Source organism: Vipera berus (genome assembly GCF_964194415.1).
Source record: "Vipera berus genome assembly, chromosome: Z".
Classification (NCBI taxonomy): domain Eukaryota; kingdom Metazoa; phylum Chordata; class Lepidosauria; order Squamata; family Viperidae; genus Vipera; species Vipera berus.
Window position 1 is genome coordinate 61,825,218 of NC_138205.1, and position 121,078 is coordinate 61,946,295.

The following is a 121,078-nucleotide window of genomic DNA, read 5'->3' on the forward strand; positions in this document are numbered from 1 at the left end:
CCTGCTTAACATTGCAGAAAAACTATGTAGAAAAATGAAAAGTGGAAAAAGATGGAACGGGACCAAACACATGATGTGAAGAGGATAAAAAGCAGTAAAATTGAAAAAAGAGTTATATAAATATTGAATAAAATCAAGGAAAGAAAATTATATATATACATTACAATCCAGAGATATTAACAGAATAATGAAGAAAGCAAACCAACAATCCTGAGAGTGCTTCAGAAAATCATTAGCAGACAATGAGAGAACAGCCTGCAGAACATTTTACTAAGTAATCAAAAGTATACAGAAAAGAGAAAATTATAACCCCACAGAAATAATTAATGATAAGAATGTAATGTATTGGGCTTGTCTTGTTAAGGGAACACCACGTGGGTTAATTGCTGGAAGGTTGCTTGAGCAGGGAAGCTGGCTAATGGCTCCCAGCTCCCCAGACAACCCATCTCCAGTGCCGCTATTGGTTGCCTCTAGAGCGGCAATAGCTTGCTTCAAACCTATTGGCTGCATCCCAGGTGTGAGGTTAGCTCATTTTGTCTGGTGAAGTATGGCTGGAATTCTGTGCCTGGGCAGGTGGATTGCCATCCGGTGTGTACCCATGCTAACACCCTGCTAAGCATTTTGTCTCGTGCGGTTGCGGCAGTGATATCATTCGCTGTCAGCGGGCATTCCAGGAGCTCCTGGATGGCTAAGATGTTACTAGCTGGGGCTGGGGCTGGGTCTACGTGGGGTAGGGGCAGCCTGCTGAGGCCGTCGGCGTGACACATTTGGTGCCCCAGTTTGTATATTAACTGATAGGAATATGCTGCGAGGAACGTTGTCCATCGCAGCATCCTGGGAGACAGAATTTGGGGGGGTTGGCGGTCCCAGGTGAATAAGCCTAGCAAAGGCTTGTGGTCCGTGTAAATTATGAAGGGGCGGCCATAGAGGTAGTCATGAAATTTTTTTATGCCCGCCACGATTGCCAAGGCCTCCTTATCGATCTGGGCATAGTTCCTTTCCGTTTTGGAAAGGGTCCTTGAATAATAGGCCACCAGGGCTTGGGTCCCATCGCTATGTAAATGGCTCAAAACTGCTCCGATCCCGTATGGGGATGCGTCGCAGGCTATGCAGAGGGGTTTATTTTCTTGGTAGTGGGAAATGGTTGCGTTGCTGGACAGCATCTGTTTTAGTGATTTAAAACTGTTGTCGTGGGCTGCCGTCCACTGCCAGGCTGCCCCTTTATTGAGTAGCCTGTGGAGGGGTTCTGTGATGGTTGCTTTCCTGGGCAGGAAGGCATGGTAAAAATTCAAGAGCCCCAGGAAAGCCTGGAGCTCCATTTTGTTTTTTGGCGTTGGAGCGGCTCTGATGGCAAGGATTTTGGAGTTAGTGGGGTGAATTCCTTGCAAGTCAATTTTGTAGCCTAAGAATTCTGCGGATGGGACACCTATGGAACATTTTTCCCATTTGAGTTTTAACCCTGCTCTGCGGAATCTGGACAGTACTTCTTGCAGCCTGGCTGCCAAGGTGCTTTCGGATTCCCCTGCGATGAGCACGTCATCGAAATAGGGGCAGACCCCAGGGATCCCTTTCAGGGTTTTCTCCATGACTTCCTGGAAAATACCAGGAGCCACTGAAATTCCGAATTGAAGGCGGTTTACCTTAAAGGCGCCGCGGTGTGTGATGATAGTTTGGGCATCAGCTGTTTCTTGGGTGACAGGTAGTTGGAGGAACGCATGCGCCAGATCGAGTTTGGCAAATAGTGAGCCAGAGCCTATTTCTGACAGCACGTCCCTAACTGCGGGGACTGGATATGCATGGGGGTTCAATGCGCGGTTCAGGGTGGCTTTATAATCCGTGCAAATCCTCACGTCCCCATTTGGCTTGACTGGGGTTACGATGGGTGTTTCCCAGGTTCCCCCGTCTGTTGGTTCTGGGACCCCTAGGGTTACTAGGCGATCTAATTCGGCTTCTATTTTCTGTTTCAGGGCAAAGGGGACCCTCCTTGCTTTAATGCGGATGGGGCCGACCTCTGGTTTAAGTTTGAGGTCTATGGGGGGGCCAGTATATTTGCCAAGTGTCCCATCGAAAACATCTGCGAACATTTGGCATACATTTTCTAATGTTTGTGACTGGATGCGGTGGGTGCCCTCAAGGCAGATGCCCAGAGCCTCGAACCAATCTAGGCCGATGAGGCTGGCCCTGGGTCTGTCTGTAATCTGGACCGTAAGGTCCCCTTGGAACTTTTTAAATTCCACCCTCAGTTTGGCCTGTCCCTTTAATTGTATGGCAGCTCCCTGGAAATCAGCGAGTAATATTTTGGAGGGCTGAAGGGAAATGCGGCGTTTACTTTTAGAGCTGATTTTCCTGAGAGTGTCCCAGGACATTATTGAGACGGAGGACCCGGAGTCCACCTCCATCTCACAAGGGACCCCCTGGATCTTAACCCAGATTTTGTAAATGGTGGATGGCCAAGGTTTTTTGTTTGGCGAGGATGGATAACACTGAGGGCTGGGAGGTTTTATTGGCAGGGAGGGGAATTTCTGTCCTACCTGCCGGAATTTCCTCGAGCTCATGGAGGGTCTCCCGGTTCTGGCTGCGGCACGTGGAGCGAATATGCCCGGTCTTCCCGCATCTGTGGCATTTTGCATTTCTAAAACGGCAAGTAGCTCTGGCGTGGGCTCCGCCACAGCTGGCACATTTTGGCTTGGGCCCCAAAGTGATGGTTCTTTGGCTGGAAACACCTGGCTTGGTTGGTCTGCGGTTTCTTCCTTGGTCGGCGCTCATTTTGTTAAAACGAGAAATGATGTCGACGACACCGGTGCTGGCTTCCGGGGACTCGCTGTCAGGCTCCCAGGCCTGGTGGACTGACCTGGTGGGGCTGCCTCTGAGCACAGGGGAGCCCTCACGATGGCTGTCCTCGTAGGCCATGATTTCAAGTGTGAGTTCAGCGAGGTCCATTGTGGGCTTGGCCACCAATTTCCGCTGGAGCCATTCGTTGGAGAGACCGGCGATGATTTGGTCTCTAATGCGGTCCTCCAGGTCTGGGAATTGGCATCTGCAGGCGGCGTGACGCACCCCCGCAATGAAGGCTGTGGATGCTTCGCCCGGTTGCTGGCGACAGTGAGCGAAGTGGAGGCGGCAATATAATTTGGACCGTCAGGGCATAAAGTGCTTGCTGAGGCGGTCGGTCAGCTCAGCGTATGGAATGGTAGCGATGGGGTCCGGGCTGCAGAGCCCTACAGCGATGTCATAGACAGCAGGGCCACTGAGGCACAGTAGGGCTGTGGCTTTGTGGCGGTCCTCCATTATCTTATTGATGATGAGGTAGCCCTCGACTTGCCCCCAGTGTGACTCCCATCCCTCGGGATGCCGGACGTCGAACTCCCTGATGTGTCCTAAGTTTGCCATGGTGTGGGTCCACGGTGCTGTCCAAGCTGCAGAAGGGTTCCTTTGCCCTCAAAGCGACTTCAGCAGTGACTTATCAGCAGGAGGGATCGGAACTCCTTCAAGACGTGACTTAGCTCAAGAGGCAGCTCTGTAGTACCGGGATCCCACCTTCGTCGCCAGGTGAATTGTCTCACAAGGACGAGAGGGAGACCATAGGCAAAGTTCAGGCGTTTATTAAGTTCAGCTCCGGACAGCTGACAGGCAACACAAACCAGCTTTTATAGGGAACTGTCAAATGTAACAACCAATCAGTGAACCGTGCTTTCCCGCCGCTAGGGCAGCAGCCAATCGTCTTGCGACAGTCTGACAGCTCTGGGGCTGTTGTCGGCTGCTAGGGGAATCCTCTCAGCTGAGCGGCTGGCTCAGCTGGAGGACCTGATTGGGGACTACCGTGCTGACAGCTCTGGCAGCTGTCAGCTGGATCGGACTTAGCGCGTGCGTGCTTGCTCTCGGCAGTTCTTTTGACAGCTGTCACTGTCAATGGCTGCCTGCGGGTTTGCGCGCATGCGTTGTTTCTCCCGGCAGCCTTTTGACACCTGTCAACTGTCAACGGCTGCCGGGTTGGGGTTTCCCCAAGATGTTTGAAGGCTCCTGGGGGTTTGGTATGTATCATGAAGTATATGATATAGTTGCTATTACTAAAACATGGTGGGATGAAATTCATGACTGGAATGTATTGATGGAAGGATACAAACTATTCAAAAGCAAGAGACCTAACAAAAAAGGAGGTTGAGGAGCATTATATATAAAAGATTACTATATCTCTACAGAAATCCACAAAACCAAGGATGAAAACCTCCTAGAATCAATATGAGGCAATATAAAAGAAAAAAATGACATTGCTGTAGGTGTATACACTACAGGCAATCCAACCAAGCATAAGAAACAGATGAACGTTTTGCTAACAGTTAACAAATGTATGTAGGAACCATACCACAGTAGTAAAGGCAGACTTTAACTACCCTGATATCAACTGAAAGACAAGCTCTGCAGCAAGTGAAAGATCAAACATATTCCTAATCAACCTAGCTGACAACTTTGTTATCCAAAAGTTAGACAAACGAACCAGAGGAAAAGCTATATTGGACCTAATTCTTACTAATAGAGGACAAGTGATAGAGGGAGTTGTTGACAAAACCTTGGGTGAGAGTGACTACATCATATTGGAATTCAAACACAAGCCATAGAACATAATCCGCCCAGTGTCTTAAAGTTTAAAAGATCTGATTTTAACAAATTCAGAAAAAGCTTGAGAAAGATTCCTTGGATGAAAATCCTAAAGGGGAAAACAACTCAAGAAGCTTGGGAAACTCTGAAAAATATGATCATATAAGAACCCAGGCCAGCACACTACCACTGAAAAAGAAAACCAAGAAATCCAAGAAGAAACCTGCATGGTTGCACAAAGATATATCTGATAAACTGAAAGCCAAAAAGGAATGCATTATTATATGGAATAAAGCTTTTCTATGTCGTCATAAAGACAAATACTGAAAGGGTGTTGATTTTTAAAAAGAAATCCATGTTACAATTTATTGTTGCACATTTATCTTTTGAAACTTAAACTTGTGCCACTGAGACAAATGTTCTTTCAAATTGTAAGTCGTTCCTTTTCCCTCTTATTGAAAGAATTCTTTGGTTCGGTAGTTGTAACGATCTGTGACAAGGGTCCCCAATGGGGAAATTCTTTTGGCTGTCCATGTTCAGCTAAGTATCTGCAATTACAAAAAAAATATTTTACATGTGAATGTGAATTTCAAACTCAGTCATTCTCATTCATGTCAGTAGACAGTACACAGAATTTTTTGGATTACATAACACTACAGATCAAAACTAATATGATTTTAGAATATATTTTTTTTGGATTTAAAATTATTATTATTTAAAAGCATTATGTCAACTCTACAATGAACCAGGCTGCAATCATCCTGCTTGTTCTAGGTCAGAGGTGTCAAACTCAATTTAATTGAGGGCCGCATCAGCATTGTGGTTGCTCTCAGGGGGCCAGATGGATGTGGCTGGGATGGGCGTGGCCTACTGGGTGGGCGTGGCCAGCTCGACATCACTCGCTTCAGCGGTGCCTGGGCAGGATGGTGGCAGATCTGAGGGTCTCCGGCAGAGGATGAGACCGGGATGAGTGCCAGGACATGGTCCCTCCCACCTTCCCTTCTTCTGTTTCTTCCTTCCTTCCTTCCTGTTCCTTCCTTCCTCCCTCCCTTTTTCCCTCCCTCCCTCCCACTCTCCCTTCCTTCCTCCCTCTGTTCCTTCCTTCCTCACATCCTCCATTCCTTCCTTTCTCTGTTCCTTCCTTCCTTCCTTTTTTCCTCCCTCCCTTCCTCTGTTCCTTCCTTCCTCCCTTTTTCCCTCCCTCCCTTACTCCATTCCTTCCTCCCTCCCATCCTCCATTCCTTCCTCCCTGTTCCTTCCTTCTCTCCCTTTTTCCCTCCCTCCCACCCTCCATTCCTTCCTCCTCTCCTCCCTTCTTTCCTCCTACCCTCTGTTGCTCCATTCTGTTCTTTCTCCCTCCATTCCTCCCTCCCTCCCTCTGTTCCTTCCTTCAACTTCTCATCTTTTCCTTCCCCTGCACTCAGGAAGCAGTGATGGGAGGGGGAGAGATTGCCAGCACTAACATGCTGCTGCCAGACATTACTATACCATATGGGTGGGCAGGGGCAGTCCCATTGAAAGGGATGCCTCATGGCTGTGAGGCTAGAGCTGTTGGTGGGGGTGGGGTGTTGATCTACAACCTGGTTGTGTCCATCAAAGCCAGAATGCACTTAGCCTAAGATCCACTGGAACCAGCAAGGAGCTGCCCTGCCACCTCTGCCTCACCTCCCGGGTGTGTGCACAGGAGACAGCCAGTGCCAGCGTCCTGGTTGAAGTCAACCTGCAGGGCAAGGCAGCCAGCAGGGATGCCAGACTCCACTTGCACATGGACCCAGGGGCTGTGGTAGGGCTGCCCCATGGATTTAAGGCTGAGTGCGTTTTGGCTTGGATGGATGCAACCCAGTTGTAAATCCAGGCCAGTCCTTCGCTCTTTCCAAAGCAGGTCCCAGGCTGGACGGAACAACATATGGGGCTGGTTGCGGCCCGTGGGCCTTGTGTTTGACATGTCTGTTCTAGGTTACCACAAGAATAAGAGGGTGTGTGGAGGATTTTTGCTAGTCTAAATATTTCACTGTCTCATGGGAACCAAAGTCATTTCTGTTGGTTAGGTGGGGGGGCATGAACATTTGGTTAGAAAGCCCACCATAGCTGCATAGCAATGGGGAGGGAAGTTTAGCTTTGTTTTAGTGTTTCTCTTTGAAGGGGATTTCAGACTTGGTTTCACTTTTGACTGGGGAGAATAGCAACAGTGAAGATGAATATTCTACCAAAAATACTTTTTTGTTCCAAATCATACCTATAAAAATGGGGAAAAATTAAACAAATCAATATTGAAATGTATTTGGCAAGGAAAAAAAGCTAGAATAAAACTGAAAATGCTTCAAGAAGCAAAATAAAATGGAGGATTTGGATTGCCAGACTGCAGTTTATATTACCAAGCAACCATTCTAACATGGCTAAAAGAGTGGATAGCCCTTAGAGATAAAAGATTATTATACCTAAAGGGACACGACCTATAACTTGGATGGCATACCTTTTTGTGGTACGGGAAAAATAAAATTCACACATACTTTCAACAACACTACATAAGAAATGCACTTCTGCTAGAATGGGAAAAAATAAAAGCAAAAATTTATATGAAAATACCTGGATGGCTTTCAACAATGGAAACATTTGTTCACCCAAACTTAATAAACTGTGACAAAATTGTGACTTATAAAGACATTTTGAATAAAGAAGGAAAATTAAAACACAGACAAGAACTAGAACAGGGGTGTCAAACTGCCGGTCCACAGGCCAGATGCATCACATGGTAGCCACGCCCACCCCATTGCCAGCAATGGCAAAACAGTCCTGATACGTCGCATGATGTCACATGACATCACGAGTTTGACATGTCTGAACTAGAAGAACAGGGTATTAACTTATCATGGTGGCCATATTTGCAAATTCAAACGAGATATTAAAAAGATGTTAAAATATCTGGGTTTAATAAAGAACAGACAGAATTTGATAAGATATTAGTGACATCAGATGAAAAATTGATTAAGAAACTTTATAAATATATGCTAAGCTTAAAGATGGAAGAGGAAAAAGTTAAAGAAACAATGATAACATGGGTAAAGAACTTCGGACATAACAGAACTAGAAAAATGGCAAAATCTTTGGGAAAGAAATTTGAAAATAACAAAAGCGGTAGCATACAAAGAAAATTTATATAAAAATTATATAAAATGGCATTTAACACTTGTGAGATTAGCAAAAATGTCTAAAGATGTATCAAACAATTGTTGTAAATGTAAACAAAAAAGGTACTTATTTACCATCTTTAGTGGACATAGTCTAAAGCTAAAAAAATTTGGTTAAAGAAAACATACATGGTTAGAGAAAATGACAAAAAAACATATAGAGTTTAAGCCAGAATTATTTTTATTAGGTATAATTGTAGGTGATTATGAGAAAGAGTGTATTTAATTTTACATATATTAACTGCAGCAAGAATTGTATTTGTTCAATATTGGAAAAATGAAGAATTAACAAAAGAGGAAGTGTTAGTTTAAAAAATCTTAGAGTGTGCAGAAATGGATAGATTGACATTGATGATGAAAGCGAAAGAAGATTCAGTTTATTTCAGAACATGGAATAATTGGCTAAATAAACAAGGTAGAGAGAAAGGAACTTAATATGTATTAGTAAATTAGACATTGAAAGCCAAACAATATGTTGCTGATAAATATTTTAAGTACTGTGATTATTTTAAAAAACTAATAAAATGTATGTAAAAAAAGTGGTCGTCTGGTGAAGGATTATGTCTGGGAATTCTGAAGCAAATTCTGAGCGATTGCTGATCCATTACTTCAAGCAAGGGCTGAACTGTGACCTACTCCAAGCGTGCACCTACCAGGAAATTCCAAACTAATTCTGAGAGTGGTACAGCATGGCAGTGACCCTAGACATCGAGTTGGATTGACCCAAGAAGCCGGCAGTCACAGAGTCGAAGCTGAGACAAGAACCAAAGAAGCGCTTATTTGGTCAATGTCCCCAATCTGCCTCTGCAGTCAGCACTCCCAAACCACCTGCTAGAGCTCCCATAAAGTGCTTCAGATGTGATCAGCAACGTCACTGAGCCACTGAGCTTGGCTCCTGATCCCCAAATCAAGAATGCACCCATACCAGCTGCCAAGTCGAAGAAACCACCATGAGCTGGACAAGAGAAATCTAACTGGGCCCAACAAGAACAAGCTGTCAAAATCTTCTCTTCATCCTGGGGAGAAGAAAAAGCTCCAACTGACTATCTGCCCCTTCCGTCACCTTATGAGAGCAATGAGGATGGTGAAGATGATCCAGTAGTAAGTCGATCCATCCCATCTTTCACTATTCCCTCCAAAATTATAGTGCCAAATACAGGGGTCCAGACTGACTTAGATGTTCTAATCGACTCAGGCTGCACTAGGTGCCTAACAAACCTCCCTACAGTACTTAAACTGGGAATTCATGCCAAACTGTTGCCCCTAGCAATGAAGTTTGAACACGCAGATGAGTTCCTTATCAGAGATTCCCCTGTGATGCACCTAATCAAGCTGTTACATTTGGAGATGCAATAATATCGGGAGAGCATTCGCTTTGTGGTGTTCCTTAACGTGAAAGAGATTGTGATTCTGTAGTCTTGGCATAACTAGATAAGTGGCAACCAAGCATCTGGTGAGAGAATGGTGGGAGAACTCTGAGATTGGTGACAGGACCTTTCCCACCCACCGACCTTAGTGAAATAAAGGGGGCTGCTGCAGTTGAAAGCCAGGGGGAACCCTTTGAGACACTAAAGGCCACTGTAGAATGAATACCAGAGATCCAACTTATTCCCAGTGAATATCGTGATTTGGCAGAGGGTTTTAGCAAGAAGGAATGTGACACACTTCTTCCTCACCAAACCACCAATTGTGTATTTAAAATTCTACCAAGTGCCAAACTCTCAAAGCTCAAGGTGTATTCTATGTTGCCTAGAGAGTGTGGACTGAGGCACTAAAAACTCATAGAAAATTGTCCCCTAAACAAATACTGTAAGGTGGGTGCAGTATTTCAACTGTTTTAATTTCACCCTCAAATGCTTCACTGATGGGAAAAACCTCCTAGCAGATGCTCTGTCTAGAATGCCCCAATATAAAAGCCTCCAGGAGGAAATTATTAATTCCATAATTTCTCTACCACAATCAGCCTTTCAGGCAACCAAGAGAGGGAAAATGCAGAGAAAATCTGACAAGCCCAATAGTTAACTAACTCAAAAACTCAAAGAGGAACTAAAAACAGACCCCTGGTTCAGATACAATAGATTGCTATTGACTTTTCAAGATGGACTAGCCAGGAAGGGTTCAAAACTATACCTTATGGCATCCCTCAGAATTCAAGCCCTTCAACAGAGTCATAATGCAAAACCAGATGGTTATTTTGGTTTTCTAAAAACTTTGCATTTGGTGTGGTAGCAATTTTGGTGGCCAGGCATGACAAAAGACATTGAAAGTTATGTGCAAAGCTGTGCTACCTGTGCAGCTATGAAAAAGTGCCCTGGAAAACCTCCTGGTCTATTGCAACAAGTGGCTGATCTTTCCTAACCCTGGGAGGAGATAGCCATGGATTTTATTGTGGAATTACCCTAGAGCAGAGGAAGTACAGTGATCTGGACTGTCATTGATCTTTTTTTCAAAGTAAGCTCATTTCATCACTTGTTCATTACTCCCATCTGCCCAAAAGCAAGCCAGGTTATTTTAAAAACAGATATATTGGCTCTAGGGAGCACCGAAAAGGATTATATCAGATAGCAGGGTTCAGTTTACTGCAAAATTCTGGAGGGAGTTTATAAAACCCAGGGGCTTTCATCTGCTTTTCATCAAAGTATGAATGGATCAGCTGAACATACAAATGCAATGGTGGAACACTACCTCAGATGCTATGTTAATTATCAACAGACTAATTGGACAGACCTTCTGCCTTTCACCAAAGTGATATACAAGACTTTCTTAGGGACCGGTTACAAACAGTGAGGGTCGGGTCTGCTTTGTCCACCTCCCTAAAGCTTTGCACTGGCACACTACAAGGCTGTGTGCTTAGCCCCTACCTGTACTCTTTTATACACATATGATTGTGTATCATCTGACCCATCTACTGCGATAATTAAGTTCGCAGCTGATACTACCATGGTGGGTCTTATTACAGGTGGGGATGAGACAGCATACAGGGCGGAGGTACAAAAACTATCCATATGGTGTAGTAACAACAACTTGCACCTAAACATCGGCAAGACGAAAGAGATGGTGTTAGACTTCTGGAGAAAAAAGGAGGAACCTGCCCCACTTTACATCAGGGAGGACTGTGTGAAGAGAGTTTCCTCCTTTAAATTTCTGGGAGTCTACCTTTGTGAAGATCTGACCTGGAAAGTTAACACAACCCAGGTGGCTAGAAAGGCCCAACAGAGGCTTCACTTTCTTAGGGTCTTGTGGAAGAACAGGGTAGAACAACGGCTAATGACCCTCTTTTACCGGTCTACTATAGAGAGCGTCCTCTCATATGGTATTGTGGTTTGGTATGCTGGTCTGACAGCCGCGGACAGGAAAGTATTACAGAGGGTAGTGAGCACAGCACAAGACATTGTGGGCTGTCCCCTGACACCACTGGATGACATCGCCAGGGCTCGTTGCCTTGGAAGAGTGAGGAAAATTCTCAGGGATGACTCACACCCTGGACAGTATCTCTTTACTCTCTTACCATCGGGTAGGAGATATAGAAGTATACAGTAGCCAGCTGTACCAACAGGCCGAAAAACAGCTTTTATCCGTGGGCTGTTAGGCTTTTGAATGGGATATAATCTCTGTGAACCTATGCAGAATTGACTTGGGAGGCCGGTGTGTGGTGTAGTTGGTTCACATGGTGTGGTAGGATGGAGGGTTTGTTGTCACTGTGTGTTGGGGGGTGGGAGCACGGAGGGAGGCTCAGCTAATCTCAATGTACACATGTTGTACTTTGACAATAAAGGATTATTATTATTATTATTATTATTATTATTATTATTATTATTATTATTATTATTATTATTATATACAAGAACACTGTACACAATAGCACTGGACTTACTCCATTCAAAATAGCTACTGGTCAGGAGTTTGTCCTATGCCCAAATACCCCCAAGAACCTCCTGGTTCACCGACCTTAGAGTAGTGGGTGACATTTTTTCAAACTGTTTGGGCAAATGTAAAAAAAGCTTTAGCCCAAGTTACTAAGACATATAAAGAACAGGCTGATAAGAACCGATCTCCCCAGAAGCCATTTCATGTGGGGGAGAAGGTTTATCTTTCCACCAAGTATCAAGGACTAAAATTACCAAGTAGGAAATTGGGACCTAGGTTTCTTGGTCCTTTCCCCATAGTCAGAATTATAAATCCTGTCACAGTTCAGTTAAAACTCCCACAGCTATTAGGGAAGCTTCACCCTGTGTTCCTTTGCAGCTGGTTAAAACTAGTCACAGAGTCATCCTTAAGGCCAATCCCTAAGAAATTGCCTGGTCCTGTTTTAGTAGAGGAAGAAACTCATTATGAGATAAAACTCATTCTTGACTCTAAATTACATAAGGGAAAATTACAATATTTGGTACAATGGAAAGATTACTCCTTGTCAGAAGGTACCTGGGTGAAACATATTGATGTGAAGGCAGACAGGTTAGTAAAAAAAAAACATCCTAAGAAGCCCAGGGGGAATTCCTAACCTGCACTTTTGTTTCCTTTACAGGACTAGCTTTCTTCTTAAGAGGGTCTGACTGTCAACTCTACAATGAACCAGGGTGCAGCCAACTTGCTTATTCTAGGTTGCCACAAGAATGGGATGGAGTGTGGAAGATTTCTGCTAGTTTAAATATTTCACTGTCCCATGGGAACCAAGGTCATTTCTGTTGGAGGGGCATGAACATTTGGATAAAAAGCCTGCCAAACTATTCTACTGGGAAAACATAGCTGATTGCATAGCAATAGGGTGGGAAGTTTAACTTTGTAATAGTGTTTCTCTTTGAAGGGGATTTCAGACCATGCTGATACTATGTAACCAATAAACATGTTCTTTGAGGATGTTTCTAGTCTCAGAGTTCCGATTTGTTTGGTCTTGCCTATTGGAACCATGACACATTATACACACTCTACAGGATATAATTGCATTAGTATGTTATTACTATGGTATAAATATAAATGGTAATGGTAAAGGTAAAGGTTCCCCCGCACATGTGTGCTAGTCGTTTCCGACTCTAGGGGCCGGTGCTCATCTCCGTTTCAAAGCCGAAGAGCCAGCGCTTGTCCGAGGACATCTCCGTGGTCATGTGGCCGGCATGACTAGACGCCAAAGGCGCACGGAACGCTGTTACCTTCCCACCGTAGTGGTCCCTATTTTTCTACTTGCATTTTTACGTGCTTTCGAACTGCTAGGTTGGCAGAAGCTGGGACGAGTAACAGGCGCTCACTCTGTTACGCGGCACTCGGGATTCGACCCGCCAAACTGCCGACCTTCTGATCGACAAGCTCAGCGTCCTAACCCACTGAGCCACCGCGTCCCTATAAATGGTAATACAATATACTAATTATATTTGGTGTATGTGGTGGGTTGGGAGACATAAGAAATAAATAAATATACACTATCCACATAGTTTGTATATCATATATATACAAATATGGATATTATATGCTAATATTCATTAGCTTGATCTAAAAACATACCTTTCCTCCAATCTTGTGGTTTCTATACCATAGCACTCTTACTAGAAAACAGTGCTTATATAAAGACTATTGCTTTTTGACAAAGGAATTTATGTCTAATCTGAGATTGATTATCTCCAGTAAAACCATTGTTAAAACCAATGTTACCCTCAAATGTAATTATTCTTTTTTTCTTTTAAACAATTTGATAAATCTATGAAAAAAATGAAGTGTTTCCTGGGAAATCTTCAATTTGTAAGGCTTGTTTACCATAGCAAATAAAGACATTATAAGATATGATGTCATTTCATTTAAAATTATATGTGACTTTTGTGGGAACCAGAAAAACTAGTTAATAGAGTTAAGAAAAATAAGCTAACTGAAAAAGATGTGAATGCAATCTTTGGGGAAAGGGATAACTGAAAATGTTATTGGAGTTGAAGTATAAAATAAAGACCTTAAAGGTATTTTTTCAAAGAGCAACTGGATTTTGTTTTTCCTTGAGGAAGATGTTTTGCTCCTCATCCAAGAAGCTTCTTCAGTTCTGAAGTTCAGTCAAAACAAAGTCTAGTTGACTTTTGAAAAAGCACTTTTGACACAATCATGACCTGGATGACTAAGAATCTACATAGATGTATAAAATAAAGGTTTGAGGTCAAAAAATACTTTCTGAATAACAGTTGCACCTTCCAAATAATAACTTCTTTTTTGTAATTATGGAGACTTTAAAACATAAAGTTTGGCATCCATATGCCTACTTTTGAAGGGAGAAAGAACAATGTTTCCCTAGAATAATATTACTTAGCATACCTATTCTTAATATATTGTAGTTTATTCTGTTCAAACTTCAAAATATGTAAATACTGATCAAAAGGAAATTCTGCATTGAAATCTATGGGCAGATTAGGATTTCTAGTGAAGGGTAAAAGTTATATGGATGTTTTTGTGTAAAAAAAGCTAAAAAAAATAAGTGATGCAACTTTCTCTAACCCCAGAAGTTATTTAGAAGAGAGATAAAGACACTGCATACAACATTGTAGCATGGCATAGGTACTTTTGTGCTCAGTATTCCACCCCAAATTTTAAATGGAATGCAGGAATCCTGGAGCAAACTGCTTCTGAATACTCATTTACAACTGTTATGAGATTTGACTCCCTTTTTTTTGCTAAACCACAGCAATATAATTTTAATATTTAATTTTTCTTTGATGAAATAATCATAATTAGGATTTTCTTTATAATTCATCTGAGCAAATTAAATAATGTGCCTTAGACTTACCCATACATTCGTGAAATTATTGATGGCAATGTTGGTGGAAGATTAGAATTTACTGGTTGGATGGCTGGCCAATGAACCTTGCCAGTATATCCAAGGGTGTTTGGAGAGCTAAAAGGAAAAGTTAAAGGAAGGAATTGATTAAATGGGCACAAGCTTGGAATAATTATTTCCTGATAGCTGTAATTAAGCCAAAGGTGGTGGCATATGTTTTTACTTGTGAGAAAGGGATGTGGAAGAAAGTAAAACATTAGAGTATGACAATTATATTGACAATACAGTACAAAAACTGGAACAGATGAAAAGTAGTTATAAAATGGCACTATCAAATACATTGTCTGTTGGTAGACTTATTCACATTGCTAGCTAGTGAAAAAAAACTGAAAAAAGACATTTCTACATCACCTCTCTCTCAAAGCAAATGATAGAAAATTAATTCCAGATTCATTAAAAATTAGTCGCTTTATAGATCAATCAAACCATTTATACAACATTTATAAGCTAAAAAAAGGCCAGTATACCCACATTGAACAAATTTAATCATATGCTCTCAATACAAATATATTGCAGGAAATAGGCTGTTCTTTTATATAGCTGAAAGGGTCTTAATTTGGGAGGGGATATACACACAAATACATATACATAGTTTTTCATAGTTTTCCATCAAGTCTTGTGGATAGAGCACTGTAGCTCAAAGAACAGAAGAAGATCCATGAAACATGAAATTCCATTATACCTTGCATTATCCAGTAATATTGCAAAATTAACTTACTCTTAATAAATGTTTAAGATTGGGAACTTATGAATCTCGTTACACATTGCAAAGAATTTTATTTGTAAACTGGTCTGACCTTTATAGCATGCAAAGGCAGAGTTGATGTCAGAATCCAGTTATATTTCATTTCTATCTATCTTCTCTGATTTAAAACCAATCATTACTATCTCCTGGATTCTGTCATACTACTAAAGGGGAGGGGGTATGCATGGGGGTTTTACTACTTTCACTTCCTTTATTTACTACAAAGTAACCTTTTCTTGATTCATTTCGGGTCTGCTAACCATAACAATGTGGCCATCTGCCTTTCATTCTATGCCCCTCTGAAACTCTCCTCTTTACCGACAGTGAGGGAAAAAGGGAGGAGGAAAGAAGGGAGTCTGGGTAATAAGAGGATTGAATGATCGTGCCGATGGAGCCGGATTGATGTTATTTTTCCTGAAGTTAACACCTAGAAATCTGCTGGTTTGAATCGCCCAGAAGAACTGCGGGATGGGGGGCTGTTTGGGAACACTTTAAAACATTGAGTGGTGGGGGAATCCCTCAGATCCTGTCTAGCATGCCTATAGTCAATTTCTCTTAATAAAAATTCCTGTTGGAAGAGACCATTTCCAAGAGTTCTGTTTTCTTATGATGTAGATTGAAGTAGGTCCTTACATTAGACAGGATCTGCAATAATAGTCAACCTGGAAGGGAGAACCTTGCCGGGGGACTTTGCAAAAAATACAATGTCAGACAAAGAGGCAGGGAAGGGAGAAACTCTCACAGAGAGGGAGCTGTTTCCCCAACCAAAAACCTGCCAGCTGTTGGGATCTGAAATGTCATACTCTTCAGGAGAAGAGGTGGTGGAGATGCCTATTTGCCCATGATGACCGCTTTAGGGTTTCCCCTTTGACTTGGACAACAGGGTCAGTGGATATGGCTTGGTTGGGCTTCTCGTGTTGACTCGTCCCCTGGTCAGACCCTGCGGCTGGATTGTCCTGAATGTCCTGAGGTGGTTGTTGTCTGTGCTGACCCAGTCTCTCCAGGAACAGTTCTGGGTCCCTGAAGTCTTCCGCCAGTTCAGGTTCTTCATGTTGGTCTGTTGGTTGCAAGGAATGGCTCTCCTGTTGATTTTCTTCCAGTAGCCTTTCAGGAACCCGTCTCCTAACTTGGTCTATGTGTTGTCGGATCTGACGGTCCCCCTCCACCCCTACAATGTAGGACAAGGGCCCTGTTTGAACTGGCCTCACCAAGCCAGCTCCGATATTCGCGGTTTGAAATGTGCCTTTAGCTTCTCTGCGAGGTCCTTATACGTTACAGTCTCGATCGCTTCTGGCACGAACAGGCTGACGGCCAGATCATGGATCGCTGGCCCGCTCACGCAGGTCAGAACTGCTGCTTTTTGATTGTCATCAGTGATCCGGTTGGCCCGTAGGAACACTTTGACCGGGCTCAGGTATGAAGCCCATCTCTCAGGATGGCGAATGTCAAATGCCGGAATTTGGCTGAACTGTGCCATGGCGTGCCCGGTCCTGTGTAATCTGCTTCGGTGAAGGAGTTGGGGAAAGATGCCTCTTTCTCCGACCCTAGTGACTTCAGCTCTGAGAGAAGCAGTATCCCACCTTCATTGCCACTATTGTGTAGTGGGTTCTAGACCGCATGGAAGACGCCAGGCCACAGGGTACAGCATAGCAGCTCTTCATTGTGGGTGGAACTGAACTGGGGGTTTGGGGTTACCTGAGTCCTTATATATACTTGGCCAGGTATTCACCTGGCCAATCCATCTGAACCTGGTATTCCCGCCTAAAAATAGCCCAATCCGCATCAGTCCCGGTACAGTGCCACCTGGTGGTATAAGTAACGCTGTTACTATGTTGTAACCCAAAACCATACACAACAAAATCTTTTTTGCTGTCATCCTGCAATACACTTTTGGAACTGCAACAGAGGGTATCTATCTCTGGACTAGATCAGATGGAAAACTCTTTAATCTTTCCAGATTGAGAGCAAAGTCTAAAGTCCAGCTGAAATGCCTAAGGATTTCCCCTTCGCTAATGATGCTGCCATTACTGCTCACTCTGCTGAAGACCTTCAACAATTTATGGACTGTTTTAGCAAGGCCTGCCAAGACTTTGGACTAACAATCAGCCTGAAAAAAAACACGTCATGGGTCAGGACGTGGATTCACCTCCCTGTATTACAATCTCTGCACAAGAACTGGAGGTTGTCCATGACTTTGTGTACCTCAGCTCAACTATCTCCAACACTCTCTCTTTAGATACTGAGCTGAATAAATATATTGGTAAAGTGGCCACCCCATTTTCCAGACTTACAAAGAGAGTATGGCTTAATAAGAAGCTGACAGAACATACAAAGATCCTGGTCTATAGAGCTTGTGTCTCAAGCACACTCTTGAACTGCAGTGAGTCTTGGACCCTTCACATACGGCAGGAGAGAAAGTTGAACATCTTTCATATGTGCTGTCTCCGATGTATTCTTGGTATCACCTGGCATGACAAAGTTCCAAACAGCGCAGTCCTGGAATGTGCTGGAATTTCTAGCATGTATATACTATTGAAACAGCAAGATCTATGATGGCTTGGGCATGTCGTGAGAATGGCTGATGGTCGGATTCCGAAAGATCTCCTGTATGGAGAACTAGTTCAGGGAAAGCACCCCAGAGGAAGACCAGAGCTGCGATATAAGAATATCTGCAAAAGGCATCTAAAGGCCTTGGGAATGGACATTAACAGCTGGGAAACCTTGACCTCTGATTGCTCAGCTTGGAGGCTAAGGACACAGCATGGCCTTCTCCAATCCGAAGAGACACTTGTGCGGCAGGCTGAGGCAAAGAGCCAGTCCTGGAACCATCAAAATCTGGGGGCTGGACAGGGGACAGACTGTATCTTCCCTCAGTGTGGAAGGGACTGCCACTCTCAAATTGACCTTTTTAACCACACCAGATGCTGCTTTAGGACCTCTTTCCAAAGCATGATACCATAATCTCTCGAGACTGAAGGATGCCAAGAAGAGATGTTGTTAATGTCTATATATCTATTGATGGCTGATTTGTAAAAGTGCCAGACTTCTAGAAATTCCCTGGTATTTTTGGACTTGGCTTGATCTAGGATGACCATATTTCCCCAATTAAAATTATAGTTAAGTCTGTCTATATGTTGTGAAATTAAAGAGTTTTCATCATGTCTTCTGACTGTAATGAAATGTCTGCAAGAAAACAAGCAAGCTCGGAGAGCACTAAGGATCCCTCGTTTTTGTATTTTGTATTTATTTTGTTTGTTATAATGAACCCATTATTAAATTTCTCTGACAGGATTCATTCACAAAAAATGAACATTTTCAAATGCCATTCAGAGGAAAGCATTATAATAGTATTAGTAAGTGCTCAGTTAATGGTTCACTATTTTTGCAGAGCACTAAAGATTTATGTTCAGAGGACATCTAGTGGCAACTAATATATAGGCATGTTAAAATGAAGATGCTTTACTTAGGAAAAAATACAGATTACAACCATTCATTTAGTGACCGTTTGAAATTACACAGCACTGAAAAAAGTGACTTATGACTATTTTTTACATTTACAGCCATTGCAGCATCCTTATAGTCACGTGATCAAATTTGGACAATTGGCAAATGGCTTATATTTATGACAAAGATGGCGGACGCGCTGGGGAGAGCTCCGTAGCCCCCAACAGTAAGGCGTCCCCCCAGGAGCCCCCCAGGGATGTCAATGGACCCCTGGGGTGGGGCCAGAATTTTGGGCAGATGAGCTGGGCAATTATGCCGCCCGCTGCCTCCCGAAACAGCTGCAGGGGTGCCGGGACATCCCCGCCCCGCCGCCTGGGCCGTTGGCAACCGTTATAAACGGGGCCAGCACCTCCGCCCTGCCTCTACCGCTTGTCAAACTGCCGGGCAAGGGCGGCGCCTCCGCGGATCAGCTGTGCGGCGGAGGCCCCGGCGGCAAGGATGGCAGCGGCTGCAGCGACGACTCTCAAGCCCCCAGGCTGGTCGTTGATCCAGGGAGCCTGGCAACAGCGGTGGCGGTGGCGGCGGGGCGTCTCCAGGCCCGCCCCTGGCCATCCAGGAGGGGCCGGAGGCTCTGCTCTGCCCCAGCCCCCTGACCGGCTCCCGGGTGACGGCGGCGTCTCCGGGCTATCAGCGGAGACGCCGCGGACCAGCTGGACCAGCTGGGTGGCGGAGGCGGAGGCATCTTCGGCGGCGCCGGAGATGAGAGACCCGCCCCTGGACCATGACAGCCATCGCAGCCATCAAGGAGGGGCCGGAGGCTCTGCTCTGCCCCGGCCCCCTGACCGGCTCCCGGGGACGGCGGCGTCTCCAGGCTATCGACGGAGACGCCGCGGACCAGCTGGACCAGCTGGGTGGCGGAGGCGGCGGCATCTTCGGCGGCGGCGGTGGCGAGAGGCCCTCCCCTGGACCACGATAGCCCTGGACCACGACAGCCGTCGCAGCCATCCAGGAGGGGCCGGAGGCTCTGCTCTGCCCCTGACCGGCTCCCGGGTGGCGGCGGCATCTTCGGCGGTGAGAGCCCAGCGAGCCCTGGTCTGCGGTCTCCTCCGATGCCGATCACCGGGCAAGGGCGGCGTCTCCGCAGATCAGCTGTGCGGCGGAGGCGCCGGCAACGAAACCAACAGCAGCAGCAGCGGGCAGCGGCGGCGTCTCCGAGGATCAGAGGAGGCGCCGCGGATCAGCTGGGCGGTGGAAGAGGCGGCAGCGAAGACGACGGCGGCCGGGACTGCTTCTCCAGGCCTAGTCGTTCGCCACCCAGGGGCCTTGACAGCGGCGGTAGCACTGACGGCGTGGCATCTCCGGCCCGCCCCCTGTACCGCTACGGCCGTTGCAACAATCCTGAGCGGGGCCGGAGCTGCTGTTTTCGCCTCGGCTGCCTAATCTGCTCCCGGATAGCAGCGGCGTCTCCGAGTGATCAAGGAGACGCCGCAGACCAGCTTTACAACGGTAGCGGCAGCAACGAAGACACGGGCGGTGAGGCAGCTGCTCTGGGCCCCGGTCGACCGTCCTCCGAGGGGCCTTGACAGAGGCCCTGACAGAGACGCTAGCAACAGCGGTGCGGCGTCTCGACCACCGTGGGCTGCTCCTGGACGGCGGTGCCTCCGAAAGATTCACACCAAAGGAGACGCTGGGCAATGGAGGCGACGGCGACGTGGGCCACGGCAGCAGCGAAAGCTTCTCCAGGCCCCGGCCGACCACCCTCACCAGGATCCCTCGACGCCGGCAAAAATGGACACGGCGTAGCGTCTCCGGCCTGCACTCTGAGCCGTTTCCAGCTGCCCCGAATGGGTGCCAACGACTCCTCTATGCCCTGTACGACGGAAGCGGCGGCAACGAAGGCGAAGACGGCGGTGACAGCCTCTCTGGGCCTTAGACCGTTTTTGCCCAGGGGCCTCAGACAGCGGCGGTAGCGGCGGCGGCGAGGCATCTGCGGCCACCTCCTCGAGACACCTTGATCGGAGACGGCAACAGCAGGGGCATGACACCAGGGACTCCCATACCTCTGGGAGGCCACACTCCGGACGGTCCCCAACCAATAGGGGCCATGGAGCTGCGGCCGGGAACAACGCCCAGAGGATCAGGGAGGGAACTGTTTGGGCGGCTGAACCACCAGAGCTGACGCCAATTAATGGATCCCTCCATCCTGCCTTCTGCCCACTCTCAATCATCCTTGCCCATTCTCTCCCCACAGGACATAACGGGCCTGGGTGCTAGCCACGGTGGCAGAGTGGCTGGGCCTTACACCTGCAACCCCATAGAGGTGAGAGCTCTATGGGGTATGCTTCACCCAGAGTACGTTCTGGACCACCTCCGGAAGCAGAGACACAACCCATCGTGAGAGGATGAGGAGTGGCCTGCTTCTGGGGGTTCGCCCGGCCAAGTGGCAGTGGCAGGGCGACGATCCAGAAACGCACCTACCCGACTCGACCCTCCTGCAAATTCACCATCCAGGGGACAGCCTTCCCGGAACCACCTGTGACTATGCTCGTTCAATACTCTAGCACAGTACTGCACGCCCTCAGGGGTTCCCCACTCTCCTGGGTGCGACCCGCCTGCATCACATCCAATCTTGATGACGGGCCCAACCACTGGGCCTCTGAGAGATGGCCGGGCATGGTCAGGGGCCTCCAGCATAAGCCCAACAAGAGGCCCCTGATTAAGTTCTTAGTTAAGTTTTTTGTGGGGTTAGGGAGGGGGGAGGGAGAAGACTATGGTTGCGCGGGAAAGGCACGCCTTCCAGCCACCATAACGCATGCCAGGCCCACGGCCGTTCGCGACGGCGTACAACGAGGACCAGTCGCCGATAACACCCAGTGGCGTACTGACAAACGTCCCATCCCTAGGATGGTGGGGAATGGCAGAAGGTGCACAGACAGAGGGCCGTATCGTCACCGGGAGTGTCATCTCCGCTCTGTACAAGCGGTGAGACGCTCCGACCCTCTGTTCTCCCCCGGAGGACCCGGGAGCAAAGGTGCGCACCCTCCCATGCTAAGGCTGGTCTACCTGAATGCAAGGTCCGTAGCTAACAAAGCTCACCTCATTCGTGACCTAGTGGAGAGTGAGCATGCGGACCTGGCCTGCATCACGGAAACCTGGCTGGGCCCAGAGGGGGGTGTTCCTCTGGTTGACCTCTGCCCGCCAGGTTTCCAGGTACTGCACCAGCCCCGGGCTCATGGGAGGGGCGGGGGAGTGGCAGTTATCATCAGGGAATCCCTTAGCCCGCGAGAGACCACCGTCCCTCAGATGGTCGGGTGTGAGTCTCTCCTACTGAGATACGGCCCAGGGGCGCAGTTGGGCCTGCTGCTGGCGTACCTACCACCTAATCGTGCAGCGGCGGCCCTACCCGAGCTACTCGATGTCCTCTCAGGGTTGGTGGTTGAATTCCCAAGACTCATGGTCTTGGGCGACTTTAATCTACCGTCCCTGGGAGGATCGTCCGAACTGGCTCGGGAGTTCATGGCTTCCATGGCGGCCATGGACCTGTTGCAAATAATTTTTGGGCCGACTCATGAGAGAGGCCACAACCCAGACTTGGTGTTCTTGTCTGGACGGTGGCGTGATGATATCGGTGGGGGTGCCACAACTGTTACGCCCCTGTCATGGACCGATCACCACCTCCTGCGGCTAGACTTCCCCCTTGCCACCCCCCACTGTGGGTGCACGGTGCCAGTCAGATGGTACCGCCCTAGGCGCCTAATGGACCCTGATAAGTTCCAGGCAGCGCTTAGGGACACGCATGCACCCCCTGCTCACAGCTCGGCGGATGCCTTAGTGGAAGCCTGGGAAAAGGCAGCCACGGAGGCTCTGGACCGAGTTGTACCCTTGCGGCCTCTGACCCGGCGCAGATCCCAGCGAGCCCCATGGTTCACCGAGGAGCTCCGGGAGATGAAGCGTCGGAGACGGGGCCTAGAGAGCCGTTGGAGATCCAGTCGATCCGAATCCGACCGATTGCGACTAAGAATCCTCACCAGGTCTTATCTCGCTGCGATAAGGGTGGCAAAATCCAACTACTTTTCCACCCTCATCGCGTCCGCAGATAATCGCCTGGCTGCCTTGTTCAGGGTGACTCGCTCCCTATTAAACCAAGAGGTGAGGGAGGAACCCTTGCAGGGTCGAGCCGAGGAATTTGGTCAATATCTGCTGGATAAAATTGCTCGGATTCGAACTGGCCTGGACTCCAACTGGGCTGAGATGGAAGAACAAGACATGGACAGTCTTGTCGACGTCATCTGGGAAGAATTTGATCCTGTAACTCCTAAGGAAGTGGACAGGATTATGAGAAGGTTGAGCTCCTCCACATGCTTACTGGACCCGTGCCCTTCCTGGCTGGCCTATGCAGCTCGAGAGGGGACACGAGGCTGGTTCCTAGCGGTCATCTCTGCTTCTCTGAGTGAGGGTCACTTCCCCACCGCCTTGAAGGAGGCGGTGGTGAGACCTCTCCTCAAGAAGCCCACCTTGGACCCATCCTCTTTGAATAACTTTCGTCCAGTCTCCAATCTTCGCTTCCTTGCGAAGGTTGTTGAGAGCGTGGTGGCGCACCAACTTCCTCAGATCCTGGATGAAGCGGTTTATCTAGACCCGTACCAATCGGGTTTCAGGCCGGGCTACAGCACGGAGACAGCATTGGTCGCTCTGATGAATGATCTCTGGAGAGCCCGGGACAGGGGCCATTCCTCTGTCCTAGTCTTATTAGACCTCTCGGCGGCTTTCGATACCATCGACCATGGTATCTTGCTGCGACGCCTCAGGGGACTGGGAGTGGGAGGCACGGTTCTGCGTTGGTTCTCCTCCTTTCTCCAGGGTCGCTCACAGTCGGTGCTGACAGGGGGACAGAGGTCGACCCCGAGGCCTCTCGCTTGCGGAGTCCCTCAGGGGTCGGTCCTCTCGCCTCTCCTGTTCAACATCTACATGAAACCGCTGGGTGAGATCATTCGCAGTTTTGGAGTAGGGTACCATCAGTATGCTGATGACACCCAGCTTTTTATCTCAACTCCAAACAATATCAGTGATGCCCTAGACGTGATGTCCCGCTGCCTGAAAGCGGTCCGGGAATGGATGGGGAGAAACAGGCTTCAACTGAACCCGGACAAGACTGAATGGCTGTACGTACCGGCAAGCCAGGATATTCAGAACGTCCCACTGCTTAACATTGGGGACAAGTTACTTCCCCCTGTTGATAGGGCCCGCAACCTGGGTGTCCTCCTAGACTCGCAGCTCTCCCTGGAAGACCACATAGGAGCTGTGACCAAGGGGGCCTTCTCCCAGGTTCGACTAGTTCGCCAACTACGGCCTTATCTGGACCTGGATTCCTTACGTACAGTCACCCATGCCCTTGTGACCTCTCGCCTAGACTATTGTAACGCTCTCTACATGGGGCTGCCCTTGAGATCCACTCGGAAGCTTCAACTGGTGCAAAGTGCGGCGGCACGGACACTCTTGGGAGCCTCCCGATACTCCCATATCACACCTCTCCTCCGTGCGCTGCACTGGCTTCCGGTTGCCTTCCGTGTGAAGTTCAAGGTGCTAACAATGACATACAAAGCCCTACATGGCATGGGTCTGGACTACCTACGGGAGCACCTTCTGCCAATGTCAGCACCCCACCGTCCTGTGCGCTCCCACAGAGAGGGCCTCCTCAGGGTGCCACCGCTCAAGGAATGTCGGCTGGTGGCCCCCAGGGGGAGGGCATTCTCAGTGGGTGCACCAGCCCTCTGGAACAGCTTACCAACCGAAATCCGGATGGCCCCTGACCTCCGTACCTTCCGTCGCGACTTAAAAACTTTCCTGTTCCAGCAGTCCGGCCTGGCATGATAGCGTTAATTGGGGTCCCAGTTGTTTTCATTAGTGTTTCTTACTATTTTTATTGTTCAATCTGTATACATTCCTTCCTCTGTACACCGCCCCGAGTCCCTCGGGAGAAGGGCGGTTTATAAAAACTAATAAATAAATAAATAAATAAATGTCACGCAATGTGATCACCTTTTGCAAACTTCTGATAAGCAAAGACAGTGGGGAAGCCAGACTCATACAGGTGTGTTACTAGCTTAACAACTGCAGTGATTCACTTAACAATTGTGGCAAGAAAAGTCATACAATGAGGCAAAACTCACTTACAGTATTTTCCGGCGTATAAGACAACTTTTTAACCCACGAAAATCTTCTCAAAAGTCAGGGGTCGTCTTATACACCAGGTGCTGAAACTTTAGGGACAGGGCTGGCTGGAAAACCTGGAGCGGATCTCCCATTTTGTCTGCGCAGGGAAAGCGGGACACATTGGAGAAGAAGCTGTAGTCTGTGATTTTTTACAGGCTGGGGTCTGGGCGTCTTTCCTTCTAAAGTTGAAGAGCAGCTGTAGTCTATCCCAACTTGAAAGGCAGCTGGGGAATGCAGCAGTCAGAGCAGCTGCTTAGAGGAACTGGGCGGGCTGGCTGGAAAACCTGGAGCGGATCTCCCATTTGGTCTTTTTTTTTTAATCCCATTTATATCCCGCCCTTCTCCGAAGACTCAGGGCGGCTTACAATTTAAAGCACAAATCAATGTGCTTAGCAATAGCCTTCATTCTATGTATATGCCTGCTTATTAGGGCTTTCACACACACCCCCACAAGCAGCATTATTACAAAGTCAGCTTATTGCCCCCAACAATCTGGGTCCTCATTTTACCTACCTCAGAAGGATGGAAGGCTGAGTCAACCTTGAGCCTGGTGGGTTGCGAACCTGCACTAACTGCAAGCAGCTGGTGTTACTTAAGGCTCTGCACAGGGGAAGCTTTAGAGTGAATTAGGAAAAGTTTAATCCACTTGCACTGTTTTATGTTTACATGTTTGATGACAAACAGCCTTATGTTTATAAGTGACAGTTTTCCTACTGAGTACCTGCATGTCATAAGCATTTGAATTAAAATTACCATATTAAAATCAAATCTGATGTTTTTTTAATTTTTATTTGGTGTGCATTGGAAGAGGGGTAGTCTTATACGGCGAGTATAGCCCAAACCCTATAATTTAACAGGAAATGTAGGGGGTCGTCTTATACGCCCATTCATCTTATACGCTGGAAAATACGGTAATATAAATCACCAGGACCCAACAGATTACATCCCAGAGTTCTGAAGGAGTTGGCAGATGTTATCTCAGAACCAATAAACCATATCTTTCAAAACTCCTGGAGCACCAAGGAAGTACCTGACAATTGGGAAAGGGCTGATGTGGTTCCCATCTTCAAGAATGGGGGGAAAAACAGACCCAGGAAACTACAGACCAATCCTGGAAGATCCTGGAAAAGATAATCAAAAAACAGATCTGCGAACAACTAAAACCAAACAAAAATATAACTAGCAGCCAGCACAGATTTGTCAAAAACAGATCATGCCAAACAATTCTTATTTCAGTCTTTGATAAAGTGACTAAATTAATAGACGAGTGAAATACTGTGGATGTAGTATGGATCTATAGCTTACTGGCAAAACATACTCAACAAGTAGTCCTCAGTGGCACTACATCCACATGGAGAGAAGTAAGCAGTGGGGTACCACAAGGTTCCGTCTTAGGCCCAGTACTCTTCAATATCTTCATAAATGATTTAGATGAGAAAATTGAAGGGGACCTCATCAAATTTGCAAATGACACCAAACTGGCAAAAGTAAGCAACACCCCAGAAGACAAGCTCAGGATCCAAAAAGATCTTGACAAACTTGAACAATAGACCGTCTCCAACAAAATGAATTTTAATCTTAAGAAAAGCAAAGTTTTACATTTAGGCAGGAAAAATCAAAGGTACAAGTACTGACTGGGCGAGACCTGGCTTAAAAACAATAACTGTGAGAGGCACCTTGGAATCCTAGTGGACGATCACTTAACCATGAGTCAGCAGTGTGCAGCAGCAGCCCCAAAAAGCTAATACAATCCTGGGTTGTATAAACAGAGGCAAAGAATGAAGATCACACGAAGTATTAGTACTGCTTTATAAAACCCCAGTAAGACCACACCTGGAATACTGCAGCCAATTTTGGTCACCATATCACAAAAAAAGGTGTTGAGAGTTTGGAAAAAATTCAGAGAAGAGCAACTAAGATAATCAAAGGTCTGGAGACTAAAACATATGAAGAACAGCTGCAGGATTTGGGTCTGGCTAGTCTAAAGAAAAGAAAAAAACATGGGCGACATGATAGCATAGTATTTGAGGGACTGCCACAAAGAAGAGGTGGTCATGTTATTCTTCAAAGCACCTGAGGACAGGACAAGAAACAATGTAGAAATCTTACTTTTAAAATGTTTAACAGCTAATTTCAATGGAAAGAAAATAGGTATTTATTTATCTTTCCTTTTTATACAGCAACAAGAAGCAAGAATGGGCTGATAATGGGTGATACCAGCATAAAAAGGGACGGGCTTTCTCTGCACAATCATGACCACCATCATGATTTTTTTATTCCTCTTTGCAGGCAGTCTTGTCTTGATGCAATAGATTGGATTGAGAAATTATAAAAATTCCAGCAGAAGGCAAAGAATATTTAACTTGAATAATAGCTTTCAATTCAGAAAAAATGTACCCAATATATTAAAAATCAAAATAAAAACAAGAACTTGATGTAACTGTCATTTTATCCTACATTTCTTGCATCTACAAATTTTATAAAACATTCTATGACATAAAATCATAGAAGTTTTATGACATAATACAAAATGTAATAAAATATTTTCTGTGATCATGTTTTGAATTTGCTATACAGTTGAACATGGACTACAGGAGTCTTCAACTTATGACCAACAGTTGCTTATGGACTGTTTGAAGTTAAACAGACTTCCCCAGAATTCAAAACTCCAATGACTGCTCATCCCCATGTATGTGAGCCTTGGGGAATTGCCCCACAACCCAATGTTCCCCGGAATCTGCCATGTGCTGCTTCTCTTCAGGCAGTGTCTATTTCTGTTTAGGCCCCTGTGGTCTACCTGAGGCTGCTCTGAGTCACATGAAACCTTTTTCCTTGAAGAGGCTTTGGAGAATGCTCTTCTGCAGCCTCAAAAACTGCATAAAAGTACACTGCATTCTTGCATGATTTTTGGAGTTTCATTTCTCACATGACTTCAGGAGGTTGCATGAGAGCACGCTCCATTCTCTCAAGGCCCCTGCAGCCTTGAAAAATCATGCAAGAATGTGGCATGCTTTCAAGAACAGTTGTTGCCAGATGTTGGTGATTGCTGGCATGTCACCCAAAACATTTTTGGTATATCACTTTTGACACATATCATAGCTTTGCATCATTGACTTATGCACTATAACAAGAAGTCTTATCCTGCATAATATGATATAATAGATGACATCTTGCTCTGAAATTGGAACTATACTTGTAGAGAAATTCCAACCATTTGAACATGGAACATTAAATAGAGCACAGAACATAAAACAGATAACTTCTTTTCAGGTATCATGAAAGCAAGATAAAGATTTATAGAAATCTAGCCTATTTATTACTAATATCAAAAGGACAATATTCCAGTTTCAAAATAAATCTTAAAATAGAAATGCTTAAACCAAAAATGTCCTCACTATACTTCAATCAGACAAATTTAAAGAATTGGTATAAACTATGAATATCTATGTATGTTTCAGTGCTTCTGGCTGCTGCTGCTCTCCTGAGCTGCTGCTGCAGTCCCATAATCTTCATTTTCAACTTTCTGTGACAATTTATTAGCCAATCGGTGTTGACAGGAGGGCAGAGGTCGGCCTCGAGGTCTCTCGTTTGTGGAGTCCCTCAGGGGTCAGTCCTCTCTCCCCTCCTGTTCAACATCTATATGAAGCCACTGGGCAAGATCATTCGTGGTTTCGGGGTGGGGTATCATCAGTATGCTGATGATACCCAACTTTTTCTTTCCACCCCGAACCAACCCAGTGATGCCCTTGACGTGATGTCCCATTGCCTGGAGGTGGTCCGGGTTTGGATGGGGAGAAAAAGGCTTCGTCTCAATCCTGCCAAGACTGAGTGGCTGTGCATACCGGCATCTCGGGTTAACCAGTTTGTTCCATCACTAATGATGGGGGGTGAGGTGTTGCTCCCTGTTGATAGGGCTCACAACTTGGGCATCCTCCTGTATTCACCACTCAGTTTTGAAGATCATATAGGAGCCGTGGCCAGGGGGGCTTTTGCCCAGGTTTGCCTGGTGTGCCAGTTGTGGCCCTATCTGGACCAAGATGCCCTACGCACAGTCACCCATGTGCTCGTGACCTCCCACCTAGACTACTGCAATGCTCTCTACATGGGGCTGCCCTTGAGGACCACTCGGAGGCTTCAGCTGGTACAGAATGCAGCCATGTGAGTTGTGATGGGAGTCCCCCGATACTCCCGTGTGACACCTCTTCTCCGCGAGCTGCATTGGCTTCCGGTTGCCCTCCGGGTGAGATTCAAGGTGCTGGTGATGACCTATAAAACCCTAAATGGCTTGGGGCCGGATTATCTGAGGGAACACCTGCTGCTGGCATCAACTCCCCATCGTCCTGTGCGCTCCCACAGGGAGGGCCTTCTTAGGGTACCGCCGGTGAAAGATTGCCAGCAGGTGACTCCCAGAGGGAGGACCTTCTCTGTGGGTGTGCCTGCCCTTTGGAACCAACTTCCTATGGAACTCAGGACTGCCTCCAACCTCCGCTCATTTCACCGGGACCTAAAAACTTGGCTCTTTGAGCTGTCTGGCCTAGACTGAGGGGTTTTTAACTGGGTTTTAAAGTTTTAATTTTTAACTTTTGGGCTTTAAATTTAATTAATTGTTTTAAATTTATTTTAACTTTTGTATTGTATGGTTTTAATTGCCCTGTAAACCACCCTGAGTCCTATGGGAATAGGGCGGTATATAAGTCAAATAAAATAAATAAATAAATAAATAAATAAATCTCACGATCTCTCAATTCCTCCCCAACCCAACAGCAGCTATTTACCCACATGCTGGGAAGGGAAGGGAAGGGAAGGGAAGGGGTGGGTGGAGGGAGGGAGGGAGGGAGGAAGAGAGGAGGAGGAATAGGGAGGAAAGAAGTACCTTCTTCACTCATGCCACATCATTTGTCCATATGCCTTCCTTGACCCCTGGAGCACCTCATACACATCCTTGTGCACCCTTCCCAACCTCCACACCACACCACCTCATTCCCTTTCCTATGTGTCAGCAGCCATAAAGAAGGAAATGTGGAAGGGAGGGAAATGGTCTAATACTAAATATATAACATTATTCTTTACAGTTTATAGTACTGTTTGTTATTGTAGTTGTAGGCTATTGAGCTATGACAGATGGGATACATACATCTATTAAAACAAGTTTTAGTAAAGATTACAGAGAAGCACTGGGCCAGTGTCTCCCCTTCCCTTCCCTTCCCTGCCAAGCCCCAGCTTCTCTCACAAGTGAGAGAGGCCCTGGTCTGCTACTTGCTGGAGTGCTGAACCTCCATGGATTTCACAAATTGCACTGCCGCGGACCTGGAGAGCTTGGTGTGGGACTAAAAAAAAAAGTTCAATCAGACCTTCCAACTTCATGAGATCTTAATTTTTTTGAGAGAAGTTGGAAGGCCTGATTGATTTTTTTTTTAGTCCCATGAACTTCTTTTATTTGCACAGCAGTAGAGAAACGTGACAGAGCTGGAAAGCGGGTTTGTTTAAGAGCCCCTCTTGCAATTTAGCAAAGGAATGCTTTTGGCAATTCTGTGGCAGTGGAGAAATGAGACAGAGTTGGAGAGCAGGATTGTTTAGGAGCCTCTTGCAATTTAGTGAAGGAATGCAAGCTCTCCAGCTCTGCAGCAACACAATTTGTGAAACCTGGGTGGGTTCGGCACTCCAGCAAGTGGCGGGGCAGGGCTGCACCTGCTTGTGAGAGGGGCTGAGGCTTGGCGGGGAGGGGGAGAGACCAGTCTGACACTTCTCCACATAGCTGGACAAAAGTTGTGGCACTCAAGACTACACAGGAGGAGAGCGTGGGAAGTGCAGGGCTTTCAAAGACAAATTAGTGGTTGGTGAAGGGATGGTGAGGAAAGGCTCAAGCAGCTTGGGACGCTAAGGGGTGAGACGGAGAATCATGGGGTCTGTTAATGGGTGGGGGGAGGCTTTGGTGGCTGGGCACAGTGGTCTTGTCCTGCACTAGGCCCCCCATGGCCTTCCTTAGATATCTTGTGTGCACTTAATGATCTGTGCATTTGATTAGCGAATGCATGGGCCAAAACAGGGAGTGATCACGTTCAAATTATACCACTCACACCTACAAATTCTCAGGCTATGAGTGTAATTGGCAAGCTCCATTATATTTGTAACTCAAGGGCTACCTGTAGTTTTTCTATATATGAATCACAGCCCAAGCCACTGAAGAACAATCCCGTATTTCCAAATAACTCAAAATCTACTTGATAATACAACATGAAGAACCTTCCATGATATTCAATTAAAACTCATCCCTTAATTGATACATAAAGAAGAAAATACATATATACATACTGTGAAGAGTTCACATAATGTGGCATTGTAGTATGAACTTTGTTATAGGTAATTAAGTCAACATAGGGGTTGTCTAGATCCTCAAAATTCTCTGAACCAATACAGCCTCTGTTTGGATGAGAACATAAAAAAATAAGGCATATTAATCTAACTAAATTGTCCAAAAGCAATTATTTCCAGGATGATCAGAAAACTCAGCAGTGTTTATAACAAACCCTCACAAAATATTTTTGGAACATATTTTAGGGAAGCTTAAAAAAAGGAAATGGTTGAATTAATTCCCTGCAAGGCCTTTCTATTCAGGCTTGAGAAACTGACAGATTATATCAAGCCAACATAACTGGTGACCTATCATGCCTATTAAGCTATTTTTGTCACATGGATGTAGACATTTTGGCTGACCATGGTTTTCTTTTGGATTTTATCATTAATAGAGAATTCAGAAAAAGGGCATGATCCTTTGGGAAACTCATTAAGTTCCTCAAATGTCATACTGTTTGTGACAACTTCATAGCCTTTGCAGCAATTTCATAAACTGAGTTTTAGACAATCTATTGAAAGGATTAACATTAACAGCAGACACTTTGCTGAGCCATTCTTTACCAATCATTTCTTTTCTTATTCCATAGCTCCTCTATTGGTGGTCAAGTCATGAGAATATTTACAATAAATAAGAATTTCCAACATCAATAAAAAGAATATAAGTCCTAAAAGTCCACCTTCCTATCATTTACAATAGTTATTTAATGCTTTCAGCAAGTTATGCTCTTTTGTAGTTTAATCTGAACAGCTGATTATTGTATTGTATTGTATAGTTATATTCAAATATATACAACTTATATTTTATATTTTACAGCATAGTGCCTCTTAATTTGAGTTTATCAAATAGCTATCTATTTTTCATGAAAGTGTTTTAATTTTTTAAATTTTTTACATGACATATTAAGCAAATATTTACCACTATATCTTGCTCAGATGAATTCATATATATACACACATATACATACATATACAGATTTATAGATAACTTTTATTGTCATTTATTTTACTGTGGGCACAACGGCACACATCAAAAATGAAATTTAGTTGCCCACTCTCAAAGTGAAACACATACATGACACAACACCTAAAATATACTATATACAACATATGAATAGACCCACACTCCTACATATACATAACAAATTAATATTAAATACTGTCCATCTTGACTATATAATGGAAGGAGGAATCCTGAGAGTTCACAAGGTTAATGCTGTATGGAATGAAGCTGTGGCTGAATCTGAATGTTCTGCTATGGATACTATGAAACCTTTTCCCAGAAGGCAACAAGGAAAACAGGTCGTGAAGAGGATGTGTAGTGTCCCAGATAATCTTACAGACCCTGCTCAAGCAACGCTTGTGTGCTATGTCATGGATGGAAGGGAGGGAACTGCCAATGATCCTTTCGGCCATCCTCACCACTCTCTGCACCACCTTCCTGTCTGAAGCAGTGATGCTTCCAAACCAGACTGTGATGCTGTATGATAGGATGCTCTCGATTGTCCCCCTGCAGAAAGTGGTAAGAATAGGAGAAGGAAGATGTGCTTTTCTCATGCAATGCAGAAAATGCAGGCGCTGCTGTGCCCACTTCACCAGTGTCTTGCTTTTGAGTGACCTACTCGTTAGCTGCATACCCAGGAATTTGATGCTGGTAACCATCTCCACAGGTGAATCATTAATGCACAGAGAAGTGGAGCTATGCCTGCCTTTTCTGAAATTGACAATGATCTCTTTGGTTTTTCCAGTATTTAAAACTAGGCTGTTTTCCTTACATCTAATTTTTTATTGAAGCTAGAAATTACATGTTGAAACAGAAACTATAACTTACGTGTATGAAGGGAGATGCTGAGTTCGAGAATTTGGGCTAACACTGTCAAAGATTAAATATATCTTCAATTAGTTAAATTTACTATTAATATAAAATTGTGTACTATGAAATGTAACTATTAAGGCCCAATTATATATTACATGGATTAAGCAAAGAGTAATACCCTTCATACAGACACTACTAGCAATGTCCAAACATCCCCTTCTATCACCTGCAACTCTGTTGCATCCATATATCTAGCATATTTTGGTGCCCACCAGTTTTTTTCAGAAATTACAGTATTACAACCATTTGTCCAGGATGGTATAAGGTCACTTGCTTTGAGCAGGGGATTGGAGTACAAGACTTCTAAGATCCCTTTAAGCTCTGTGGTTTTATGATTCTATCTATTGCTTTCCAACTTCTGCTGGCACAACCAGCACTCTACATTCTGATTGCTGAACTATATTTATTGGCTGTTATACACTATGAGGAAGAGGAGGTATCCACCCTTCCCTCCAGACACAGATTGCTGCTCTTTACATTTATTTCATGCATGGATATTGAGCTATCTGTTTCCCTAGTGGAGTAGAGGAGCTGTCAGAATCCATTTATATTTCATTTCTAACTATCTCTTCTGTGCAAAACCCAAATCTCACCCCCACCCACCCCCCGGATTCTGTCATTCCCAAGGAGGAGAGGGAACAAGCATGGGTTTTTATTGCTTTCACTTCCTTCCTCAAATGTAAGCCTTTGTTTATTCCACCTGCCTGCTATCCATCACAATATAATCAACTACTCTCTCGCTAGGCATTTCCCTCTCATCTTACGGGCAACTAAGAAAAGGGGTGGAAAAGGGAGGAATGAAACCCTCAGGAATCTGGTTTGATTCTGTGGATGGAATGTGAGGGGGTGGAAATGATCCTGCTATGAATGGACTGATGTCTCTCCTCTTACCATGAGGGGCTTACCACCTGGAACTTGGCTGATCCAGAAATGACTGAATGAACTGTGGGGTGGGGCTTGCTTGGGGACATTTAAAAATATCGATCTGTGAAGGGATTTCTCAGATCCTGTCTATTATGCCTGCTATCTCCTATTAATCAGTAAAAGTTCCTACTTGGAAAACCTTGTCTCCAAGAGTCCTTTCTTAAGATGTGGGATGAAGTGGGTTCTGACATTAGGCAGGATCTGCATTAAGAATCAACCTGGAAGGAAGAACTTTACGGGCAACTTTGCAAAAAATACAATGTCTAGCAATGAGGCAGGGAAGGAGGGAAGCCCCATGGAAAGGGAGTTTTTCCCCCGACCGAAATCCCACCAACTATTGGGAGATGAAGCGTCATATTCCTCTGGGGAAGAGGTGGTAGAGATGTGTGACCACAAACTGCAGTGGTTGATGGGCCAAAGCAAGTGGGAAAAGGCATCAAGGAAAGTGACCCTGAGATGGAGCAGCGACCAACCCAAATGGAAGCAAGAGATGGATAATTCCCTGCACATCAGCAGGGAGGACAGGAGTTATGCACCACACGCAGATTGGATCTAGAGAAAGCTACTGACCTGATTAAAAAAAACTCTTGGCTCTCTAAGGGACGAGAAACCTGAGTCCTGCAGCCACACCTGTGCCTGGACCTGCAGCTGGAGAGACAGTGGGGGGGATCCAGAACCTGTAGCACTGGGGGGCATTCACTGAACCCAGAGCTACCATCTCAGCAGCACCCACCCCCCACCAACCCGCAGATGGAGATCAGGATGGGAGGCAATACCGCCAGCATATTTTTTAAAATTATTTTTTTTAATTAATTTTTTTAAATTAATATGCATAAAGGTACTTCTATTGAGATGGTTTGGGATGCTAGTAAAGCTTATATGAGAGGTGTATTAATATATTTGAACAATAAATATAGACGTAACTTGGAATTTTAGGAGGAAAGAATTAGAGGATGAAATTAAGGAAAAAGAAAAGGCTTTATTTTTGAATCCATCTGATGGGAAGATTAAAGAGGTAATTACTTTATTAAGGGGTCAGTTTGATAAGTTAATGGCAGATCAAGTGGCAACTAATTTACGGTATGCTAGAGATAATATTTTTTGTAATGCTAATAAACCAGGTAGATGGTTAGCTTATTTGTTAAGGAAGAAGCAAAGGGCTTCTAATATAGATAGAATAGAACATAAGGGTAAGGTGGTGTACCAGCAGAGTCTTATCAAAAAGACTTTTGTTGATTTTTATTCTAAGTTGTATGCTAGAGATAAGATTAGAGATGCAGATATAGATAATTACTTGGCAAGAGCTAATATTCCTATTCTTACGCAAGAACAAAAGGAAGGGATGAATCAATTGATAACTGATGAAGAAAATTTTTTAGCAATCAAACAACTGAAAGTGGGCAAAGCACCGGGTACGGATGGATTGACTGCTGTGTATTATAAAAATTTACAGTTAGAGATGGTGAAGCCTTTAAGGGAATTGTTCCAGACAATTCAAATGGGAGGAGGGGTACCTCCGTCTTGCAAGACTGCTTTTATTTCCTTGATCCTGAAGGAAGATCAGGATGTCACCCAAGCAAAAAATTATAGGCCAATATCACTTTTGAATACAGACTACAAGATATTTGCCAAAGTTTTAGCTAACAGATTGATGAGGGTAATACAACAAGTAATTCATGGTGATCAAACTGGGTTTATAAGTGGTAGACAAATGAAGAACAATGTGAGACACATAGTAGATTTGTTGGAATTTTTGGAAAGAAACAATCAGATCCCTGCAGCGTTGATCTTCTTGGATGCTGAAAAAGCCTTTGATCAATTGGATTGGCAATTTCTGATGGAAGTATTAGAGAAAATGGAATTTGGGGATAAATTTTTACAACCAATCAGGGCAATATATCAAAAGCAAACAGCCTGCATAATAGTTAATAATAGTCTGACTGAAGTATGTAATATTGAAAAAGGCACAAGGCAGGGGTGCCCGTTGTCACCTCTATTATTTGTTTTAACATTGGAAATATTACTGATTAAAATACGTGATTCGGATAAAATTAAGGGAATTCAAATTAGAGACCAGGATTATAGATTGAGGGCGTTCGCAGATGATCTGGTTGTTACAGTGACTCAGCCTGATTATTCAGTTGTAGAATTGATGGAGATAATAACGCAATATGGGAAAGTTTCTGGATTTAAGGTCAACATACAAAAAACTAAAATGTTGTCTAAAAACATGACAGTATCACAAAAGGCTGTTTTAGAAGAGCTAACGGGATTTGAAATAGTTAAAAGGGTTAAATATTTGGGGATATATTTGTCACCCTCAAATGTGAAGTTATATAAAATAATTATGAAAAGTTATGGGGAAAAGTACAAAAAGAATTAGATAGTTGGAAAAAATTACAATTATCCTTATTGGGAAGAATTGCAACAGTGAAAATGAATGTTTTGCCAACATTTTTATTTTTATTTCAAATGATACCTATACTTAAAAAGGATTTCAATTTGGAGGAATGGCAAAAAGGAATTAATAAATTTGTTTGGGCAGGGAAAAAGCCACGAGTTAAATTTAAGATAATGCAAGATACGCGTGAAAGAGGTGGTCTTAAAATGCCTAATTTCAAATTATATTATGAAGCTGCTGCTTTGTCAGCGATAAGTGACTGGTTTAATTTAACGCAAGTGAGATTATTAAATCTTGAGGGTCATGGTTTGTTATTTGGATGGCATGCATATTTATTGTATGATAAGAAGGTGGATAATGTGTTTAAGATACATATTTTAAGGTATGCTTTGTTGCGAGTTTGGAAAAAGTACAGACACAAGTTAAATTATAAGATACTTATTTGGGCAATACCTAAACATGCAATAGAAAATATAAATGTTGGATTTAAACATGATGTGACTACATATAAGGAAATTTTAAGTTTTGAGAGGAATGTATGGCAATTAAAGTCATATAATATTTTAAAAGAAGAAAAGATTGTACAAACCTGGTTTCAGTATGGGCAATTACAGGCTAGGTGGAAAGAGGACCAGAAAACTGGTTTTTCAATGATTGATGAAAATTTGGTAAAGCAAATTAGAGATCAAGGTCAAGCACATATAAAAAGGATATATCTTGCATTGATAGAAATTGATTCAGAGACGGAACTTGTCAAAGACTGTATGATAAAGTGGGCTCAGAATTTTCAAGAAGTTATCACAATGGATACTTGGGAAAAGATCTGGGTGAGAAATGTGAAATTTACACAGGCCCAAAATTTAAGAGAGAACTTTTATAAAATGTTTTATAGGTGGCACTTAGATCCTAAAAAATTAGCAAGTATGTATCCGAACTGCCAGCCCAAATGTTGGAGGTGTGGTTGTGAGGATGCAATGTATTTTCATATATGGTGGACTTGTAAAAAGGTTAAAGCTTTTTGGATTAAAATTTGGTGGAATATGCAAAAAATATTCAAGAAAGGGATAAAGATTTGTCCGCAACTGTTTTTATTGGGCATTATCACAGATACTACCGTTGTGGACACTAAGTTGATGTTGAATTTAATTCCGGCAGCGAGACTTTTAGTAGCGCAATATTGGAAAAAGGAAGAACTGCCGACTATAGAAGAATGGACTTTAAAAGTTTCCAATTTGGCAGAAATGGCAAAGATTTCAGCGTATTTGAAAGACCAATCGCAACAGAGATATATTGTGGAGTGGAGAAGATGGATTGATTATATCCAGAATAAATATGGGACTAAAAAGTTTCACTTAGCATTTGAATAAGTAGTGGATTTATATGATGTATAACTAGCTTGTAGTTATTTTATTAAGAGTTAAAGTGTGATAGAATTTAATATTTTATTGTTGTTTGCATATTTTAGATTATGTTTGTTTGTATTTTTATACCCTGTATTTAGCTCTGGGAATTCGGGGAGGGGGTGAGGGGAGAGTTGGGGAGGTTTGGGGAGAGGGGAGGGGGAGGGGAGGGGTTTTGTATTCAAAAATGTACTGTAAAACTTTTCAATAAAAAAAGAAAGAAAAAGGACATAGAAAGCTATGTTGCCAGCTACCAAACATGCATGACAGCTAAGAGGCTGCAAGAGAAAGTCGCCCTTACTGTTACAACCAGTGGCGAACCCCTCAGCTCTCTGGAAAAAAATAGACATGGACTTTATAGTAGAATTACCAGAAAGCAACGGGAACACTATCATCTGGGTGGTTACGGATCTGTTTTCTAAACAGATGCACTTTATCCCTTGCCAAAAGATTCTCACCACAAAAACCTTAGCGAAACTTTCATGCAGCACATTTACAGACTGCATGGAGTACCTCAACGCATCATATCTGACAGGGGAGTACAATTTACATCAAAGTTTTGGAAGGAATTTTTATCCCTCTTAGGAACTATTCAGGGACTGTCATCTAGTCATCATCCTCAATGGAGCAGTCAATCGGAATGTGAGAACTCAGTACTTGAGCAATACTTAAGATGCTTTAATAATTTCCAGCAAACAAATTGGACGTACCTACTCCTTTTTGCAGAAGTTGCTTACAATAACGCAGGCCACTGCAGCACAGACTACACTCCTTTTCAAATAGCCACTGGTCAAAATTTAAACCCTATGCCAGAACTAATCCCAAACAAACTGGAAATCCCATTGCTGAAAGAATGGATGGCACAATTGAAAAACATCTGGCCAATCATTAGGAAAGCTTTAGATGAAGCTAGGCAAGCATACAAAGCACAAGCAGACAAAAAGAGAGTGGAACCCACACCATTCAGGGTAGGAGAGATGGTATATCTATCTAGAAAATACCTAAAATACCTACAGCAAAAAAACCTGGACCAAAATATATAGGACCTTTTCCAATTAAAAGAATCATAAACCCAGTAACAGTGGAATTAGAACTACCCAAAAACCTTACATCCAATCTTTCACTGCAGTTTGCTAAAAGGGAAACACAGTCACCTTTATGGCGAAAACCCCCACCACCACCACCTCCAATCATGGTTGATGGAGAACTACATTTTGAAGTAAAAGAAATCCTAGATTTTAGAAAGTATCATGGGGGAAATCAATACCTAGTAGCTTGGAAACACCTTCCCTCCTCAGAAAATGAGTGGGTCAATAAACACCACATCCGAACACCGAAGCTGCTAAGGAAGTTTCAGACAGAATGTCCCAACAAGCCAGGCTAACATTTATAATTTTGTTTCCTCTACAGGTGGATCTCTCCCATCTTAAAGGGGGGGCAGGTTGTCAGAATCCATTTATATTTCATTTCTAACTATCTCTTCTGTGGAAAACCCAAATCTCACTGTCCCCCCTGGATTCTGCCATTCCCAAGGAGGAGAGGGAACAAGCATGTTTTTTTGTTGCTTTCACTTTCTTCCTCAAATGTAAGCTTTTGTTTATTCCGCCTGCCTGCTATCCCTCACAATATAATCAATTACTCTCTCACTAGGCATTTTCTCTCAGGCAGCAAAGAAAGGGGGAGAAAAAGGGAGGAATGAAACCCTCAAGAATCTGGTTTGTTTCTCCAGATGGAATGTGAGAGGGTTGAAATGATCCTGCTATGAATGGACTGATGTCTCTTCTCTTACCAGGAGGGGCTTACCCCTTGGAACTTGGCTGATCCGGAACTGACCGAATAAACTGTGGGATGGGGCTTGCTTGGGGACATTTAAAAATATCAATCTGTGAAGGGATTTCTCAGATCCTATTATGCCTGCTGTCTCCTATTTCTTAGTAAAAGTTCTGGATGGAATGTGAGAGGGTAGAAAGGATCCTGCTACAAATGGACTGATGTATCTCCTCTTACCATGAGGGGCTTACCACCTGGAACTTGGCTGATCCAGAACTGACCGAATGAACTGTGGGGTGGGTCTTGCTTGGGAACATTTAAAAATATCGATCTGTGAAGGGATTTCTCAGATCCTGTCTATTATGCCTGCTATCTCCTATTTCTTAGTAAAATTTCCTACTTGGAAAACCTTATCTCCAAAAATCCTTCTTTCTTAAGATGTGGGTTGAAGTGGGTTCTGACAAGAACACTGGAATTTCTGTTTAATTGGTTCTCTGGTGGGCTTTCTTTGTTACATGTTCATCAGCAAAATACAGATATTCATTGATTTACAACCACAATTGAGCTCCAAATTTCTGTGACATATTTGTTAAGTGATTTTTGCCCCATTTTATAGAATATAGTAGAACTGGAAGGGACCTTGGAGATCTTCTACTTCAGCTCCTCATTCAAACAGGAGAACCTATACCATCTCAGACAAGTGACTGTCTAGTCTCTTCTTAAAACCCTCCAGTGATGGAGCACCCACAATTTCTAAAGGCAAGCTGTTCTGCTTGTTAACTGTCCTCACAGTTAGGAAGTTTCTCCTTAATTCCAGGTTGCTTCTCTGATCAGTTTACAACCGTTGTTTCTTGCCCTGCCCTCTATTGCCTTGGAGAATAGTTTGATGCTCTATTCTTTGTGGCAGCCCCTCAAATACTGGAATACTGCTATCATGTCACCCCTAATTCTTTTTTTCTTTAGACTAGCCAAACCCAAGTGCTGCAGCCATTCTTCATATGTTTTATTCTCCAGGCCTTTTATCATTTTAGTTGCTCTCAACATGTTTTTTTGTAGTTTGGTAACCAAAATTGGTTGCAGTATTCCAGGTGTAGTTTCATTAGGGTTTTATAAAGTGGTACTAATACTTCACGTGATCTTGATTCTATGCCTCTGTTTTTACAACCCAAGATTCTATTAACTTTTTTGGCGGCGGCTGCATACTGCTGGATCATAGTCAAGTGATCATCCACTAGAACTCCAAGGTCCCTCTCACAGTTACTGTTTTTAAGCCAGGCCTCACCCAGGCCGTACTTGTACCTTTCATTTTTCCTGGCTAAATGTAAGACTTTGCTTTTCTCCACACTGAAACTCATTTTGTTGGATAGAGCCCATTGTTCAAGTTGTCAAAATCTTTTTGGATCTTGAGCTTGTCTTCTGGGGTGTTGGCTATTCCTACCAGTTTAGTATCATTTGTAAATTTGATGAGTTCCCCTTCTATTCCCTCATCTAAGTTATTTATGAAGATATTAAAGAGTACTGGGCCTAAGATCGAGCCTTGTGGTACCCCATTGCTTACTTCATGTTTGTTGCCACAGTTGTTAAGTGAATCATTGCAGTCGTTAAATTAGTGACATGGTTGTTAAGTGAATCTGGCTCCCCCTGAAGGCCACAAAAGGTGTTCATGTGAGCTTGCAACCATCATAAATATGAGTCAATTGCCAAGCATCTGAATTTTGATCATGTGACCATGGGGGATGCTGCAACTGTTGTAAGTATGAAAAATAGTTATGTCACTTTTTTCAGTTTTGTTGTAACTTTGCATGGTCACTAAAGAAACTGTTGTAAGTCAAGGACAAAGTGCTGAAAAATTGTTGACTTTTCTCTTTTTTAACCAACTGAAATAGAAATAATATGCCAGTTTCCCCAACTCTGTAGTAGGAAGAACAGTAAAATAGTTCTTTTTTGTTATTTATTTTCATTGGTCTGTTCATAAATTATCTTCCCACATTTATTTTAGACTAATTTACAAGACAAATTTGATTTTATTTTTATTTATTTATTTATTTTTTGCATCAAACGAGAACTGGAAGCAACAAATAATTCAATAATCTTTTCGGAAAGGGAAAAAATGCTACAAGGGAGCAGCTGGTTGGGGAATCTAGAGATGAAAGACAACTGTGATGTCATGTAGTATTTTGAACTTCCTACATTAAGCACCAACCATTCCAATAACCAATAATCTGCAGAACACAGGATAATCATTGGCAGATGAACTTGTGGGCACTTCTTTATATTATATGCCAAGTTCACCAACAAAAATCCCAGCAGAAGAGGCACTGAAGCCATCAAAATAAACAGGAGACTATTGAGCTGTGATGACTTCATTACTGACTTCCTAAAGTCCTTAATACATTAGGGATTTTTTAAAAAATAAATGTCAACTCTCTAAAGTTAAAAGATACACCTTACAGTTAAAACGTTAATCTTCTCATTATAAAAAGCATCTCATTACATAAAGCAAACATATACTATAATTGTAAAGTCAAATAATAAAAAATAAAACTCACAAATTTATTGGCCTGTATGGTACCGTAAATGTTCTCTTTTGAAATCTGTCCCAGAGGCCTCCAACAACCTAGCATGATAATTAAAATGTATGTGTAGGGGAGTTGAATGTGATCTGGTATATTACAGTTATCATTACTATTTTTACTGCATCATTATATTTTTCATCACAGCAAAATATTTTATAAACAATAGCTCATTTCTTACAGGCTCAAGGTACCAGACCATCAGGTGAAAACAAAACAACTGCATGTATTGCACATAATTTGTGCATACTTTTCCAAACAGAATCAAAATATCATAAAATAGGTACAATCAGTAAAACAGAAAGGCAGAATGAATATATTTTAAGGAGTCCTTATAATTGTAGACCAGGGGTGTCAAAACTGCTGGCCCACAGGGCAGATGCGTCATCAGGAAACCGCACCCACCCCATTGCCAGCAATGGAGGAAAAGCTCCAATACATCATGTGATGTCACGTGATGTCGCAAGTTTGACATATCTGTTGTAGACTGTAATTTTAGCCCTATGATCCTGAGGAGTCACTGAGGAGATAACACGTATCTTAGCAACAGCACTTAGAATTGTATACTGCCCCAATGTACTTCAGAGCACTCTGAGTGGTTTACAAAGTTAGCATATTGCACCCCAAGACTCTGTGTCCTCAATTTATCAATCATGGAAGGATGCAAGGCTGAGTCAACCTCAAGCAACATCAAGATTGAACACCAGGCTGTGGGCAGAGTATGCCTGCAATACCACATTTAACCACTTTGTCACCAATTAATTCTTAATTCTAATATAAATTCCCTTCCATGGAGTAAAGCTACTGGTCATGCTGGAACCAAAGGCAGAGAAGGAGAGATCTTTTTCTGCAAGTTGAGCAATCTCTACTTGAGAGTCTACTGCTTGTGCTTGGGAGTCTTTAAAATTCACTGTGAACTTCCTATTAATTAGCATCTACATTCCAGATTATTAGTTGAGCACAGAGAACGATAGCCAATCACCAGCTGATGTTCTCCTTTAACAGCTAGTAAGGAATATCTCCTCCAGTTTCATTCTAAAGAAAATCCCTTCTCTCTCATAAATAAAAGGAAAATGACTATTGTTTGCATGGGGTATGATGCCAATAGATTTTGGCCTCAAGGTAGCAAGACAGTATTTTTGTATTAATATCATGTCTGCACTGTTTTCTTTCTTGCAGAATAGCTGAGGGGATATAGAACCCTGACAGGGACTGAAAGCAGGTGTGTCCAACCCATGTCCTATGGGCTACATGACACCCTGGACAGCTAGTAATGTAACCCCACAAGATTATAAACTTTCAACATTATATGCAGCATAAAACAATTTCACTTCACTCAATAAAATCCAGAGAAGCCAAAAGGTTGGATACTCATAGGCTACATAAAAACCTGTTTATCTATTTTGATTGAGGCTTCAATTCAAGGAAGATATGATCAAGCAAAATAAATATCTATGAGCTCCTTTCCTAGCCTTGCCATCATACTCCAGGATCCTAAAGGGGTCAGGACTGGGGCAAGGTATTGTTTCTCATCATGCTAAAGATACAAGGGACTCAACCTGAAGTTATATGGGATAGTAAAAGATGTGATCTACCACTGCACTTTAATCCTGTGTTTGCTTATCCCACATAATCATAATGAAATAGACTTCACAGACTTGGCTTATTTCTTCTGCTGGTTCATATCGCTTGCTTGTAGAAATATCCACCATGGGTTGTAATGTTGAATGTGCAGGCCTGACTTTGGGAGATAACATATTATCCCAGGGAACTTCTTCATATCCTCTAGAACACTCATAAAAATAAAAGAAAAATTATTTTTATTACAGCTAATTTATAAAGCAATCAAAGTCATTCAAATAATAATAATAATAACAATAATAAACCTTTATTGTCAAAGTACAACATGTGTACATTGAGATTAGCTGAGCCTCCCCCCGTGCTCTCTCCCCCCAACACACAGTGACGACAAACCCTCCATCCTACCACACCATGTCAAATAAAATAAACAGAAAGAGAATTTTTTTATTATTAAAAAGTTTTATAAAAGTTACAATACAAACCCACCCCCAAACCACCCCCCTCCCCCACATCCCAGAACTGAATACAGGGTTACAAAAATAACAATCAAAATCTAAATAACATTAACCAAGTATATATGTAACCAAGTTCCTAACGCACTTTAACTCCCCTTTAACATAAACTCAAACAAGATAAAAAGTAAACATAATAATAATAACATAAAAACAAGATAATATCCATATTATTAAACAATACTAATAATAAAAATAATAATAAAATATAATAAAAACTAATAAAAATACCATAAAACATACTAATATTAATAATATCATTCTATAATTCATTTATAAACTAGATGAAACTTTTTAGTCCCATATTTGTTCTGAATATAATCTATCCATCTTCTCCAGACCGAAATGTATCTTTCTTGTGAATGATCCTTCAAATAAGCAGAAATCTTAGCCATTTCTGCCAAATTTGACACCTTAAGTGTCCAATCTTCTATAGTAGGCAAACTATCTTTCTTCCAATATTGACCTACCAAGAGCTTTGCTGCTGTTATCAAATTCAACATCAAATTTGTTTCTTTAGTATCACAATCTATAGCAATACCCAATAAAAACAATTGTGGAGAAAATTTTATCTTTCTTTTAAAAATCTTTTGAATATTCCACCAAATTTTAATCCAAAAAGCTTTAACATTTCTACAAGTCCACCATATATGATAATAGGTAGCATCCAAACTACCACATCTCCAACATTTGGGCTGTAAATTAGGATACATGCAGGACAATTTTTTGGGATCCAAATGCCATCTATTTTATAAAAGTTTTCTCTTAAATTTTGAGCCTGGGTAAATTTCACATTTCTAATCCAAATTACCTCCCATGTATCCAATGAAATTGGTTCTTGAATATTTTGAGCCCACTTTATCATATAATCTTTAACTAATTCTGTTTCAGAATCCAATTCTATTAAAGCATTATATATTCTCTTTATATGTGCTCGGTTTTGATCTTTAATTTGTTTTACCAAATTTTCATCAGTTAATGTAATACCAATTTTCTGATCTATCTTCCACCTCGTTTGCAATTGAGTATATTGAAACCAAGACTGTATGATATTTTCTTGTTTTAACTCACCTAATGATTTTAATTGCCAACCATTCCCTATCCATCTAAGTAATTCCTTATATGAAGTCATATCCAAGTTCACACCCACAGATACACCCTCTATCGCATGGGAATCCCCCAAATTGGTATTTTATAATTTAACTTATAATAATATTTTTTCCATATGCGCAATAAGGCACTTCTTAAAATGTGAGATTTAAATGCCTTACCACTTTTTTATCATAAACTAAATATGCATGCCACCCATATAATAAGTCCCATCCCTCAAGGTAAAGTAATCTTTCATTTGTTAAATTAAGCCAGTCACTAACCGCTGATAAAACAACCGCATCATAATATAATTTCAAATTAGGCACTTTAAGTCCTCCTCTTTCCTGTACATCTTGTAAGATCTTAAATTTAACTCTCGGTCTTTTCCCTGCCCAAATAAATTTATTAATACCCTTCTGCCACTCATCCAAATTGGCATCCTTTTTCAATATCATTTGAAACAAAAAAATCAATATCAATATCAATATCATTTGAAACAAAAAAAGAAACTTTGGTAGAACATTCATTTTAACAGCTGCAATTCTCCCCAACAGAGATAATTGTAATTTTTTTCAACTATCTAACTCCTTTTGTACTTTTTGCCATAATATCTCATAGTTGTTCTTATATAATTTCACATTTGAAGCTGAAATATATACTCCCAAATATTTAACCTTTTTCACTATTTCAAAACCCGTTAGTTTTACTAACTTTTCTTTTTCATTCATAGTCATATTTTTAAATAATATTTTACTCTTATAATTATTTATCTTAAAACCAGAAACTTTCCCATATTGAGTTATAATTTCCATTAAATCTGTAACCGATTGAGTCAGTTGAGATAGTGTAACAACCAAGTCATCCGCAAATGCCCTTAGCCTATAATCATTCTGCTTTATTTTTATTCTCCTTATTTTAGTTGATACACGAATTTTAATCAATAAAATCTCCAATGTTAAAACAAACAACAATGGTGAAAGGGGGCATCCCTGTCTTGTACCTTTTTCAATTTTAAATGCATCTGTTAATCCCCCATTAATTATAATTTGTGCCGATTGTTGTTGATATATAGCCTTAATAGATAGCCTTAATAAATTCATCTTATCAACAACTTTCAATAAAAATTGCCAATTCAATTGATCAAACACTTTTTCAGCATCTAAAAATATCAGTGCCGCAGGGACTTGGTTGTTCTTATCCAAACACTCTATTAAATTTACAATTTGTCTTACATTATTTTTCATATGTCTTCCAGTTATAAATCCAGACTGATCACTATGAGTCATTTGTTTCAAAACCTGCATTAATCTATTTGCCAATATTTTGGCAAAGATCTTATAATCTATATTTAAAAGCGATATACGTCTATAATTCTTTGGTTGGGTGGGATCTTGCTCTTCCTTTGGAATCAGTGATATAAAAGCCCTTCTCCAGGACAGAGGCACCACCCCTCCAGCCTGGATATTGTTAAATAAGGCACCACCCCTCCAGCCTGGATATTGTTAAATAATTCCTTTAATGGTTCTACCATCTCTGCAAATAATAATTTATAATAAGTTGCTGATAACCCATCTGTACCAGGAGCCTTACCCAATTTTAACTGTTTAATTGCTGAAATGATTTCCTCGGAAGTGATTAATCGATTCATCTCCTCCCGTTGCTCATTTGAGAACATAGGAATATGTGCTTCCTGTAAATACTTATCTATATCTAAAGCCTGTATATTCTCACTAGCATATAAATTTACATAAAAATCTAAAAAACCCTTTTTAATCAAATTTTGTTGATAAACCTCTTTTATCAACAAAAAAGGTTTTATCAAAAAAACCCTTTTTTATATTCTATTTTCTCTATAGTACGTAATTTCTGTTTTTCCTTAATTGATAAGCTAACCACCTACCAGGTTTATTTGCATTATAAAAAGTATTATGTTTCGCATACCACAAGTTAGTTGCAACCTGATCCGCCATTAACATATTAAATTGCTCTTTCAGCAAATTTATTGAATCCCTTACTCTCTTATCTAATGGGTTCAAAATAAGAGCTTTCTCTTTCAACTTAATTTCTTCTTCCAACTCTTTACATTTTTGCATCTGCTTACGCCTATGTCTATTATGCATATAAATCAAAACCCCTCTCTTGTAAGTTTTACTAGCATCCCAAACCATTTCAATCGAAGTACCTTTATGCATATTCAAATCAAAAAATTCTTTCAAATGTTCCCTACATTTCTCCGAAAACTCATCATATCTAAATAAATTTTCATTCAATCTCCAAGATCTTCTAATCCCATCTTCATTAAACAACTCCATCCATACCGGACTATGATCCGATAGTGTTCTGGAAAAAATCTTGACCTTTTTAACCCTATAAAAAGATCATTAGTAATTAAAAAAATCAATTCTGGAAAACGATTGATGCCTGTCTGAAAAAAAAGTAAAGTCTCTGTCCTCCAAATTTCGCTCCTGCCAAATATCTCTTAATTCCAAATCATCTTTCAAATCAAAAAAGGCTTTAGGCAGTTTGGAATGATTAGGGGTATTTTTAAAAGATCCCTTCTTATCCTTACATGAGTCCAAAACACCATTACAATCACCCATCATAATAACAGATTTATAATCCAATTGAGTTATTTTGTTGTGTAAAAGCTTATACAACTTTCTTTGCTGTTGATTAGGTGCGTATAATCCAATAATAAGAACTTTCTTCCCTTGTAACAGTAGTTCAATAATAACATATCTTCCTTGTATATCAGTCTCAATTAATCTAACTGGTAAGTTTTTTCTTGAGTAGATAACCACTCCACTCTTTTTATCTGGAGCAGATGCAATAAAATGTAATCCCAGTTGGGAATTAATCAAATACCTTTGATCTTTCACACAAATATGAGTTTCTTGTAAGCAAACAATATCATTTTTATGTTGCTTCAGGTAATGAAATACTTTCTTTTTTGTGGTGAATTCAGGCCATTAACATTCCAAGTCGCCATTCTTTGCAACCTGAAGCCTATAGAACAATGCCTGAAGATCCTCAGTTGGTCTCTTCAGTCTTGCTCCTCCCACCACCTCAGTAGTAACAGGACCTTGTATTGTAGAACCAGAATCTATCTTCTGTTTCAATTGCTCCTTTTCTTTACGTTTATGTGCAGCCCGTGTCATTCTCTGTTCCTTTGGATCATCCTTTAACACCAAAAACTGTTCAGTAGACTCAGCCTGCTGTGCCTCTCCAGCAACCAACGACATTGCACGTTCAGTTTGCTGTTTATCTTCCAACTTTTCTTCTTTTCTCTTAAGTCGTGGAGATGGTGGTGAACCCGCTTTCAGGACATGAATATAAATATATTTTGCCTTTGAAATCATGTTAAGTCGATATTGTGTCCCTACATAATTCACCACCATTCCGATAGGTATCTCCCATCTGAACTGAATCTGTCGATTTTTAAGCTCCTCAGACAGGAAACCAAAATCTTTTCTCTTTCTCAAAATTTTTGGAGGTATTTCTTTTAAAATTATAATATCCTGACCTGCAATTTGAAATCTCTGTTGATAAAAGGCCTGGATAATTGCATTTCGGAATGACCTCTTAGAAAAATAAATCACCACATCTCTAGGTAAATTTTTCTGCCTCGCAATCCAAGAGTTAACCCTGAATATTTTATCCATCTCTCTTGATAATTCCTCAGGATCACATCCCAAAACGGGAGCTATATCTTTTGCTACCTCCTCCTTCAAGTCTTCACGTGGGTTCTCTTTCAATCCTCTTATTCTCAAGGCAAATTCCATGTCTCTATATTGTGAGATAGTCACCTCATCCTCCATTCTATCAATTTTATTTTCAACTGTGGCAATTCTACTTTCTAATTTTGCACTGTTTTCCACAACCTCATCCACACGATCATCAAAACGTTCAATGTTTGTGGCCAGCCCTTGGAGTGCAAGCAATATGTCTTCTCTCATCTCTCTATTTTTACTCTCAAAAAGATCAGCCATCTCCTCCTTTATTTGTTGAACTGTTTGTTGAGCTTGAAGCTTCAAAGCATCCTGCAAATGCTTAAGTGTAAATGCAGGTGGTGGGGGAGAAGGTGGAGGAGATTTGGGCTTGGATGTGGATTGCACTGCAGGCTGTGTTACAGGAGAGGAAATTGAACTTTTAGAAACAACAGGAATTCTCTGCTGTCTTCAAGCCATTTCCCCGCTTGTTAAAATTCACTTTCCCTTATCGCTTTCACTTTCCCCCTGCACTTCAAGATAAATAAAGTCCCAGAAAAATCTTTAAAAACTTTAAAAACTCTCAAATACACAAAAATACAATATGTTATTCAAACTTTGTTACAAAATATATCTCTTTCTTGATGCTTTGTTCTTTCTATAAACAAAAGAAAACCATTCCAGCGCCATCTTTTCCCTTTCAAAATCAAATTAGGGTATGGAGAAAATTAATACTCCCTGAGTTAAAGTTCCAAATACTTGCAAATTTAACTCCTCCTGATCAGCTCTGTCTGCTTTCAAATCAATCACAGATCACTATAATCAGCAGATGTGGATGCAGCATCTAGCTTCACCCCATCAACTCGGAGCAAAGGTGTTCTGGATTTGGAGAAAGCCTTGGGGTCCGAGGGAGCTCTCACCCTCCGACCCCCAGATATTTCTGGGGGTCTAGTGGAGCTCTACCTCTACCTGAAGAAAGCTCACCTCCCCTTCTTCTCCCAAGGGGGAGGTTTACAAGCTGCGGGACAGCTGATTTTCACTGTCTCCGCAGTTCTGATGAAACCTCAGGATGGGCAGCCGAAAAAAGCCACCATCGGCATGGCGTTGCCACCAGAAGTGACCAGAAAGAGAATTTTGTCCAGATAAAATAGGTAGGTTTTGTGGGGAGGGAGTATAATTGGCTAGAGGGAGAGATAGAAAGCTGATATTTAATGATAGAAAGCCAAGAGTGAGTTGGAGTGGGAAAACTGACTTTGGGCCAGACACTTTCTTCAAAGGGTTGTTGTGGGAAACTGAAGAAGGAGTATTATCTATGTTTGCTACCTTGTGTTCCTTTTAAAGAAGGGATAAAAATCTAATAAATAACAAGAACAACAACTAGTGGGATCATAAAATAGAGAAAGTAATTGAAAATGAAGAAACTAAAATACTCTGGAACTTTAATTCAAACCAATGTGAACCTGCCACATAACATTTTAAATTTAATAATTGTTGCTAAGACAAAAAAAACCTGGATAGCAAGTGGGGCAGTGGCTGGAGACAGCAGAAAAGAAGAGAAAGATCTGGAAAAGATAACAAAGTACAAAGACCAGCAAATAGAAATAGAATGACTGTGGAAAAAGAAAGCAATAGTAATCACCAACAAAGTGGGGGCTGGAGACTAAGGGGGCTGGAGACTAAGACCTACGAAGAATGATTGCAAGAATTGGGTATGTCTAGTCTAGTGAAAATGAAGACTAGGGATGATATGATAGCAGTATTCCAGTATTTGAGGGGCTATCAAAAAGATGAAGGGGACAAACTATTTACCAAAGCACCAGAAGGCAAAACAAGATCCAATTGATGGAAACTAATCAAGAGAAGCAACCTAGAACTAAGGAGAAATTTCCTAACAGTGAGAACAATCAACCAGTGGAGTGCCTTGCCTTCAGAAGTTATTGAGTCAATTGAGGTTTTCAAGAAGAGACTAGACAGCCATTATCTGAAATGGCATAGATTCTCCTAGATGACCTTCAAGGTCCCTTCCAACTCTGTTATTCTATGTTCTAATAGGCACCTTGGGTGCAAACCCAAAACAACCGAGCACCACTTGCACGCTATTGGCATTGACAAAATCACCATCAGTTACTTGCAAAGAGCAGCTTTGCTCAGAACAGCTTACATTCTGCAACAACAACACCAAGCATCCACCTCTGCCTATTCTAAGTCCTTGGGAAGGACTCTATAGATGGATAAATAAGCCAAATTCAGTCTGAATATCAAGCTGACTGCAATAAACCATAATAATTACTCTAAGATCAATTCCTATCTTATGGTTCTCTTTTACCACTTAACCAGTATCTGTACTGGTGCAACTAATAAACACTGTACTTTAAGGAAATGTACTTGTACATTTGTAAGGGACGCGGTGGCTCAGTGGGTTAGGACGCTGAGCTTGTCGATCGGAAGGTCGGCAGTTTGGCGGGTCGAATCCCGAGTGCCGCGTAACAGAGTGAGCGCCTGTTACTCGTCCCAGCTTCTGCCAACCTAGCAGTTCGAAAGCACGTAAAAATGCAAGTAGAAAAATAGGGACCACTACGGTGGGAAGGTAACAGCGTTCCGTGCGCCTTTGGCGTCTAGTCATGCCGGCCACATGACCACGGAGACGTCCTTGGACAAGCGCTGGCTCTTCGGCTTTGAAACGGAGATGAGCACCGGCCCCTAGAGTCGGAAACGACTAGCACGCATGTGCGGGGGAACCTTTACCTTTACCTTTACCTTACTTGTATTATCAGCCTCATCAGGAAATATGTTACATATCATTTTGTCAGTGGATATGATCAGTAAAAGGAGGAACACACAACAAATACAGAAACTCAGTTTAATTGCATTCTTCTTAAGTGAAACTCACCTCTGAATTGTTGATGTATACATATACTTCTGAGCTCTCTTATCTCTGCAGGGTTCAGAAGTATCACCTGACTTAATAAGAAAATACAAAATGAAACATATAGAAAATAATGCAGTGATCAGAATTCAGTTGAACATTTCCAAACTATTTTTCAAGCATATATGAATATGATAACTTCCAATCCTGCTTTTGAAAAGGATAGAGAAAAGTAACAGAGAAAATTAATTTCAAGTGCTCAACTTGTCATATTTTAATTACCTCTTTATTAGCCAAGTCAGAACATTCCTTCATCTTCTAAATATAAAGGTAGTCCTTGAATTATGACAGGTCACTTAACAGCTGTTTGAAATTACAACAGTCCTCCCTCCAAAACCTACATATGATCCCATTTCAAAGTTAAGGTGGCTGCAGCACCTCTGCAGTCATTCACCTTTATGACCAATCATAGCAATGCTGCAGCACATTTCTCCCCACATCCTGTCCTTGCAGGACTCCATAGCACATTGCCCTGCTCAACCTTACTCCTGAAAGCAGCCATCATTTTATGCATTTTGACAATTCCCTGCAGAAATGGCAACTGCTTCGAGCTTTCTGCCCTGGTCAGTTGGCTGTCAAGAGCCTGCAAACCACTCCTGGCTCTTGCTAGCTTTTGGAGAAGCCAGCCACCTAGAGGCAAAGGCAGCAACTTCAGGAGTTTCTCAAAACCTTTCCCTTGCTTCATACCCTCCCTCCCCCAGAAACCCACATTTCTTCAATAAATAAAGAAAGGGAAAAAACGGGGAAGGAGACAGACCTGTTGATTTTTCCCCTCCCATTAGAAGCTAATGATTAGATGCTGAAACTGAATTCTCTGCCTCTGTCCTCCAATTTTGAAAGAAAGAAAAGAAAATTTTTCTGCAGCTTGTTTGCATTAAGGAGCTGAGGAAAAAATTCAGCTCAAAATGTTCAGCCAGCTAGAGTACAACATGTGCTGCAAATGGCCAGGGCAAAAGCTGGAAAGTTTTGGAAAGTTTTTTGCTATGTGTCAGACTGCCTTTAGGACCCAGCTAGGATTGGAAATTAGAGACTAGAATGTTTTTTTGTTTCAGGGCAGTGTAGATGTAATCTGATTTTAGAGGACATTAATATTAGTTTCTTGCTATGGTCAGATTACTTTCTGACCACTTTTTAGCTCACTGGTGTCACCCTACCTCACAGTGAGATCATGTTACCAGGTAATAAGACTGGTACCATGCCTGATAAATGATAGATATGGCTGGATTCCAGAAAAGGCTTGAAGTTTTCCACAGACTCTGTGGAGTGACTTAGTTGAGGCCTTAGTTGCTGCCTGGAATGGGCAAGTGGCAGAGGGAATGGAATGGAATGGAATGGAACACTTCTTTATATTATATGTCAAGTTCACCAACAAAAATGCCAGCAGAAGAGGCACTGAAGCCATTAAAATAAACAGGAGACTATTGAGCTATGATGACTTCATTATTGACTTCCTTTTCAACAATTTGCATCCATCCATCAGTCTATTCCAGTCATGGGTTTCATCCCACCAGGTTTCTGTAATGCCAATTATATCATACCCATCCTTGTGTACTATTGCTTCTAGTTCACCCTGCTTGTTCTCCAAGCTTTGAGCATTAGTATATAAACATTTAAGATTTTTATGTCTGTCCATGGGTATGTTTACTGGATCTCCTGATTGTTTGATTTTTTTTCTTTTTTCTCATCACTCCCTATGTCTTTGTTTGATTTGTTTTCTTGGAATTTATGATTGGTTTTATGTTCTAGAGATTCTAATGATTGGTCACCCTTCCTCCTCAATTTTTGTTTAAAGCTCTTCTAATGAGTTGGGCCAGTTTTTTTCCAAGTACATTTTTCCCTGTTTTTGTGAGGTGCAGCCCATCCCTTGCCAAGAATCCTTCACACAGGAAATGAAGTCCATGGTCCAGGAAACCAAAGTTTTCTTGGCAACACCAAGCCTTTAGCCTGTGGTTTATTTCTAGAATTCTTTTTTCACTCAATGAGTGTTGTCTTTTGTTGGGAGTACTGATGAGATGTTTTACTTTTTGGGGTGTGATCTGTTTTAAGGTTGGTGATATCTCTAATTATCATTAATCGCTTTTTTATTAGATGTTGTTGTGTAAACTAAACTATGCCCTTATATTTCGGTTCCAATTTAGGCATTTTGAGCCATAGATCCCAACATTGTGGGCATTAATATTTAAGGCATAATTTGTGATCTTTCCTCTACCTTTCATCTATACATATGTGGTTATATATGTATCTCTCTATTAAATGGGATTTAAAATTTTGTTTTATGTATTTTTAATAAAATTGATTTATTAAACAGTTTTTCTTTTGCAATTGAAAAAGGATGTATGCTTGTACCTGTTTTCCTCTAGTCACATATGCACAGGTTACTAGAGTCAGGAAGTAGCTACAGAGATAATGATACCTATATCCAGCTATTCCTTACCACCTGTGTTATGATAAGAATGACTAAATGACTAAATATCCATTCATAAATTAATCATACGGACATAAATTATCTGTGAAGTGTTTATGAATGCAATCTGACTTTAGTAGCATATGTTATGTTGGCATATGGTACCGGGATTACGCCGTGGTGAGAGGGCAGCGGGATTGTCCATCAACCACCCACTGATGTGAGAGATCAGTGGGATGGGTTTCCCTGGTACCCTGGACTCAGTCCATCCCTGGTGGGCTTTCCTCAGCGGCGGTGAGAGAGCGGCTGCAGTTGATTCACCTGGTTGACTCAGGTGAGAGCCGAGTTGGACTGAGTTGGGGGGATTGAGATGCTTATCCTGGCTCATAACATCACATCATTGGACTTCCGGTGGCTGCGCGGCGACAGAGACAGCCTTCCCGGGCTGCCCGCAGCTCAGCTGAGTGATTTTCGCCCGAAACAGCGCCGATCAGCTGTTCGGGCGAATTTGAAGCCCCCTCCTCGGGAGAAGAGGAGGGGGTGAGGCCCCAGGTAGGGGTTGAGTTCTCCGGGGCCGCCTGAGCTTGCAGCTTGGGCGGCCGAAGGATCGAACTCCCCCGTAGCCTGGGTCGCTCCCAGCTGGCCAGCGCCTCTGCTCCTGACTTTATGGAGCAGAGCCAGGCGTCTGCGACCACCCCTGCCTGAAGGAAGGACTATGGAATAAAAAGAGCAGGCAGAGCGGTACAAGAGGAAAAGGTGAAGAGGATTATTTTATTCTACTCTCGAGCTTGATGGACTTTTTAAACTCTAAGTGAAAGTGCATCAAGGGTGCCTATGGGGGCCTGGGCAGGAGTGGGACAGATCTGAGGGTCTCTGGCAGGAGGAGGGTCTCTGGGCCAGGGCCAAGGCAGTGGGGGCCGTTCCCTCACTGTTTCCAGGATGGCTTCGCGGGCCACATGAAACCACTTCGTGGGCCGGATCTGGCCCCCGGGCCTTGTGTTTGACATGTCTGCTATAAAATGTAGTCCCAACTGGGAGTTAATCAAATACTTTTGATCTTTTGCACTAATATGAGTTTCTTGTAGGCAAACAATATTATTTTTGTGTTGCTTCAGGTAGTGAAACACTTTCTTTCTTTTTTGTGGTGAATTTAAACCATTAACATTCCATGTCAAAAGCTTTATCGCCATCCTCAGTGACCTGGAACCTCTGGAACGCCACCTGGAGATCCGCAGTTGGTCTCTTCGGTCACGCCCCTCCCACCGGCTCCATAGTAACAGGGCCTTGTATCATAGACCCAGAGTCCATCTTCTGTTTCAGTTGTTCCTTTTCTCTCCGTTTGTGTGCAGCACGCGTCATTCTCTGCTCTTTTGGATCACCCTTTAATAGCAAACACTGTTCAGTGGATTCAGCCAATTGTGCCTCTCCGACAAGCTGTGCTGATGTGCCTTCAATTTGTTGTTTATCTTCCTCCACTCTCTTAGGTAATGGAGATGGTGGTGAACATGCTTTCAGGACATAAGTATAAAAATCTTTTGCCTTTGCAATCGTATTAAGCCTGTATCGTGTCCCTGCATGATTCACCACTATTCCAATAGGTATCTCCCATCTGAACTGAATTTGTCGATTTTTGAGCTCATCAGACAGAAAACCAAAATCCTTCCTTTTTCTCAACATCTTGGGAGGTATTTCGTTCAGAATTATAATATCTTGACCTGCAATTTGAAATCTCTGTTGATAGAAGGCCTGGATGATTGCATTTCGAAGTGACCTCTTGGAAAAATAAATCACCACGTCTCTAGGTAAATTTTTCTGCCTCGCAATCCAAGAATTGACCCTAAAAATTTTTTCCACCTCCCTTGATAACTCCTTAGGATCCATCCCAGGATGGGAGCAATGACTTTAATCACTTCTTCCAATAAATCCTCACGAGGGTTTTCTCTCAACCCTCTTATTCTCAAAGCAAATTCCATTTCTTTATACTGTGAAATAATCACTTCATCCTCAGTTTTATCAATTTTGTTTTCTGCTATAGCAATTCTATTTTCAAGTTTTTCACTATTTTCCACAACTTTATCCACACAATCATCTAAACGTTCAATATGTGCAGCCAGCCCTTGAAATGCAAACAAAATGTCTTCTCTCATCTCTTTATTTTTAAATTCAAGTAGATCAGCTACCTCTTCCTTTATTTGTTGAGTCATTTCGTGTGCCTGCAGCTTCAAAGCATCCTGCAAGTCTTTAAGTGTAAGTGCTGGTGGTGGAGGAGAGGGTGGAGGGGATCTAGGCTTTGAAGTGGATTGCGTTGCAGATTGAACTACAGGCAAAGAAATTGAGATTTTAGAAACAACAGGAACTGCCTGCCATCTTGAAGCCATTTTCCAACTTGCTACAATTCACCTTCTCTTATCACTTTCACTTTCCCTCTGGACTTCAAAAAATAAAAATAAAATCCAAAAAAAAGAAGAGGAACCCTTAATAATAATAAGAAAAACAAAATTCTTTAAAACTCTGAAATCCAATATATTGTTTAGATTTTAACAAAATCTTCGTACTTTATTCTTTATTCTTTCAAAAAGAAAAAAACATTTCGGCACCATCTTTTCTCTTTCTCTTTCAAAATCTAATTTATGTATGGAGAAGATTAAAGCACTTGAGTTAAAGTTCTGAATACTTGCAACTATACTTCTGGTCAGCTCTGTCTGCTTTGAAAGCAATCATAAATCACTGTAATCCAATGTGGATGCAGCATCTGGCTTCACCCCTGCATGGAGCAAAGACATCTTGGACTCGGAGAAAGCCTCGGACTCTGCGGGAGCTCTCACCCTCCGACCCCCAGATAATTCTGGGAGGTCTTGGGGTGCTCTACCACTATCTGAGGAAAGCTCACCTCCCCCTCTTCTCCAGAGGGGGAGGTTTACGAGCTGCGGGACAGCTGATTGTCGCCGTCTCCACGGATCTAACGAAGCCTCAGGACAGGCGGCCAGAGAAAAGCCGCCATTCGGCGCAGCGTTGCCACCGGAAGACCCTTAATCCCATTTCTTAATCCCATTTATATCCTGCCCTTCTCCGAAGACTCAGGGCAGCTTACAATCTAAAGCACAATGTGCTTAGCAATAGCCTTCATTCTATGTACCTGCTTATTAGGGCTTTCGCCCCCCCCCCAGCAGCATTTTTACAAAGTCAGCTTATTGCCCCCAACAATCTGGGTCCTCATTTTACCTACCTCGGAAGGATGGAAGGCTGAGTCAACCTTGAGCCTGGTGGGATGCGAACCTGCACAAATTGCAGGCAGCTGGTGTTACTTAAGGAGGCATTAGCCCACTGCTCCACCAAGGCTCTTGATTCCTGGAGTGAATCTCTTCAAGGGACCAGGCGCACTCCCAAAGCAGCAGCACCACCGCTGCCTTGGTCACTCTGGCTCTGGAGGAGGCAGAGGAGGACAAAGTGGCAGAAGACATGCTGACTCTGAACAAGCACCCTCTCAAAAGCTGCAGCAATGGCATCCATCAGCTGATGCTGCGCATGTGATATGCACCTTGGAAGCTCCCTAAAGCAGTCCCCCCCCCTCCATAAGGGCTTTCAACTGGAGCCAGAGCTGTGTGTAAGTTCCGGCACCTTTTTTTTTTTTTACAAAAAAAGCACTGGGCATAGATATAATTAAACTAGAATTTATCTATTCTGAGACTACATCCCTCCTCAGAACTCTTTATCTTGGATGGAAAGCCATTTTGATTAGTGTAATTAGTGTAATCTCCTTCTATAAAGAGCACTCACTTTGTGGCTGCCCATCATAGGACACCATTTTTCATACAGATGACCCAGAGGATGATGTGACCTTCTACATATTAGAAGGTCAGGAGTGCTCTTTCTAGAAACAGATGTACAACATGGACATTAGATTAAGCATATGGAATTCAAGCACTATGTGAGTGATCTTTTAACAAGAATGATATATGGGGCCATTCTGTCTGAAGATGGAACGGGGCTAGTGGTTGAATAAATTTTAGTGATATCATTTTATTCTTGTTCTTCTGATTCTGATTAGAATGTATGTTATTGATTTGAAGCAGCAGTAGTAAAGAAATTTACCTGAACATCTGTGTCCACATGAAATACAAATGTATGAGGTAAAAAATTTTCTTTGGCTTTAGGTGGATTTGGTATGACTTTTGCTGGACTTGTCCATCCTGAAAAATAGTTGAACATTTTTCAGTAAATAGTATTCATAGCACTGAGATTACATCTTAATATAAAAGTGGACTTTATATTATATGACAATCACAATATGCCATGTATAACATTTATGAATTATTATTTTAATGACATAAAAGTCAGAAGATAAGTAATTACAGTTGGCTGCTTTAGCAGTGGATTTGTATATTGTACCAAGCTACCGACAATAGAATTAAAGAAGTGGGGGGAAGGGAATAACTGAAAAGTTGCTTATTCTGAAAAACTATTGCCCAGTTATACAGAGTAAAAAGAGCTGCTGAATGCAAGGGATCTATTTTGAGAGTTGTGGAAGATTGATTGACAGCTTTTTACTGAATAAGCTATGAAAAATGTAAAAAAACTCAGAGCAGTAAATAGGAAAAGTCAGGAGTTAAAAAGGTAAGAGACATCCCTAACAAATCCTAAGTCAACATATAGCTAAACTGAGAAAGAATGTGAATAAATGTAAGCTTTCTGTTGATGTTACATGAACACAACAGTCAGCAGACATCTTCTGTAGAGGTTCCAGTAGCCATGTCCATGAGTGGGATAAGGGCCACTCTCTTCCCTCTCCGTCAAGTGAGTACTCAGAGGAATTTATCTGGGTCAGACATGTCAAACACAAGGCCCAGGGGCTGGATCCGGCCCGTGAAGTGGTTTCATATGGCCTGCGAAGCCATCCTGGAAACAGTGAGGGAATGGACCCCGCTGCTTTGGCCCTGGCACAGGCCAGCCAGGAGACAATGTACAATTTTGTGGTGGTAATCTATGCTGAAATACATTCAGTCTTAGCTCCACAAGGCCATTGGAAACAGTGAGGGATCGGCCCCTGCTGCGTCGGCACTGCCCCCTGGGCGTACCCTTTGTGAGGAATGAAGAAATGCACCATCACCTGGAAGTGGCCAGCACATGGCCCTGCCTACTTTGGGCAGGCTAAGGGCTGGACAGCATTGTGCTTCTCTTCAGATTCATGCCCCCCCAGCCCAGCCTCTTGGAACTGTGAGAACACCCTGCTGCCTGCCAAAACCGGGCAGGCTGGGGGCTGGGCAGCATTGCACAGGTAACATCGACTCCTGCTTCTCATGGCATACCCTCCCCCAGAGCCCACCAAGCTGGATATGTGAAGTAGGCAAGGGCCATGTGCTGCCCACTTCCAGGCAATGGTGCATTTCTTCATTCTTCATGAAGAAGACACTTCCCCAGCTGCGTTTCTTGCCTGTTTTTCTCCCTTCCTCATCTCAGATGTTTTCCCATCACAGGAAGGAAGGAAGGAAGGAAGAAAGGAAGGAAGGAAGGAAGGAAGGAAGGAAGGAAGGAAGGAAGGAAGGAGAGGGAGGGAGGGAGGGAGGGAGGGAGGGAGGGAGGGAGGGAGGGAAGGTCTGAAGGAAGTCCTGCCTTAGTCCTTCCCTGCTGGCCTTTCACCATCCCCTTGCCCCCTCCTCCTGGCCTATCCTGGGGGTCTCACATCCTATTGCTAAGGAAGCTTTGGATACAAAGCCAGGTCTCCTCACATGGAGAGGGAGTGGGCCTCCCTCTTGACTTTGCCCTCATACCCATCATGAGCAACCTGGCTAAGGAGAAATAAGCACAGCAGCAGCAGTCTTGAGGAGGAGGTAAGTGCAGCTGAGTGCCCCCTTGGGGAAGTGGGGCTGGGCTTAGTGCTGCAGGTGCTTGATGGATGGGCTGAGCATTTGACCTTTGCACCACTGTCCAGGACCCCCTCCCCACATGACCTGAGAGGAACAGTGAGGCTCCTCCAGTGGACCATGCCTTGGCACTTGCCCCAGTCCCATCTCCTGCCAGAGACCCTCAGATCTGTTGCACTCCTGACCAGGCACCCATAGGCACCCTTGACACAAACAATGTACAGCTGGCCATGCCCACCCAGTAGGCCACATGCACTCATCATGCCTACCCAGTAGACTGCACCCACCCTGGCCACACCCATCTGCCCCACCCCCAAGGGCAACCGCAATGCTGATGCAGCCCTCAATGAAATTGAGTTTGACACTCCTGGGTGAACTATAGAAATGGAGTTCTTTCTTTGGGAAAAGAAAGGGAGGCCTAGTGGGTATAGTGGGTATAATAAACAGGATCTGAAGAATCCCCTCACAAATCGATATTTTTAAAGTGTCCCCAAACAAACTCTACCCCTTAGTTCATTTGGTCAGTCCCGGATCAGCCAAGTTCCAGGTGGTAAGCCCCTCATGGGAAAAGGAGAAACATCAGTCCATCCAGAGCAAAATCAATCCCACCCCTTCACATCCCATCCGGAGAAATAAATGAGATTCCCCCCATCCCCTTTCTTAGTTGCCTGTAAGATGAGAGGAAGAATGCCTCTCATCAATCTTATTGTGATGAATAACAGGCAGGCAAAATAAACAAAAATTACATCTAAGGAATGGAAGTGGAAGCAATAAACCCTGTTGTTTATTCCCTCTCTTCCTTGAGAATGGCAGAATCCAAGGGGGTGGGTGGGCTGAGATTTGGGGTTTGCACAGAAGAGACAGTTAGAAATGACATATAAATGGATTCTGATACATATCCATGGACAAACATAAAAGCTTATATACAAATTCTCAAAGCTTGGGGAACAAACAGGGTAAACTAGAAGCAATAGTACACAGGGAGGGTATGACATAGTTTGCATTACATAAACCTGATGGGACAAAACCCATGAATGAAATGGACTGATGGATGAATACAAATTGTTCAAAAGAAACAATTCTAGAAAAAGAGGAGGGGGAGTTGCACTATATGTAAGAGCACACTACATATCTACAGAAATGAACATGATCAAAGATAAAATCTCTCCAGAATGTATATGGATCAATATATAAGAGAAAAAAGTGACATTGCCATAGGTGTATATTACAGGCCACCCAACCAATCAGAAGAAATAGATGAACTCTTTGTCAACCAGTTAACAAATGTGTGTAGGAAGCATACCACAGTAGTAATGGATGACTTCAACTATCCAGATATCAACTGGGAGAGAAACTTTGCAGCGAGCATGAGATCAAACAGATTCCTAACCACCTAGTCAACAACTTTGTCATCCAAAAGGTGGAGGAGGAAACCAGTCATAAAGCTATACTGGACATAATTCTTACAAATAGAGAAGTGTAGAGGGAGAGAAGAAGTGATAGAGAGAGTTGAAGTTGCCAGAACCTGGAAGTGACTATGTGATACTGGAATTCCATATAATGCAAACAAAACCAATAGAAAACAATGCAGCCAGGGTCTTAAACTTCAAAAGAGCTGACATTAACAAACTCAGAGAGAACCTAGGAAAGATCCCATGGATGAAAATCCTAAAGGGGAAAACAACCCAAGAAACATGGGAAACCCTGAAAAATGTGATCATAAAAGCCCAGTCCAGCACAATACCACTGAAAACGAAAAACAAGAAAGTCAAGAAGAAACCAGCATGGCTGCACAAAGCTCTCTGACAAACTGAAAGACAGAAAGGACAAGTACAAAAAATGGAAACAGGGGCATATAACTAAGGCCTATTACCAGCAGAAAGCCAGAATATGCAAAAATGAAGTCAAGAAAGCAAAGGCTCAGAACGAACAAAGATTTGCAACAAAAATTAAGGATAATAAAAAAAGTTTCTTCCAACATATTAACAACAAGAAAAAAGTAAAGGAAACTGTAGGTCCATTAAAGAGAGAAGATGGCAAGGAAATAGCAAGCAACAGGGAGAAACTACAACTGCTCAATTCATTCTTTGCATCAGTCTTCACCAGGGCTTTTTTTCTCATACAGTAGAACACTCAGAACAGCATTCTGGCACCTTTTTTTTTGCAAAAAAAAATCAGCTCCCTTATTGGCTTTCCTAAGCCTATTACAGGGCTAGGCAATCTTGGCTCTTTTTTATGACTCATGGACTTCAACTCCCAGAAATCCTGAGCCAGCCATGCTGAGGGGAAAGGGAGAGGTTTCCAAACTGAGCCATGCTGGCTCAGGACTTCTGGGAGTTGAAGTCCACGAGTCATAAAAGAGCCAAGGTTGCCTACCCTGGAGGAGGACATTAAAATTATTTACAGGATTACTTCTTTAGGAACTAAACTTTAGAATCTAAAACAGCTAATTCAAAAAAGCCAACAGGAAAGAACCTCACATTTTTCATCTGCTTCTCTCTTTTGGAAGGTAAAATTAGATAACAAAATAATCTATTTCTTATGTTAACATCTCTGCAATGAAATCAAAGGTAACAGGAAAGAAATGAGAAACATTTTTCTCAATGTAATATCTATAATTTAGCTGATTCTAGAAAAAAAGTATCTTTTGTACACTCTTGAAAACTATTTTGAATCTATAACCATCTATTACAACTAAACCATTTAAATTAAATAATTCTTAAGAATGAAATATTCTTAATTTGGACTTTACTTTTACTGTTTGGACTGTTGTGTGTTTTGAAAAATAGCTTATTTAGAATCTAGTTATGTTGTACTTCAGTCTTTAAATAATTAACCTAATATATATATAACAATATATGATGTTTTCCCTGGTGAGCTTAACATCAATAACAACATTTATTAAAAAGGCTAAATAATTTCTGGTGGTATTATCTGTATAGTAAAATTTTGGACAAGCAGTGATCATGTATCCTAGCAAAAGATGTTACATATGTGCATAAGCGTAGTGAGTAGCATATGCCTTTTTAAAAATATCAAACATGCAAAGAAACAAAAACAAGTCCAAAATATCTGTATTACATCCAGAAATGCCAACTTTGCAACCAATATTTCTCAATCATAACTATGGCACCCTAAGGATACCTGCATACATGCAAATGCTTCTCTGGGATCAGTAACGCAGCAGGGATTCCTTTTTCCTTCCAGTAACATATACCTAAAACCAGTTTATTGCATTTGGCAATTGTACTAACAAAAATCTCATTGTCAACCAATATAATTCATTTAATTTGAAATCAAGTGAAAAATTGATTTAAATTATTTTATTAAAAGAAATTAATGGCAATTCTTTTATAAGAAGTTGCCTCAAACAAAATGAGTTTGACATGCGTGCTCTAGATAGTTGAATGCTCCAAAATAAATTCTAGACCAGGCCTGTATGTGCAGCCTACCAAGCACCCTTCGACAGAGCACAGACTTTTTTAAAAAAAAAGTAATAATATCACCACCATTGCCCTGAAAGTCATGTTGCCTAGTGCCTCCATGGCTTACCATAACCACGAGCTCTAACACTGTAGATGCTCCTCTAGTCACCAAATCATTGATTAGCCCACCAGCATTCCTTTGCAAACCACAAAGATTTTTAATTTATCAGTGTGGGCCTTTCACTTCTACAAGTTGCACAGATCTCTTCTAGATTTTCCTCTTGCCTTTCCGAGTTAACTCCTTGGTCTGTCATTGAGCAAGAATTGACTTTATAGGGAAGGATATTATCATTTGATGTATATTTAACATATGTTCTATCTTTATTTACCAATTATATAATATTTGTATGCAATCTACATGGTGAGGTTTGGGGCAACTTACAATAGAAAAAAAATATTTTTAAAATCATAAGATTAAAACATAAAAGCAGGGCTTTTTTTCTCATAGAACGCTCAGAATGGTGTTCTGGCACCTTTTTTGCACACACAAAAAAGGCTTTTGCACAAGCTATGCTACTCCCTCTATTGGCTTTCGAAAGCCAATAGGAATTGCTGCTGAGTGCACCAAAAGACCTGGCTGGCAAATGTTGCACTGGCAAGTTGTTTGCAGTGAAAGCGAGTAGGCAGGAACTTTGCATCCCTCCCTGCTGCCCAACTACACCATCTCAACTAGGGAAGTAAGAGAGGACAAGGAGTGGGAGGTGGGTTCTGCGGAGTCCATGTGCACTCCTTCCTTGTGCTCACCCGTGTCAGCCAGGCTGGTGGCCTACCTGGTGCTGGGCCTGCACCACCATCGTCTCGCCCTGTGTGCCTAAGTGGCCGCCCTGCATTGCCTGGTCTGCACCGCCTCCGCTGCCCACCCCACACAGCCCCTCTATATAGAGCAGGCCCTGCTGCTCCCACAGCACCAGCCGCACTGGCTCTGGCCCCAGGGGGGAGCCTGCCACCATCACCCCTCACACCCGTGACTGCAGCAGTGCTGCTTTCCCCCCCACGCCTCCTGCACCCACCAAGATGAGAGTTCCGGCACCATTTTTTTTTTTTTTAGAAAAAAAGCACTGTTCTTCACACGAAAAGAAACTATAGCTCAGCACATTAAAAAAAACCCACTGCAAAAGACAAACTAGAAACTAAAATTAAAATAACCAAGAAAGTTGTAAGAGAACATATATCTGACCTTGATGAATATAAATCTCTGGGACCCAACAGACTACATCCCAAAGTTCTGATGGAGCTGGCAGATGTTATCTCAGAACCATTGAACCATATCTTTCATATATTCTGGAGCACTGGGGAAGTACCTGAGGATTGGAAGAGCTGATGTGGTTCCCATCATGAAGAATGGGGGTGGGGAAAATGGACCCAGGAAACTACAGACCAGTCAGTTTAACATCAATATCTGGGAAGATCCTAAAAAAGATAATCAAAAACCAGATCTGCAAACAATTAGAATCAAACAAAGTTATAACTAGTAGCCAGCACAGGTTTGTTAAAAACAGATCATGCCAAACCAATCTTATTTCATTCTTTGATAAAGTGACTAAACTAATAGACCAGCAAAATACTATGGATGTCGTATACTTAGACTTCAGTGAGGCATTTGGTAAAGTAGACCACAACCTACACATTGGTCAGCTAGAAAAAGTTAGAATAGACCAGATGGATCTGCAGCTGGCAAGCAAACCATACTCAATGAGTAGACTTCAATGGCACTACATCCACATGGACAGAAGTAAGCAGTGGGGTACCCAAGGTTCCATCTTAGGCCCAGTACTCTGTAATATCTTCATAAATGACTTAGATGAGGGAATTGAAGGAGATCTCATCAAATTTGCAGATGACACTACACTGGCAGGAGTAGCCAACACCCCAGAAAACAGGATCCAAAAAGATCTTGGCATACTTGAACAATAGGCTCTATCCAACAAAATGAGTTTCAGTGTGGAGAAAACCAAAGACATTTAGCCAGGAAAAATGAAAGTACAAGTACAGGCTGGGTGAGACCTGGCTTAAAAAGAGTAACCGTGAGAGGGACCTTGGAGTCCTAGTGGATGATCACTTGACTATGAGCCAGCAATGTACAGCAGCAGCCAAAAAAGTTAATACAATCCTGGGTTGTATAAACAGAGGCATAGAATCAAGATCACGTGAAGTATTAGTACTGCTTTATAAAACCCTCGTAAGACCACACCTGGAATACTGCAACCAATTTTGGTCACCATATTACAAAAAAGTTGCTGAGAGTCTGGAAAAAATCCAAAGAGCAGCTAAGATGATCAAAGGCCTGGAGACTAAAACATATGAAGAATGGCTGCAGGGCTTGGGTTTGGCTAGTCTAAAGAAAAGAAGAAATAGGGGTGACATCATAGCAGTATTCCAGTGTTTGAGGGGCAACCAAAAAGAAGAGGGGGTCATTTTATTCACCAAAGCACCAGAGGGCAGGACAAGAAACAATGGTTGGAAACTGATCAAAGAGAGGCAACCTGGAATTAAGGAGAAAGTTCCTAACAGTGAGACAATTAACCAGTGGAACAACTTGCCTCCAGAAAGTGAGATTTTTAAGAAGAGGCTAGACAGGACTTCTGGTTTTGCACAATAGTGACTGGTTGTGGGCTTGTGGATTCTCTGCACCCCCGCGGCTAATTTTGCCCTGCCTGGGGGCCCTAAATGGGTTTAAGTTGCACCAGAGAGATGACAAAGAAAGAAGGATGCTCCAGCAATTCTGGAATGGTGCTGGCCATTTTGTTCAACTTGGGGAAAGCTTTCTAACCCAACAGGAGAAAGACTGGCCATATTGCATCGACCAGCCCAAGCTACTAGCAACCGAAGTTCAAAAGCATTAACCAGCACAACTGTGAACAGTGTGCTTGAAACTCGGTGAGGAATTTGATCTTCTCTTTTTTTATTCTACATGTAATTTCCTGGAAAAGATCCCCAAGAATCAAAACACCTCCAAAAGGGAAGGAGGGGGATTACCACCCCATCCTGATACTAATGGAAGCATCAAATTAATCTTTTTATGGAGAATCAAAATATATGGAAGTGCAATAAATATAAAACCTGAAATTTAAAACTTAACTCTGGATAAATCAAAAATTGTTTGAAAGGTTAAGACTCTCATTCTAAAGATAATTGTTCATTTTGGAAATTGAAAAACAAATAGTTGCTGACATCTAGTGGTGGATGAAGACTATGACAGCTATGACTTTAATATAAGACTTGGCAAAACCTGGGAAAAGCTCATCTGTGTTTGTGATCTACAAAGCTTTAACAATAAAAAAACAGCTGTGACAAAAAAGACAATAATCTGGGCTGTAGAAAAAGAGAATTATAAATTTCAGAAAAAAGGACTTCCGGTGGCGACGCGGCGCCGAAGACTGCCGTCTCCGGGCTGTCCGCTCCGCAGCTGTGTTTATCCATCTAAAACAGCGCCGATCAGCTGTTTAGGTGGATTTGAAGCCCCCTCCTCGGGAGAAGAGGAGTAGGTGAGGCCCCAGGTAGGGGTTGAGCTCTCCGGGGCTGCCTGAGCTGAAAGTTTGGGCGGCTGAAGGATTGAGCCCCCCCGAAGCCTGGGTTAACTCCGAGCTGCGTAGCATCTCTGCTCCGTGATTTTTGGAGCAGAGCCAGGCGTTAGCAACCACCCCTGCCAGAAGGAAAGACTTTTGAGTAATAAGGTGCAGGCAGAGCGGTACAGGAGGTTCAGGTGAAGTGGACTTTTATTTTTACTCCCTAGCTCAATGGATTTTACAGCTTTAAAGTGAAAGTACGCAACAAGTGAAAGTGGGGAAAGATGGCGGCTAAATCTTCCTCTAAAGTTCTTCGGAGTGCGGGAACTTCCCCGGTGCAACAGACTTCGTTGCAAGCTTTGCTTCCTCCTGCACCTCCTCTGGCATTGACGCTTAAGGACTTACAAGATGCCTTTGCAAAGCAATCCCAGGTAATGTCAGATATGATGGATGATAAGATGGCAAAGCTGGAGGAGAAATTGGAGAAATTGGAGGAGAGGATGGAAGAGAAGTTTAGTGCAATGAGGGTAGACATTTTGTCTACAATTGAAAGCGTGGCTCAATGTGTGCAACGTTTGGATGAAAAAGTGGAGGATCTTAGTCAAAAGAACTCTATATTAGAAGTAAAGGTACTAGAGAATGAAAATATAAGGGATAAAATAGACGGAGAATTGAGCCTTGTCCAGTACCATCAGATGCAGTATGCTATTAGAATCAGGGGCTTAAAAGAGAATCCTAAAGAAGATTTAAAGCAGCTGATCTCTGAGGCTTTGGAAGCAGTACTGGGCCAGCCAGCATCTGAAATAGAGGGAAGCATGGATAAAATCTTTCGTGTAAATTCATGGATTGCAAGGCAGAGGAAGCTACCTAGAGATGTGGTGGTCTATTTTACAAAGAGAGCAACTAGAGATGAAGTTATTCAAGCTGCTTATGATACTAAATTTGTGGTTGCTGAGCAAGAAGTCCTGGTTCTAAAAGAGATTCCTCCAAAGATTTTAAGGAGAAGGAAAGATTTTGCATTCCTTGCACAGGAACTTAAGAAATGTGATATTACGTTTAGATGGGAGATTCCAGTCGGAATGGTGGTGATGCATGAAGGTAAAAGATATCGTCTGGTTACCGTGACTCAGGCACGTGATTTCTACAGCAATGTTTTAAAAGCAACCCCTCTATCACTCCTGGAAGCTGCAAAGGGATTTGGAGAGGGAAAACCTCAAGAGGCTGAAGGTGGACAGACAGAGGAGAATGGTGCTGGAGGGGATCAAATTACAGCTTCATCGGCTGCTGTTGGAGAGCAGAGGTTGACGCGTGCCGCCTTAAGACGAGCAAGACAAGTACAAGAGCAAGACCAGCAGAAAGTTATGGAACTTCCAAAGCGTACTTACAGTGAAGCTGTGGGAGGGGCGCGGCCCAAGGAAATTACAGGGGCCATTGAAGATGTGCTCCAAAAGCTTCGGGACGCCAAGCATGGCGACTAAATTTCTAACCTGGAATGTCAATGGATTAAATTCACCACAGAAGAGAAAGAAAGTTTTTCAATATTTAAAACAATTTAAGACTGATGTTATCTGTTTGCAAGAAACGCATATTAGGGTTATGGACCAAAAGTACTTATCGAACTCAAGGTTGGGTACGCAATTTGCTGCCTCTGCGATGAACAAGAAAAATGGAGTGGTTGTCTACGTTAAAAGTACTCTAACAGCGGAACCAATTGAAGTAGATAAGCAAGGAAGATATGTCATGATAGATTTGCTGTTAGAAGGTTAAAAAAAACGCTTCTAATTGGATTGTATGCTCCTAATGAACAACAAGCTGATTTTTTTAGTTTACTTCACACAAAGGTTACCCAATTGGATTATAAATCGTTTATTTTTATGGGGGACTGGAATGGTGTTTTAGACGTACAGATGGACAAGGCTGGTTCTTTTAAGCGGGTTCCGAGCCATGCTAGATTGCCTAAATCTTTTTTTGAAATGAAGAACGATTTGGAACTGCGAGATATTTGGCGCGATACACATCTACACGAAAAGGATTATACTTTTTTCTCTGACAGACATCAATCTTTTTCCAGGATTGATTTTATTTTGTTGACTAATGACTTTTTTTCTAGGATTAAGAAGGTAAAGATCTGTGCAAGAACTATTTCTGACCACAGCCCAGTTTGGTTAGAGATCAATAAGGACAATAGGGATAGGCGCTCGTGGCGCGTAAATGAGAATTTGTTTAGAAATCAGAGAAATGTGGAAGAATGTAAACAGCAGATGAAGGATTTCTTTGAAATTAATATGAATAAGGATACCTCTATGGACATGGTTTGGGATGCTAGCAAGGCCTACATGAGAGGGGTGTTGATATATATGAACAATAAATGCAGACGTACTTTGGAAGTTAGAAGGAAAGAACTGGAGATTTGGAACTGCGAGATATTTGGCGCGATACACATCTACACGAAAAGGATTATACTTTTTTCTCTGACAGACATCAATCTTTTTCCAGGATTGATTTTATTTTGTTGACTAATGACTTTTTTTCTAGGATTAAGAAGGTAAAGATCTGTGCAAGAACTATTTCTGACCACAGCCCAGTTTGGTTAGAGATCAATAAGGACAATAGGGATAGGCGCTCGTGGCGCGTAAATGAGAATTTGTTTAGAAATCAGAGAAATGTGGAAGAATGTAAACAGCAGATGAAGGATTTCTTTGAAATTAATATGAATAAGGATACCTCTATGGACATGGTTTGGGATGCTAGCAAGGCCTACATGAGAGGGGTGTTGATATATATGAACAATAAATGCAGACGTACTTTGGAAGTTAGAAGGAAAGAACTGGAGAATGAAATTAGGGAAAAAGAAAAGGCCCTAATCGTGAATCCATTGGATGTAAAGACTAAGGAGGTTATTAATCTATTAAGAGGACAATTTGATAAGTTGATGGCTGATCAAGTGGCAACCAATTTACGGTTTGCTAGGCATAATACTTTTTGCAATGCTAATAAGACAGGTAGATGGCTAGCTTACAGACTAAGGAAAAAGCAAAGGGCTTCTAATATAGATAAAATTGAATATAAGGGAAAGGTTGTGCTTCAACAGGATCTTATTAAGGAAGCTTTTGTGGATTTTTATTCTAAATTATATGCTAAGGAAAAGATTAATGAAAAAGACATTGATGTATATTTGGAGAATGCTAGCATCCCGGTTCTTACGCAAGCACAAAAGGAGGAGATTAATCAATTGATAACAGAAGAAGAAATTCTTATAGCAATTAAGGAATTGAAGGTGGATAAAGCGCCAGGCACGGATGGTTTGACTGCGGCTTACTACAAAAATTTACAATTGGAGTTGATAAAGCCGTTAAAGGAACTGTTCCAGACAATTCAGAGAGGGGGAAAGGTGCCTCCGTCTTGGAGAACTGCTTTTATCTCTTTGATTCCGAAGGAAGATCAAGATGCTACTCAAGTAAAAAACTATAGACCGATATCACTTTTAAATACAGATTACAAGATATTTGCTAAGGTGTTAGCTAACAGATTGATGAGGGTTCTGCAACAGGTGATTCATGGGGATCAAACTGGGTTTATTAGTGGTAGGCAAATGAAAAATAATGTGAGGCATATAGTTGATGTGTTAGAGTTTTTGGAAAGGAACAACCAGATCCCTGCGGCGCTAATTTTTCTAGATGCTGAAAAAGCTTTTGATCAATTGAATTGGCAATTTTTGATGAAAGTTTTAGATAAAATGAATTTTGGGGATAAATTTTTGCAACCAATTAGGGCATTATATCAAAAACAAACTGCCCGAATAATAGTTAACAATAGTTTGACTGAAGTATGTAATATTGAGAAGGGCACAAGGCAAGGGTGTCCGTTATCACCTTTATTATTTGTGTTAACGTTGGAGATATTATTGGTAAAAATACGGAATTCGGAAAGAATTAAGGGTATACAAATTAGAGATCAGGATTATAGATTGAGGGCGTTTGCATACGATCTGGTTGTTACGGTGACCCAGCCAGAAAACTCTGTTGTGGACCTGATGGAGATAATAATGCAATATGGGAAGGTTTCTGGATTTAAAGTTAATGCACAAAAAACTAAAATTCTGGCCAAAAATATGACAGTATCGCAAAATGCCCTTTTAGAAGGATTAACTGGATTTGAGATTGCTAAAAGGGTCAAATATTTGGGGGTGTTTTTGTCACCCTCTAATACAAAGTTATATAAAAATAACTATGAAAAATTATGGGGAAAAATTCAAAAAGAAATGGAGAGCTGGGAAAAATTGCAATTGTCTTTGCTGGGAAGAATTGCAGCAGTGAAAATGAATGTCCTGCCTAAATTTCTATTTTTATTTCAAATGATACCGGTTCTTAAAAAAGATTCTAATTTGGAAGAATGGCAACGGGGTATCAATAAATTTGTTTGGGCAGGGAAAAGGCCACGAGTTAAACTTAAGATTATGCAGGATACTCGTGAAAGAGGTGGTCTCAAAATGCCTAATCTTTTTTTTTATTGAAAAGTTTTAAAATACATTTTATCTTTAACAATCCCCCCCTTCCCCTCCCCTACCTATCCCTCCCTACCCCTCCCCCCCCTTTCCCCCCTCCCCCCCCGACTTCCCAGAGCTAAGTACAGGGTATAAAAACAAAAAACAATCATAAACATCCATATGCTACCAACAATAAATTCTTAAATCTATCACTCTCTAGCTCATATAAAATAACTACAAGCAATATTAATATTACATATAAAAAAAAGAAAAAAGAAAAAAGAAAGGAAGACTTATTCAAATGCTAAGTGAAACTTTTTAGTCCCGTATTTCTTCTGAATATATTCAATCCATTTTTCCCACTCCATAATATAACGTTCTTGCGAATGATCTTTCAAATAAGCCGAAATCTTTGCCATTTCTGCCAGGTCAGAAACCTTTAAAGTCCATTCTTCTATAGTCGGCAGTTCCTCCTTCTTCCAATACTGACCTATTAAAAGTCTTGCTGCTGTAACTAAATTTAACATCAACTTAGTGTCCACCACAGTAGCATCTGTAATTATACCCAACAAAAAGAATTGCGGACAAAACTTTATCTTTTGCTTAAAGATCTTCTGCATATTCCACCAAATTTTTATCCAAAAAGCCTTGACCTTTTTACAAGTCCACCATATGTGAAAATATGTTGCATCTTCACCACCACACCTCCAGCATTTTGGCTGATAGTTCGGATACATACTTGCAAGCTTTTTAGGATCTAAATGCCATCTATAAAACATTTTATAGAAGTTCTCTCTTAAGTTTTGAGCTTGCGTAAATTTTACGTTCCTCACCCAGATCTTTTCCCACGTATCCATTGTAATAACTTCTTGGATGTTCTGGGCCCATTTTATCATACAGTCTTTAACCAGTTCTGTTTCTGAATCAATTTCTACCAATGCAAGATATATCCGTTTGATATGTGCTGGACCCTGATTTCTAATTTGCTTTATCAAATTTTCATCAGTCATTGCAAAACCAGTTTTCTGATCTTCTTTCCACCTGGCCCGTAATTGAGTATATTGAAACCAGGTTTGAACAATCTTCTCATCTCGCAAGAAATTATACGATTTTAAACACCATACACTTCTTTCCAAGCTTAAAATCTCCTTATACGTAGTCACGTCATGTTTGAAACCAACATTTATATTTTCTATTGCGTGTTTTGGAATTGCCCATAATGGTATCTTACAGTCTAACTTGTATCTATACTTCTTCCAAACTCTCAACAATGCCTGTCTTAAAACATGCACTTTAAACACATTATCTACCTTCTTATCATACAACAAATACGCATGCCAGCCAAATAACAAGTCGTGGCCCTCAAGATTTAATAATCTCTCTTGCGTCAAATTAATCCAATCACTTATCCCTGCTAACGCAGCAGCTTCATAATATAATTTAAGATTGGGCATTTTAAGACCACCTCTTTCACGAGTATCCTGCATAATCTTAAGTTTAACTCGTGGCCTTTTCCCTGCCCAAACAAATTTATTGATACCCCGTTGCCATTCTTCCAAATTAGAATCTTTCTTAAGAACCGGTATCATTTGAAATAAGAATAAAAATTTAGGCTGGACATTCATTTTCACTGCTGCGATTCTTCCCAACAAAGACAATTGCAGTTTTTCCCAACTCTCCATTTCTTTTTGAATTTTACCCCATAGTTTTTCATAGTTATTTTTATATAACTTTGTATTAGAGGGTGACAAAAACACCCCCAAATATTTGACCCTTTTAGCAATCTCAAATCCAGTTAATCCTTCTAAAAGAGCCTTTTGCGATACTGTCATATTTTTGGCCAGAATTTTAGTTTTTTGTGCATTAACTTTAAATCCAGAAACCCTCCTATATTGCATTATTATCTCCATCAGGTCCACAACAGAATTTTCTGGCTGGGTCACTGTAACAACCAGATCGTCTGCGAACGCCCTCAATCTATAATCCTGATCTCTAATTTGAATACCCTTAATTTTTTTCGAGTTCCGAATTTTTATCAATAATATCTCCAATGTTAAAACAAATAATAAAGGTGATAATGGACACCCTTGTCTTGTGCCCTTCTCAATATTACATGCTTCAGTCAAACTATTGTTAACTATTATTCGGGCAGTTTGTTTTTGATATAATGCCCTAATTGGTTGCAAAAATTTATCCCCAAAATTCATTTTATCTAAAACTTTCATCAAAAATTGCCAATTCAATTGATCAAAAGCTTTTTCAGCATCTAAGAAAATTAGCGCCGCAGGGATCTGGTTGTTCCTTTCCAAAAACTCTAACACATCAACTATATGCCTCACATTATTTTTCATTTGCCTACCACTAATAAACCCAGTTTGATCCCCATGAATCACCTGTTGCAGAACCCTCATCAATCTGTTAGCCAACACCTTAGCAAATATTTTATAATCTGTATTTAGAAGTGATATCGGTCTATAATTTTTGACTTGAGTAGCATCTTGATCTTCCTTCGGAATCAAAGAGATAAAAGCAGTTCTCCAAGACGGAGGCACCTTTCCCCCTCTCTGAATTGTCTGAAACAGTTCCTTTAACGGCTTTATCAACTCCATTTGTAAATTTTTATAGTAAACCGCAGTCAAACCATCCGTACCTGGCGCTTTACCCAACTTCAATTCCTTAATTGCTATAAGAATTTCTTCTTCTGTTATCAACTGGTTAATCTCCTCTTTTTGTGCTTGCGTAAGAACCGGGATGCTAGCATTCTCCAAATATACATCAATGTCTTTTTCATTAATCTTTTCCTTAGCATATAATTTAGAATAAAAATCCACAAAGGCTTCCTTAATAAGATCCTGTTAGAACACAACCTTTCCCTTATGTTCAATTTTATCTATATTAGAAGCCCTTTGCTTCTTCCTTAATCTATAAGCTAGCCATCTACCTGGCTTATTAGCATTGCAAAAAGTATTATGCCTAGCAAACCGCAAGTTGGTTGCCACTTGATCAGCCATCAATTTATCGAATTGTCCTCTTAATAGCTTAATAACTTCCTTAGTCTTCACATCCGATGGGTTCAAAATTAAGACCTTTTCTTTTTCCCTAATTTCATTCTCCAGTTCTTTCCTTCTGGCTTCCAAAGTACATCTGTATTTATTATTCATATATATCAACACCCCTCTCATGTAGGCCTTGCTAGCATCCCAAACCATGTCCATAGAAGTATCCTTATTCATATTAATTTCAAAAAAATCCTTCATCCGCTGTTTACATTCTTCCACATTTCTCTGATTTCTAAACAAATTCTCATTTACGCGCCACGAGCGCCTATCCCTATTGTCCTTATTGATCTCTAACCAAACTGGACTGTGATCCGAAATAGTCCTTGCACAAATCTTTACCTTCTTAATCCTAGAAAAAAAATCATTAGTCAGCAAAATAAAATCAATCCTAGAAAAAGATTGATGTCTGTCAGAAAAAAAAGTATAATCCTTTTCGTGTAGATGTGTATGTCATGCCAGATATCTCTCAACTCCAAGTTGTCCTTCATTTCAAAAAAAGATTTAGGCAATTTGGCATGACTCGGAGCATGCTTAAAAGAACCCGCCTTGTCCATCTGTACATCCAATACACCATTCCAGTCCCCCATAAAAATAAACGATTTATAATCCAATTGAGTAAGCTTTGTATGAAGTGAACTAAAAAAATCAGCTTGTTGTTGATTAGGAGCATACAGTCCAACTAAAAGCGTTTTTTTACCTTCTAACAACAAATCTATCATGACATATCTTCCTTGCTTATCTGCTTCAATTAATTCCGCTGTTAAAGTACTTTTAACGTAGACAACCACTCCATTTTTCTTATTCATCGCAGAAGCAACAAATTGCGTGCCCAACCTTGAGTTCGATAAATACTTTTGGTCCATAACCCTAATATGCGTTTCTTGCAAACATATAACATCAATCTTAAATTGTTTTAAATATTGAAAAACTTTCTTTCTCTTCTGTGGTGAGTTTAATCCATTGACATTCCAGGTTAGAAATTTAGTCGCCATGCGTGGCATCCCGAAGCTTTTGAAGCACATCTTTAATAGCCCCTATATTTTCTTTGGGCCGCGCTCCTCCCACAGCTTCACTATAAGTACGCTTTGAAAGTTCCATAAACTTCTGCTGGTCTTGCTCTTGTACTTGTCTTGCTCGTTTTACAGCAGCGCGCGTCAACCTCTGCTCTCCAGCAGCCACCAATATAATATTCTTTTGACTAAGATCCTCCATTTTTTCTTCCAAACATTGCACACATTCAGCCACGCTTTCCACTGTAGACAAGATGTCTACCCTCATTGCACTAAACTTCTCGTTAAGCTTCTCTTCCATCCTCTCCTCCAATTTCTCCATCTTCTCCTCCAACTTTGCCATCTTATCATCCAGCATTTCTGACATTACCTGGTATTGCCTTGCAAAGGCGTCTTGTAAGTCCTTAAGCATCAATGCCACAGGAGGTGCAGGAGGAAGCAGAGCTTGCAACGATGTCTGTTGCACCGGGGAAGTTCCCGCACTCCGAAGAACTTTAGAGGAAGATTTAGCCGCCATCTTTCTTCACTTTCACTTGTTGCGCACTTTCACTTTAAGTTTATAAAGTCCATTAAGCTAGAGAGTAAGAATAAAAGTCCTCTTCACCTGAACCTCCTGTACCGCTCTGCCTGCTCCTTTTACTCCAAAGTCTTTCCTTCTGGCAGGGGTGGTCGCAAACGCCTGGCTCCGCTCCAAAAATCCCGGAGCAGAGACGCTAAACAGCTGGGAGCAACCCAGGCTACGGGGGAGTTCAATCCTTCAGCCGCCCAAGCTTTCAGCTCAGGCGGCCCCGGAGAACTCAACCCCTACCTGGGGCCTCACCCCCTCCTCTTCTCCCGAGGAGGGGGCTTCAAATCCACCTAAACAGCTGATCGGCGCTGTTTTAGGTGGAAAAAACTCAGCTGTGAAGCGGACAGCCCGAAACGGCTATCTTCGGCACCGCGCCGCCACCGGAAGTCCTCAAAATGCCTAATCTTAAATTATATTATGAAGCTGCTGCGTTATCAGGAATAAGTGATTGGATTAATTTGACACAAGAGAGATTATTAAATCTTGAGGGCCATGACTTGTTATTTGGCTGGCATGCATATTTGTTGTATGATAAGAAGGTTGATAATGTGTTTAAAGTGCATATTTTAAGACAGGCATTGTTGAGAGTTTGGAAGAAGTATAGACATAAGTTAGATTACAAGATGCCATTGTGGGCAATTCCAAAACACGCAATAGAAAACATAAATGTTGGTTTCAAACATGATGTGACTACGTATAAGGAGATTTTAAGCTTGGAAAGAAGTGTCTGGTGTTTAAAGCCGTACAACCTCTTGCGAGATGAGAAGATTGTTCAAACTTGGTTTCAATATACTCAGTTACGGGCCAGGTGGAAAGAAGATCAGAAAATTGGTTTTGCAATGACTGACGAAAATTTGATAAAGCAAATTAGAAATCAGGGTCCAGCACATATCAAACGGATATATCTTGCATTGATAGAAATTTACTCAGAAACAGAACTTGTTAAAGATTGTATGATAAAATGGGCCCAGAATATCCAAGAAGTTATTACAATGGATACGTGGGAAAAGATCTGGGTGAGGAACGTAAAATTTACACAAGCTCAAAACCTAAGAGAGAACTTTTATAAAATGTTTTATAGATGGCATTTAGATCCTAAAAAGCTTGCAAGTATGTATCCGAACTATCAGCCAGAATGCTGGAGGTGTGGTGGCGAAGATGCAACATATTTTCACATATGGTGGACCTGCAAAAAGGTTAAGGCTTTTTGGATAAAAATTTGGTGGAATATGCAGAAGATCTTCAAGCAAAGGATAAAGTTTTGTCCGCAATTGTTTTTGTTGGGTATAATTACAGATGCTACTGTTGTGGACACTAAGTTGATGTTGAATTTAATTACAGCAGCAAGACTTTTAATAGGTCAATATTGGAAGAAGGAGGAACTGCCGACTATAGAAGAATGGACTCTAAAGGTTTCTGACCTGGCGGAAATGGCAAAGATCTCGGCTTATTTGAAAGATCATTCGCAAGAACGTTATATTATGGAGTGGAAAAAATGGATTGATTATATCCAGAACAAATATGGGACTAAAAAGTTTCATTTAGCATTTGAATAAGTCTTCCTTTCTTTTTTCTTTTTTCTTTCTTTTTATATGTAATATTAATATTGCTTGTAGTTATCTTATATGAGCTAGAGAGTGATAGATTTAAGAATTTATTGTTGGTAATGGATGTTTATGATTGTTCTTTGTTTTTATACCTTGTACTTAGCTCTGGGAAGTCGGGGGGGAGGGGGAAATGGGGGGAAGGGGCAGGGAGGGATAGGTAGGGGTGGGGGAGGGGGGATTGTTAAAGATAAAATGTACTCTAAAACTTTTCAATAAAAAAAATAAATTTCAGAAAAAAAATCTTTTTTGAGCTATTTGGATTACAAATATCTATTTAATTGGGACTCTACAGTAAAGCTATTTTCAGAGAAAAGAAAGGAAGTGAAAAACTTAAATTCTTAGCCATCATGGATCAGAGACATGTAGAAAGAACACATCAAGAAAACATAAATACTTTACAGGAGGAGATATATAGCATACTGCAACTAATTCATAGAACAATGACTTTAAATCACAAAGAAATTCAAAATAACTTTGAAAATATAAATCAATCTATTTCCAAGTTAACTCTACAACAACAAAAATTCCCAGAAACCAACAACAGAGAAGGAGCAGATAAAACAGATAATTGGACATAGAATTGAGAATAGAGACTTAAAGATGGAACTTAACAAAACAAAGAAACATGATTTAATCCTAGTGGGGAAAAATTCACAAGAATTGGAAAAACAACTTATCCCTTAAGACTACAAAATAAAAATGAGGACAAAAAAACAATTTGGATAAAATGGACTGTAGAGATGTCAGGAACATCAGAGAGAAAGGAAATGATAAGAGATGTGAAGCGAAGAGAAAGAAAAAGATTTTCAACAAACATGGAAAGGCAGAAGCCCTGAGTCCTCTGAGAAGGGCGGGATATAAATGGGATTAAAAAAATATATATGGGAGCAGGACTTGGAGAGCTGATAGAACAGAGACAATGCAGGTATAACTGACAACTCTCTGGAGTAAGAATGCCTTATAAGAAGATAGGATATTACTGGAACATAAGGCTTTATTTTTAAAAGTGGACAAGAGGGGTCATTAGGGTTCAGGATGAAAAGGAAATTTTAAAATACTGTCAATTGTCACTTTCATAGGTTGTCTCAGATGGTATAGGTTCTCCTGCATGAGCAGGGGGCTGGATTAGAAGACCTCCAAGGTCCCTTCCAGCTCTGTTCTGTTCTATTCTGTCCCATCCCATCCCGTCCCGTCCCATTCCGTTCCATTCCGTTCTGTTCTGTTCTATTCTATTCTATCTCAGTGTCCTAGTGGACAATCACTTAAATATGAGCCAGCAGTATGCTGCAGCTGCTAAAAAAGCCATCACAATGCTAGACTGCATGAACAAATGGATAGAATCAAGATCACATGAAGTGTTAATACCACTTTATAACACTTTGGTAATGCCACACTTGGAATACTGCATCTAGTTTTGGTCACCATGATTTAAAAAAGATGTTGAGACTCTAGAAAGAGTGCAGAAAAGAGCAACTGATTATTAGGGGACGGGAGGCTAAAACATAAAAGAATGTTTGCTGGAATTGGGTATGTCTAGTTTAATGAAAAGGACTAGGGGTGACATGACAGCAATGTTCCAATATGTAAGGGGCTGCCAGAAAGAAGAGGGAGTCAAGCTATTCTCCAAAGCACCTGAAGGCAGGACAAGAAGCAATGGATGGAAACTAATCAGAAAGAGAAGCAACCTAGAACTAAGGAGAAATTTCCTGACAGTGAAAACAATTAACCAATGGAATAGCTTGCCTACAGAAGTTGTGAATGCTCCAATACTGGAGGTTTTTAAGAAGAGATTGGATAGCCATTTGTCTGAAATTGTATAGGGCTTCCTGCCTGAAGACCTCCAAGGTCCCTTCCAACTCTATTATTATTGTTGTCGTCATCATCATCATCATCATCATCATCATCATCATCATCATCGCAGGGAAAGGTAGAGTATTTCTTTTTGTGACTACAAGCCAGGTTTTTTAGGATGGAGAGCCACATCTAGCCTGTAGGCTGTAGTTTTCTGACCTTTGCATTAGGAAGGAGGTGAGGCTGAATGGATCATGAACTGAAGTCTTGTGGCATTTTTGTATCCATACTCAAAAGAAATGAGGCGTTCATTTGCAGAAAATGCATGTTTGTAGTGATATTTGAAAGAAATAAAGTCAAAGAATTCAAGCAGTGAGTGGCCATATTTAAATAAACAAATAAACAGAAGTTGATAGAAGAAGTAATTATTATAAACGATAGCATCCCTAAATTAAAACTAATCTTGGTGAACAAGAATGAAAACCTGAGGACTTCCGGTTTGCCAATGCGATCACTGTGGATGCTTGGAAGGTGAGCTCGTCTTCCATGTCTATTTCCCATCTCTGGTGGGGGACCCTGGAAAGGGTTGAAAGTCACCCTATAGGGACAACCAGCAAGGAGGGGATCCCCACTGGATCACAGGAGAGTGGTAGCTCTTCCGCTCAATCCAGCACAGCCCTCCAAACCAGCAGACAAAAGATTGGCCATAGCAATATGGCTTGTCACTAGGCTGCAGACAGCTGAAGTCACATTTACCACCAGGCACCTTAAAAGCAGCACGGAATAGACTGGGTGAGATCTGAACCTCTCTTTAATCCTAATTATTTTTTCTACCTGTATAAGCTGCCCAAAATATTTTTTCCCCTTTGGAGAGAGGGAAGGGAAACTCTATCTCACCCTCTAATAGCGGCGACTGACTATCCAGGGGAGTTTAAAACATTAAAAGAATTACCTGATTCTAACTGGACTTTTACTTTTCTAAAGCTTGAGGACTAAAAGATTCCTTATTTTTATTGAAGACTTGGATTTTTATCTACAAAAAAGAAGTAAAATCAGGAAAAGGATTACAAAATTTGGACTTAATAAAAAAAAAATCCAAAATGGTATGGGTAAACCTGCTATTACAACCTGTTATTGCCTAACAGACTTGGCATGCAGCCCAGACTATAGATAAGTTCTGTAACCTTAGCAGATATCAGCTGTGAGAAGCCCATCTGTGTTCCATACTCAGTGACAAAATTACTCTTATTCTTTGATTGTAAAGCTTTTAACACACTATTAAGAAACTATGGCTGAAGATCAGGAAAAGATTCTTTTTATGATGAAAGCAATTCTTAAAACTATTATTACAGCTACTGATGAAATAAGAAGCTACAAAGTACAAGATGTCAGCCTAGACATACAAATGCAAACTTTGACTACAACTAAAGAATCAACTATACAGAATATAATAGAAGAAGTGGAACAATTAAATACTATTACAGAAGATTTAATTGATCAACAAATAAAGTTAATGGAAAACCCAGGAAAGAGACTGATAATATTGAAAACGGAAAAGACTTTCTACACAAACCAGAAGAAGCCTGAGGACCAAGAAGAAGAACAAACTGAAGGGAAGATAGATATTTCAGGACAAGTGCATTGAGATGGAAAAAGAGAGAGATGATTTGTTAGTACTTCCAAAAAATGGTGATTGGATGCCATTTTTATTTCAAATAATATGTATAATAACAGGGAGATCCATTTGATGATTTAAAAGCATGGAGATGGAAGGCAAGTTGGCAAAGAAATAAAGCTAGAATACGGCTGAAGAAAATTGGGGTTTTGACTTATCAGTGAAGATTAAAAGAGAATATACTCAAATAGATAAGATGTGTACTTTGAATACTAAATTTTGTTATGAACTGAGATGAAGAAAATTTTGATTATTTAGAACTTGGAAGTATAAATATTAAAAGTTAAAATTGAATATTGATTTCTCTACAAAGATTGAATGTAAAAGTAATTAAGACATACATAAGCTAAAAATCTATGGATAAATGTAATAAACATGTCTTATCTGATATAATAAGAATTTTACTAGCCTAAGTATGAGATAGTAGACATTAAGAGAAAAAGAGAGAAAGTATTTGATGTTGAAACAAGAGAAATTTTGATTACTAAGGTTAAGATACTTAGAAATTAATAGAAAATAAGAATGCTATATTGTATTATAAATTAGATGATGTGGTTTGAATAGATAAGATGTGTATCCTGAATATTAGACTTTGTGATGAATTTGATAAATGGAATTTTGATTACTCAAAATTTGGAAATTATAAACAAATGTTAAATCAAATATTAATGGAAACTAAAAATTGGGAAAACTAATTAGGACATTGATTGTCTATAAAGACTGAATGTGCTGTTCCATTTTGGTGAGTTTCTTGGACGTATATGCGCAGGGTTGCAATATCCCTTCATTGTTTTCTTGTAACAGTACAGACCATACTGCCACATCGCTTGCATCTGCATGTATTATAAAGGCCTTATCCATGTTTTGGTGTTTTAGAATAGGTTCTGCAGAAAAGAGTCTCTTTAATCTCTCAAATGCTGCTTGGCATTCCATTGTCCATTTTAGTGGCTGGCTAGGTTTTACTGAGGATATCCCCTTCGTTCTTAGTAAGTTTGTGAGGGGCAGGGCAATCTGGGCACATGAGGGGATGAATTGATGGTAAAAGTTTGTGAAGCCCAGAAAACTTTGCAGTTGCTTTCTTGTGCAAGGTGGTGCCCATTCTAATACTGCTCTAACCTTCTCTAGGTCCATTTCAATGCCCTGTGGGGATATGCACGCAATCTGGGCGTCCTCCTAGATTCACGACTCAGTTTTGAAGATCACATTGGAGCCGTGGCTAGGGGGGCATTTGCACAGATTCGTCTTATATACCAATTGCGCCCCTTTTTGGACCGAGATGCCCTACGTACAGTCACCCACGCACTCGTTACCTCCCGTATTGATTACTGTAATGCTCTCTACATGGGGCTGCCCTTGAAGACCACCCGGAGGCTTCAGCTGGTGCAGAATGCAGCTGCACGGGTTGTGATGGGAGCTCCCCGATACTCCCATATTACACCCCTCCTGTGTGAGCTGCATTGGCTACCAGTTGCCCTCCGGGTGAGATTTAAGGTGCTGGTACTTACCTTTAAAGCCCTACATGGCTTAGGTCCGGGATACTTGCAGGACCATCTGCTGCCGGGAACAAATTCCCATCGTCCAGTACGCTCACACAGAGAAGGCCTCCTCAGGGTACCGTCAGCTAGGCAATGTCGGCTGGCGACCCCCAGGGGGAGGGCCTTCTCTGTGGGAGCGCCAACCCTATGGAATCAGCTCCCCCCTGAGCTTCGGATGGCCCAAAACCTCCAATCCTTTCGCCGCGGCCTCAAAACACACCTGTTCCACCAGGCTGACCTAGACTGACAGGCATTTTAATTAATTTATATTTAGTATTTTTAATTCATTTTTTAAATTCTCTAATTTTTATTGCACTGATGTTCTCAATTTCATTTTATCTTGATTTATGTACTTATTATATGTTTTGTTGTTAGCCGCCCTGAGTCCTTCGGGAGATAGGGCGGGATATAAATCCCATCAATAAATAAATAAATAAAATATGCGATAACCCAGGTAGTCTATTCTTTCCTGGTGGAATTCGCATTTCGATAATTTGGCATATAGGTGAGCAGCTTGCAGTATCTTTAAAACTGCTCTGACTAGGTTGACATGTTCCTCTTTTCTTTTGGTGAAGATAAGGATGTCATCTAGATAAACCAGGACCCCCTTAAATAGGTGCTCCCTTAGTACCTTGTTTATTAATTGCATAAATACTGCAGGGGGGCCTTGTAATCCAAATGGCAAAACTTTGAATTGGTAGCAGCCCATTGGGCAATTAAATGTGGTTTTCCATTCATCCCCTTCCTTAATTCTAATGCGGTAATACGCCTCCCTTAGATCTAGTTTAGTAAAAAAAAAAATCCTTTTTTTTTATTGAAGAGTTTTAAAATACAGTTTTCCTTTAAGAATCCCCCCTTCCCCCTCCCTCCTCCCCCCTCCCTACCTCCCCCCCTCCCCCCCCGACTTCCCAGAGCTAAATACAAGGTATATATATAAAAAGCAATCATAAACAATCATATACTAACAATTATAAGCTCTAAAATCCATCACTCTCTAGCTTATATAAGATAAAACAAATAATAATAATATTGAATATGTATAAAAAGAAACTAAGATAATAAAAGAAAAAAAATGAAAGAAGACTTATTCAAATGCTACATAAAACTTCTTAACCCTATACTTGTTCTGGATAAAATCAATCCATTTTTTCCATTCCATAATATAGCGTTCTTGCGAATGATCTTTCAAATAGGCCGAAATCTTCGCCATCTCTGCCAGGTCGGAAACCTTTAAAGTCCACTCCTCTATGGTCGGCAGTTCCTCTTTCTTCCAGTATTGGCCTATCAAAAGTCTTGCCGCCGTAATTAAATTCAACATCAACTTGGTGTCCACAACTGTGGCATCTGTAATTATTCCCAACAAAAAAAATTGCGGACAAAACTTTAACCTCTGTTTAAAAATCTTCTGCATATTCCACCAGACTTTTATCCAAAAAGCCTTAACCTTTTTACAAGTCCACCATATGTGAAAATATGTTGCATCTTCATCACCGCACCTCCAACATTTAGGCTGATAATTCGGATACATACTTGCAAGCTTTTTAGGATCTAAATGCCATCTATAAAACATTTTATAAAAATTCTCTCTTAAGTTTTGAGCTTGTGTAAATTTTACGTTCCTCACCCAAATCTTTTCCCACGTGTCCATTGTGATGACTTCCTGAATATTTTGGGCCCATTTTATCATACAATCCTTAACAAGCTCTGTTTCTGAGTCAATCTCTATCAATGCAAGATATATCCGTTTGATATGTGCTGGTCCCTGATTCCTAATTTGCTTTATCAAATTTTCATCAGTCATTGTAAATCCATTTTTCTGGTCTTCTTTCCACCTGGCCCGTAACTGAGTATATTGAAACCAATTTTGAACAACCTTCTCTTCTCGCAAGAGGCTATTGTTCTGAACCAGCCCTCTTCTCACAACCCCTAATTAAAAGAAGAGTCTGGAAAGCGTCCAAGGCTAAAAGGCTTCTGCCAAGATTTAATTACGCAGTTAACAAAAACACAAGAGCTTGTCTTCTCAAGCGGAAAAGTTGCTTTCAGCAACCAGCCCCTCCCCAAACACTTCTTTTATAGAGAGCTCAGGGCGTGGTCTCCCTGTGCCTCCTCCCGAGGAGTCCCATAGTCTTTCTTTGTTTGTCCCTGCTCGTCTGCCTCCTGCGTCGGGCGTCCTTGAACAGGGCCAGCTGTGGGTCATCATCCTCCGCACTCTCGGGCTCACACAGCTGAGAAGAGGTCCCCGGCTGAGGACTCTGCAAAGCCTCCAAATCATCATCATCAGCCGGTTCGTTTCCCTCCTCCCCCACATCTGAGTCCTCCGATACATCGGAGCCGGCTGTCGGACCCACAGGCTGGCCCTGAGTCACAACAGCTATATGATTTCAAACACCAAACGTTTCTTTCCAAACTGAGAATCTCCTTATACGTAGTCAAATCATGTTTGAAGCCAGCATGTATATTTTCTATTGCGTGTTTTGGAATTGCCCACATTGGTATCTTGCAACTTAACTTATGTCTGTACTTCTTCCAAACTCTCAGCAATGCCTGTCTTAAAATATGCACCCTAAACACGTTGTCTACCTTCTTATCATACAACAAATATGCATGCCAGCCAAACAACAAATCGTGGCCCTCAAGATTTAATAACCTCCCTTGCGTCAAATTAATCCAGTCACTTATTCCTACTAATGCAGCAGCTTCATAATATAATTTAAAATTAGGCAATTTAAGGCCACCTCTCTCACGAGTATCCTGCATAATCTTAAGTTTAACTCGTGGTTTTTTCCCTGCCCACACAAATTTATTGATACCTCGCTGCCATTCCTCCAGATTAGAATCTTTCTTAAGAATCGGTATCATTTGAAATAAAAATAAAAATTTAGGCAGGACATTCATTTTTACTGCTGCAATCCGTCCCAACAAAGACAATTGCAATTTTTTCCAACTCTCCAATTCTTTTTGAATTTTCCCCCATAATTTTTCATAATTATTTTTATATAGCTTTGTATTAGAGGGCGACAAAATCACCCCCAAATATTTAACCCTTTTAACAATCTCAAATCCAGTTAATCCTTCTAAAAGGGCCTTTTGCGGTGTTGTCATATTTTTGGCCAAAATTTTTGTTTTTTGTACATTAACCTTAAATCCAGATACCTTCCCATATTGTATTATTATCTCCATCAGATCCACAACAGAGTTCTCTGGCTGGGTCACTGTAACAACCAGATCGTCTGCGAATGCTCTCAATCTGTAGTCCTGATCTCCAATTTGAATCCCCTTAATTTTATCCGAATTCCGAATTTTAACCAATAATATCTCTAATGTTAACACAAATAACAAGGGCGATAACGGGCACCCTTGCCTTGTGCCCTTCTCAATATTACATGCTTCTGTCAAGCTATTATTAACTATAATTCGGGCAGTTTGTTTTTGATATAATGCCCTAATCGGTTGTAAAAAATTTTCCCCAAAATCCATTTTATCTAAAACTTTCAACAAAAATTTCCAATTCAATTGATCAAAAGCTTTTTCAGCATCTAAAAAAATTAGCGCCGCAGGGATCTGGTTGTTCCTTTCCAAAAACTCTAACACATCAACTATATGCCTCACATTATTTTTCATTTGCCTACCACTAATAAACCCTGTTTGATACCCATGAATCACCTGTTGCAGAACCCTCATCAGTCTATTAGCCAAAACCTTAGCAAATATCTTGTAATCTGTATTTAAAAGCGATATCGGTCTATAATTTTTAACTTGAGTAACATCTTGGTCTTCCTTCGGAATCAAAGAGATAAAAGCTGTTTTCCAAGACGGTGGCACCTTTCCCCCCCTCTGGATTGTCTGGAACAGTTCCTTTAACGGTTTTATCATTTCTAATTGTAAATTTTTATAATAGGCCGCAGTCAAGCCATCCATACCTGGTGCTTTATCCACCTTCAATTCCTTAATTGCTATAAAAATTTCTTCTTCTGTGATCAGTTGATTAATCCCTTCTTTTTGTACTTGCGTAAGAACCGGGATGCTAGCATTTTCCAAATATATATCAATGTCCTTTTCATTAATTTTCTCCTTAGCATATAATTTAGAATAAAAATCCACAAAAGCGTCCTTGATAAGGTCCTGTTGAAACACAACCCTTCCTTTATGCTCAATCTTGTCTATATTAGAAGCCCTTTGTTTTTTCCTCAATCTATAAGCTAACCATCTGCCTGGTTTGTTAGCGTTACAAAAAGTGTTATGCCTGGCAAACCGCAGATTGGTTGCCACTTGGTCAGCCATTAATTTATCAAATTGTCCTCTTAACAATTTAATAGCCTCCTTAGTCTTCACATCCTCTGAATTCAAAATCAAAGCCTTTTCTTTTTCCTTTATTTCATTCTCCAATTCTTTCCTCCTAGCTTCCACAGCACGTCTATGTTTGTTGTTCATATATATCAACACCCCTCTCATGTATGCCTTGCTAGCATCCCACACCATGTCCATAGAAGTACCTTTGTTCATATTAGTTTCAAAAAAATCCTTCATCCGCTGTTTGCATTCTTCCACATTTCTCTGATTTCTAAACAAATTCTCATTTACGCGCCACGAGCGCCTGTCTCTTTTCTCCTTATCAATCTCTAACCACACTGGACTATGATCAGAAATAGTTCTTGCACAAATCTTCACCTTTTTAGTCCTCAAAAAAAAGTCATTAGTCACCAAAATAAAATCAATCCTCGAAAAAGATTTATGTCTATCAGAATAAAAAGTATAATCCTTTTCCTGCAGGTGTCTCTCGCGCCAGATATCTCGCAATTCCAAGTCATCCTTCATTTCAAAAAAAGATTTAGGCAGTCTAGCATGACTTGGAATGCGCTTAAAAGCTCCAGCCTTATCCATCTGTACATCCATAACACCATTCCAGTCCCCCATAAAAATAAAAGATTTATAATCCAACTGGGTAAGCTTTGTATAAAGTAAACTAAAAAAGTCAGCCTGTTGTTGTTGTTGATTAGGGGCATACAGTCCAACTAGAAGCGTCTTTTTGCCTTCTAACAACAAGTCTATCAGTACGTATCTTCCATGCTTATCTGCTTCAATTAAATCCGCTGTTATGGCACTTTTAATATAAACAACCACTCCATTTTTCTTATTCATTGCAGAGGCAACAAAATGCGTACCCAGTCTTGAGTTCAATAAAAACTTTTGGTCCATAGCCCTAATATGCGTTTCTTGCAAACATATAACATCTATCTTAAATTGTTTTAAATATTGAAAAACCTTCTTTCTCTTCTGTGGTGAATTTAGTCCATTAACGTTCCAAGTCAAAAATTTAGTTGCCATGCATATCCTCCCAAAGCTCTTGAAGCACTGCTTTGATAGGACTATCTTCTTTAGGCCGTGCTCCTCCCACTGCTTGGCTATGAGTACGTTGTGAAGATTCTGAAGACTTTTGCTGATCTTGTTCTTTTATTTTCTTTGCTCTTTTTAAAGCAGCACGCGTTACCCTTTGCTCTCTAGGATCATCCAAAAAGGTTGTAGCTTGATCTCCTCCAGCACCATTTTCCTCAGTTTCATCCTCTTGATGTTCTCCTTCTCCTTCTCCCGATCCCTTTGCAGCTTCCAGAAGTGTTAATGGGGTTGCTTTTAAAACAGTATTGTAGAAATCACACGCTTGCTTCACAGTAATCAACCGGTACCTTTTGCCTTCATACATCACCATCAGCCCGTCTGGAATCTCCCATCTGAACCTTATATCTCGTTGCTTGAGCTCTTGCACAAGAAATGTAAAATCCTTCCTTCTCCTCAAAATCTTTGGAGGGATCTCTTTTAAAACCAAAACTTCTTGATCAGCAATCACAACTTTAGCATCATAGGCAGCTTGTATAACTTCATCTCTGATTTCTCTTTTTGTGAAGTAAACCACCACATCTCTAGGCAACTTTCTCTGTCTGGCAATCCATGAGTTTACACGGAACACTTTATCCATAGCTGCTCTTATTTCAGATGCTGGCTGATTCAATACCACTTCAAAAGCCTCAGAAACCAGCTGCTTTAAATCTTCCTTAATGTTCTCTTTTAAACCTCTGATTCTAACAGCAAACTGCATCTGGTAATATTGGGCAAGGCTTAACTCCCTTTCCATTTTGTCTCTTAAGTTTTCATTCTCCCGTACTTTAACTTCTAATATTTCATTCTTTTGAGTCAAATCATCCAATTTTTCATCTAAATCTTCCACACATTCCGCCACTTTATGCACTGAAGACAAAATGTCTACCTTCATCACGCTGAGCTTCTGTTCCATCCTCTCTTCCATTCTCTCCTCCAGTTTCTCCAATTTCTCCTCCATCTGTGCAAATTTATCAGCCATTGATTGATTAATTGATTCCAAAAGTTTATCCAAAGCATCTCGTAAGTCCTTCGGTGTCAATACATCAGGAGGGTGCAACGCCTGTAATGATGATTGTTGCACCGGAGAAGATCCACCACTCCGAAGAGTTTTAGGGGGAGGTTTAGCCGCCATCTTTTACTTTTCAATTGTGACGCACTTTCACTAAAAGTTTAAAAAGTCCATCAAGCTCGAGAGTATAATAAAATAATCCTCTTCACCTTTTCCTCTTGTACCGCTCTGCCTGCTCCTTTAATCCATAGTCCTTTCTTCAGGCAGGGGTGGTCGCAGACGCCTGGCTCTGCTCCAAGAAGTCCGGAGCAGAGACGCCAGCCAGCTGGGAGCAACCCAGGCTTCGGGGGAGTTCAATCCTTCAGCCGCCCAAGCTCCAAGCTCAGGCGGCCCCGGAGAACTCTACCCCTACCTGGGGCCTCACCCCCTCCTCTTCTCCCGAGGAGGGGGCTTCAAATTCGCCCGAACAGCTGATCGGCGCTGTTTCGGGCGAAAAAACAACAGCTGAGCCGCGGGCAGCCCGGGAAGGCTGTCTCCGTCGCCGCGGAGCCACCGGAAGATCCAAAAAAATGCGGTAATACGCCTCCCTTAGATCTAGTTTAGTAAAAAAAAATCCTTTTGAGAGGTGTGATAACATGTCCTTCATGAGGGATAAGGGGTATAGGTTGCTTTCACTGATTGTGTTCAATCCATGCACAAGTGTAAAGAGCCATCCTTCTCTCTAAAAAGAACTGGAGCAGCCACTTTAGGCTTGGCTGGCTCAATGAACCCCCTTTCTAGGTTTTTCTTTATGAATCCTTCCATTTCCTCCTTCTCCTTTGGGCTCATGGAGTATAATCTGGGTTTTGGGAGTTTTGCCCCAGGCTTGAACTCTATGGCACAGTCCGTGGGTTGGTGGAAGGGAAGCTCATCTGCCCTCTCCTCGCTGAACACTTCAGCAGGATCTCTGCATTCCTCTGGTATTTCATGTAGCCCCTTTTCTTCTCCCATGGATGCTTTTTCCCTTCTTAATTTTGGTTGATCCCCTTGAGGTTTTAAGTCCATGGGGTCCCCCTTTGGGAAGTTGATTTCTGCTGTCCTCCAATTTACCCAGAGATTCCACCTCTTTAATCATTCCATCTCCAGCATCATCGGGCATTCCATGCCTGGGGTCACTATGAACGTTATGTCTTCCTCATGGTTCCACAGGGATAGGTGGACTGGTAAAGTGGCTAGGGTAGCTGTCACTGCCCCCCCCCGCTATGGACCCATCTAACTGGCCAAATGAGATTGGTTGTTCTAGCCTCCTCAACGGAATGCCCAGATTTCCCACTAGGTAAAGGTAAAGGTTCCCCCGCACATGTGTGCTAGTCGTTTCCAACTCTAGGGGCCAGTGCTCATCTCCGTTTCAAAGCCGAAGAGCCAGCACTTGTCCGAGGACGTCTCCATGGTCATGTGGCCGGCATGACTAGACACCAAAGGTGCACAGAATGCTGTTACCTTCCCACCATAGTGGTCCCTATTTTTCTACTTGCATTTTTACGTGCTTTCAAACTGCTAGGTTTTCATAAGTTGGGATGAGTAACAGGTGCTCACTCTGTTACACGGCACTCGGGATTTGACCCACCAAATTGCTGACCTTCTGATCAACAAGCTCAGCATCCTAACCCACTGAGCCACCACATCCCACTAGAGTCAGGCTAATGAGGCAGCAGGTGCAGCCAGTATCTATTAAGACTTTCACCTTGACAGCTTCGGGCATGGAGGGAATTAATATAGTCACTGTCTTGAGGATGGCTGCAATGGGTCCACTTACCAGGGGTTCACCTTCCGAGCTGTCGTGTGTGGCATCCACCGGACCTGCAGTGTAGGCAGGAGTTCCTTCCCTGCATTGAGCAGAGGTTGGGGATTCCACAGCCTTTATGGCTGATTCTTTTGGCTTCTCTGGGGACTTCCCAGATTTGCTGGCTGGTGATCTGTCTGGGTTATGCTGGGGGGGCTTTCGAGTGGCATTCTATGGCCCAATGCCCCTCTGTCCCACATTTGAAACAACCCATTGGTTTCTTGGCCATTGCCAGTGGCTTCACTGGCTCCATTGTTTTCCGCAGCAGTGTTCTTTCAGTAGGTCGATCTCTGCTTTCTCTGCCAGAACGTACCATTCGTCGAGTTGTTGTGGGTCCCCCTGGGGCAGGCAGGCATTGTAATTTAGGCCATCTTTGAAATGGCTAAGAAGGATGTCTTCTGGCCAGTTCAGCTTACTGGCAATCGCCTGGAATTCTTGCATATATTCGGCTACCAGCCGTCTGCCTTGCCTCATCGTTTTGATACTTTTGCAGGCTTTGCATTCAGCCAGGGGATCCTCAAATCGCCTTCTCAGAGAGGACAGGTTGAAGTCATTGAGCTCTGGGGCATCGGAGTCATGCAAATTCACCACCCAATCTGCGACCGGTCCTTCCAGAGGAGATTGAACAATCCTAATATGGGCTTTGTCGCTGGGGATGTACTGGCCATATTCTTCCATGTAGTTGAGGACTTGGGTTAGGAAAAATCCCAAACATGTCAGCTCCCCCTTGAATTTTGCGTCCAGCAGTGGAAGTCTTTGAATTGATCAGTGCCTTAGTCATCAGTGGTATTGTCTTCCATCCGGATCACCATCTGCAGTTCAGTGGGGAATGGGGGCTACTGAAATGGTTGTTACTGGATCAGTGGATGTCCCTGGGACTACAGGTTATACTCCCCCCTCAGCATCTCTCGAACTGCCATTCTGGGTGCTGGCCATGGGGCTCAGAACTTTCCTCTCCCAGGGCGCTGAGGGTTCTTTTCATTAGGTCAATAGCTTTCTCGAGGATCCAGTTAGTGTGTTGTGCCCAATTTCCTTCTGGTTGGTTGGGCCCCCGTCTCAGGGTCACTTTTCTTGATTTCTTTTCCCACTCGCTTTTCTTTCCAATGCCCATTGACCACTGAGGTTTGTGGTTACACGTCTCCTCCATCTCGTCTCCTGAGGAGTATAACACTTCAGATCCTGACAGCTGGCAGGGTTCCAGTCGGGGAAATGGCTCTTTCTCTGGGAGAGTTTCTCCCTTCCCTTCCTCATCTTCTGACATTTTAATTTTTGCAAAGTCCCCGGGCAAGGTTCTCCCTTCCAGGTTGACTATTATCCCAGATCCAGTCTAATTTAAGGACCCACTTCAATCTACATCTTAAGAAGACAGAACTCTTGGAAATATTTTCTTCTAACAGGAATCCTTATTAAGATTGAAGACATGCTAGATTGGATCTGGGGAGTTCTCCCCATCATTCAATGTTTTAAAGTGTTCCCAAGCAGCTCCCCCCCCCCCCATCCCAACCTGCAGTTCTTCTGGGCGATCCAAACTGGCATATTCTAGGTGTTTATTTCAGGAAAGATAATATCAGTCCAGCTCAATTGGCACGATCATTCAATCCTTTTATTGTCTAGACTCCAAGTGTTGTATCTTTCCCCCTCCCCTTTTCCCTCACTGTTGGTACAGGGAAGAGGGGCATAGGATGAAAGGCAGATGGCTACATTGTTATGTTTAGTATACCCAGAGTGAATCAACAAAAGGTTACTTTGTAGTGAAGACAGGACGTGAAAGTAATAAACGTCCCCATGCATTCCCCCTCCCCTTTTTTAGTATGACAGAATCCAGGAGAACGTAATTGTTAGATTTTTAATCAGAGAAGATAGGTAGAAATGAAATCTAACTGGATTCTGACAGATAAACTAAAAATTATTGATAAATGTAAGAATGTTATTTTTATTTAATTGACATAATAAGAACTGTATTAGTTTAAAAATGAGACAGTAAATACAAGGGGAAAAGAGAGGAAATATTTAAAGTGATATTTTGAGATTTGTATTAAAGATATCTGTATGTCATTGAATTATCAGTCAACCCAGCCGCCATGTTGCTTTTTAAATACTTAAATGTAAAATTAGGAACTCAATAAAACCTTTTAAAAAAAGAATGAAAACCTGAAATAAGATATAGTGAATATATCCTCCACTGGTACAATTTGAAAAGATCTTGAGGCAGTTATGGAAAAAAACATATTTGAGGGGTGGGGAGACAGAAAGAAACACTCTTGAATATGAGTGTGGTTATTTGAAAAGCAGAGGATTCAGTTTTGACTGTAAAAAGAAAACAACAACAAAATCAAGATATTTGTTGTCTCACTTCCATGGAAACTAAAGAAACATATGCTAATTAGACTCATTAACTTGTGTAATGATATTAAAGAAACCAAAGCTGGCTATAACTGAGTGCCTACTAAGGGTTAAATAAAACTTAATAATAAAATTTTAGGATAGAATCCACAGCAGAATGAGGCTATGATGGATGAAAGTTCTTGGAAACAGAGATAATAAAATTACAATTGCAAACAATTCCACAGAAAAACCAATAGAACATAGCAGAGAAAAGAATAACTTAGTGAAATAACAACATATCATCCAAACACTGAAAAAACATATATAAGAAAGTGAAAGTGATAAAAGGACACATCACCAAAAAGGATACTTCATCACAAGAAGGGAGCTTAAAACTGTAAAGATTTTACAAGCCAAATAAGATCTTAGAATGAACTGAATTGGTAAAAGACACTAAGAATAAAAAAGTGAGGTATGTTCAAATGTATTAAAAAGAAAAGGAATAAGAAGAGGATATATTCATTGCTTAGTCAAGGTTGAAAAATGCTAATAGAAAGAAAGGAAAAGCAACTATTCAACTCTTATTTTGACTTGTTTTTTCAAAAGAGTATTGGTAGAGCATTAGCAGAGATGAAGGGGCAGGACTGAAGTTTGAAACTGATAGAAACATAATTGAGGAATATGTATATACAGTGCTTTGAATTAGTTTAAATGAAGGATAAATGAAGTACATCATAAGCTTCTGAAGGAACTTGGTGAAACATATTGTCAGGTATCTTTGGAATGCTGCCATAAGAAAGGGGAGGGGGAGCACAAATGGTTGTCAATTGAAGATGTTTCTGTATTGCTAGCATTTGTTTTTACTTTTGCTTTGATGTATTCACATGAGAATTAGGGAAGGAGGAATTAGAGAAGAGGAAATGCCCTTAAGGCCATCTGTGCTCATTCCTGCTGACTGGCACCTGGGAAAACGGTCGCTTATCACCTTTTTGACTCGAAGTTCTCATAACATCTTTGTGCCAGTGGATTGGGTCCTGATGGACTGGGGCACTGAGGTGGGGCTGACAAAATGGGGCTTTTAGCTTAATGCTTTTATGCAAGAACCTCAGATTCCGCCTTTTTACTCTGCAATTACTTTCTCTCAGTAAAAGATCCTCTTTGAAACAATGCTTGTTTCTTGAGCTGTGCTTTCTTTGGGGAATAGGTGAAGCAGGTCCTTACATTAGGCAGAATTAGGCTTTGGCAACTTAGTTTCAGGGACAATCTCAATGGTGCAGTTGAGGGGTTGGTTAGGGGGGAGTTCATCTGACCCACATTAGCTAAATACATCTTTTAAGTCCTGGTATTCTTTTGGTATTTCTGGCACTTGCTCTCCCCTCACAGTCAGTGCCATTTCCCAGTGGGGTCTCCTTCGAGGAGGGGTGTGATGCTCAGTGCCCAGTGGGTTTTTTACTATCTAGGATATTGAATCTCCCATAAAGGTATCAAAATTGACCTAGAGAAGGTGCGGGTGGTAGTGGAATGGGCACCTGCCCAAACCAGGAAACAGCTACAAAACTTCCTGGTATTGGCTAATTTTTACCAGCAGTTGATTGCTTCATTTGCTCAAATACCCCTCCCCATCACCAACTTGCTAAAAATAAAAGGAAGGGGTGGAACAAACCAAAATCCAGCCAACCTTTGAAATGGACCATGGAAAGATTGTTTTCTGCTGAGCCGATGCTGAAACACCCAGACCCTTTTGTCATCCAAGTGGATGCCAGTGATGTAGCAGTGAGGATTGTGCTGTTGCAAGACAATGAGGAAGGAAACCTACAACCATGTGCATACACATCATGGAAGCTGACCAAAACAGAGCAACAGTGGGCAGTGTAGGAAAAGGAGGCTTTTGCAGATAGATGGGCTCTCCTTACATGGAGGCACTTCTTAGAAGGTAGCAAAATCCCATTCCAGGTCTGGACTGATCACAAAAACCTGGAATCTCTGAAACAACCTTCACCCTCACCCCCAGAAAGCAACCACTGTGGGGTCAATGCTTCCACCAATTCAACTTCACCCTGTGCTACCTACCAGGGGGGAAAAAACTTCTTGGCTGATGCTCTATCAAGAATGTTGCAACACAACAGCTCCAGGGCAGAAATAACAAAGTCCCTTCTTCCTATAAATCAACTGGTGGCCCAGGTAACCACCAAAGCACAGCACAAATGGAAAACATCTGTGGACAATGTTATTGCAGGCAAATTTTAAAAAGCCTTGGAAACAGACAAATGGCTCAGCCACAAACATCTTTGCTCTGTGCAGGATGGACTGGCATGGGTAGGTGGAAAACAATATGTTACAGCTAACCAAACACTAAATATCATGCAAACATGCCACAATTTGAAAGTTGTGGGACATTTTGGGTTTGTGAATACCCTACACATCCTCAAAGGCAGTTCTGGTGGCCCTTGCTCAAAAAGCACATTGAAAGTTATGTTCCAGCTGCCCCATCTGAGTTTCAGCAAAATGGAGGCAGGGAAAAACACTTGGGCCACTTCAAACAGTAGCTGAACCTTCAGCACCCTGGAGAGATATTTTCATGGATTTTATTGTGGAGCTTCCAGAAAGCTTCTTGGGCAACACTGTAAATTGGGTTGTGATTGACTTATTCTCCAAGCAAGTCCACTTTATCCCTTGCCAGAAAATTCCCACAGCTAAAGTATTGGCAAAGAAGTTCCTACATCACATCGACCACCTACATGGGGCACCACAATGTATTATTTCAGACAGGGTGGTCCAATTCACGTCTAAGTTCTGGAGAGCTTCTCTGGACCTCTTAGGAACTGACCAAGGCCTCAATTCTAGTCACCAATCTCAAACAAATGGCAAGACAGAATGATCCAACTCAGTACTGGATCAATACCTGTGCTGTTTTATTAACTATCAGCAAGATGACTGGACAGACCTCTTGCCATTTGCTGAAGTAGCTTATAATAATGCTGTACAGCAGCACAGGCTTCACACCATTTCAAGTGGCAACTGGGCAAGATTTTAACCCAATCCCTGAATTACCAGTCCAGAAAGCCACAATTCCCTCTTTAAAAGAGTGGATTAATTAATTGAAAAACACATGGCCTGTAGTGTGTAATGCCTTGGCAGTTGCCCAGTCAGCTTACAAGCTGACAAAAGAAGAATAGAACCTAAACCATTCCACATTGGGTACCATGTATACCTGTCCACCCAGTTCCTACAGTCCTCACAACTCTCAAAGAAGTTTAGCCCAAAATAAATAGGGCCTTTTCCTATAAAGTGAATTATTAACCCAGTCACCATAGAATTAGAATCGCCAAAATCATTAAGAAAGTTCCACCCAGTATTCCATTGCAGCTCCTTAAACCAGAAGTGATTTGGCTCTTAAGGCCGGCACCTCCTCTAGTCCCTGAGCCTATTATGGTGGAGGGACTACAGCATTTTGAGATCAAGGAGATCCTAGACTCATGCACACACCAGGGAGTCACCCAGTACCTAGTAACATAGAAAGATCGCCCTGGGACCGCGCTGGAATGGGTGCAAAAGAAACATGTAAAATTCCCTAGACCAAGGATGTCAAACTGCTGGCCTGCAGGCTGGTTGCATCATGCAGAGGCCATGCCCATCCCAGCTCCAACAATGTGAAAAAAGTCACAATACATTGCAACACATCACGTGACACAGTGAGTTGACACCCATGCCCTAGTGTCTAGAGATGGCCCTTGAGGCCATCTGTGTTCCCTCCTGCTAACCGGTGCCTGGGAAAACAGTCACTTATTACCTTTTCAACTTGAAGTTCTCATAACATCTTTGCATCTGCAAATTGGCTCCTGATAGACTGGGGCACTGGGGTCAGGCTGACTTAGCTTAACTCTTTTGCATGGGGACTTCAGATTCCACCTTTTTACTCTGCAATCACTTTCTCTCAGTAAAAGATCCTCTTTGAAACAATGCTTGTTTCCTGAGTTGTACTTTCCTGGGGGAATAGCTAAGGCAGATCCTTAAACATATATTTGAAATATCTTGGGTGGTACATGTCAGACTTTCTTGCTACCAACCTAGACAGAAGACTGTTAATTGAAAGACCAAGTCTTTTTGAATTCTAATGAGTAATACGTATTAGAAGGAAAGTTAAGATAAAATGACAAGTATTCCAATGAGTAATGAGACAGCAATAAACAGATAATTTATGATGGAAACACCCTCTTTCATTTTCCTGCTTTCTTTTGATGGAAAAGGATGATTGAAAGTGGGGCATGGTACATTGGATAATTATTTTGATAATAGCTACTTGGCTTAGTATAAGAATCAGGTCTCATAGCAAATTATTGGAGGAAAACAAATAGTCTCCTTATTTTCAAAAAGGACAGCAAAGACATTCTGGAAACTATTAATCAACTAATCTGGCATCAATAACTGGTAAAATTCAGAGGCAGATCATAATGCAATCCTTATGTACCTGAAAAAATGATTACCTGTCAAACACAAACTTGTAAAAACAGATTTTTGCCAAAATAATTTTGTTTTATTTTTTCCTTGGGTAACGTCCTGGACACCTTGTGAAAATACTCATATTTATTAGGAAACCATTTAACAAAAGTATATAGTGTACTCTACACTCTATACTTATTAGCAAGGTAGTTAAGCGTGGGCTGGATGGCATAAAACAGGGGTCTCCGGGCTGCAGCATGCCAGAAACCAATCCATGCAAACAAGCAAAGCCCCATCAACAGGATGCAGGCAGTACATAAAACCATGCCCTCTCTGGTTCACAGAAAAACCTCTCTCTGTGGAACTGGTCCCTGGTGCTCAAAAGGTTGGGGACCTCCAGCATAACAGATAAGTAGATAAGATAATAATAATAATAATAATAATAATAATAATAATAATAATAATAATAATAATAATAATAATAATAATAATAATAATAATAATAATAATAATAATAAAACCTTTATTGTCAAAGTACAACATGTGTACATTGAGATTAGCTGAGCCTCCCCCCGTGCTCTCTCCCCCCAACACACAGTGACAACAAACCCTCCATCCTACCACACCATGTGAACCAACTACACCACACACCAGCCTCCCAAGTTAATTCTGCATAAGATTATGTCCCATTTAAAAACCTAACAGCCCACGGATAAAAGCTATTTTTCAGCCTGTTGGTACGGCTGGCTATATTCCTATATCTCCTACCGGATGGTAGGAGAGTAAAGAGATACCGTCCAGGGTGTGAGTCATCCCTGAGAATCTTCCTCACTCTTCCAATGCAACGAGCCCTGGCGATGTCATCCAGTGGTGTCAGGGAACAGCCCACAATGTCTTGTGCTGTGCTCACTACCCTCTGTAATACTTACGAAGCTGGCTCAAAAAACATCAACTTATTAACTTCTTCTGACCAAACTGGAGGGAGATATTGAGTGATGTGCCAAAAGTTTAAAATCCAGACCTTGTACTCTTTATATTTTATTAGTGGAATAGCTAGGATATGAAGGAATGTTTATCAAATCTGCAGATGATACAAATATGAAGAAATGAATAACAAACGCCCTAGCATAAGGGTTGGGAAATTTTCTCTGTAAAGAGCCAGATTCTGACCCTGCTCTGCCTTCATGGGCATGGCTAGCAGCATGTAAGTCAAGAAGTGTGATAGTCATTGGACAGAGCCAGCCTGCTAGCAAGGAGGTCACAGAAACTCAACAAGAGCCCAAGTTGCCTTGGATCCACTTCTTGATTCAGCCCTCACTTTGGGATAATTGCAAAGGCTTGGTCCTGGTGATCTGTTGTGTAACCATCCAAACTTAACTCATGGGTTGCACAAAAACAGATGGCAGCATAGAATTGGCCTATGGGCACACCAAGAGGCAAAAATCAAATAAAAGATTGCTTTTGATAGATTGTAGAAATTATCTGAATAAAGTTTGGCAGCAATAAATACAAAGAACTTTATGAAATAAAATGCACATGAATCCTCAAATAAATGAGTATGATCAAGAGGTTAGATAAATCTGGATATAATGCAATTCTGTGAAGAAGGACTATTCATGGGGTCATTGACCATGAGTGGCAAAAAAAAGCAGTGGGTGCGACTTATGATTTTTTTGTTGATTTATTCATTGAGTTTCCTTGTGGGAAGCTGGCAGGGAGCATCAGAAACCTACCTACCTCATCATTAACCCTTATGTCAAGCTATGAAGACTGCTTACGTTAGAACTGCCATGCTGCTTCTAGCTTGCCTAGAGTTGCGAGGGGGGAGGGGAAGGTTTGGAATGCTCAGGTGGATTTTATTTGATGGGAACCAAGGCCACCAGAGGAATGTTGTGGCAAACAGAAACATTCTTTTCATAACACCAGTTTGGGGATTAATTGGACAATGTGACCTGACCTGTCAGAGAGGGGAGGGAAAGTCTTACTCTTTTAATTATCTTTTTCCCACCATATTGCAGAGCTAGTTTTCCATTCTTTAGTGCTGGTAGGCTGTATCCAATAAAGTTTCACATTAGAAATCAGAGTGGCTCTAGCATATTTGCTTCATCAGAATCAATAGTGGAAACTTGACACGATCATTATCTTCCTTGCTTCTTTCCCTCCCTCCCTCTCCAGAATTTCTGCTAGCTTCCCCATTTATCTTGTACAGGGAGAAAGTTGGTGGAAAAGCCAGCAGGAATTTGCAAATTGAAGGCCAGTAAACAGGTAAGTGGCTGTTGTGAAGAAGGGATTAAGGGGGTGCACAGGGGTACAGATAAGGAACAATACATGAGACTGTGAGAAAGGTGCCAAATGAGTTAGAAGGGTGCATGGGTGTGTGCCAAAAATGCTAAGCAGGTCAGTGGGGATTCCCGTGGGGGAGGGCAGCATAGATTGGGAAGGGCGCCTGGAGGTGTGCAAGAGATACTATGCAGATCAGATAGGACATGAAGGTAAATGACACAGGTCAGGAAGAATGCATAGGGGTTGTAAATTACCAAGTTATTCAGGAATGGCACATGGCAGGGAGGGTTGGAGTAAGCTGGGAAGGGTGTTTCCCTTTCCTTCTTAACCCATCTCATCCCATTAGGCAAATATGTCATTGCTGCTGGCTGGGAAAGAGTGAGCGATTGCAAGATTGGCCAGAAAACTGCCACAGAATGTCAAGAATGAAGATCATGTGACTTCATTCAGCCTAGCAGTGCAGCAGCAGCCAGTAGCACTGAAGCAACAAAAATTCTTCAATTTTCATTCCCTTGGGAATCATGAGTCCTAAATTTTGGATGCATTCTGTAAGTTAGACCATTTGAGGTGCTTTGGTTCAAAGGTAGTCTGGTTTAAAAATTGTTGGGCAATTATATATTTCACCCAGTTAAATATCATGATAATAAGAATTTTAGTAGTGTATAATATATATGATAAAACTCTACAATATTTGAAAGAATGTAATAAAAAGAGAGTACAGTGTCTATTCTTTTTCAACCCTGCATATAACAGAAAGGCTGATTTCAGTTAAATGTTAAGGGGAAAAATTGTAAGATTTTGTAAATGAAGCTTATTAATATTACTTACAAGATAGGTTATGGATTCCCTTTGCTAGATCATTTCAAGCAAAGCCTGATTTTGAAATGCATACTTTAATTTGGATTCCCACATAGAACAATTGATTGAACTACATGTTCTTTCAGTTCCTGATTGCAATCTCAGCTTGCTGTTTTTCATTAAACCAAACAATATTGTGGGAGAATTGGCTAGAAACTGGGAGATTGTGAGTTACTCTCCTGTCTTGGGCACAGAGGCAGCTGGTGACCTTGGATCAGTTACTTTCTCTCAGCCCTAGGAAGGAGGCAAATGCAAAATCACTTTTGAAGAACTGTGTCAAGAAAACTGCTGGGACTTAACTAGACAGTTCTGAGAATTGATATAATAGAACAGAAAAAAAAATCACACAGACACACACAAATACTGACAGTGGCAATTATAATGGCAACAATATTTACCTCCAAGTCTCGATCTGACAGAAATATCAGCTACTGCTCTAGAATTCCACCACTGGTCCTGATTTATTTCTTTCAAGAGTAAGGGTCTCCTATCAGCAGTTTGGACTCTTCTGTAAAATACAGGTGCCTGCTTTGAAGAATGTGTATCTTTCCCATCTCGCAGGGATTCATAAGTTTTCTTATCTAAGATTTGTTGGTCAACTTTACCACCTGGGCTCGAGGATCCTGAACAAGGGTTGATTATTGGCACATCATCCCGATGCGGTGCTAGAAGGTAGCTCTTATCTTCAGGAGGAAGGAAAGTATTGGATTTAAGAAAAGTATTACTGTCCTTTTCTTGGAAACTGGCAAAGAAATGCCTGTCTTCAGGTCCCCGTACAAAAGGCATATACATTCTTTTCAACAAATCTTTGTGCTGGTTTAGATGCATCTTGTGAAGTGAATCAACTGGACTTAGGCATGAATAAGAATGAAAATGTCTTGCAGTGACTTGAGAAGCCATGGTTAATTTTTAACTTGATTTAATAACTTCCATTAAAACTGCAAAGATTTAATAAGATTTAATAACTTACATTAAAATCAGAAATCATAGGCTCAACTGCGAAGCTATTTTTTTAAAAAAAAAAATGAAGTGCTTCTTTCTATAGCTGGAATAAATAAAGGCAATGGCAAACCACCAAAGGAATGATGCTTCATATATTCAAAGATTCTCAGTTGCTTAGTGACAGTGGAACATGAACACATAATGTACAATAATTATATGTAGTGCTCTTGCTCTGTAAGTGAAGAAACTTTTCACTTTCACACAAATGGTTTTTATTATCACAGTATTTATCTTTTCTACACCTATATTTGGATAGAATAGAACAGAACGGAACAGAACGGAACAGAACAGAACAGAACAGAACAGAACAGAACAGAACAGAACAGAACAGAACAGAATAGAATAGAATAGAATAGAATAGAATAGAATAGAATAGAATAGAATAGAATAGAATAGAATAGAATAGAATAGAATAGCTTTATTGACCAAGTGTGATCAGACACACACAAAATTGGTCTCCAGTGTATAAGTTCATACTGTACAAATAAGCAGAAAGTAATAGGCCACAGGTCATAATCATAGTTACAATCATTACTTATAAGTTACAAACAACAATTGATAAATCATAAGAAACCAATAGGAGAAGATAGAAGGAAAGATAAGAAAATGAGAAAAGATGAGAAATAAGATAATGCTGTGGTAATTAAGTGTTCAGCAAAGTGATGGCATGGGAGAAAAATATCTTTATGTCTGGTTGTTTTGGCATTCAATTCTCTATAACGGCATCTGAGATGAGAAGTTGAAATAGATTATATAGAGGATGTGAGGGGTCTGTAGATATTTTCTCAGCCCTCTTTCTGGTTCAGATCCTCAATGGAAGGCAGGCTGGGATGTTGACTGTTTCTGCTGGTTTAGAGTCATCTGCAAATTTCTATTCTCTCCCCTAAATTATTTATGAAGAGTACTGGGCTTAAGACAGAACCCTGTGGCATCCCACTGCTTACTTCCCTCCATGTAGATGTAGTACCATTAAGGATGACTCATTGAGTACAGTTTGTCAGCCAGTTATAAATTCATCTGGTGGTGATGCTGCCTATCCCACATTTTTCTAGCTTATCAAGAAGTGGGTTGTGGTCTACTTTGTTGAATGACTTGCTGAAGTCTAAGTATACTATGTCCACAGCATTTTGCTGATCTACTTATTTAGTCACTTTGTCAAAGAATGAAGTAAGATTGGTTTGGCATGATCTGTTTTTAACAAACCCTTACAGGCTTTTAGTTATAACGTTATTTGTTTCTTGATGTTTGCATATCTGTTTTTTTATTATCTTTTCCAGTACCTTCCCAGATATTGATGCTAGGCTGATTTGTAGTTTTCTGGGTCTAGTTTTTTTTCTCCCCCTTTTTTGAAGATGGGGACCACATCAGCTCTTTTCCAATCCTCAGATAACTTCCCAGTGTTCCAGGATTTTTGAAAGATATGATACAGTGGTTCTGAGATAACATCTGACAGCTCCTTTAGAACTCTGAAAAGCTTTGGATGAGGTGAGGGAGGCTTATAAAGCACAGGTAGATAAAAACGAATGGAACTGAAACCATTCAAACTAGGGGGAAAATATATCTCACAACCAAATTCCTAAAGTCTTTGCAGACCTCAAAAAAGCTGAGCCCAAAATTTGTAGGACCATTTCCCATAAAATACATACTTAGCCCAATAACAGTGGAATTGGAACTTCCAAAAATATTTAGACAAGTTCACTCTGTGTTTCACTGCAGCCTGCTTAAATGGGAGCTAACTTCTCCCTTAAGGCCAGCAGAAGCCCCTCACAGCCCATTATGGTAGAAGGGGAACAACATTTTGAAATCAAAGAGATATTAGACTCCAGAAAACATCATGGATTGACTCAATACCTGGTAGCATGGAAAGACCTCCCACTGTCCCAAAATGAGTGGGTACACAAGAAACATGTCAGAGCCCCTAGATTGCTAAAAAGTGTGGGAACGGCCAGAATTTGGCCTCCCAAGAATTTGGTTTCTCAGCCTTCAGCTTTCCCAAACCCCCTTAATTGACCTCCACGTGGGTTACAGTGCAGAGCATACTCTCTTGGCTCACAGGCAGGCTGGCATGTGGGAGGTTTGGGAAATGCTATGATAGAGCTTTCACATATATCTTTAGTATCTTGTTTTTGTAATGATCTCATAGGCACCTGAGAAGTTCTCACTATGTATGTATCCGATTATATCTATGTATCCTATGTTCTATGAGATGGATGGAGTTTTGTAATGTTGGAGGTGAATAAAAGTTCAGCGGGCAGTGCTCAAGGTTTTTTTTTTTACGGAGACGAGGCTGCCTGGCTGGTTCAGAGCTCTCTATCAACCCTTCATCTGAATTCCTTTCCCTTCGTCTGAATTCCTTTCCCTTCGTCTGAATTTCTTTCCCCTTCATCTGGTGACCCCGACGTGATGCATGTGAGGTTAACTGTAACTTCTGGCTTACCTTTGCTCAGCAGGAGCTAAACAAACGCATTCAACTATTCATTCCATTTAAGGAATCAACAAGGTAAGTTCAACTATTCATTCCATTTAAGGAATCAACGAGGTAAGTATGGGGACTTCTCTTTCAACAGGACAGAAAAAACAGGTATCTGACCTTTGCAATTTGTTGACAAGGACTACGCAAACAGTTAAACTCTATAAAAAGGATGTAGAGGAGCTGGTTAAGATTATTGGTAAATTATGCCCTTGGTATCCTGCAGCTGGGTCTTTGAATCCCAATGATTGGCAAGAAATTGGGAAAGATTTGCATTGGGCTGCAACCACTCCAGTATCAGTACTATACACTTGGCAACTCTGCTGTAAAGCTATTACTGAGTGGTCCAATCCTCTCTTGTACCCTCCAAAATTAATACTTCCTGAGGCACCAATCCTGTACCCCCCAGACCCTCAGCCACCACTGTCTTATAATTCTTCACGGCAGTGGAGCTCTGAGAGTCAGCAAAAATTGGACCTTCAACAGCCTCAAACACAGACTGCTATTCAGCAAATGGTGCAGTCTGTATTGGCCTCTGGAATTCAGAGGACGTCCAGGAGGCATTACCATTAATGGCTGTCTGCCCCATGGTCCAAAACGCTCAAAATCAGCAAGTCCATGAGTCTGTCCCATTTGCAGTTTACAAAGAGCTGAAAAGAAGTGTTACAGAAGATGGGTTGCAAAGCAATTTCACTCGAGGGCTTTTCCCTGAGAAGGCTCAAAATGAAACTGCTGCTGACGTTCTGATGGAACAATTGGCATTTGAAAATAGTAATCAGGACTGCAAAACAGCCCTGAAAGCAATTTATTCCAAACCTGAGACTACCATTGCTCAGATGATTAAATTGGGTCAGAACATTGAAACTGAATCTCATGAGACAGAACTTTTAGCTACAGCTCTTGCAGCTGTAGTTCATCCAGCCAAAGACAAAAAATGCTTTGCTTACCATTTTATGGATGATATCTTGCTAGCTGGAAAGTCTTTACCTGTTAACTGCTTACTAACCTTACAGGAAATCTTGGCTAAATCGGGACTTGTCATTGCCCCTGAGAAGGTTCAAATAAAACCTCCCTTTCTATATTTAGGTCATCGGATGCTTCAATTTTCTTTTTCTCCTTTTGTTCCAGCTCTGCGCGTTCCATCTCATTTTACTCTGGTACAATTGCAAATTTTTTTAGGACATCTGAATTGGGCTAGAACATTTTTAGGGTTAACTACTGCTTTGTTGCGTCCACTTTTTATTGCCTTGCAAGGTCATTTAACCCCTGACGCACGGATTCCAGTCTCCACGGCGATGCGGCATTGCCTTCATCAAATCAATTCTGCCCTTCGTAGTTATGATTAACAGAGCTTCTCTTTTAGGATCATTGTCAGCAGCCTTTTTCCATACTCCTTTACAGCCAACTGCTATCTTATTTTTTCCTGAAACGCTTAAATCTATATGCATTGTAGAATGGTTGTATTTGCCACACACACCAGCTAAAAATGTATCTTCCATCGATGTGTTATATTCTGATCTTTTAATGAAGGTACGGCATCGCGCGCTCCAGTTAACTGGCTTTGATCCTTTAGTCATTCATTTGCCTTGCACCAAGGATCAGCATGATTTCTTTATGCAAATGTCTAATGCTTATGTGATTGCCTTTGTAGATTATGTGGGAGCTGTATTGTTTAACCCCCCAAGGAACAACGTTTAATTTTATTACAGGAATTGCCTTTTGTTTTTCAGTTTGCACAGGTTTCTACCCCTCTTCCTACTGCTATTACTTTATTTACAGATGGATCTCGTACCCGTGGGGTGGTTGTTTGGCAAGTTCATGGCAAATGGCAAGCTAAGTTCACAGCTTCTCAAACATCCTCTCAGCGTGCTGAACTTGCTGCAATAATTTTAGTCTTTGAATTACATGATATAACTCCTTTTAATCTTATTGTGGACTCACAATATGTTTACAATCTTTTAACCATATGGTATTTGTTTACTTATCCCCACTTTTGGACCATAACTTGCTTTCTCTATTCCTTACTTTTCAAACTCTCCTGCATGCTCTCCACTCTTTTAAAATGGTTACTGACCCTTTGACTAGCCATTCCTATTTTCACCAGAATGCTAAATCTCTTCATGCTACCTTTAACATTCCACTTTCTCAGGCTTGTGATATTATCTCAGCCTGTCCTTCTTGCTCCTCCTCCCCCCATTCTTTTCCCTTTGATGCTGTTAATCCAAGAGGAACTGAGGCCAATGCTGTCTGGCAGATGGATGTTCCGCAATTTTCTCCAGCTTTCTATCTTCACGTTTGCATAGATACTTATTCTGGCTATGTGTGGGTTACCCCCCTTCGCAGCGAAACTGCCTCTCATGTTATTCAGCACCTTCTCACTGCCATGGCTGTCATGGGACGACCACTTGTCTTAAAGACAGACAACACTCCTGCATATACTTCTAATGCTTTTTCTCAATTTTGCAGCACTTGGGATATTTCTCTCCAACATGGCATTCCATACAATAGTTCAGGCCAAGCTATAGTGGAACATGCACATGGTACATTTCAAGCTTTGTTGTTTAAACATTTAAAAGAAAGGGGAATTACTCCCTCAGATCTTAAATCTTTGATTCCAGTATTGTTATTTACTTTGAATCATTTAACGACCACTAATCAAGCTTATACTCCTGCAGAGAGACATTTTAGGAAGGAGCTTCCTCTGGAATGACCACAAGTGCTATATAAGGAGCTGCCTGAGCCAACCTGGAAGGGACCAGCTGAATTGATTACTTGGAGAAGGGGGTATGCATCTGTTCTTACTCCTACAGGACCGGTGTGGGTGCCTGCCAGGTGTGTGAAGCCATTCCAAGCCAAACATGAGCTGGCACCAGAGGCTGAGCAGTCCGCTCCCAGAGTTCAATCCAGCTCTGACATTGAACCCAAACCTGGTGGGTGAAACACCATGAAGGCGTAAAAGACCTTCGCAGCCAACAGGAACTCAGCCACCAGTAACAAGGGGAATGTTAAAAACACTCAATGCAGATGCCCTTTGTGATCTCAGAACTTTTCCTGTCAGCATTTATCACACAACTTAACACCAATTCAGCACTTGGACTGTTGCTGTGTTTTTTGGTTTTTATTCCTTCAGCTGTAGGAATTCATGAAGATTTAGCAAATAGAGGACAATTCAATTTGTGGCTACAACTGGCCAATATTTCTGGTCAGAGTAATTTTTGCTTAAAAATGTCTGCCTCTGTTCATGAAGTTACTAGTTCTTGCATTGTTCCTGTCTGTGCTCCAGCTACTAATATTCAAAATTATACTCTTTTTGCCAATTTTAATATATCTACCAGATTTTGCTTGGCTTAAACATGTATTTGTTTATGGTATCTTAACTATAGTTATATTGATTAGTTTGTGTTGCTGTATCCAATGTATTCCCTCTTTGCTAGCATTGTGCCGTTCGCTTATTGTTAAACAATCCCACACCTCTACCTTCAACGCCAAAGATTTACACGTTATGCAAGCTTATCTCGAACATTCTGCTTCTGTCATTAAACAAAAAAGGGGACATGTGGGAACAGCCAGAATTTGGCCTCCCAAGAATTTGGTTTCTCAGCCTTCAGCTTTCCCAAACCCCCTTAATTGACCTCCACGTGGGTTACAGTGCAGAGCATACTCTCCTGGCTCACAGGCAGGCTGGCATGTGGGAGGTTTGGGAAACGCTATGATAGAGCTTTCACATATATCTTTAGTATCTTGTTTTTGTAATGATCTCATAGGCACCTGAGAAGTTCTCACTATGTATGTATCCAATTATATCTATGTATCCTATGTTCTATGAGATGGATGGAGTTTTGTAATGTTGCAGGTGAATAAAGGTTCAGCGGGCAGTGCTCAAGGTTTTTTTTTTATGGAGACGAGGCTGCCTGGCTGGTTCAGAGCTCTTAATTCCTTTCCCTTTGTCTGAATTTCTTTCCCCTTCAAAAAAGGTTACATGCCTGTTATCCAGATAAGCCTGATTAATGTCATTTTTTCAATTCTCTCCCCTTTATTATTTTGTCTGTCTCTCATTTTTCTAGAGGGGTGGCATGTCAGAACTTTCATTTATTATTTTCCACATTTCAGATATTCTTTATGCTTTAGCTGTCAGGTTCTACCATTCTCCCTGGAGGGGGAGGAGGGAGGAAAGGGGTTTGTAGTATTTGTGATGCATGCTTCCCTATCTGCTTTGATGTATTCTCTTTGGGGTGGGGATGGAATCCCTCGGGGCCATCTGTCTTATCTTGGTGCTGAGGGAGGAAACTGCAAAGACCTCTTAAACTAATCTTCATTTATATTCAAAATCTTTCTATTTCTTTAACCATATTCAAACATTTTTAAATACTCCCTCTGGTAATTCCCATCATCTAATTTCTTAATTCTCACTTTAGCCCTGACTGTCACATTCTAGCCAATTTTTTGGAACAAGCAATTGATATGTTGAAAATAGCACTCAACTCCATGAGAGAAGAGAAAGCTAACTCATGCTGGGGCATCGTCGGTCTGGGCTCCGCAGAATGAACAGATGGGGGGGGGCTGAACCACCAGTCCCAAAACCTCCAGGAAACAACACTGAAACCACAGCTGTCACCACCGCCATCCCCCGCTGAGCAGCAACTGCAGACAGAGATGAAAGATGGCACAAACGTAAAAGGAAACATCAGTCCATCCAAAAGTTCCCGCCACTGGAAGTGAAGTACCACGGTGCCTGGGATTTTTCCTAACCCAGGTGCTACACTACATGGAAGAATATGGCCATGACATTGCAAGTGACTGGGCCTGGGTTTGCATTGTACAAGCGGCCCTAGACAGCACTGCAGTGGACTGGGTAGTAGATTTCCATGATGGTAATGCACCAAAGCTGCAAAATTTCAACCAATGCATGGCAGCTCTTAGATGCTGTTTCGAAGACCCCCTAGCTGATCGGAAAGTGCACGAGTGAATAAAGACTGTACAACAAGGCAGGTGACCCGTAGTGGAGTACACCCTAGCCAGTAAACAAAATTGGCTGGAAGACACCCTAATTAGCCACTTCAAGGACAGCCTGAACTATGACGTCTATGATGCCTTCATCCCCTGAGGAGACCCCAACTGGCTTCAGACTGGTACATTCTGGATGAAGAGGCAGAATTCAATTTAGCCAAAAGGCAGTGATATGGGGGGAGATCATGGGGAAGGTCACCATGTGAGCCAACCCACAAGCCATCGAAGCAAGCTCTAACTGCCAAAAGGACATCTTCAAATGTGGGCAAGAGGGACACTGTGCAACTGAATGCCACTCATGCATTCCTGTCCAGAAACCTGATCGAGTTCAAGCCAGAAAACCTGGGAAGACTCCAGCGAAGCCAAAAGAGATGGCCATGAAGAGCACGGAAATCATCAAGTTCCCTGCCTCAGCCAAACAAAGAAAGGGAACTCAAACCAATCCAGGTGGGACATCCAACTCGTTGGATGACAACTCAGAAGACGAAGCCCTGATAAGTGGACCCATTATGCCCCTCACCCGGACAATAGAATTGTTAGCCCCCGGCATGCCCAAGAGAGTGGAAATCAGTGCATTAATTGACTCTGGCTGCACCCACTACCTCATAAGCACAACATTAGTGGGAAATTTGGGAATTCCAGTGAGGAGGCTGAAGAAACCGATCTCTTTCGGTGAATTAGATGTGTCCATAGTAGGGGGGATGCCCATCACACTAGCTACACTGCCAGTCCAGCTCACCATAGGGGACCATGTAGAGACTATAACTAGAAAAGTAGTAGCGGAGGAAGGGAATGAGCTGAACTGGTGGCAGCACCGCACAAGCCTGAGCAAGAGATGGCTGGAGCTGCAGGGCTGTAAGGGCTCAGCGGAAGTGCCAGGATCAGTGCTTCTTCGGGGCTGTCAAGGCTCAGTGGAAGAGCCAGGATAAGCACCAGGATCCAGCTGGAGCTCGGTGCTGATTCTGGCGCTTTTGCTGAGCCCAGAAGAAGCACCGATCAGCTGGAATGTTGCAGCATCTCCAGGGTCTTGTGATTTACATTCAGATGCTTAGCAACTGATTCGTATTTATGATGGGCACAGTGTCCCAGCATCATGTGAAGTGACCAAAACCTGCTGCAACCACCCAGCAGATGGGGGAAATAAAAACCAATCCCCACCCCACCCCACCCCACTCCTGCTGCCAATCCTCAACAGAAATGCTCACAACAATGAAAACCTCGGACAGGAGGAAGAGCGCTCCAGGCAGGCAGGCAGGTATCTTGCTCGGCTGTGGCTTGGGGGGCACTTTTTCAGTGCCATTGTAACTTTGAACAGTCACTAAGCAAACTGTTGTAAGTCGAGGACTACCTGTACTTCATCACTTTTTTGTGGGGTTTTTTTTTGTCATCAAATTTTTGACACCTTGCTAGGTGACTGGTGGTACTCGGATGTTGCCATATCTTAAAAGTGGTACAATGGGTGAAAAAGTTGAAAAGCTCTGCCATAAAAATCTGGTTGGGTACAAAGCTCTCCAAACCCAAATTGTATTCCATGAGCCCGCAAGAATTGGAGAAGATGTAAAAATGACAAAAATTTAGAAAGGGATTTTATTCAACTGGCAAAGCCAAAAACAGCTGTCCCTGTGCTATTCCAAGAGAAGAAAGATGGAACTCTTTGCCTTTGTGTGGACTATAGAGCTTTGAACACAGTGAGCAAGAGCAGTCTATACCCTCTTCCCCTCATGAAAGACATGCTGCCCCACCTATTGAATGGGAAAATCTTCTCAAAGCTAGATTTGAAAAAAGCCTATTATCGGATCAGAATAAACGAGGGGGACAAATGGAAGACAGCATTCAATTGCCCCTTAGGATGTTACCAATTTTGAGTTCTACCTTTTGGATTACAAGGAGCACCCGCAGAATTTATGCAGTTGATAACTGATGTATTACGGAAGCACCTGTACAAGGGGGTGCTTGTTTACCTAAATGACATCTTGATATTCACTGAGACCATGGAAGAACATGTGAAGCTGGTCAGAGCGGTCCTTAAAAAGCTCTGGGCAACTCACCTTTATGCCAAGCTATCTAAATGTGAATTTCATAAAGAAAGAATTGACTATCTGGGATATCGCATACCACCAAATGGCATAGAAATGGATCCTGGGAAGGTCCGAGCAATACTGGAATGGGCTCTGCACTGCACCAGAAAGCAGTTGCAGAGTTTCCTTGGTTTCGCTAATTTTTACTGGCAATTCATCCCTTCCTTTGCCCAAATTGGGAATATGGCAAAACCCAGGAAAAGGTGGAATGAAATAGAAATGAAATGAAATAAAATAGGAATGGGTTTTGACATCTAGAAAATTATTGTCCTTGTCTATTAAATGCAAATACAATCAGTTCTGCAACCAAGTTTCATTAGTCTTCAGTTAAAAACACAGTTCTCAACTTATAACCACAAATAAGCCTAAAATTTCTATTGCTAAATTGTTAAGTGAATGTTGCCTTATTTTACAATCTCACTTGCAACAGTTGTTAAATGAATTACTAAAGTGTTAATAACAAGGTTGTTAAGCGGATCTGGCTTCCCCACTGCCTTTGCTTGTCAGAAGGTCACAACAGGTGATCACATGACCCAGGACATTGCAACCATCATGAATCAGCTGCCAGGTTTCTGAATTTTGAACACAGGGATGCTGCAACAGTCATAAGTGTGAAAAAAGTAATAAGTAACTTTTTTCAGTGCTGTTGTAACTTCAAATGGTCACTAAATGAACTATTGTAACTAGAGGGTTACCTATACATTGCTGAAAAAAATATGTTTCTTTGATAAGTGAGAGCAAGACCACATAAAAGAAAATTGTATTATTTTGCTAGGAATAAACTCCACTGAGCTAATTCTGTGGAATTGTGCAGAAAACGTTTACCATAGAACATAGAACATAAGAGTTGGAAGGGAGCTTGAGGTCTTCTCATCCAATCCTCTGCTCATGCAAGAGACCTTATACCAGGGCTTTTCAACCTTTTTACCCATTGTACCACTTTTAGAATAAGGCAATGTCTGAGTACTACCAGTCGCCCAGCAAGTTGTCAAAAACTTGACTAAAAAAAAGAGGAAAAAAATGATAAAGTACAGGTAGTCCTCAACTTACAACAATTCGCTTAGTGATTATTTGAAGTTACAACGGCACTGAAAAAAGTGACATGACTATTGTTCACACTTATGACTGCTGCAGCACCCCAGGGTCATGTGATTTACATTCAGATGCTTGGCAACTGATTCATACTTATGACGGTCACAGTGTCCCAGGGTCATGTGCTCACCTTTTGCAACTTTTTGACAAGCAAAGTCAATGGCCAGGGGGGAGCTCATCACTCAGGTTGCAGGGTGCCTATGTGGGGGGAATCCATGGGTCTCTGGTGGAGGGGGGTTTGACTGGGGTGGGTGCTCTCCTTCATCCCTCTCTCCCATTGTCCCTCCCTTCCTCCTTCCCTGCCTCCCTTCTATTCTCCCTCCCTCCCTCCCTCCCTCAGGTTGCAGGGTGCCTGTGTGTGGAAGGGGGGAATCCATGGGTTACTATTGTGAGTGGGCAGGAGGGAAACCAAACTTTTCAAAAGAGCCTTGGTGGAGCAGTGGGCTAACGCCTCCTTAAGTAATACCAGCTGCTTGCAATTAGTGCAGGTTCACATCCCACCAGGCTCAAGGTTGACTCAGCCTTCCATCCATCTGAGGTAGGTAAAATGAGGACCCAGATTGTTGGGGGCAATAAGCTGACTTTGTAAAAAATGCCGCTGGGGGGGGCGAAAGCCCTAATAAGCAGGTATATACATAGAATGAAGGCTATTGCTAAGCACATTTTGCTTTAGATTGTAAGCCGCCCTGAGTCTTCGGAGAAGGGCGGGATATAAATGGGATAAAAAAAGGCATGCTACTGTTTATCCCTACCTTTTTTCTTTCCTTCCTTTCTTCCTTCCCTTCCTCCCTAAGTCTAAGGCTTGGGGGGAGGGGCTGGTGAGGAGAGAGTGGAGAGAATCCACTGGACTCTGCCTCCAGCTGCAGCTTCTCCTCCAATTGGTCCCACTTTCCCTGCACAGACCAAACGGGAGATCCACTCCAGGTTTTCAAGTGGGGCACCTTTGCTTGCCAGCCCACCCGCCCGCCTGGTTCCTGAGTCAGATGCGTCCTTAGGGCTAAGGCAGGGATAAGCAACCTTGGCTCTTTTATGACTCATAGACTTCAACTCCCAGAATTCCTGAGCCAGGATAGCTGCTCAGGGGATACTCCAGCTGCTGCAATTGGACAGCCCAAGCAGCAGAGAAAAGCCAGCAAGTGAAGGCAAGCATAGTCAGGGTGCTTCACACAGCTGTGGGAAAAGACACCTCGGGGGAGGGGTGGGACAGCTTCCTTCCCCAGGAGGAACCGGCAGGCCAGGCGGTGGCTGCAGCAGGCATGGAGAGCTTTGGCTTCCCGGAGCTGGGAAGAAGGAAGCTGAGCTTGTTCCTGATCCTTGTGAGCCACAGTGGGGCAGTTCCACGCAGGGCCAGCTCCTCCTTCCCGTGGCTCCCAGCATGTGCCCGGAGGATGCTGCATGCTCGCTCAGCCTTATCTATGCCCAGACAAGGACACCACAGAGAGAAGCGGAGAGAGAGGAGGATAAGGGAAGGGAGGAGAGGAGGGCACCAAAGCCACGCCTCCCTTGCCCGCCCACCACCACAGCAGCCTCCGCCAGCTGGAAGCAGCACTGTACTGCTGTACTGTACTGTACTGCAGCACAGCACAGCAGCCTCCGCATCACAACCAGGTGGGAAGGCTGGATCCCAGCCAGGTGACCGGGTAGGCGAAGAAGGACGGAGGAGCAACGTGCAGCCAGGTCCCTGGCTTGGAGACGTCTTGGCCAATCAGGCTTTTAGATCCCCCATTCCAGCCACCCACTTTCAAGGGCAGCTACGGGTTCTTAATTAAAAAACATGGGGAACAGTAGCAAGCCACGGCAGCAGGCGCTGGGTCACATCTCCCGCTCAGCGAAGACAAAACACCTCAGCAGGTCTTAAGTGGAGCTACCAAATCTGGGCTGCTGATATCCAACAGGTGAGAGAAGTCCTCGCGAACAGGACAGCCACATATGGCAGAGGCGCTGCTCGGAGCTGGAGGGGAGGCCGGGCAGATTACAGGCACTGCTGGCAGTGCTGGCACGGAGGGTGCTCGCGCGTGTGATCACCCTCCAGCCCCAAGCAGCACCTCTGCCATGTGAATCTGTCCCGTTTGTGTGTGTGTTCGCCCTCTGCACCAGTGCCCACAATCTGCCAGGCCTCCCCTCCAGCCTCGAGCAGCGCCTCTGCCATGTGTGGCTGTCCTGTTCATGTGTGTGATCGCCCTCCAGCCCCAAGCAGCACCTCTCACCCTCCATCCCAAGCAGTGCTTCTACCGTGCAATCACCCTCTGTCCCAAGCAGCACCTCTACTGTGCAATCGCCCTCCAGTGAGAAGTTAGAAAGTCTCATGGAACTTTTTCTTTGTCCCACAAACACTAAAAGCTGAGAAGCAAATGGAGAAACAGAATGCAGCTGAAAGCAGGTTAGTAAAAAATGCTTTTTTAAACTTTTTTTCACAATTTTTTTTACAGTGCTGTTCAACTGGTCCTTCGCGTACCATCAGCCATGTGCTTGCGTACCACTAGTGGCACGCGTACCACCAGTTGAAAACCCCTGCCCTATACTATTTCAAACAGCTAATTGTCCAGTCTTTTGTTAAAACCTCCAGTGATGAAGCACCTATTCCAGGGGTCAGCAACCTGAAACAGTGAAAGAGCCACTCGGAACCGGTTCCCTCACAAAAGGAAAAACTGGGAGCCGCAAAAAATGTGTGCACATGTGCATACATGCGCGCATGCGCAGAACAGGGTTTGACTGAAGAGTGGAGCCAAGGCGAGATATGCACCTACCCTGCATATTTGAATTGATTGGTTGAACTTTTTTAGTCCCACTTTTTTTTGAGGGGGACTGCACATGGCAGAGGACTGGGAGCCGCAGGAGATGGCTGAAAGAGCCGCATGCGGCTCCGGAGCCGCGGGTTGCAGACCTGTGACCTATTCTGAAGGCAAACTGTTCCACTGGTTGTTCTCACTGTTAAGAAGTTTCTCCTTAATTCCAGGTTACTTCTCTCCTTGGTTACTTTCCATCCATTGTTTCTTGTCTTGCCTTCTGGTGCTTTGGAAAATAAGTTGACCCCCTTTTCTTTGTGGCAGCCCCTCAAATACTGGAATACTGCTATCAGATCACCCTTAGTGTTCCTTTTCTCTAGACTAGCTATACTCAATTCCTGCAACCATACAATGTTTTTGTCTCCAGACCTTCAATCATTTTAGTTGCTCTTCTTTCCACTTATTCCAGTCTCAACATCTTGTTATGCGATGACTAAAACTGGCTGCAGTATTCCAGATATGATCTTACTAAGGATTTATAAAGCGGTACTAATACTTTACCCCTTCATGGATTACTGCCTTGTCGTGGCGAAGGGGCTTGTGTAATACAATGAAGCTATGAGCTATGCCGTGCAGGGCCACCCAAGACAGAAAGGTCATAGCAGAGAGTTCTGACAAAATGTGATCCACTGGAGAAGGAAATGGCAACCCACTCCAGTATCTTTGCCATGAAAACCCTATGGACAGTACCAAAATGAAAACCAAGATCATGGCATCTGGCCCTCTCAATTCCTGGCAAATAGAAGGGGAAGAAATGGAGGTAGTGACAGATTTTATTTTCCTGGGCTCCAAGATCACTGCAGATGGGGACTGTAGCCAAGAAATTAAAAGACGCTTGCTCCTGGGGAGGAAAGCCATGGCAAATCTAGACAGCACACTAAAAAGCAGAGCCATCACCCTGTCAACAAAAGTGCGTATAGTCCAGGCTATGATCTTCCCGGTTGCAATGTATGGCAGTGAAAGTTGGACCATAAAAAAGGCTGAGCGCCAAAGAATTGAGGCTTTTGAACTCTGGTGCTGGAGAAGACTCCTGCGAGTCCCTTCGACTGCAAGGCGATCAAAACGGTCAGTCCTAGAGGAGATCAACCCTGACTGCTCTTTAGAAGGCCAGATCCTGAAGCTAAAACTCAAATACTTTGGCCACCTAATGAGAAGGAAGGACTCACTGGAGAAGAGCCTAATGCTGGGAAAGATTGAGGGCAATAGAAGAAGGGGACGACAAAGAATGAGGTGGCTGGATGGAGTCACTGAAGCAGTAGGCGTGAGCTTAAATGGACTCCAGAAGATGGTAGAGGACAGGAAGGCCTGGAGGAACGTTGTCCATTGGGTCGCGATGGGTCGGACATGACTTCGCAACTAACAACACCACTAATACTTTAAATGATTTTGATCCTATCTCTCTGTTTATACAACCAAGGATTGTATTCATTTTTTGGGTGCTGTTGCACACTGCTGGCTCCTATTTCAGTGATTATCCATTAGAACTACAAGGTCCCTCTCACAATTACTGCTATTAAGCCAAGTTTCACCTAGTCAGTATCTGTACATTTAGTTTTTCTTGCCTAAATACAAAAGCTTGCTTTTCTCTACACTGAATTTCATTTTGCTAGATAGGGGCCAGTATTCCAGTCTATTGAGATCTTTCTGGATCTTGAATCTATCTTCTGGGGTGTTGACTATTCCTGCCAGCCTGGTGCCGTTGGCAAATTTAAAGTGTTCCCCTTCTATTCCCTCGCTTATGGAGATGTTGAAGAGTACTGGGCCTAAAACAGAACCTTGGGATACCTGCTGCTTACTTCTTTCCATGCAGATTGAGGATTACACTTAGAGTGCGGTTTATCAGCCAGTAATAAATCCATGTGGTGGTATGATGCTCTCTATCCAATATTTTTCTAGCTTATCAAAATGTAGGTTGTGGTCTACTTTGTCAAATGTTGTACTAAAATCCAAGTATACTATGAACACAACATTTCACTGGTCCATTAATTTAGTTACTTTGTCAAAGAATGAAACACGATTTGTTTGGCATGATCCGTTTTTGACAAACCCATGTTGGCTTCTGCTTGCTTGCTTGCTGCTAGATTTTTTGCAGATTTGTTACCTATCTTTTCCAGGATCTTCTCAGGAATTGATACCAGGCTGATTAATCTAGTTTCCTGGATCTATCCCCCCTCTTTTTTTTAAAGAATGGAATCATATCCTCTGGCAGTTCCTTCGTTCTCCTAGATCTTTGACAGATATGGTCCAATGGTTCTGAGCAGGGCTTTTTTCTCATAAAACGTTCAGAATGGCGTTCCAGCACCTTTTTTTTGCAAAAGAAAAATCAGCTCCGTTATTGGCTTTCCTAAGCCTATTGTAGGGCTAGGCAATCTTGGCTCTTTTTTATGACTCATGGACTTCAACTCCCAGAAATCCTGAGCCAGCCATGCTGAGGGGAAAAGGAGAGGTTTCCAAGCTGAGCCATGCTGGCTCAGGACTTCTGGGAGTTGAAGTCCACAAGTCATAAAAGAGCCAAGGTTGCCTACCCTGCACTAAAGGAGGACATTAAAATTATTTACAGGAACTAAACTTTAGAATCTAAAACAGCTAATTCAAAAAAGCCAACAGGAAAGAACCTCACATTTTTCATCTGCTTCTGTCTTTTGGAAGGTAAAATTAGATAACAAAATAATCTATTTCTTATGTTAACATCTTTGCAATGAAATCAAAGGTAACAGGAAAGAAATGAGAAACATTTTTCTCAATGTAAAATGTCTAATTTAGCTGATTCTAGAAAAAAGTATCTTTTTTACACTCTTGAAAACTATTTTGAATCTATAACCATCTATTACAACTAAACCACTTTAAATTAAACAATTCTTAAGAATGAAATATTCTTAAATTGGACTTTACGTTTACTGTTTGGACTGTTGTGTGTTTTGAAAAATAGATTATTTAGAATCTAGTTATGTTGCACTTCAGTCTTTAAATAATTAACTTAGTATATACATAACAATATATGATGTTTTCCCTGGTAAGCTTGACATCAATAACAACATTTATTTAAAAAGCTAAAATAATTTCTGGTGGTATTATCTGTATAGTAAAATTTTGGACAAGCAGTGATCATGAATCCTAGCAAAAGATGTTACATATGTGTATAAGCGTAGTGAGTAGCATATGCCTTTTTAAAAATATCAAACATGCAAAGAAACAAAAACAAGTCCAAAATATCTGTATTACATCCAGAAATGCCAAATTTGCAACCAATATTTCTCAGTCATAACTATGGCACCCTAAGGATACCTGCATACATTCAAATGCTTCTCTGGGATCAGTAACGCAGTAACGCAGCAGGGATTCCTTTTTCCTTCCAGTAACATATATCTAAAACCAGTTTATTGCATTTGGCAATTGTACTAAAAAAATATCGCATTGTCAACCAATATAATTCATTTAATTTGAAATCAAGTGAAAAATTGATTTAAATTATTTTATTAAAAGAAATTAATGGCAATTCTTTTATAAGAAGTTGCCTCAAACAAAATGAGTTTGACATGCGTGCTCTAGATAGTTGAATGCTCCAAAATAAATTCTAGACCAGGCCTGTACGTGCAGCCTACCAAGCACCCTTCGACAGAGCACAGACTTTTTTTTTAAAAAAAAAAAGTAATAAAATCACCACTACTGCCCTGAAAGTCATGTTGCCTAGTGCCTCCATGGCTTACCATGACCACGAACTCCAACACTGTAGATGCTCCTCTAGTCACCAAATCATTGATTAGCCCACCAGCATTCCTTTGCAGACCACAAAGATTTTTAACTTATCAGTGTGGGCCTTTCACTTCTACAAGTTGCACAGATCTCTTCTAGATTTTCCTCTTGCCTTTCCGAGTTAACTCCTTGGTCTGTCATTGAGCAAGAATTGACTTTATAGGGAAGCATATTATCATTTGATGTATATTTAACATATGTTCTACCTTTATTTACCAATTATATAATATTTGTATGCAATCTACATGGTGAGGTTTGGGGCAACTTACAATAGAAAAAAATATATTTTTAAAATCATAAGATTAAAACACAAAAACAGGGCTTTTTTTCCTCATAGAACGCCCAGAATGGTGTTCTGGCACCCTTTTTTGCACACACAAAAAAGCTTTTGCACAAGCTATGCTACTCCCTCTATTGGCTTTCGAAAGCCAATAGGAATTGCTGCTGAGCATGCCAAAAGACTTGGCTGGCAAACGTTGCACCGGCAAGTTGTTTGCAGTGAAAGCGAGTAGGCAGGAACTTTGCATTCCTCCCTGCTGCCCAACTACACCATCTCAACTAGGTAAGTAAGAGAGGACGAGTGGGAGGAGGGTTCTGCAGAGTCCATGTGCACTCCTTCTTTGTGCTCACCCGTGTCAGCCAGGCTGGTGGCCTACCTGGTGCTGGACCTGCACCACCGTCATCTCACCCTGTGTGCCTAAGCTTCAACTGTGCATGCCTAAGATGGTTGCTCGCTGGCTTTTGAGTTTCTAATGTGGAGCGGTTTTCAGCTCTGCTGGGTGACCATGGGGCTTTTTGTTATCGTTTTGGCCCCCATTCAGTTGGTGGAACTGCTGGCGGAGTGTTAGCACCCTCCCCCATCGGGATATGTCTCAGAATGGCTGAGGACGGGGGAGGAGAAGCTGGAGAAGCCGACTTACTGGTGAGAGGACGCTGGCGGCTGGGCGGGGCCAACTCGACTGTTTCCCTGCTCATCCAAGCCAAGCGGAGCTGTGACAAGTGATCTTGGTTGGAATTTTGGGCTCTGTTTGTGCCTGTTTGTTTTTACCGAGACCAGGGTTGTGGCAGGAGGAAGGGAGCCTCGATGTTGTTTCCCCCCTCCCCCTCTGCCACTCGGCGAGTTCGGTTCCGTGAGTGCAGTGGACCTGGTCCTGCTGGTGATGTGGCTGCGGCTGTGGGGTCTGCTGTTGTTGCTGCTTTTCCTGCCGCTGCAGAGGCTGCTGCTTCCCTTGTTGCTCTGCTTGAATCTTGTTGTTTTGGGTCTGTCACCATTGTCATCAGGCCGCCTCCCCCTTTTTTAGACTTGTCATCATCACCTGTTATGGCTCTTGCTGCTGCCACCCTAGACTACTCCACTCTTACCACGATTATAGCTCTGAGACCTGCCACATGTCGACTGAATTTTCCATTGACTCCATCTGCTGGCACCCTTCATTGTCTGATGCTACCGCCTTCCTTTGTATGCCAGCGTACACTTTTAGAGAACTTTACTCGCTGCGAGATTCCCCCCTCTCATAGGAACGCCCATCTGTCCTACGTAAGAACTTTCTTGATGATGGGTTGTGGGACCCTGTGACATGGCATGCTTCAAACAGGAGGCTGAGGGGATTTTTATTTTTTTATATAAAATTTTAAGGGGACCCAGGAGTGGGGAGGCCTCGGGGATCTGGAATGAACTTGGGGAGTTCG

The 121,078-nt window shown here is 41.9% G+C and overlaps 1 protein-coding gene across 1 annotated transcript; it reads right to left on the bottom strand.

The window, feature by feature from the left end:
• Positions 1 to 5,020: 5,020 nt before the first annotated feature.
• SPMIP7 (sperm microtubule inner protein 7) lies at positions 5,021 to 102,101 on the bottom strand (the record flags this gene model as incomplete). Its single annotated transcript, XM_081346215.1, has 6 exons — positions 5,021 to 5,144; positions 14,539 to 14,646; positions 31,304 to 31,411; positions 33,174 to 33,235; positions 58,601 to 58,698; positions 101,600 to 102,101. The coding sequence occupies 6 exons, from the start codon at positions 102,099 to 102,101 to the stop codon at positions 5,021 to 5,023; spliced, it is 1,002 nt and encodes a 333-aa protein (XP_081202341.1).
• Between the last annotated feature and the right edge of the window lie 18,977 nt (positions 102,102 to 121,078).